At 39.6% G+C, this 142158-nt stretch overlaps 2 protein-coding genes across 2 annotated transcripts in view; one reads left to right on the top strand and one right to left on the bottom strand.

Annotated features, from left to right (window-relative positions):
* The first annotated feature begins 43501 nt into the window (after positions 1–43501).
* Positions 43502–121029, top strand: DNAH11 (dynein axonemal heavy chain 11). The gene is given in 38 exon segments (XM_062616942.1): positions 43502–46677; positions 47579–47647; positions 48271–48331; positions 48334–48402; positions 48966–49074; positions 49076–49091; positions 50213–50356; positions 51793–51800; positions 57882–57946; positions 57949–58006; positions 58876–59016; positions 67199–67245; positions 67248–67360; positions 68836–69131; positions 79032–79143; positions 79145–79255; positions 88589–88669; positions 92149–92302; positions 92688–92850; positions 93254–93395; positions 96733–96870; positions 101032–101125; positions 101128–101165; positions 101167–101202; positions 104001–104236; positions 105445–105531; positions 105533–105559; positions 112504–112708; positions 114578–114735; positions 114887–114899; positions 115276–115416; positions 115971–115989; positions 115992–116137; positions 117270–117389; positions 117978–118168; positions 119698–119846; positions 120916–120952; positions 120954–121029. Coding segments are annotated over 38 exon segments (4098 nt in total). The 5' UTR covers positions 43502–46449.
* Positions 121030–140324: 19295 nt separating this feature from the next.
* CDCA7L (cell division cycle associated 7 like) overlaps positions 140325–142158 on the bottom strand; it is an 11963-nt gene continuing 10129 nt past the window's right edge. The window contains exons 8-9 of the mRNA XM_062616868.1: positions 141661–141797; positions 140325–141330 (exon numbers count right to left, since the gene is read on the bottom strand). Coding sequence (XP_062472852.1) covers positions 141300–141330; positions 141661–141797 — 168 coding nt within the window. The 3' untranslated portion in view covers positions 140325–141299. The remainder of the gene's footprint in view (positions 141331–141660; positions 141798–142158) is intronic.

Raw genomic sequence — 142158 nt, forward strand, 5'->3', positions numbered from 1 at the left:
TGGGAGTTGCACTCTTTCAGTTCTCCTCCCCATCCCTTCGGGAGCGGGGAAGGGGAGAGCCCCGGGGGGGGGGGTGCCTTGATTGCTTCCAGCCTGGCACCACTCACTGGGAGTGAGTGAACAAGCTGTCTGGCTAGGGTTTAAACCACGACAGTTCTTTTTGACGCCCAATGTGGGGCCCGAAGGGTTGAGATAACAACAGATCTGTCTAGATTAATAGTCACTCGTCACAATGCTGATTTATTGGCTCTCAAGGTTGTTCCTCTTGATCTCGCAGTTTCAGTATATCGTACCTTACTTCCATCCAGTATTTGCTGTATTAGTGTTTTTCAAGTGTGGGGCTTGGGCTAAGGTTTTTGTGTCATTGTACTTTATGGTAATGACTTGTAATACAATAGAATCATTGATCATGAAACTGATCTGGCTTATGTTCCCAGTGTGCTCACCACCTTTATACTTTGGGAGGTATATAATAGAAGTGCTTAGCAATTACACTTCTTTTTTTCTCCTTCTCGGGTGGTCAACCTGTGAAGGAGACGTTCTTTTACCCTCCCAGTTAAGAACTGTCATGGTTTAAACCCTAGCCAGATAGCTTGTTCACTCACTCCCAGTGAGTGGTGCCAGGCTGGAAGCAACAAAGGCACCCCCCCCCCCCAGGGCTCTCCCCTTCCCTGCTCCCGAAGGGATGGGGAGAAGAATTGAAAGAGTGCAACTCCCACGGGTTGAGACAAGAACAGTCCAGCAACCAATGTACAACACAAATCACCACCGCTACCACCAATGACAACAATGATAAGAGAAAATAACAAAGGAAGAGAATACCACGCGTCAAGAAACGAGTCGGACCCCGAAGCCCGTGTCCTTCCGGGTAACCCCCAGTTACCCCCCCCGGGCGTGACGTGCTGTGGTATGGAATACCTCTTTGGCTAGCTTGGCTCAGGTGTCCTGTCTCTGCTTCCTCCCGGCTTCCCCTCCTCCCTGGCAGAGCATGAGCCTCACAAAGTCCTTGGTTAGGGTAAACATTACTTAGCAACAACTGAAAACATCGGTATTATCAGCACTGTTCCCAGGCTGAAGTCAAAGCACAGGGCTGCACCAGCTACCAAGAAGGAGAAAAATTGACTGCTACTGCTGAACCCAGGACAATGTGGAAATCATGAAAGTAAACCACAGATTGTGAAAGGACTGATGTCAGGAAGAACTCATGTTCCCATTTGCACATATGTGGTAAAGCCTGACTTGTATTGGTTATATGTTGAAAATAAATAAGGAAAGACTGTTGTGTGACCTATACAACACTGGAGAGAGGAAAAAAGGGGGCAAAAAGAGTGTAGTCCTTTTGGTGATTTTTAGTCTCAGATGTAAACTGGTAGTGAATTGCATTAATGAGAAAGTAATTAACTGTTTAGTGTTCCAAATATTTTTATTACCCATATTTTTTCCTAATCATTAAAAGTTGTGTCAAAGTATTTTCTGTGCAATTATTAGATTTTAAACACTTTAGTTGCTTTGTCATATGAGAACAAGAATTTTCAGGAATGTATATTTTGGGCTTATAAATTTCAAAGGCAAGACTTCAGCTGGCTATTGAGTCACCAGAATTTGGAATTGTGTGAAGCTCTGCTTGCAGAGTACAAAATAGGATTATTCTGTTAAATTACCTTTTAATTGTGTTTCCAGTAGATTGCACTTCTCTGCGGTCTTGAGCATTTAATGTCAACTCAACTCTTATCATAAAAGGCATCTTACTGTTTTTGATAAGATTAGTACTAATCTCAAAGGATGGCATCAAAAAGGAGTGTGGCGCTAATCACTGGGATGTGAATCTGTTACCTGTAGAGCAGCAATAATAAGAGCTATGTCCCATGGAACTCACAGTTCAAGTAAACCAAAGGCTTGATTTCAGTTTAGGGCAGAGTGTGAACAGAAATGATAGATAATAAATTGTTGGGTAAGCGAAGATTTGTCATCTCATCAGTAACAAATGATTTGAAGCCTCTGTTCAGGGTCAGCTCCTTGCTCTATGTTATGGCAGTGAAACAGGTGTGCCAGGCAGAATAGTGGAAGTAAACATGAAGCTAAAACTGAGATGAATTACCTTAAATGAAAGGACTGAAGGGATAAGATAGTGTGTGAAAGGGAGAATGTAAACTTGAATGTTCCATTAATATTTTATTAAAATTCCTTGCTGTGTATTGTTATTTATTGTTTTTGGTAAACACTGGCAAAGTGTGTTAAAAATATAGTGCATAAAATCTATTATTTATGTTAACTATCAGCATTCATTCAAACACCAAATTACCACGTAACTTACTTATTAGAAAATTAAATAGTAAAATGAAGATTTTTCACCTCTGGATTAATTGCAAGGAACCACTCAAAGATTCTGCTTTCAATAGTTTAAGAGAGGGTGCTTGGCCATGTGTTGATTAGTAAATATGCCTGAAGTGTGGCCTGCATCTTCATAAACAGCCTTTTTATCTCTGTCTTCAGGGTTTTTTCTTATGATTTTCCACTGGTCAGAACTAAATTCCAAATTTCAGTGGTGTTCATCCTTAAATGTAAGGGAGGATGAGGAGGCAGAAGAAAACCTCTGTACTATCACAATACACTTATTGATTTGGAATTCAGGGGCTTTTTTCATATTTTGCAGACAAGATCCTAATTCTGGGGCAGTGCTACATGCCATTGAAACAACAATTATTAGGTGTCTGTATCAGATTCATCACAGTGTGAACAGGGGTTCTGCTGAACCTTTCTGCACAGCCTTTGTACAGACCCACAAACTGAGCTGGACTTCTGGAAAGGAAGAAGAGACAGCCTTTTATATGTAAATAAGCAAGTGAGTGATTTCAGGCTTTATTGTAAACATCAGAGGGAACTTTCTTTTGGTTTGCCTTTCCTCATGCACTCTGAAATGAGATATCAAACTGATTTTTTGTTGTTGTTGTTGTTCTATTTTTGCAAATAGCCTATGGTGGTTTCCCAGAGTAATCAGACTTTGGCATAAGTTACCAGAGATAAACAGAGGTAAACATTAGAGGATACTGAAAGTGATGAAGGGCAATGTAGCTGTAAAGAATTCTGTTGTTCTTGTCCATCTTTTCTGAATTTCTCCCCATGATGTTTCTCAAACTTCGGAGAAAATGAGGCTAAGAACAAAATCTATATTCAGGAAACAATTACCACATTTGTCTATGAAACTACTGTTACTGTTTATTATAATAATCATAGCTTATTACAAGTGAAATGGCTCTTTTAATATAAAAAGTTATGCAAGGTTATTTACTTTTGAAATATGAAATCTTGTTGGTAGCTGTGTTTTTAATTCTCTGCTGCTTCTGTGCTTGTTATTAGCAATGCTGCAATGTCAGGAGGTTGAATGTTATGAAGAGTCCAGTTCATTCACGACTGGGAAGCTTCTGGGGCCTTTCCATGTATTTCAGCTGGCGTAGATCAGCCTTTATCTGCTAGAAGACATAAAACACATTTATTCATTAATTCTAGGGATGCAATTGTAAGTTGCTCGAGTTCTTCTTGCTACCCTTTATATTCTTTTGACAGGCAGCCATGATCTTTAATTGCTTTCTTTCTCCTTTGTTATAGTTTCAGACTCTTGTTAAAAAAAAAAAAAAAAAAAAAGAATCGATTTAAGATCTTAAACTCCAAAGAAAGCAGCTATTATCTTGCTTTTCAGGACATTTTCAAGGAAGTAGAAGATGGTAAGTGTAGAGTGAATGAGATGTATATTTTGTCTGTGTGTAGGGGTGTGTGTGTGTTACAGTATAATCTGTAATTTGCCTTGACATAACAGTGTAAGTCATGGTGGTGAGATATACCAGGGCTGTAGGGGCACACAGCTCAGCAAGCTCCTTTGTGTGCTGAGCTGGCTCATTTTTTGTTGTTTTCTTTTTGTTTTGGTTTTGTTTGTTTGTTTAAACTTCATGTGGATACTTTCCTGTCGTGCAACCAGGTGAGAGATACAGCAGTAGCAAAGTCAATTAATATGTGCATTTTTTCAGCACAATTTTTGGTACTTTAGCTGCAGTAAATCTGTAGATAGATAAATTCCACTGCTAAAAGAAATAAGTCAGTAATAAAGACATATTTAGCCAATATACTGTAATATTTAGCTAATATACTACTTTGTATATGAAATTAATCTTTAATGGAATATAATAAAATGACAGCTTTTATAATGTTATTCACTTTAGGAAACACCAGCTTTCTGAATAGCTTACAGGCAGAAGTATTATCTTGCCTGTTTTACTCATGGTTAAAGAACACCATTAAAGTTTTGAAATAAAATCTTAAAGTACTCACATATTTACATTTTTAGTTTTTAATCACAGCATTAATATTTTGATTTCTTGACGAAGGTGGTAATTTGGTATTAATGAACTGCAATATATTTAAACAGCCTTTCTATTGATGTATGACTAAAAGAAAGGATTGAAACGTCTATAGTTCATTAGGTGCCTTTAGTTAGCAGTCTACAGTGACAAGAGTGCAAAAACTTTCAGGTCTCTTCTGAATTTTTTTCTGAATTCTTAAACTGTAGTATTTTTCCCTTTTATCTTTTTGCAGAACTTTCAGAAGCTGAAATACTGATCTGTATCTGCGACCACTGGGAAAATACATTGAGCTCTTTTGGGAGATGGGAATTTCCAAAGATCCATAATTTAATTCCGAGGTTATATCTTTCACCAGTAAATCTTTTCAAAGGAGAAACTGAAGTAGTATTGGAGCGTGTAAAAATTGCTAAACCTACCTGAAAAAAGCTATAAGGGTTCATTCTTTAGTCACAGAAACAGATTGGAGAATTACTTCACCTAGAGCAAAGAAATTTAACCATGGGATTTCAGATGTGAGATGTTGTTTTCCAGATTTGATATGTTCCTCAACTGCTTACTGAATATAGAGACTTATCATCTGTGTATCCTAAATCCAGCACTTCCCACTGATTTGAAAGTTGCTTGACTAAAGTGCTATACTTTTTTGCAATCCACATCTGAGACTTTCTCTCCTGAGCATGGTGCATGCCTCTGGGATTTTTTCCTAAGAATTGAGAAGGAGTTCTCTGTTTATAGCTAGAAAAGATGTGGTGTTTCAGGCTAGTCTTTGTGTGAGACAGAGTACTTTTCATCTCCCTTTTAAATCTGTGCCAACAAGCAACTGAAGATGAAAAATCTGAGGTCAGGAAAGGAGTGTAGAATATTTTTCTAATACTGTGGTTAGGGTAGTTGTATAGGATGGAAGCAGTTATAGCTTCTTCTTCCAGCTCCTGGAGCCTTTTTTTATGCTTTCCTGAGACTGAAAGCAGTTGCAATAGGACCCTAGACTGGCTGCTGATTAGGGTGGCCTTCTGGGAAGTGGGAGGTTCACTTCTGGGGTCTGAGTTGGAAAATTATGTACTTTGCAATTATTTAGCTAAACTATCAGAGAACAGTGTCTGACAGTGCCTACCAGAGTGATCTCTGAAAGGGATTTGGGGTGAACATATGCCTCCTGGCTGTCTGTCAGTAGACAGAGAAGCTGAGGTGTTCTGGCTGGGAGGTAGTTGTAGATGCTTAGTTTTGCAAGCGTGGTTGCTTATGCCCACCAGAGGCATTGCGTACAGCTATGGCACATGAGCTGTCTCTTGCTGACAGTCTTGGTTCTTGACAACTGGTGGGCCCATAGAGAGTCCTGCCCTGTGTAAGGAGGTCCCGTCAGGGTGAGGAGGCAGCTGAGCAAAGTCTTTGTAGATCCTAAGACTGAGCCTGCAGTCCAATACTAAATCTGCAGTCCAGCAGAAGCCTGCCTGGGGAACCCGCAACTGGATTGCTCCTAAAGAGGTGTTGCATGTTTCTAAACATGCAAGGAACCAGTTATTTTCATCCCTTTGGGGTGTTCTAATTAAATCAGAGACCATAGAAATTAATTTGGCACATGGTACAAAGGAGATTAAAGTGGATTCAATTTTACTCCTCTGAGAAAGATTTATATTTAATTTTCATCTTGTGTTATGATAATAAATCATGCATTTATACAATGAAGTATATGTTTAGTAGTGCTCACTCTTTTTTTACTAGACCTTTTTTTAACTTAATCTGATCAAAATTAAAATTGATTTAAATTTGTATGTTCTATGGGACAACTCATTTCCACTTCTTTTTAACCCTATAAGTGATTTGACCAGGACAAAGCCTTGCTGGAATTACCTGTTGCAACTCCACTACTTTTTCATATTAGTAATTTAAGATGGCACAGATTTTAACTTCTTACTCTGCCAAACAAGAAGAGAGGAGGTCAAATGAGGCAAAAGCCATCTCAAATATCAGGTTTGTTCCTGGTTTTTAGAAAGGCATACCATTAATTAATTTTTATGCATTTCCAAATTCCAGATTTCCTAGATCATGTTGGAATTTCAAAAGCTGAAAAAGCTGAAGTAGGGTGGAATCAAGGGGAAAATTTTAAGTGAGCAGATCTGCAGAATGAATGAAGAGTTCCTGGAAGGCTGTGAAATTTTCAGAAAGAGAATATGTGATTCTTCAGGTTACAGTAATTCGGTAATTTTGCACCCTGCACGTAAGCTATTATTTCCTTTTTGTTTAAAAGTGTTTATGAACTTCGAGGTTGTGAAGCTGTGAACTTTATAGTGCTGAGAGGAACTAGACATGAGATGAACATCCAAGTGTCTACCACTTCTTTAAACCAGAAATTAATTTTCTTAAGAAAATATTTCTGTATTCTTTCTTCTGATCAGATGACTGAATTATTTAGAAGTGCCACATGTGGACAAGCATTCAGATAGCTTTTGCCAAAGAATATGAATGAATAAAATAAATTTGGATAAAGTGAAACAAAATCCCCCACCAACATTGCCCAAAATTAAAAAAAAAGAAAAAAGTTAATTATAGACATGTAATATACAGAACTGACAGTTGGTTCTGTAGGCTTATTTTTCTAGTGTTAGGATGTACTTCATATGCAGTTCTTGTGTAAATAATATATCAGTAGATTCTACTTGAAAGATAGAGACGATTTTTAAAATGCTGGTATGTAGTGATGACTTGCAATAATGGCTAAAATAATTCCTAACACTTTGCTTACTAACAGTCATAGTATGTGTATCTGGTAAAATGGAAAGAATGTTTATTACTGTTCTTTTCATAAACTTTTTTTTGGGGGGGAGAGGTAATTTTCAAGATTTCAGTCTTAATTCATAGCTGTAAGTAACTGTAAACTCGGAAAGTGGTATTTTCTGCAGGATTGATTCCTCAACATGAGTTCAGATAAAGTACCCTACTGTTTCATACAGTTGGCTTTGCTGCCTTCAGAGCAGACTCTGGTCCCAGTGCCCACTGAGTGACCCATCCCCTAGGCTGCTCCTCAGGCTGCTTGCTGCTCCACTTGGCATGGCTGGCAGAATAGCAGCCAAATTCCCTCTCTTTTCCTTCCTTTTTACCCTGCACCTTTGTCGAGCAGAGCACTGATTTTGGGAGCAGGATGTTTTGACTAAATTCCCCATGAAAGGAGGAGACTGGTGAACCCAGGTATGCCCCCCAACCAGGGGAGGCAGGGCAGCAACAGGGGGATGACGCGGCCTCAGCCCCAGCAACAGATTTAGTGGGTACCCCATAGTGACTCTTTTTGGCATCCTGATCCAAAAGGTTACTATCACAGATGGGATAACCTACACTAAAACTATACTTCTTATAGTCTGTTTGCTTTTTAATTTAAATGAAATTTGATTCTCTATTGGATGACCTTTGTTTTATTTAACACTTACACCCATTCTTCCTCTCAAAATCCTCAGGCCAGCTCATCCTCCTAGCTATGTAAGTGCCATTTCCCTCTGCTTCTGACACCTCTGTACCCACAAGCCCTGCCCGATTTGTTCAGATGCAGGCAGTGGGCTCAGCCTCCCTACGAGCATAAGCTTTGGTGGCCCTGGGGAGCTGCAACCTGCTGCATGGCATTTTTGGCAGTGTATTAAGGAGTGAGAGCACTGCATGTTCAAGGAACATGTATTATGAGTGAGGTGTTATATTAACAGGAAAATTTTCTGAATAAGACCCAATTTTAAAATTTGTTGTTATTAAAATAGTACATAAAAATAACAATGTAATAATTAGCAGAATATAGAAATGTACTGTTCTGTTAGATGTGGTAGGAAATGTTCTGTGTGTACACACACTGATTTTTCTTGCAAATATCTGGTGTAATCTAGGTAATTTAAAACCTAGCAGAATGACCATAAGCCAGATTTGAACTAAGTGAATGTCACAGGTTTAATTCATGCAGAAGCCTTGCAAAGTTGTTAATATCTTTGGGGTAAAATCCTGGTATTGCTTTAAATCCACAGCAAAGCATCCCATGTCTTAAGGTCAGGCCTCACTGTATTGTACTTCTAAATTTAATTTCTCCTGACAAAATCCTTTATGGTTCACACTAAAATGCCTGCTAATTCCTGCACAAGGCTGCTAGGGAATAGAGAAGTGAGTGGCAGGAAAAACTTACTGATGCTTTTTTCTCTTTACCTTCCATGACAGGAAGATTCTCTGAAACATTCTTGTCTGCAGGAGATGTGGTTTCAAGATACCCCTTCCCAGGTCTGTATGTAGTTTGCCTGTTATTGCCTTTACCACTATGGGGGATTCCCTGCGTACTCAGTATATAAATGTAAATGTTGGTGAGATTCTTAAATGAAATTGCTGTGCTTTACCTAGCACCTTATATTTGGCCAGGCATAGGTTGTAAGATGGTTGGAGCTGATCCATTTGAGGCAGTGGGTCCTTCCTTAGAGACTTGGCAGACTAAAGACAAAAGCAACCTTCATAGCATGCTTCTGAACAATTCTGCATTGTAAGTTTGTTGACTTTCCAGCTTTGTGCCAAGTAAGTCAATGAGTATTAGTTTTCAAGTCTGAGCCACTTTTACTCATGTATACAGGATTGGTGTTGACAGAGGAAGTACAAGTGGAATACCAAGCACCAGTTACTGTGCTGCTTTTACCGTCATTGCTAAAACATTTTTTCTCCCCAGGTTCTTCAGAAACTATTTGCTTCTGGGTTTGACAATACTAATCAGAAGCTTTATCGAGCAATAGCTGTCATCTTACAGCTTATTTGTTTGTCAGAAGCTCCAAGGTTCATGCTATTCAGTGTATGATATGTGAATAGTGTCCACATATTTCCAAGAACAAGTTTTACATGCTTCTGGGTAGGCAGTGTGCAGTATGTGTTTGTTTAATATGTGATGGAATTGCCTGAAATCCAGAACAGAGGAATGGTTTGGTTTGTGGTGTGACTGGGGGGTGTCTGACCCCAAAAAGCAGCAAAGGATGCTTAGCTTTCAAGGCACAAATGTGGGCTTCTTGGACTGATTGTCTCAAATTGTTTCTTGATATGTTAAATATATTTTTAAATACATATCACACCTAGTCACAGGACTAAATCTGAATTTCTTTATTTGCTATAGCAAAGTGCATGTAATTCATCCTGTCATGTGCTATGTGTGGGTTTGTGCAGTATGTTTAAAAAAAATTCATGCAAACAAAAAACATTATCTGAGGGGGAAGGGGATTAGAATGGAATAAGATTCTAAAATTAAAAAGTTAATTTGATATCCCTTTCCAAAGATGCTGGATCGTATTCAAGCATCCAGCATAGCTACTGGCACTTCTCTTTATTTCTTCCTTTATTTTTCAAGTGGCTACAACAGAGCAGACATGCAGCAAGCTATAAATAATAACAATAAAAAAGTATTTTCTCAGAGATGATCAGTTTTTAACATATTTAACAAAGGAACAAAGCATAATTGGAAATATATGATCTTGTTTATCAGCATATGCACATACTGAAACTATAGCTTGGTACAGTTCCACTCCTTATACTTCAGAAGCAGTTTTGGATGAGTTTTCAACTTGAGATTACAGAAAGAGAACTCTAAAGCTTACTTTGCAGTTTGTTTTCCTTTTTTTTGTCTTTCTTCTTTATTTTCTTTTTAAGCATTTAACCATCTTTGAAAGCTTTTAAAAAGAACTTGTCATCATGGAGGCATTTAGCCTAAATTACAATATTTCAGTGGAAATGTTTAATGAAAAAGTGGGTTACTGCAGACATACATGATAAACACATTAAAAGGTATTGCACAATGCAAAAATGAAAGATTATTTTCTTGTTGGCTCATAATGACCTAATTTCTGTTCTAATAAGCAGACAGAAGGAGGGAATGAAATAATTAACAAAAATATGCCAGTTACTTGAGGAAACCTTAAATAGCCTAAAGAACTGAAGGAACAAATGGATATTTTGGTCCTGTCTCACCTGTAAGTGTTCATAGCCACTGATTTAGTGGCAAGTTAACAGCCTTTAAATAAAGCATAACTAATCACTGAACAAGTGTGCTTTGCAAAATATGGTCTCTTGCTCAAATAAATTTAAAAGTTCATGCTGTGCATGTATACAGTTCAAATCTTCTGCTATATTTTGGAAACCTCCTGTTTCTGTATTGCAATGGACTCAGTAGTGTTTTCAGAATTCCTTTTCAATAACTAAGATTTGCTTGATGGTTGTTTGGATAAGTCAATAACAAGCAAAACCAGGAATTTCTCTGCTTCAGGTCAAAACTAACATATCCCACATAAGCAGTATTATTGTTCTATGGTGACAAGAATTTCAAAGATACACATGGGACACCTAGACATCCAAGTTATTTGAAAATTGTCTTCCATCTCCTTCTCTTTTCCTGATCCTTCAGCAAACATGCTTTTATATGGCAGCACAAAGGATGGAAAACTCCTGTATGAGTGTTAGACACACCTGAATTAAATTATAGAGTAATAACAACTCCAACTGTTGACCACTGACATAGCTAGTAACATGCAAGGGTGGCATGTCCTATTTTCTTCCCAAAGTTTCAATTGTTCCCAGTGTTCTCACCTCTTACTTTATGCATCTTTCCCCCTTCTAGTTCAATTTGGCAAAGCTATGGATAGCTTAAAAATGTAATTAAAAGAATAAAAATGATTAGGTCTGTTTTTTTCCTCAGAGTCTTAGAAAGTCTGGAAGCTGGTTTTATTTCTCAGAAATATGCAGATGTTAAAATTCCTTGATCCGTATGAAAATTAGACTTACTGTGAATCAAAAGTTCAGGTGGATGAAATTTGTCAGTTTAGTTTAGACCAACCTGTAATTAAACATAATCCCTAAAATCACTTCCTGAGTGTGAATTTAGATCCTAAGATATGTATGTATAATTGTAACTAAATCTGTATGTGATGTTTCTCTTTGACTTCATAAAATGACAGTAATATACTAAGGTATGAGTAAATAATGAAGTCTTAAATCTTATATATTTTATTGTCTCTGTTTTCCAGTCACTAAGTCTAGTTGCCCTGTACCTGCTGAAGGCACAGTTCTTGCTTTAAAGAGTAAGAAATGCTGTTTCAGTAGTAAATTGTTTCCCCAGAGACACATGGAAGAATATAATAATGACAGTTAGCTCTTACCTTGTGAAATGCAGAGGTTCTTTTAAGTTGTCAGGCTTCAAAAGCCCTGAAATCACTTCCCTTAAATTGCTGAATACTAATTAAAAGATGTCTCCTGTATATTTTCTTATACTCCAGTCATCAAAAAGGTGTTCCAATGCTTTTGTATTTGAGATTAAATGCAAAGTAAAAAAAAAAAAGTCATTGTGTTGAGGCTTCTGAAAGGATAAACATATATAACAGATAAACTGTTTCTTTCCTCCTTCTAGCTAGTGGCTAAGGCTGAAAAGGTAGAAGACACCAGCATCACTCCTCTCACTGTGATGCAGCTTCCAGGGGAAAGCATCCTGTGCTTCTGAAAGTGAGTGATGCATGAGCACAAAAAGGACTGCACTATGCCTTTCCTAGACAGCTTTCTTCTTGGAAAGCTTACTTGGAAATCTAGTTAGCAGATTAGTTTTTCATGGTTTAAAGCTATGTATAGTCTAGGATACGAAAAAAAAAAGCCAAGGCAACCTTCTGTGTCTAGTATCCATGAGCAGCAGAATGAAGTTGTCCACTTCAGGCAAAGCTAACTGAGGTTAGCTGAATATTTATCTCTCTGTTCTTGTGCTGTGAGCTTCCACCTTGGGTGCTGTCCTGGGTTCAGCAGTAGCACTCATTTTTCTCCTTCTTGGTAGCTGGTGCAGTGCAGTGTTTTGACTTTCAGCTTGGGAACAGAGCTGATAGTGATGTTTAGGTTTGGCCAAGGACTTTGTGAGCCTCATGCTCTGCCAGGGAGGGGGGGAAGCCAGGAGGAAGCAGAGACAGGACACCTGACCCAAACTGACCAAAGAGGTATTCCATACCACAGCACGTCATGCCCAGGATGTAACTGGGAGTTAGCCGGAAGGGCTGGGAGACTGCGGGGTTGGAGGAGGTATCGGTCAGAGCTTGGTCGGGCTGGGGGGGGCGAGTTATCGGTCGGCTGGTGGTGAGATGATGTATTCTCTTCCCTTGTTATTTCCTTTATCATTATTATCATTGGTGGTAGCAGTAGTGATTTGTGTTATACCTTAGTTACTAAACTGTTCTTATCTCAACCTGTGGGAGTTGCATTCTTTTCGATTCTCCTCTCCGTCCCTCCGAGAGCAGGGGGAGGGCAAGAAAGGGGGGGGAAGTGAGCGAACAAATTACCTGACTGGGTTTAAACCACGACAGGTGCCATGTTGAATTCTTAAATCTGCACAGTGGAAATTTAATCTCTTAGACAAGTAAAGGAGTATGCACTAAACTGGTTTTCAGAATAAGATATAGTCCATTAAAAGTTCAGCTTTGAATAATTTGCAAAGGATATGTGTTCAATTTGATTTCATATGTTCATATAACAAAATGTAAACCCAAAACAGAAACAGCTGAATGAATTGTAATTTTTCTTGTTAATCAGTCTCTGGGGAAAAGAGGTGTAATTCCAATCTTTCATCTGCATCTAAATTTAACCAACTGGTATTACAGTCTCACTTACTGAAACTTTTGTTCTGATGCTAGAATGGTATGGACAATATGTCTGATCTGTCTGAAATCAGGCAGCAGGTTATGGAGAGACTGGCAATTGTTACTGACAAAGCCCTGGAGTACAGAAGACCTCTTGCTAGCTAGGCATCTCTCTGGCTGGAAGACCATTCTGAGTTAATGAAGCAATTCTTTCTCAGTGGTGGTGGTTCAGCATCCACAAAGATGCCTCTTACTGATTAAGTCTCTCAACAGCCTCCAACTCTTAAACTGTTGAAATTGCAGGCAAGAAAGCAACTAGCCTTGCAATTGGCTATTTAGTGGGGGAAAAGAATTGGAGGCGTATATAGATTTATTTCTCTTCTGCTCTAGATTGACAGCTATGAAATCTTTTAAGTTCAGATAAGCAACTCTGAAGACTTGAAAAATTAAAGTGGATATGAAACCTTTCAAAATGAGCACTAGTAAGAAATGGAGCTGGATGCTTAAGGAGTATCTCAGAGATTTGTCACTGTTAGACAAAATGGAGTTTGTGAGTCCATGTTTGCATGCACTAAAGGAATAAGCTTGGTTTTTTTTTATGTGTAAAAATTCAGTAAGATGGTTATTTGATGTTTTTAATTTTTGTTTTGTTTGGTTGTGGGTTTTCTTGTTGTGTTTTTGTTTGTTTTGTTTTTTGTTTGCTTTTGTTTTATTTGTTTTGGGTTTTTTTCATGTCTTTATTGAATGTTTTGTTCTAGAGATCTTGGGGAGATCTGTAGAATGAGAAAGCTATTTCCAGGTCAGCATTATATATTTGAAAATGCGTTAAAGCAGCAGGAGTGAAGCTCTGATTAGTGGAAGATTCCCAGACTGTTTTTGAATGAAGTTTTATGTGGTTGCATATAACAACTGAGTTCATTATGTGTAAATAGTAATATGATTACCAGTGATCCATAAAATTAATTATTTTACAGTTGACAAGAATTCTGGTAAAAGCTGTGACATAGAATACAGTTTGTGGTTAAATAAATCTTCCACTGTAATTTCTTATTCATAGACAGGTGTTGGGGTATCCTTAGTTCAATTAAAAAAAAAAAGTACTGATATATTTCTGCTTTGTGTGATTTTTTTTTTTTTTTTTTTTTTTTTCTTCAAGGTAATGTTACTCTGTTAAATAAGGCTTGCCTGAAAAACATGATGCCATTAAGAACAGCTGTGTCAGTAAAGCACAAAGTAACTCCTCTTCATGCATTTCAGGTTGCAGTTATCAGAAGAAATGCACTTTACGTGATGTATGTTGAATTCTGGTATCAGTCTTTTTTATCTCTGGGTTGTTTGTTTTTTATTTTATGAGAATGTAATCAGTGACAGGTGTCATTACCTGTGTTTCATCAGGGGAAGCAGATAGAGTTCAGAGAAATCCATTTAAAACGGAAGCTCCCTTTCAGTTTGGTGCAGAAATACACATGCTCATCTTGATAAGATAATGGGGAATCTCAGAAAAACATGTTTGCTTGTAATTTTCAGTACTAAATCAAATGATATTTTGGCTTACATATTAAAATATTTGGGGGCTTTGGGGAGAGATTTGTATGTTTTGGTTTTGTGGGGTTTTTTGTTCGGTTTGTTTGGGGCTTTTGGTTGGTTGTTTGCTTGTTGGGTTTTTTTCATCTTTTTTCCCTGAGAAGCTGGTTTGGTTCTAGTACCACCAAATGTGGGTTTCTCTTGTTTCTCTTACAGTGTTGCATATGCTCACTGATATATATAAAAAAAAGAGATTACTTGCTCATATTCTTTATTCATGTTCCTTTAAAAACTCAGTGTAATGTGCTCTTGAATACAGAAGTCTGGAGTGGACTATTTGATGGATCGTTTTAAAACATCATGAGGGAAATTTGTTAGTATTTAGAGAACTTTAAAAAGTGGTTTAATAGGAGATTTTTATTACAAGAGTATAAATGAACTGGTTTCTATGTGGCTTTTCTTTTTATGGTTCAAATGTAGAGTACCTTTACAACTTTATTCTCTTGGATGGGTTTCTGATCCCTATGAAGGCACATGGTAAAACCATGATGTCTCTTCTCTAAGACGGTATGTGAAAGAATGAAGAGGATGGGATTTATGACAGGCCCCTGCAGTGTTTAACAGTAGCCCTGCAGAAGAGAGTTCCAATGGGCATAGGAAATATGAAACAAAAGAGCCCTGTTCCAGAGAGTTTGCAGGACACTACAGGAATAGCAGGGCTTCATAGACAGCACAGTAGTTGAGTATGGAAGGAAGAAAATCAGAAGAAAGTCTTGAACCCAATGGGTATAAAGTTCTTTCCAGATTTGTTTCATTCAGGAGTCTTGGGTGACATGGTTTAGTGCAAGGTGTCCCTACCCATGGAAGGGGGTTGGAACTAGGAAATCTTAAGGTCCTTTCTAACCTTAATTATTCTGTGCTTCTGCTTCTGCATCGTGCACTGTGGCACGTATGCTAACTTCTGGAACAGAGAAAATGCTGATCACTGCCCATGATAAACACTAAAACAGCAAATACTGGCTGGAAGTAAGGTACGACATGCTGAAACTCTGAGATCAAGAACAACAGCTTTGAGAGCCAATAAATCAGCATTGTGATGAGTGACTATTAATCCCAAACAATAAATGCTTATAACAGATACGATAGACACACTCTGGTCAGATCTGCTGTTATCTTAACCCTTCAAGCCCCGTGTTGGGCACCAAAAATAATTCACACTTATGTTGCCAATCTAAGTCCATCTGAGCCACTTCAGTCTTCTCCACGACTTGCTCTGGTTCCATAAGATGTGAGGGAGGACCACTTGGAATCACTGCTGTCTCTGCTGGGATGAACCTTAGAAACAGGTTTCCAATTAAACAGGCTGTGATTTCAGGTTCAGCATTCCCTTTCCAGGAATATTTCTGTAAACTGAGCTATTTCCCATAAACAAATCTAATAATGCTTGTGTCATATCCATCATGCTATGGTGTGCATATGAGTCCCCTTTACCCCTCTGAATGGTGGTTTTGAATGTATTGAATTTATGGATACTTTCATGTGCAGTAAAATAATTGGTAAGAAAATTAGATTTAAATCATAGGGCTGTGAAAATAAATGGCTCTGATCCAACTGGAATCATAAAATCACTGTGCAAATACAGTGTGTCCTGGGTTCAGCAGTAGCAGTCAATTTTTCTCCTTCGTGGTAGCTGGTGCAGTGCAGTGTTTTGACTTCCAGCCTGGGAACAGTGTTGGTGAAACCGATGTTTTCGGTTGTTGCTAAGTGATGTTTACTATGACCAAGGACTTTGTGAGGCTCATGCTCTGCCAGGGAGGAGGGGAAGCCGGGAGGAAGCAGAGACAGGACACCTGAGCCAAGCTAGCCAGGGAGGTATTCCATACCACAGCACGTCATGCCCGGGGTGGGGGGTAAGTGGGAGTCACCTGGAAGGACATGGGCTTCGGGGTGGGACTTGTTTCTCAGCGGGTGGTATTGTATTCTCTTCCCTTGTTATTTTCTCTTATCATTGTTGTCGTTGGTGGTAGCGGTGGTGATTTGTGTTGTACACTGGTTGCTGGACTGTTCTTGTCTCAACCCATAGGAGTTGCACCCTTTCAATCCTCCTCCCCGTTCCTCTGGAGCGGGGAAGGGGAGAGCCCCGGGGGGGGGGGGGGCACTCGATTGCTGTCAGCCCGGCACCACTCACTGGGAATGAGTGAACAAGTTGCCTGATTGGGTTTAAACCATGACACAGTGTTAATACAGTTCCATTACTTTAAGTGACATACTGGAAAGTACATTTGCATAGCCATAGCTTTTGCTTTATCTGTCACATAAAACAGTGACCCAAATAAAATCTTCCCTAGTCTTGTGCTAGAGAACCTAATGATGGTCTTTCATGCTCTACGTATAGATGCAGCAATACTCTCAGGCATGTGGTGGAGCCACTGCCCCTAACTATTCAACGTGTAAGTGGAGCAGATTTAGGCTTCAGACAGAAGCACCTTGTGGGTTGACAAGTGAATGTATGGTGTCTGCTCAAACAAAAGTACTTAATTCTCTGAAGGCAGACCTGGCTTGCTAAATTAGAGGTTTCTTCCACACCTGGCAGTCTACCTGCTGAGCCTGAAAAAGACACTAAGCTTGAAAGGTTCTTTGGTTTGTTTGGGACAGGGGAATACTTCCCTGTAATGATTTGCATTAAATATTTATAGGAAAATGAAACAACACAGCTAGAAACTTTCCTGGATAACAAAAGAGAATGTTTCTTAATAGTGAATAGATGAAATGATGGGCAGAGGGAAATGAAAGGTAGGGAAAGAAAGGCCACCTGAAATATTGGCCTACTAGTAATTTTTGTTACGAATTAGTAAAGGAGATTGTTGACCTGACAGTGGACAGAAAGGTGGGGAAAAAAAGAGGAGTCCCAGAAGGGGGAGAGATGTATTTGTTTTACCCAACTGTTGATCATAGAGCTGTAAAGCCAAATAAATTTGTATGAACCAAAAAAAAAATTATTTCAATTTTTCAGGAAGAATCTCAGTGGATTGTGTTCCTAAGTTTTTAAAATTGGGATGAATTTTTTTTAAGTTATTTAAAAATATATATATTCAACTTTCAATCATTTTTGAAATGGAGAAAATTGGAAAGCTGAAAGAAAAGCGTAGAAGACAGAGTATAACAGAATGTTTCTATTCCATTATGCCAAGCATTTTTCACATGCAGTTTTAATAAAAGCGCATTTTAAGTAATTTTAGTGCAGAAAACTCCTAAACAGGCCTACTACAAAATTTTTTGTGACTTCAAAAAAAAATAAATACATTGACTGTTGTCTTTTCAATGTCTTGATTAAAAATTTGTAGGATTTTTTAATTGATATCTTACAAAATAGTGACAAAAATGGCGTGTACCTCCTCCACTCCCCAGGATTTCTAGTGTGCAAATACTGTGTCTGTAGCTTACATCAGATTCAGTGGCAGCGGTGCAAATAAACTTGCCTTTTAGTGCAGTGCAAGACAAGGCATACCAAAAAAGCCCATGAACATCATCAAGAAATACTTTATGTAGGCTGACTAAAGTCACAGTTTTGGTGCAAATCTAGTATGTCTGTCTGATATCCGGAGTGTGTATAACTTATTTCATTGTTTTTTCAGTAGGATTTCATTTGAACACTTTGTTATATGCTTATGTCTGATTTTTCTTATTAATTTACTTATTTTGCTCTCTGCTGTCCCTTTTCTTTATAGGTCAGGCTTTTAGTAGCAGAAGATACTACTTTGACAGACCTTCTGGGACTCCACCCTCATAAAGCAGAAGATTAAGGCCAAAGTATAGTTGATAATGCTGTGATAGTGTTGGCTACTAAAAAGTGAGAGTTGCCCCTTTTTTCTTTCATTTTTTGCTGAATAATGTGTAACAAACTATTTGTTTGATTAAGTTTTGTTTCAATAAATTAATGATAGAAGTGAATATTTTCATATGACTTACCTAGGGAGCAAAATTTACAGCCTAGTGAAACGAAATTCTTGTCTGTAGTATAGTTTACCATCACTCTCAATTAAATAATTTAAGTTCTCAACTCAAAACACAAAATGTGGTATGTACAGACAGATGTTGTTACTACTCTTCTTGGTCCCAGATTTTGACAGAAATCAGCCAACATGGGCTGCCGTGGAATTTTCTTACAAAGAACATCACAGCATCACTCCTTTATTAAAGTCAGATGAAGAGCTGTTTGAAACAAGACTCAAGTAAGGATTTAAGTAATAGAAATATTATTAGTATATTAATATTATTCATTTCCTTGATACACTTGGTTGCTTAAAACATTTTCCTGAATCTCTATTGCAGAGAGTTGTTTTCTCCAGATGTTAGTCCTGAGAAATTATATGTATGCTATGTAACTATATATTCTAAAAGATTTCCTGTCTCCATGCAGGAGTTAAACAAAATTACAGCTTCCTAAGCTTTTATTTTGTTAGGGTTTTGCTGTGGGTTTTGTGTGTTGTTTTTTGTTTCTTTGTTTGCCTTTTTTTTTTTCATAATAATATGCTGTCCATTTGCAGTGTTTAAAGATTCTGATAGATGGTAATAACAAGTTACAGAAGACATTCCTAAACACTTATTAGCTCTAGTTCCTCCGTTTGATAGCTTATTTTGATTAGTGCAGTTTTTTGCTGTTTTTCACTTGCAAGTTTCAGCTATAAATTATTCTGAAATGTAACTGTGCAGTATATTTCATTGAATCAGTGAAAGGTTAGTGAAATAAATAAAACATGGGAGATTCTGTAATTTTCATTTGGATGGAAGTTCAACTCATGGGGTCTCAATTTGAAAGGGTTTTCACTGTCTCTGAAGATATTAGAAGCCAGCTGCCTGAAGATGTAAACAGATTTGATGAAATCAGCAGAGACTTCAGAGTTAGTAGAGTTAGTGGGTTTGTCCATTATATCTCTCATTTTAGTTATTTAGAATGGGTAATTAAGTATTTTTTTAATCAAACTATACCGTGACTTCAGTTTCAGTGTTTCTTTGATAGGCTTGTTTCTAACCCTCTGAATGAGCGTCTCAGGCTTACTCGGGAGAGTATCAGAAGTGGATTTTGCATTCTGTATTACTAAAATCAAGGTAATTATTTGCCTTGTTTTCATTTCACATGGACTGGCAACTGCTGCTTGACACATTAACACAAACCTTTTTTTTTTTTCTTTTTTTCTTTTTTCTTTATCTGCAAACAGCTGCCCTGTCAAATAAGAAATTTTGTTCTTGTCCCTTACTTTCTAAGACTAGACTCCTTGGAAGGTTGCAGGGGAATTTCTGCTTAGCCAAACTTACTTACCTTTTCAGGGACTTTACTGGTAAAATTCTGTTCTCTTGGGTTTCTTGGTCTGAATAAGTAAAAAGATCATATTCCCTTTCAGCTTCTAGAAAGTAAATGCGTCAGGTTTGCCACCTTCCCTGTTCCTTACAGCTGTATTAATCATTATTTTAAATCGAAAGTGGATTGTACTGTTCTGTTTTACTGTTGGTCTGACTTTTTTTTTTTCCTTACCTGAGAGGAAATTCTTGAGTATGTGCCTAAAGGCACATGTTAAAATCTGTCTTTTCAGGCTTTGTGAAAAAGCTCCCACTGACTGGTCAGAAACCAAAGCTTTTCACTTCTGTTTCTTCAGTAGACTTGCTAGACATCTTTTCAAAAGGAACACATCCAAAACAGGTGAGCCTCTTTGCATATTAATGTATTTCGTTTTGTCTATAAAAGGCAAGTAAGTTTTCCATCTAACTGTGGGGCAATAGTATCATAAAATTGCACCTGTATTAATTCACTTTACAAATAGGAACACTTTGTGAAAGGAAGGTAGTAAACATTTCCCCACACACAGACATTCCTCCCTAGAAGAAGTACAAGGTGTTCAGGAAGGAGAGATGAAACCATCATTCTGAGAGGTGTTACAAATCCTCTGCTGTGTCTGGCTGGAAATTGAGTCACATGCACTTTGCATTTACTTGGACTTCTGGATGGTAGGTTTGCAGGAATTAGAACTGGAAAAGGTCTGATTTATGGAACAGAACTTTGTAGCTCGCAAAGAGTTATAAAGCAGATATGTTTATTGCAGTGCTGGGTGCGAGGGGGATCGCTCCTCCTAACTCGCACACCGAGAACTCAACAAGTTAGTTATTTATTAAATACAAACATACCTATTCATTAGATTTCACAAGCATAGGAGGAGATTATTACAATTAGTTCCAAGAACTCATTAATACTATTCCCCTCAACTGAATGTCTGTGCACTGCCGTCTGGTGGTCTTGGGCCAGGGTCTTCTGGATGGAGTAAGAGGTCTTCCTCACCATGCACTTTTCACCCTTGGCACAGTTTCCCCAGCTGGCAACCTCAAGTCTTATAGAGACTAGCTGAAACAGGTTCTTGTCAGGCATTCATCTTCCTGTGGGAAAAGTCCCTGATTTTAAACAGCGTGTTTTGGCTACCTGTTCTACTCTGGGTTATAGTTTAACCACAAGACTAGCAAGAACAAGAACATACCTGTTCCCTATACTAACTTACGATGATACATAGTTTGAAGAAAACACTTAGCCTTTTCCTTACATCAGGTCAATGAGATCATCGGATCTATTCTTCTGCCACGGATTGATCAAATTTCAGGCATTCTATGCATAGTGATGATAAGTAAGACTGAAAGGTCTGTTAGGCTGTTACTGACTGAGCTGCTGACCCTTGTATCAACAGTGTTTTTGTAGCTATCCTTTTGTTTTCCTCCCTTGAACAATAGCTTCTAGGTTTTTTGGCACTTTGAGACCAATTTGTATAAAAATGGAGGCATTTTGATGTATTTCAGAAGCTTTGTGCTGTGTTATCTACATGCCAGATGATCCTCCTGGCCTCAGTAACTCTCCAGCCATGGCCATTAATTCTGAGTGCTAGAGTTATTGGTGTGTCTCAGGCAAAGACTTTTTATGAAGGGAGGTGACATGTAACAGAAAACCCAATACTTTCCAAAAAGATGGAGGAGTTATGAATCTTGAACCCTGAGCCTTTTCAAGCATGATGGTAGACTCTTGTAGCTCCTTCACATAACTAAATCTCAGTGATTTGTTTCATTTACTTATTGCTATACACCACATATAAGAACAGCAAGCAAACAAATCTGTTCTTATTGTCTGACATAGAACATACTGGTATGTAGACGGTGATCCTTGAACTCCATGGGCTTTGGAGATGTGTGTGATTATATGAGGCATTTAGACCTGAATTGACAACTTATTTAATAAGCACTAGCCATAATTAATCACTGTTTCAAGACTTTCTTTGTCCTTTGGACTCTTCAGACACTGAGAGTAATGTAATGTTAATTACACTATTCATTACTTTATCTGTGACCATTTCTCTCAAGCTTTTCACATAAAGCCTCCTGTGTAGCTATCATGGAATACTTAGATAGTGTAGCCATGACAGAAGTATTCTTACTCTTTTGATTGGCATAAGTGCTCTAATACTATGGGAAAATAATGTGGTTTAATTTTTCTATTGTCTTTAAAACTTAAGAAATGCTGACTAATCAACTGGTCATTCAGTGCACGTTTCTTGCTAAGATCTAGTAAATCACTATGCACTGAAAGCACAATGAATAAGAAACTGAGTAAGAAACTGAATAAGAAACACAGTTGTGAGATTGGTTCAAAGTCTTCATGTTATCTAGTTAGTTGCTAAGAACTGTGTTAAACTTTGCTGAACCACCAAATCTTATGTATAGCAAATCATAGTCATCCACTTTAATAGATACATGCATTAAAGTAATGCGATTGATGCAATCTAAGGTAAATGGTTTCTGGTATTTTTGGGTACAGTCATCTTACTCAGATTTTTCCCAACATTGATGATCTTAAATTTCATGAGACTATAAAGCATTCTATATTCTGGATTTTGCCCTCTTTGGGATGTAAATGAAATACTTTCAGTGGCATGAAATGCTGCTTTTAAAAATGTAAACTTAGGAAAAATAATAATAAAACCCCTTTACAATTGTGATTTCCTGAATTCCAAAACATTTTGTTACCCCAAGAATTTAATAAATTGTCTAGCTGTCCTTTGTGCATAAGGGGCTTTTTTGTTTTGTTTTGGGTTCTTTTTTTTGTTTTTTTTTAAAGAAGTGTAAAGACTTAAGTGGGTAGGAGCAACGAAAAAGAAAAAAAAGGTACTCAAAGCCACAGAACTGATGAAGCCTATGATTGCATTAGCTTTATGATACTTCTCTCTTCTTCTGTCCTTTTATTTCATCTTCCATTACACTTTCAGACCCCCTCCTCTGTCATACTTTAGCACACACCATTTCAGACCTACAGTTCTCTCCTGTGTCTCCTGTCAGCTGAACAGGATTTTAGCTGGTTTTGAGCCTCATATTTGCTAATTGACCAGCCAGTACATGTGCTAACTGGGTAGTGGTAGGTCAGAAAGAACAGATCAGCAGCTCTTGAGACAATAAGTTATTGTTTTCAGAACAGTGCTGAATGGATAAGCATTCACATGGCATAAAATCAATGTTGCATGTGGTTCTAATGATTGTCTCAGCAGGGAGACCTCAGACTGAATGGACAAATATATGCAGCTTGTCTCTTAGAGATAGTTTCTCCAAGATCATGGAATCATAGAATCGTTAGGGTTGGAAAGGACCTTAAGACCATGTAGTTCCAACCCCCCTGCCATGGGCAGGGACATCTTACGCTAAATCATATCACCCAAGGCCTCGTCCAACCTGGTCTTGAACACTGCCAGGGATGGAGCATTCACAACCTCCCTGGGCAACCTCCAGTGCCTTACCACCCTAACAGGAAAGAATTTCCTTCTTATATCCAACCTAAACTTCCCCTGTTTAAGTTTTAACCCGTTACCCCTTGTCCTGTCACTACAGTCTCTAATGAAGAGTCCCTCCCCAGCATCCCTATAGGCCCCCTTCAGATACTGGAAGGATGCTATGAGGTCTCCACGTGGCCTTCTCCAGGCTGAACAGCCCCAGCTTCCTCAGCCTGTCTTCATACGGGAGGTGCTCCAGTCCCCTGATCATCCTCGTGGCCTTTGTCCCAAGGGCCAACAGTTGTCCCAACTTGTTCCAACAGTTCCATGTCCTTTTTATGTTGAGGACACCAGAACTGCACACAATACTCCAGGTGAGGTCTTGCAAGAGCAGAGTAGAGGGGCAGGATCACTTCCTTCGCCCTGCTGGTCACGCTCCTTTTGATGCAGCCCAGGATACAGTTGTCTTTCTGGGATGCAAGCACACACTGAAGCCGGCTCATGTTCATTTTCTCATTGACCAACACCCCCAAGTCCTTCCCCACAGGGCTGCTCTGAATCTCTTCTCTGCCCAACCTATAGCTGTGCCTGGGATTGCTCTGACCCAGGTGTAGGACCTTGCACTTGTCATGGTTAAACTTCATAAGACTGGCATCAGCCCACCTCACATAGGTCCCTCTGGACGGCATTCCTTCCCTCCAGGGTATCAACCGAACCACACAGCTTGGTGTCATCGGCAAACTTGCTGAGGGCGCACTCAATCCCACTGTCCATGTCAGCGACAAAGATGTTGAACAAGACGGGTCCCAACACCGATCCCTGAGGGACACCACTCGTTACTGGTCTCCAGCTGAACATTGAGCCATTGACCACAACTCTTTGTGTGCGGCCATCCAGCTAGTTCTTTATCCACTGAGTGGTCCATCTATCAAATTGATGTCTCTCCAATTTAGAGACAAGGATGTCGTGTGGGACAGTGTTGAACGCTTTACACAAGTCCAGGTAGATGACATCAACTGCTCTACCCCTGTCCATCAGTTCTGTAGCCCCATCATAGAAGGCCACCAAATTGGTCAGGCAGGATTTCTCCTTAGTGAAGCCATGTTGGCTGTCACCAAGCACCTTGTTGTTTTTCATGTGCCTTAGCATGCCATCCAGGAGAATCCGCTCCAAGATTTTGCCAGGCACAGAGACGAGACTGACTGGTCTGTAATTCCCCGGGTCATCCATTTTCCCCTTCTTGAAAATGGGGGTTATATTTCCCTTTTTCCAGTCATCGGGAACTTCACCTGACTGCTATGATTTCTCAAATATGAGGGCCAGCAGCTTAGCAACTTCCTTTGCCAGCTCCTTCAGGACCTGCGGATGGATCTCATCAGGACCCATGGACTTGTGCACATTCAGATTTTTAAGATGGTCTCGAACCAGATCCTCTCCTACAGTGGGCCCAGGGTCTTCCTTCTCACAGTCCCTGCATCTGCCTTCCAAGACCTGGGTGGTTTGGTTAGAGCCTTTGCCAGTGAAGACCAAGAAGTCATTCAGAACCTCAGCCTTCTCCAAATCCAGGGTAGCCAGTTCTCCCGAGAGCTTCCTGAGGGGGCCTACATTCTCCCTAGTCTGTTTTTTATTTGCTATGTACCTGTAGAATCCCTTCCTGTTATCCTTAACGTCCCTAGCTAAGTTTAATTCTAACTGGGCCTTAGATTTTCTAACCTGGTCCCTAGCTTCTTGGACAACCTCCCTGTACTCTTCCCATGCCACCTGTCCTTGCTTCCACTTATTATAAGCCTGTCTTTTCATTTGAATTTTCCTCATCAGCTCCTTATCCATCCAGGGGGTCTCCTGGCCCTCCTGCTGCACTTCCTTCTAGTTGGGATGCAACACTCCTGAGCTTGTAGCAGGTGACCCTTGAATATCAACCAAGCCCCTCTGCCCTCTAGGGCTGTATCCCATGGAACCTTCCGAAGCAGGTTCCTGAGGAGGCTAAAGTCTACTCTTTTGAAGTCCAGGGCAGTGAGCTTGCTGCATGCTCTCCTCACTGTCCTGAGGATCTCAAATTCGAGCATCTCATGATCGCTGCATTCAAGGCTGCCCTGGAGTGTCACATTTCCAACAAGCCCTTCCCTGTTGGTGAGCACGAGGTCAAGCACGGCACCTCTCCTTGTCAGCTCCTTTATTACTTGCAGAAGGAAGTTGTCTTCTACACAATTGAGGAACCCCCTGGATTGTTTGTGCCGGGCTGTACTGTCCTTCCAACAGATGTCAGGGTGGTTGAAGTCACCCATGAGAACAAGGGCCTGCGAGCATGAGACTGTTCCTATCTGTCTATGGAGTGCTTCATCCGCAGGTTCTCCTTGATCAGGCGGTCTGTAACAGATCCCCAGAGTAATGTCTCCCATAGCTATATTCCCTTTAACCCTGACCCACAAACTCTCTGTGGACTGCTCACCTGTCCCCAGACAGAGTTCCATATTCTCCAGCCTATCCCTAACATAAAGGGCAACTCCCCCTCCCTGCCTGCCAGGCCTGTCCTTCCTAAAGAGCCTGTAACCTTCCATTCCAACACTCCAGTCATAGGAGCCATCCCACCATGTTTCTGTGATGCCTATTATATCATATTCCCGTAGACGTGCACACATCTCTAATTCCTCTTGTTTGTTCCCCATGCTATGGGCATTTGCATAGAGGCATCTGAGCAGAGCTCCAGCTGAAGCCAGCTCATTGGCTGGAGCAGCTGGGGTATCTCTACATTGCTCCAAGCATTTATTATAGGTTCTGGCAACTGACTGGGTGTGTTGGAATGGAATGATGCCCCCCTCCCCCAACACATCTAGTTTAAAGCCTCCTTGACCAGTGTGGCAAGCCTCCTACCAAAGCTCTTTATCAGACCAGCTCCACCAGCCCCCACTAGACCTGGCCTACAAGCTTGGGTCCTCTGTTCAAGACACCCAAACCCCTGACTATGACACCACCCTTTTAACCAATTATTAACCTGGCTAATCCTCCTAGCTTTTTTTTAAGTCCTTCCCTGTACCCTGGAGAATTGATGAAAAGACCACCTGAGCTCCAGAGCCCCTAACCACCTCCCCCGGGGCTCTGTAGTCCTTCTTTATGTTCCCCAGGCTACTACTATCTATATCCCTAGCACCCACATGTATCACCAGGAGTGGGTAATAGTCAGTGGGACTTACTAGAGCAGGCAGCCTCTTTGCCACATCCCTGATCGATGCCCCCGGTAGGCAACACACCTCCCTTGAGATGGGGTCTGGCCGGCAGACAAGTGCTTCTGTCCCTTTCAGTGTAGAGTCCCCTACTACTACGACCAGCCGCTTTTTCCTAGCAGCACCAGTAGGGATCTTCTTACCAAGGTATCAGCCAGCTGTTTCTGCCTCGAGTGCCTTTCCTCATTAGCCCCCTGCAGGACAGCAAAGCGGTTCTGCGTGGGGACAGGGGATTTAGGGGGAAGCCCCTCGCTTTTGGTTGTCCTTTTCCTTCGTTTTTTTGTTGTTTTTTTGGTCACTAATTCCCAGCTTCCCAGGTTAATGGCCTCCTTCTTTCCTTCATGAGGTAGATGTGAAGCTCGAGGCCCCTGCACAGTTTCGGCCTGAAGCACGTAGTCCTGCTTCCTCTCAGCTTCCCTGACATCTCGCAGCCTATTAACAGCATCCCGCAGCTCAACCCCTGCTGCAGGAGAACCTCCACCAGGGAGCACCGAGTGCAGCCCTGCCCATTGTGCACCCTCCCCTCACCAGACCAGTGCAGGCACTCTCTACACCCCGAGCTCTGCACTGCAGCCTCCCCTCTCACCGCCTCTGTCTGGGTGCCTGCGCTGGCCACCGCCGGGGCAGCCAGAGCAGAGCTCCCGGACCGGGCCGTGCTCATACGACGAGTGCTCATCATCCCGCTCACCTGCCCGCGCAAACTGCCTCGACCCGCTCTGTTCGCCGCGCTCCCTGGGGCAGGTTTTTACCCAGTCAGGGCTGGTGCCGCTGCTCCTGGCTCCGCCCCGTGTGAGTCAGCTGCTCGCTCTCGTCAGCCGAGCTGCCGGCTCCTGGGCAGGGCCTGGCGAGGACTTGAGGCTCCCTCAGTGGCAGGCTCTTGTCTCTCTGAGTTGAGGCTCCTGGACGCTGATCTCCCCCCTGCTCCGGTGTTGAAGGCGTCCTCTCTCGAGCTACTCACCTCAGCAATTGACCGAGATACAGCTATGTTTGAGAGCATAGCGACACAGGAAAGACTGTATTGTCTGTGCTTACTCTGTGTAAACAGAAAACCGTCAGATTTTCGTATTTGGAGCTCTAAGAGAGTATGCCTGTGTGTTCAAGTCAAGTGGACATTTAAACCAAAACAATGTCTGGTATCTCAGTAACTGGAAAGGGCTCCTCTGATCTAAATCCTACTGAAGAAGCAGTAGGAGAGAGAAAATGGAAGTGGGTTTTGATGTAGAAATAGCTGGTAGAAGGTTTGGCATCAGAGCTGGGGATTAGATAGAAGAAGCAGGTATGGACATCGTCTTTTTGTTTGATTCTATGAAAATAAGGACAGTGTGAATATGGTCTCATAAAAAGATATGAGAGTCATATGTAATAATTTTAATCCTGCAGTAAATAAACTGCTATTACTATCTACTGAAAAAATAATACACCTTTTGCTTTTAATTTGCTAACTCATGGGGGCATTTTTGTCACATCTTAATTACTGGGTTTTCTGAGTGATTATTCTGAGCTGAGATGAAAGATACTGCCAAACATTAACCACGACTATGTGGCAAGAACAGAGTGTGCAACCAGTATGCATGTAAATATTAAACCCATATATTTGTGTAAGGAAACCAAAACTGTTGGGTTTGTTAGTGTCAAACCAAACAGTGTACTTCTAATATCATTAGTTTTAGTCACACTTCAGAAGGGCACCTTCTGTCATTTGATTTTTGCTTCACCTTTCTTTACCTCCAGCTTCTCTTGAATGTTTTTGTCCTGGTGTAGGTATTCTTCCTTTGTGAAAACCTTAAGTAGTTTTAGTGTTCTTTTCCAACCTAGAAAATCTGATAAAGTGAAATACTGAATTGCAAAGACACTGGTGGAAATCTGATAGAGATCTCTAAAATTATCCCTGTAATTGAGAAGGTGCATAAAGATTGATCTTTGTTTGCTGCTTCTCACAAGAGCTAATAGGCACTACCTCAAGCTGTTAGGTAGCAGACTGTACAAAAGTGGTCTAGGAAAGATCATGTGGACCTTTGCAGATGGCAGCTCACTGCCATAAAGAAGTGGAGATTTTGGTTTGTTAAAAGGAAGATGCCAGAGATATTTCAGGATGCTTGGTAATTTCATTCAAAACATTCTGATTGATACATCCTTCATGATATGATACAGAAAAATAGTAAACTTGGTGAAATTGCCTGCTGGTTTTATTTTTGTAAGTATTTTCAAAATCTGTTAGGGCTTAGGCTGCAATTCTCAAATAACTTTTTTGCATAGAGTATTACCTTCTGGACCTTTAAATCTGTCTCAGTAAAACCAGCACCAGTAGGTGCTTTTGTATATTATAAAGAATAATACAGAATATGTAGTGTTTGAGGTCTCACTAATTCATCCACACACTTTGAAAATGGAGTTTAAAACATGTACAAGCATAGTTCTGTCTCACACTAGCTACCCAATAAATCGTATCTTTCTCTTAAACTTTCTCTTAAATTTAGTTATATTTGCCTCCTTAGAATTACATGCAGTGGCTGTATGGGGTTATTTCCTTATTAAAATGAAACCTGAAAAATTCCATAGAGTTGACTGTGTGATCTTTTTTGTGTTCTTCATTGCTTCGCCTAGTTTTGAAATGTAAGTCACTGATCTTTCTTGAATTCTATTTTCAGTTTGCCAATAAATGTTCTTATGCAATTAGTACAGTTTTTGCGGAGTCTGGTGCATATCTCTATGGAGATCAGAACCACAAGATTTACAATTCAGTTTAATGCACATCTTATCTATCCATTCCTCCTATGCTACCTAGTTGACCATTTTCAGTAATTTTGTTCATCTGGATTGTCATTCTTTTAGCTGTTTAAATGTCTGTTTAAACCAGGTTTGCTTCTGGCATCTCATGTTTAATATCAGTAAATTTGTACATACAAACAAGCCGGTTTTTGTGGTGATTTAGTTCATGTTGTAAGCAGAACTAATTTTTAGTAGTGATAATAGTAGATGATGCTGTGATCCATTTGGTTTTAGAGAGTTACCTAAACCTTTTCAGGTTACTTAGAACTGTAAGACCATTTAGCTGCTTGGACAACTTTCCTGGGGTGATCGACAGAGAATAATTGACACCATAGATGTTCATTCAAGAAACGTATTAGCAAGTCTTGTACCTCAGAAGGTATGTGTTTGGATCAGCTATATTTTGTATGCACAGTTTTAGTGGTATTTACAGGCAAGTTGGATTTGCCTATTGGCATGAGGATGGTGGAGGTGGAATAGGTATAATCACGAAGACAGCCTACTTCGGAGTTGTGTGCCATGCCTGCATTGTTATGGTCTACTGACTTCTGAATTTAAAAATTACCTGGAAAAAGTCAAGTGTCAACTTTTACCTTACTTCTGGGAATGTGTCAGACTTCTAGTAGGTTTTCTGTGAGCGGCAAGATTATTCTCTTTAAATTTCATTCCATCCTTGGACATCCTGAGGGTTTTTCTCCTGTCTTATTCTGTCTTCAGTTGTTCAGTATGTGTTTTGCTCTCTTTTTAGAGGTGTACATGTGCATCTCTAGAGCAAGGCACTCCTCTCCTGTTGTGACTCTTTATAAGGGCACATAATTACAGCACTGTTTATTTACATCAAAATTCTAACTCTGTGTATAATTTTGTTCAGGTAAAACTAAGGTGGCTGGCACATGTTGCTGGTTTGAATGCACAAAACGTTTCGCTGGATGAGGATTGAAATAGGAAAGAATTCTCATTTTCCTTCTGAACTCCTGAGCCTCAGAAATAAAATGGATTTCTAAGATGGCACTAAGATAAGAAACAAGTCTTGAGGGGTAAAGTGAAACTCATTCTGGTCAAAGTCGTATCTGCTCCCATGCAAAGGCTGTATTATTTGTAAGGAGAGGTTTTGACTTAGTAAGTGGCAATGTGTTTTGCTGCAACAGCTGTATTAAAAAGATCTTGCATTACACTTGCATCTGTATAAAAGCACAAATGCCTTGAGGTTTCTCTAATCCTTTATAGTTGGTTGTAGTAATTGTTAGTCGTAAGTGGCTAGGAATCACAGAATCACAAGGTTTGGAAGGGACCTCAAAAGATCATCTAGTCCAACCCTCCTGCAAGAGCAGGGTAACCTAGAGTATATCACACAGAAACTTGTCGAGGCAGGCCTTGAATATCTCCAATGTAGGAGACTCCACAACCCCCCTGGGCAACCTGTTCCAGTGCTCTGTCACTCTCACAGTAAAGAAATTTTTCCTGATGTTCACATGGAACCTCCTATGCTCCAGTTTACACCCATTGCCCCTTGTCCTATCACTGGACATCACTGAAAAAAACCTAGCTCCATCATCCTGACACTCATCCTGACACAATCCTTTACAAATTTGTAAACATTGATGAGGTCACCCCTCAGTCTCCTCCAAGCTAAAGAGTCCCAGCTCCCTCAGCCTCTCCTCATAAGGGAGATGTTCCACTCCCTTAATCACCTTTGTGGCTCTGTGCTGGACTCTTTCAAGCAATTCCCTGTCCTTCTTGAACTGCGGGGCCCAGAACTGGACACAATATTCCACATGCGGCCTCACCAAGGCAGAGTAGAGGGGGAGGAGAACCTCTCTTGACCTACTAACCACACCCTTTCTAATGCACCCTAGGATGCCATTGGCCTTCTTGGCCACAAGGGCACATTGTTGGCTCATGGTCATCCTCCTATCCAGCAGGACCCTCAGGTCCCTTTATGTAAGCGGCGAGGAGAAGCAGACAGGCCAACCCAATATGGGTGATAAGCAACTTCTACCTTATTTGTGACGCAGTTCACACATATATGAGTGGTATTCAGCCACTCCTTCTTGGCATAACAGTATTGGTTAGTCCCCACAGCTTCCTCCACATTCTCCTCCCAGGTCCGGTCTCCGGCCACCTGTGGGGGCCACCCCCTGCCTTGCTTGCACAGTCCTCCAGAACTCTATGGTTCTGCTCTTAGAGTCATTCTGCAACAATTCCCCCCTTTTTCTTTGTGCAAGCAAGGCATTATGGGTTATTCTGTTCACGTGTTTTATCACACAACTATAAACAAGTCTAATAGCTACGATGATTAACCTAACAATGATACATAAGTGCAATACTTCAAACAACAGTGTTTGACTCAACCTGTAATGCCCTGTGAAGACAACCATCTAGTTATTAGGATATTGCTCATTTACTATTGCTGGGTAAGCTGAGCCAGGGTTCTCAGCTGTTTGTGCATCGAATTAGCATAATCAGAGAGACTCATACAACACATTCCATCAAACTCTTCACATCCATGTCCCTGTTCCAACAACAAAAGGTTCTGCAGTGTTGCATGTCTTACAGAGTCAACATTAAAACAAACCAGGAATTGCCTTCGATGTAGAATTGTCTGCTTAGCAACTCAGCAACCCAGTCTGCTTAGTTGAGCCAAGGCCCCAGCTGAAGCACTTTCAGTGATTTGGCATATTATGATTGGATACATGTTTTGAAGACCCTTAGTGACTAACATATAATTGGTTACACACAGGTGTGAGAACTCAACCTTGAAAGCTTGCCAACAGTCCACAGTTCTCATTAACTTGGTGAATTCCAGCCTCTTATCTTGCTTGCTTAAGCTTCTTCGGGCCTCTCATGGCCTTGCTGTATCTTTCAGGACTATTCAAAATTTATGTACCAATTATGCATTCTCCTGTGAGAACACTGTCTCCACATCTTCCCCCCTTTTGTTTTATCCAGTAACAAGTCGCTACTACAGCAAGGCACACACACATTTACATTAGCAGAGTAACTATTACAGGGTGCAGCAGCATGTTGAAGATGCTGATGGCAGTGAAGGACTAGCCAAAGAAATTTCTTACCAGTGGAATTCTCCCCCCCTCTTAATTTGTTCCATCACCTGCTTTATAACACTACCATTGTATTAAAATTTTTCTAGCTTTTGCCTTAGCATTTTCTAGCAGCTACTTCAAATTTCCATACTCTAACATCTCTTTTACAAGTGACAAACCTATACAATACAAGGTGCAGTTTCTTATTAGCAACTAGCTAGTAAATACAGGTGGTTTTATACACAAAATCACAACCTCTAATAATAGCTATTTTACAAGCACACGTATTCAGGATGTTACTTTTCAGTTGCCCCCAAGTGATGTTTTGCAGTTATTTGTTCTTTCTCTTCCTCCATCTCATTCTGCTTGGGGTAATCACGGTCAGCTCCTGTAGCTGAGGCATCAGGTTTATCCATTCGTCTGTCCAGCTCATGGGAAGGCTTGACAAACTTTGCAGGCAGTCACCATGGACCTGTAGGCAGGAGGACACAAATATACCCCCTCCCCCAGGTTATCAGTTCTTCAGAAGTAGACAGGTTAAACTTAAATGTAACATCATTACTCTCTCCCCCCCCCCTTTTTTTTTTTTTAAGTCCTTGCAAAAGCCGTCATTACTCCCACTACAGTCCCACGTACAGAACAAGGACCCTGTGGAGACTAACAGCAAACCAGCTCCGAGAAGCATCACTGCAGTGTGAGGTGGCAGGCGCAACCTTAGCGGGCGTCCCCGCAGAGGCTCTGCCTCCCCCACATCGTATGAAGCTTGGGCTTTTATACTGACCAAAATGCACACTCATTCCGACACAGGTGGCCAGCCTGTGCTGGAAGAAGTGGCCAGCAGTATCTACAGAGGTCTCCAAGGGTTGACAGAAACCTGGACATACTTATATTTACCAACTTCTAGTACATGAGTATCACAGAGAAACTGTATTAAATGAGTTGTATATGGGCTCCCAAGTCCACGGTCCGTCACAGTATGCCCAATACCCCTGATAAGAGCATAAGAGAGACCTTCCCACCACCAGAAAAATCACACAATACATCTGTATTGCGCGCTGATCTCGCTTCCCTGGAGGTTCCGGGGGGGGGGGGGGGGTGGTGTTTTTTTCTGTTGTGTTTTTTTGTTTTTTTACTTTAACGTAAAAAAAGGTTGCTCGCTTCACTTTAAGAAAGGCTGAAAACATCCATAAAAAGGATGTCCTGAGCTCAAATTTCAATTCATTCAATCACTGACAAGGGGGGTGTCCTCGGGTGATGCTGACTCTTTCCAGGGTTTCACCCATCGAGCTGGCACCCACCGCAAACTGGAATCTGTAATTTACACACATATAACCTCAACATGTTAGTTTTACTTCCACAGGACTTTTCCAAATGCCGGTTTCCAAATCCTTGTACTGGACAAGAATACCTGGAGTTTTAGTTATATAACCTGAACCTAATGCCTGACCATGTATTATAGCAGGGGGATCATTAAAGTCTCCTGTCAATCGCAAAAAAAAATCATAACATATACAGCTTGAGTATAAGAGGATTTTAACCCATATGTGGTCACTGCTTGTCAGGCCTCCTTAACTATTTTGAGATCAAAAGCTTCCCACTCTTTACCCCCCTGCTGTGTAGTAAACACAGGATATACAGAGAGGCCCACAGCAGAAAATTCCCCAGTAATGATCACATATTTGGTTACCCATTGTTACAACTGAGCGTCTCCAGGGCCAGTAAGTCTGAGCAGACCGACCCGGGAGACAAAGAGTCAGGGTCTGGAAGCAGAGGATATAAATCTGGCTCGGATTCAGGGGATTCGGGGGCTGATCCTGCGCCGAACTCGGGGTCTCCGTTGCTTGCAGCTGTGTCTTTCTTATCAGATGTATCTCTTTCGGTATGTAGCCATCTGCAGACCTGGCTCCTCCGTGACCGAGTTAAAAATTTTTTCACTCTCGGGCATAGTGGGCTGGAGAGGCTCGCGGTTCCTTTAAATCTCCCGCTAGCGCATGAGCCCTATTTTCTACTGCGTGCTTCACCGTGGCGCCGCAATTGATCCGGCGCCGAGGCACCGCCCTCTTTCTTTCGGGTTCCTCGACATTAATCATGCGTATCCCTTCTAATATACTTTCTCTGTCCTTTTCACAGTCCCTACGTTCGGAACTGGGGTGGTGGGGGAGCAGGGGGTTACACCTCCTCCACGGCACCTTCTGATGGAGGGGGAGAAAAGGAAGGGGGGGGTGGGAAACCCTGTGCTCCCGCGAGTTGGGGGGGGAACGAGTTGTAATCTTTCCCCGGTTTCAACCGACCGGGGACGTCTGTTCCTAGTTTCTCCGTTGCTACCGCGGCAGTTTTCTTTTCTGCCTTGTATCTTTTTATACAGTTCATTACTTCCCTCCGTGGTTTACCGAGTTTCTTTGCCTTTTTATAATCATTAAGCACTGAGTCAAATAGTTCATCACCAAACTTTCGCCACTCACTCTCCTCAAATATTGTATTAGGATCTGCAAAAAAAATCTCTTAGCCTTCCCTACAGCCAGTAGACCTGCTAGCTGCTTTAGAGTCTCAGGCTCAATTCCCCGCTTTTATAAAAAGCACTGTAAAAAGTTCAGGGCTCAATTCCCCGCTTTTATAAAAAGCACTGTAATAAGTCCAGGGCTACCTCTCGGTCCCTTTTCATGGCCAGCCTTTTCCGGATCGTCTTCTTCTGGGTCGTCCTGTAACCTCGGTCTCCGGATCGGCCTCCCGACGCAGCAGTGTCTGGTTCTCCCCAGCGGCGGATTCTTTCGGTTAGTCCAAGCACCCGGGTCCGTCACGCCACCGCAGCAGCATTGCCCGCGCTTCCCGGCCGCTGCCGCCGGCGCCGCTCACTCGCCGTTCCGGGTCCCCGTCGACCGGGGCCCTGTATCCTGGGTCCCCGTCGACCGGGGCCCTGTATCCGGGTCCCCGCTAGTCGGGGCCCTGTATCCCGGGTCCCCGTCGGCCGGGGCCCTGTAACCCGGGTCCCCACTAGTCGGGGCCCTGTAATCCGGGTCCCCGCTAGTCGGGGCCCTGTATCTGGGTCCCCGTCGCCCGGGGCCCTGTATCCCGGGTCCCCTCTAGTCGGGGCCCTGTAAACCGGGTCCCCGCTAGTCGGGGCCCTGTAATCCGAGTCCCCGCTAGTCGGGGCCCTGTAATCCGGGTCCCCAGCGACCAGGGCCCTGTAGTCCGCGTCCCTGTTCGGGCGCCATTTGTAAGCGGCGAGGAGAAGCAGACAGGCCAACCCAATATGGGTGATAAGCAACTTCTACCTTATTTGTGACGCAGTTCATACATATATAGGAGTGATATTCAGCCACTCCTTCTTGGCATAACAGTATTGGTTAGTCCCCACAGCTTCCTCCACATTCTCCTCCCAGGTCCGGTCTCCGGCCACCTGTGGGAGCCACCCCCTGCCTTGCTTGCACAGTCCTCCAGAACTCTATGGTTCTGCTCTTAGAGTCATTCTGCAACACCTTTACCCTTCACTACTGTCCAGCAGGTCAACCCCCAACCTGTACTGGTACATGGGGTTGTTCTTCCCCAGATGCAAGACTCTGCACTTGCCCTTGTTGAATTTCATCAAGTTTCTCCCCGCCCAGCCCTCCAGCCTGTCCAGGTCTCGCTGAATGGCAACACAGCCCTCTGGTGTGTCAGCCACTCCTCCCAGTTTAGTATCATCAGCGAACTTGCTGAGGGTACACTCAGTTCCCTCATCCAGGTCATTGATGAAAATATTAAATAGCACTGGTCCCAGCACTGACCCCTGAGGGACTCCACTAGTCACAGACCTCCAGCTAGATTCTGCCCCATTAACCACAACTCTGCCTTCTTCCTTCCAACCAGTTCTTGATCCACCTCACTACCTGATCATCAAGCCCACGCTTCCTTAGCTTATCTATGAGGATGCTGTGGGAGACAGTATCAAATGCCTTACTGAAATCAAGAAAAAACACATCTACTGCTCTACCATCATCCAGCCACCTAGTTACTTCCTCATAGAAGGCTATAAGGTTGGTCAAACATGACTTCCCCTTGGTAAAGCCATGTTGGCTGCTCTTAATGACCCCCTCATCCTTGATATGCCTAGAGATCGTGTCAAGAATAAGTTGTTCCATCACTTTTCCAGGGATGGAGGTAAGGCTGACCGGTCTATAATTACCCAGATCCTCCTTCTTTCCCTTCTTATAGACTGGCGTGACATTTGCCATCCTCCAATCCTCAGGCACCTCTCCTGTTTCCCACGACTTACCAAAGATAATGGAGAGTGGCCCAGCAATGACCTCCGCCAGCTCCCTCAGCACCCGCGGGTGTATTCCACCCGGACCCATCGATTTATAGATGTCCAGATTGCTTAACTGATCCCTAACCCAATCCTCATCCACCAAAGCAAACTTCTCCTTTATCCTGACTCCTTCTGGGGCTTTAGGAATCTGCATCCCCTGGGGAGAGTCTGCAGGAGTAAAGACAGAGGCAAAGAAGGTATTCAGCACCTCTGCCTTCTTTATACCTTCTGTCTCCAGGGCACCCACCTCATTCAGCAGTGGGCCTGTATTGCCTCTTGTGTTAGTTTTATCTGCTATGTATTTGGAGAAGCCCTTTCTATTGTCCTTAACCTGACTTGCAAGATTAAGTTCCAAGGAGGCCTTAGCTGTCCTAACTGCCTCCCTATATTCTCTGACAACTGTCCTATATTTCTCCCAAGTGGCCAGCTCCTCCTTCCATAATCCATAGATTCTCTTTTGAGTTTGCCCAGCAGTTCCTTGTTTAACCATGCTGGTCTCCTGGCTCCCCTACTTGACTTCGTACCCATTGGGATACTCTCATCCTGAGCTTGGAAGAAGTTGTCCTTGAATGCTGACCAACTATCTTGAGCCCCTTTACCACCTAGTACCTTTTCCCATGAGACTTCCCTTAGCAATTGATTGAAGAGGCCAAAGTTGGCCCTTCGGAAATCCAGAATTGTGACCTTGCTAGGTATTTTGTTCCTCCCACATAGAATCCTAAACTCCACCATCTCATGGTCACTGCAGCCAAGGCTGCCATTGACCATTACCACTTCAACCAGACCCTCCTTGTTGGTGAGTACCAGATCCAGCAGCGCTCCTCTCCTAGTTGGTTTGTCCACCATTTGCATTAAGAAGTTATCATCAATGCACTGGAGGAACCTCCTAGACTGTGAATGACTGGCTGTGTAAGTCTTCCAGCAAATATCGGGGTAGTTAAAATCCCCCATGAGGACCAAGGCATGTAGTCATGAGGCTGCTTTCAGTTGCCTGTAGAAAGCCTCATCAACTCCTTTGTCCTGATCAGGAGGTCTAAAATAGACCCCCACAACTGTATCACCCATACCAGCCTGTCCCTTAATTCGTACCCACAGACTTTCCACTTTCTCCTCATCTGCCCCTGGACAGAACTCAGTACATTCTAGTCTCTCTCTCACATTAAAGAGCAACTCCATCGCCTCGCTTTGCTGACCCATCTTTCCTAAAAAGGACATAGCCATCCATGACCACATTCCAGTCCTGTGAGCTGTCCCACCATGTCTCTCTGATTGCCACCAGATCATAACCTTTAGACCGCACACAGACTTCTAACTCCTCCTGTTTATTCCCCATGCTGCGTGCATTGGTGTACAGGCATTTCAGGGAGCAAGCAGAGCACGCTAGTGGCACCCTTGGGAGGCAGGAGGCCTTCTGGTCTTCATTAATACTAGAACAATGCCCCACTAGTTCAAACCCAGCTACAACCCCCTCGCACTTTGAATCTGACCTGAAGCTCTGTGAGTGAGCTTTGCTAACTCTTGCCCCGGTACCCTTTTTCCCCTGCGGGACAGGGTCTAAACAACTATCCTTTCCCTCAAGTGAAACAATAGATTGAGAGTCCTCCCTAGTCCTCCTTAGTCTGCCCAGTTATCTGGGTTATATGAGGTGTAAGACCTACTGATGACAGCTGCAGCTTTGTGATGGATTGCATCTCTTTCATTTGAGTAACTCCTACCTGGCCTAATGGCTCTGCAATGGCTTTTTAGGTCACCACTTCTGGAGCTTTTGCTTGGCTGTCACACATATGCCATAGATGGGATGACACCCAGAAACACTGCTTTGCCAACATGTGCGATTCTCAATGTCAGTACTTTTATGAGTACTTAAGAAATACCCCTCAGCTAGTTATTACACCTTTGACTAGCAGGTAATGACTGTTACTAATAACAATGTCTGCTTTATCTGTTTCACTAAATAAAAAGTTAAATGTTTCTTAGATCACAGTATGCTAGAGATTGGAAGGGACCTCAAAAGATCTAGTCCAATCCCCCTGCCGGAGCAGGAACACCTAGATAATGTTACACACGAACGTGTCCAGGCGGGTTTTGAATGTCTCCAGGGAAGGAGACTCCACAACCTCCCTGGGCAGCCTGTTCCAGTGTTCTGTCACCCTCACTGAGAAGAAGTTTCTTCTCAAGTTTAAGTGGAACCTCTTGTGTTCCAGTTTGTACCCATTACCCCTTGTTCTATCATCGTTTGCCACTGAGTAGAGCCTGGCTCCATCCTCGTGGCACTCCCCCTTTATATATTTATAGACACTTATAAGGTCACCCCTCAGTCTCCTCTTCTCCAAACTATAGAGACCCAGCTCCCTCAGTCTTTCCTCATAAGGGAGATGCTCCACTCCCTTAACCATCTTAGTTGCCCTGCGCTGGACTCTCTCCAGCAGGTCCCTGTCCTTCTTGAACTGAGGGGCCCAGAACTGGACACAATATTCCAGATGCGGTCTCACCAGGGCAGAGTAGAGGTGAAGGAGGACCTCTCTCGACCTACTAACCACCGCCCTTCTAATACACCCCAGGATGCCATTGGCCTTCTTGGCCACAAGGGCACAGTGTTGGCTCATGGTCATCCTGTCGTCCACTAGGACCCCCAGGTCCCTCTCCCCTACACTGCTCTCTAACAGGTCGTTCCCCAACCTATACTGGAACCTGGGGTTGTTCCTGCCCAGATGCAGGACTGTAAGCTTTCCCTTGTTATATTTCATCAAGTTATTCCCTGCCCAACTCTCCAGCCTGTCCAGGTCTCGCTGGATGGCAGCACAGCCTTCTGGCGTGTCAGCCACTCCTCCCAGCTTAGTGTCATCAGCAAACTTGCTGATAGTACACTCAATTCCCTCATCTAAATCGTTGATGAATGTATTAAATAATACTGGTCCCAGTACTGACCCTTGAGGCACTCCACTAGTTACAGGCCTCCAACTAGACTCAGCCCCATAGACTACAACTCTCTGGCTTCTCTCCTTCAGCCAGTTCACAGTCCACCTCACTACCTGATCATCCAGACCACACTTCCTCAATTTAGCTGTGAGGATGCTGTGGGAGACTGTGTCAAATGCTTTGCTGAAGTCAGTTAGACCACATCCACCGCTCTGCCATCATCCATCCACCATGTTATTTGATGTTCAGAGTTCTTCTGTACCTCATCTATTTTATGAGGTTATTAAGTCACAGTATATGAGCATGTGTGTGCATGTAGGTGTGAATACTTAAGTAATGGTATGATTTTAGTGTCCATTATTTTAAAATAACAGATATTTCTTGTGTAGCTTAATTTTTTTTTTTTCCATGTGTTGAAGTCCCAAACCACTACTTTTTGTTTTCACATCACATTTCCCTTTTTCTGGAAATGTTCTGGCTCCAGAATGGAATTTCTTGTCAAAATCAGTGATCCAGAAAGATGCACACAGCAGTCCTGGGGGAACAATTCTGGGAGCTCAAGTATTTGAAATAGACAAAGCAGCAACTAAAGCCTCGTGTTTCCTGTCATGTGTGACCAGTGATAAGCTATTCCTTCCTGCTAAAAAAATGTTGATGTGGTTGGTTTTTGTATCTAAAATAAGCATTTCCCAACTAATGCCACATCATGATTTTACATGAACATGAAAGAAGTATATTAAATTATAATGCGAAAGTGGACTCAGACTAAATCATCCATGACACATAAGGCTTGAGGAAAAAAACCTCCTGACATTGTAGATGTGCTTTGCAATGCTAATAATAACTTTTCTCACATTAAAGTATTACATTGCTCTAACTCAGTCTCTCTACCTAACAATGAGTGGTGCTCCTGCAGGACCAGCCAGCACAGGTAAAATAGAGATCACCAAAGATTTTGGCTGTGCCTTTGGTACCATGGTATACATCTTCAACTGTTCTGTGCAGATGGTTTACAAGGTAAGAGATGTTCTGCCGAGCAGTACTGAAATTGGTGCTTAGTTTCTTTTTCCTGTGAAGTACATTGGAAATTGTTGCTTTCAAGCAAAAATGCTAAATCTTTCAGTTTTGATATTATCAAGTGAAATTATGATATTATGAATTTTGATATTATAAAGTGAAAGATTCCCTTTCATAGATATAGAGAATATCTATGAAAGTTATAATATCTATAAATATCAACAGGAGCTTTGAATTCTGTCACATCTTGGTAGAAGTCGGTGGCAGTATAAGACTATACCCGATGCAATTAGGGACAAGAAAAAGAAACTAGTATTTTAGCAGTGCTTCTTTATTGTTGTTTGCAAGCTATAAATAGTGAACAAGTAAGATCTTCTTCCAGTGTTCCTCTGAAAATGTTTGTAAGTGCAGTGAGGGAGTAGCTGGTAACACTGAATCACCTGCGTAATATACTACCTTAAAATAACTTCGTCTTCAAAATGTAGCAATACAAGCGAGTGAACTCCTGGCCCTCCAGAAATCCAGTTAAAACTTCAGTGTTGAAACTCTGGTCCTGTTCAAGTCCCACCATGTGAAATTACTGTATCATATGGGGTGAGAAGTTTGATGGGATTCAACTTTGCAAGATATCCTGGGGTTTCTAGTTTTTTACAGTGCTTTTTAGACACGCCTTGTATTTTCCTTCCACTGCTCCCTTTATTTAGTGCTGTCTTCTGGCCTTTTCAAGACCACCCACCACATCCTTCCCATTCCCATTTATTTTACATGTTTCAATAGATAATTCCTCCTATAGACGTACTTCAGCCATGTGCACTCTTTGTTGCTCTAACAGCCCAGTCTTTTCCTTCCAAATTCAGTGCTGTACAGAGCAGTCACAGATTACTAAAAGCTGGTGCCTACCAGGGAAATGCTTCTATTTGATCAGCTCTAATAAACTTTATTTGCTTTTGGCTGTTGTGAGGGACAGGATCGAGGCCCAGATGCACCTTTGTCATCTGCAACCCCAATAGCTGCCTTTGTAGGATACAGTTGTTTACATCTAATCCACAGGTAAAATTTTTGTGTTACCTTTCTTCTAATGGATTTTTATTCCTTGGTGAAAACATGACATTAAAGTCATCAGCTGCAATATTTATTACCATGAACCCAAGATACGTAGGTTGGACAGAAGTACCTGAAAACCTCAAAGTTCTGTTCTGGCAAGTATGTTATAGTGTACATTTATGATATACTAGTATATCAAGTCTACATTTATAGTACCTTTCCCACCTAATGTTACTAACCTTGCTTTGCAGTGAAGTGCAATTTCTGTTTCCTTCAGGATTTCTGTGAAGAAAATCAGTATTCACATTGTGCCCGCCTAGGCAGTGTAATGAGAAAGGAAGTTAAATGTATAACTTGCTTTTTTGTTTAATCTACTTTGTTTTATAAGTATCTGTGAACACATGGAATGTACCTCAATATGTGCAAGAATATTCACTGTTTTGTGCTAAATAGGAATCCTTAAAGCTGGCTTAGCTTAGTAGAAAGACCATTTGAAAATTGTCTAGCTATTACATACTTTCATGGGTGTAGGTATGCAAGTGTTCATACATGTTTCATAACTACCAGTTGAAAAGAAGCCGCACACTCTTACTTAGTAAGATACTGAATATGTGATTGTTCAGAAGAAGAAAAATTCGTATGCTTTTGGACACTGTATCCCATTATCTTTTTCTTAAAGTACATATTTATGCTTTATATCATAACAGTAATGTTTGAAAAAAAGAAAGTTTTGAATTTAAAAGACCTGACTGAATTTTGCATCCTGTGCTCGGTGGGTTTGTATTAAAATGGTGTTTCTGAGAGTGTATTAATTCCACAAGCAGTTACTCCAGTAGGCTGGGCAGTAAAATGATGCCAATTTATTCCAACAAAGCGTTGGAGCTGCATGGCTTGCTTAAAAAAAGTTGTTGCTTGAAATTCTTGCTCTTGCATTAACACTTTTCACTGATTAAATCAAGACTTGAGAAAAAAAAAATTATTCTGTGATTTCATTTTTCAGCATACTGAAGTTCAATGGGGCAAGTTGCAAGGCATTGCCACACTGTCTGAAGAGGTGCAAATATAGATATGCTATCTAGGATATGCTTCTCTGAGTAGTAAATCCCTTTGATATGTAAAAGATAGAAACTTAGAGGAGAACCAGGCATCACTGTTACTTCTGTGAGCAGGTTGAAACACAGGTACTACTTCCTTCTGTATTAAAACTGCATCAAGATTTTGGTGTATTTTATTATTTCTGCTTTAGCCATGGAATTCCTGACACCAGACTCCTTCATGATTTCACTGCAGAAAGGCATGAAGTCTGCTGAAGTTAGGAAGCTGTTTCATCTTTTGCCAGACACATCTCATCCCCTTGCCAACCAAACATCCTGTGTCAGATGGCAGGACCAAGCAGTAGCAGCAATTAGCTTTCTTATTCTTTAAGCCTAAATTGCAGTGATTTGTAACAAGCACTTAAATAACATCTGTTTACAAGGGGGAGGTTAAGATTTGAATTCCTGGGCCTCCACAAAGACTGTTGCTGAGTCAGATCCCATATCTGGGTCTCAGCAAATGGAAGGAGATCCTGCTTCCCCGTAACTGTTTTTTGGTGGTGGTGGTTGTTATAGTATTTCACAACTTAGCTGTTGCTTTACCAAGCCTTCTCATTAGCTGCCATCTAAGAAGTCTTCAAGACAAAGCAGGACTACTGCATACCAAGTGGGTATAAGGGATATGAAGAGCAAGGGGTATGAAATAATATTATTTAACAATATTTGTACTTCTAGATACAGTCAAATTATTATTTGCTGTGCTTTCCACTATGGTGTTCAAAATGTACTTGCTACATAGAACCAAAGTGTTACCTTGGTTGTCACATAAAATAAAAAAACATTTGGAATTAAACTATGATCTGCTGCATTTGGGAATGAGGAACTCAGCTAGGTAGCTGGAGTCTGTAACAGCTCTTATCCATTGTACAGTGCACAGGAAAGGTGGGAGGTAACTGGTAAAGCATTGACTCCACATATTTGCCACCTTATTAGGTGAGAGAGGGATATATTAAAGAAGGGAGAGAAGACATATTAAGTGCTGCTAGCCTGATATTTCTTGTGCAAGCAGTTGTACTATTTGAACAAAGGGGTTGTGGTAGGTAGGAGAGCATATAAATTTTTATAGTTGGCTGCAATGCATATAGCAGCCCTTGTTTGGGCTTATGAAAAAATGCTTCTTAGCAAATAGTTTACTTAAAAATAGTTTAACAGCAGAGTGCTTACTCTTTTTCTAGGCTATATGTTACTGATTTCTGCCAGAAATACAGCGCTGGACTAAACCACTGCTCTACATTTTGTCATATTTAAATATGGATAGGGAACAAAAGAAACCTTTGTATTTGTCAGTAGTAAGAAAAGTACTCTGCAGGACAAATTGCTGTTTTGTAGCTGACCTGAACACACAATTCAAGATCTCTTCTTTGCCACTGTGTAACTTAAGTAGTGATTTTTAATGAAGAAATTGTTTAGCCTTTGCATTATTGCTTTGCGATACTTTTTTAACTGGAGATTTTTTCATTTATCATCTCATTAAAATGGTTGTGGCTCTGTTCTAAAAGTTTGAATTGAAGGTTATATTTAAAAAAGAAAGAGTGAAGCCTCCAAAGACAACTGTAATGTCATATAAAAGCTTTAAAGCCCTCCAAAAACTGAAGTCTGTTAAGAAACAATGGTATTTTTAGCAATGGCAGGGTATTGCACTTGACTTCTAGACCCTGTTCTGCTGCTGGCCATGAACTCCAGTTGTCACTGGCAAGTGATGCTGCTGCAGATGGTGCCTGCTCTAAGTTTTGGTAGTACCTGTCTTGCAAGCCCTGTGTTTCTCAGCTGCCTCCTTTGCGTGCAGTAATGTTACTGAATACTAACAATCAGCAGTGCCTAATTAGCTCCATTTGCTTTGAAGTAAGGTCCTTGTTAGCTTTGACTGACACTCTTACTTGTGACTCTCTCAAGCTCTGTTTTTAAAAATGTTTGCACACAGTCATTTCTTTTAAGTGACTTATTCTTACCATGTTTAAATACTAATCTGTGGTTTTGGATTATGGGGTTTCTTTTCTTCCTTAAACCATGTGCCATGGTTGCCCCTGACATTGAACTGATCTCTGAAAATATGTTGGTTGCTAAAGGGTTTATTGATGCATGTCTGTTAGCCAGGAAGCTTATAACCTTCTATACTCTCTGCAGGGAGTTGCTTTCTAAACAGGTGAGGGTCTCTTTGGGCTTCTGGGCTTTATATGTGTTAATTAACACATACCAGTGCAGCTGGGATATTGTAGAATAATAGGGGGGATTATGTATATAGTCTTACCTTTTATTTTGAAGGCACTTTAAATTACATGTCCATCCTTATTAAATTATCAGATATGAATATAGAAGTAAGTGCCTTTCCTCTGAACTTGAGACATTTGTAATGTGCTGATTTTGCATTAAATAATTGTATATTGCTGCTTATTGTGTATCAGTTTATGATGGCCAACCTACGTTATGCTGTTGTGTCATACCTCTCCTGGAAATAAAACTATCTCTTGGATAAGAGAAAAACCTTATAGCAGTAAGAATTATTCTGAAAAACAAATAATATACTATTTGGATAAATGTTTCTTTAAATTTTCCCCAGTAAACACAGTGGAGGACTGTTTGAAAAATGGATAGAAAGCATTGCAAAATAATTATTATACTACAAAGAATTAATATTCATAATAGTTTTCATAAAAATCTACAAGTTGCAAAACTTAGAAGGTGTATAAGTTCTTACCTATATGTATGCTCTTTACTCATTTCCAACTGCATATTTTTTTTACAAGACATTCTGAACATTAAGTTTTATTAGTGGAATAAGAAATTGGAAGACCCTTCAATCTTAAGCCAGAAACTCTAGCAAGCAGGACCATTATGAAAGCAAAAGCAGCTTTATTTTTATGCCTGCATAATTTTGAAGTTATCTCTAAATGTCCTGGAGTTTTCATGGCTCATTCTTGCAATGTTTCTAGAGATAATGAATTTAAATTTTGTATATCTAAACAGGTTGATATTGCCTGTTTTACCAAAACAGGGATTCCTAGACTGTAATGATTATTTTGTCCTGGAGTCTTTTTTTTTTTTTTTTTATTTCAGAATAATCATTTATACCATTTTTTGCCACTTCAGTATTAATAATAGTAATAATATTAACTTATGAAGCAAAAGCTAGAATGTTCTTTTTTTTTTCCTTTTAAATCTTTTTTTTTTTTTTTTTGGCAAAAATTCTTGGCTGCTACAGAAAATACACAGCAGTTTAGAGAGCTCTGAAAATATTGGTCCAGTGTTGGGGCTTTTAGGACTTTCAATATACCCTTGGGGCACTAGGATCTTAGCCTATGAAAACTGTTTCAAAAGAGATTTGTCATGGCTTCCAGTATATATGCTGTGAAGAAAGGCACCTCTAGTCCTCTGGTGCCATAGCAAATAACCTGGATGTCTTAAACTCCTTTTACACAGGACAATCCGTGTAGCAGGCTGCTCTTAGGTTGTGTAGCTTGCTCTTTAACAACCCACCAGACAGCAATCCAACAAAAAAAAATTGAAAAAAAAAAAATCCTTATTCATTAAGCTCAGTATATTCCTAAATTTCCTGTTTTCCTAATCAGCTGTATGTTTATCTTATTTGCCAAGTTGTACCATTTCTAAGATGTGGAGATTAACTTTCATTGCAGATACTCAGGATCTTTAGTTCCTCAGAAAAAAAAAAAAAAAAACAAGGAGAAATCTTAAGGTAGAATCTTCACTTGAAATCATTGAAGAATAGGAGCCATTTCTTGTATTTTGCTTTTGAATAAAAACAGAATTCTAAAAAGAGAAGGGTTTAATGCTCTTGCAATATGCGGTTTACCATCCTTTTCCAGGTACTTATGAGAGCCTTAAGAGATTTCAATTTGCCTAAAATAGTGACACATGGTATTCCAATTTTCATGGACCTGATCAGTGACCTGTTTCCAGCTCTGGATGTTCTGAGAAAGAAGAACCTACAATTTGAGCAGATGGTTAAACAATCTACCCTGGAGCTTTACTTGCAGCCTGAAGAGAGCTTTATTCTCAAAGAATTCATTGCCTTTAATTACTCCCCTTAAGAGTTTCAATCAAAATAATTGCAAAAGGGTTGTATTAGACATGAAGGTTTTTTTTTTGAGTACGTTACAGTATTGATAAGGTGTCCTCAGTGTCTCAGTATTTTAAAGGCATCTTGTCATGGCAGTAATGCTCAACATTATGATATATATGCCTGTAAAGAAATATATATGCCTGTAAGGAAATATATATCCTATTCAAAGAATCTGTTTATGGTGACAAGCATGTTTGCATACAGTAACAAGCGTTTGTACTCCATAGCAAATTAAATGTTAGTGATTATTTATAAGGAAAAGGAGAGTAAGGGAGCAAAAATATATAAATAAAGTGTGGATTTGGAATGCATGCTTTAGAAAAAGCAGTGTGGATGCTCTTCACCAAGACAGAAATCCATGAGCAGACAAGCTATTTTCATTCTGTGGCTTGCAGAACTGTTTATTTGAAAAAGTGTGTTCCTTTAGTGAACTGATACTGTATTTTACCAAAATATAGTTGCACAAATGTTCTAAGGGTGGAATTCTCTCTGCTAAATTGATGGCAAAATTGTGATGATTGTCTTCTGTTCCTGGGTTGGCACAATCCTACAGGACTGTATGGCTGTCTAGCAGAATAGGATTTCTTCTTGTTGAGGTAACTGCATTTCTTAACTTAAGCCAATTCTCTTCCTGTTTTCTGAGAGACAATGTTGCTTGATGCAACATCAGCTGAGCAGAGGCCAATATGTCAAAGAAGGTGTAAGTTCATTTTTTCCTGTTAAAGGGAATAGGAAAGTGGAGGGGAAGGTAATTTTTGTGAATAATTATGTCTCTCTAATCAGAAGGACAATAGGAGAGGAATAGCACTCACTGCGTATCCCTTCTGTGTTTTTCACAGGCTTTTCAGCTGGAGGAAGTACTGGCAGTGTGTTGCTCTGTGTGTGTTGTTGGAAATGCAGGGACTAGAAAGAATGAGGTACCTCCCTACCTATGCAGTGTGTTTTCTATCTTACAGCATAAAGAAATTGCCATGGCTCTTGCAGAAAATGTTCTGTGTGTTGCTCTTGACTTAGACTGCAGTGTAGTAGCAGGCTGTTCAGGCCACCCAGTTAGCCACATGATGTGAAGTGACAAAGCTCAAACATTGCAAGTAAATTCTACATCTTGTGTTGTTAGCATGTCAAAGGAAAATTAATTGTGGCACCAAGTAATGAGCATTCATACTTTTTTCTGAAAGAAACAGCTGGATAGTTTAATTAGGCTTCTAGACAGAAATAGTGGAATATATTGCCAAAACACTAGACAAATGCTTCTAATAGATAATGCTTGCCTATTTCTGCTGCTAAATGTTGGCAGCTGCATGGATTTTATTCTCCATTTAACACTTCCTATTAGAATTGACTGCAGAGTACAACCATATCAGAATGGGAGTCCCTTAGTCATAATGGACTAAGCTAACACAGAGGCGTGAGGGAATCAAGGTGAACAGTTGACTAAGGCGGGAGATTGTCAATCAGACACAGCTCAGAAGAAAGTCAAGAAAGATTCCTGTTGTATCAAAATTAAGTCACTAATGTGCAGCCTGTTCCTCTGCTTCAGATGCTGAAAGTTCTTCATCACACATACATGAACATGAAAGAAAAACCTGTGCAGAATGACCTTAACCAAAAGTTCCATCAACTGATGAACTGTTTGGTTTGATACACCATGCAACCCAAGAATAGAAAGATGGCAAGTAGCAAACCTTTTTATTTGACCCGTTCCTGGGGCCATTGTTCTCCATCAGAAATGGGCAATGCCAGAGTTCAGAGAAGGTGGTGTACTGAATTCTTGTGTTTTTTCTGTGTTCTGATGCAATGAGGTGTGGGTGCATAACACTGGTGGTTGTGGAGCAACTGGATGGGAAGGCAGGGCAAGATGCTAGTAGGCAGCCTGAGGAGTGCTGATTCAGCTGCATTAAGGGGAGAGTTATTTTCTCCCCAGACCCTTGAAACCTCCCCTTTCTCACCCATATCATTAAGACTAATACCATACTCTCCTGTAATCAAAACAGAAATAGGTCATTATTACATGAAATGCAATCATTTTGCTGTATCAAGTATTCACTGAAATTTTTTTTTTTCATTTTACTTTGAATAGTGACCTAATAAGCAAGCAAAGGAAAAAAGCATGGGTTTGATGCTACAAAAGCTTCTTTTTCAGTGACGCATGAAGTCTTCTGAAGTTTTAACTGCAGTGCAGTGCTGTTATTTAAGCACTAAAGTGGTGCTATTCTGTTGAAATATAATTTGTAGGTCTCCTGTTATCTCTTCTAAGAGAGCAAACTAATATTAACCATGAGGGGCCTAAATGATGAGTTTTATATAGGTGTATAGATCCTATGTGGACTGAGTCACACAACACTTATGGATGATAACAAGGTGAGAAGTTAAGGACAATGGCTTCCCTTCTACCTGTTTTCACATTTTCCTCTTTTGTTTTTTCTGTGAATAGCTTGCAGTATGCATTCCTTTTTTGATTCTGTTGTTATAATTTCTGTTTTTCACTTTATTATTATTGCTTAGTAATATTTTAGCATCTGTTTAATACACAGTGTCTTGCTTATTTTGTACAACAAAAAGGTCTTATAATAGCCTCCATATACTGTAAGGATGATTGTGCCTCCTAGTGTATAAGTTGATGTAAATCAAGATGTCCACCATACAATTCTTGAAACTGGTATTTGGAAAGACTCTCAGTAAAATAGATATAAATTTCCATTGGTGAAGTCCTCACATCACTGTCCTAAGGAAGGCTGATGTTAGGAAATGAAATGAGTCAATTTAAGAACTAGCAGTAATATTCAGACTTCTTATTCCCTTCTTAGTCATTATTCAGCTAAACCAGTTTGGTTGGATGTCTGAAATGCTGTAATGTAATGAAATATAAACCTAAAATCTGAATGTAACTTTAGGAAGGTGACTGTAGTTTAACTCATTCTCTTACATTTATATTTTTAACATAGGAAAGCTTATTTAGTGACATGGTCTCTGGTTACTCAGCAAGGTGTCTGTCTGGGGCTAGCCACATCGCCAAACTTTAGCCAATGGGCAGAAAGTGGCTTTTCCAAGGGACATTACAAAGCACCTACGTTTAAGTTCCTGCTCTTAATAGTTTTCTGTTTCTTTCCATTGACAATGAGGGACTTTACCTCCCATGCTTTTAGCAGCTTTCAGAAGAACTCGCATTGATGAAGCAAGCTAGTCATCTTTTGAATTAAACTGTGGAAAAAATCATACAAGATCAAGTAAAACCTCTTGAATTTGTCCTCTTGAATTTGCCTTCCTCTGTGTTTCTGAAGTAATGAAAAACAAACAAACAAACAAAAAAACCCAACACTATAGCAAAGTTTGAATAAAGTTTTTTAGCTAAGTTCAAGAAATAGTGTACGGTATGCATTGTGTTGCTCCTTTGCGGGGCTAGAATATGATTGCTTGATCGTGTTCTTTTAGACAGTGTATCTTAGCTCGCTTTTGCTGAAAAATTTACTGATGATTTCTAGGTTCTGACCTTTACAATCAATGAATATGTCCCTGTGACTCTGTCAGTGTGGCTGCTATTTGAGGTATACCTTTGAAGAACTGCAACCCCAGCTACAGTAGTATCCAGAGCTGGTATTCTTCATCTGAACACTCAGGACCTGGGGGTGGAATCAGTGAGAATCTGATGATATTAATTAATGTTTTTAAGATATATCTTGGAAATTAATGGGTTTATTAGCTCTTCCTTCTAGTTTTTATTCTGATAATAGTGGGATGAGTTCGTTGGTGGCCATGTATATTCTCAAATACGCAGTTGAGAAAATTTCACCATCAGTTATTTCACCCTCTTATGCATGCTGCTTAATCAGAGCAGTGGAGTAGTGGAGTGGTGGGCTGACCCTGGCTGGATGCCATCTGCCCAAAAGACTGCTCTATCACTCCCCCTCCTTAGCTGGACAAGGGAGAGAAAACCATGACAAAAGGCTTGTGGGTTCAGATAAAGACAAGGAGATCACTCAGCAACTACTCTCATGGGCAAAACTGACTCAACTTGGGAAAATTAATATCATTTATTACTAGTCAAAATCAGAGTAGGGTAATGAGACATCAGAGTAGGGTAATGAGACATAAAACCAAATCTTAAACCACCTTCCCCCTACATCTCCCTTCAATTTCACTCCTGAATTCTCTACCTCCTCCCTCTGAGAACAGTGCAGCAGGACAGCGAATGGGGGTCAGCACATCACACATTGTCTCTGATGCTGTTCCTCCTCAAGGAGGGAGGGCTCCTCACACTCTTCCCCTGCTCTAGTGTGGGGTGCCTCCCACAGGAGACAATCCTCCGTGAACTTCCTCCGAGTCCTTTCCACAGGCTGCAGTTCTTCCTGAACTGCTCCATTTTAGGTGCCTTCCATGGGGTGCCGTCCCTCAGGAATAGACTGCTCCAGCATCAGTCCCCTGCAGGATCTAAAGTCCTGCAGCGAACCTGCTCCAGCATGGGCTTCTCTCTCCATGGGACCACACATCCTTGATCTCACAGTTTCAGCATGTCGTACCTTACTTACAGTCAGTGTTTGCTGTTTTAGTGTTTATCAGCTGGGGAGCCTGGGCTAAGGTTCTTGTTTCGTTGTACTTTATGGTAATGACTTGTAATACAATAGGCTTATTGATCATGAAACTGATCTGGCTTGCGTTCCCAGTGTGGTCATCACCTCAGTACTCTGAGAGGTATATAATGGAAGTGTTTAGCAATTACACATCTTTTGTTTCCTCCTCGGGTGGTCAGCCTATGAAGGAGACATTCCCTTACACCCCTAGCTCCCCCACCAGACTATTTACAGCATCATTTGGATTTGAAAGGCCTTTGGATACCCTTGAGACCTGCCTCCTGATTGTGATGGGGATCAGCATATTGGCACACATAGAGAGTCTGTTTTATCCACAACCATTTTGTCTGATCTCAAAAGTTAAGCAGAGTTGGGTTTGGGTCTTGTCTAGGGTTAGATGAAAATGGTATAGGGAGAACAAGAGATTTTCCCTAAGGCTGGACAGTCATGAGTGGCAGGGTGTGTGGGATAGTATGGACAAGTATCTAGGCCAGTGGGCCCCTCCAGTGCTTTGGAAATTCACCACTGAACAAGTGCAAAATCCAGAAAAACTAGTAAAACACTTAAATAAGGTGTGTTGTCATCCTGGTTATAACAGAGGGGGACAAATCATGGAAACATGCTGGGGATTGGCCTACACTTACAGAGCCCTGTTCAACGCTGTCCAGCACCTTCAAAGGGGAAAAAATGTCTCTGGATCTGATGGCAAAGCAACAGACAATGCAGCTACTTCAACTCTAAGTACAGCAGCTACACCAACCCCAGTGACAAGTACAGCAGCTACTCAGACTCTGACTACAACTGACAATGCAGATACTCCAACTCCCAGCACAGCAACTACACCAACCCCAGCGACAAGCACAGCAGCTACCCAAACCCTGACAGCAACAGACAGCGCAGCTGCTGGTGCTATTCAAACCCCAAGCACAGTGGCTGCACCCACCCCGACAACAGATACTGCAGACACTCCAACCACCGTGATAATCACTGCAGCTGAACCAGAGGACCAATTCGTGCCAATATCAGTTGCCCCTGTAGGCAAGGGGAAAAGCAAACAAGAGGCACAAAGAGCAACCCGTACAGTGAAGAAAGATAAGGAACCAATTCACTTACTAAATGGGACAACATCTGAACAAGAATTATTCTTACATGAATCAGAGAAAGAGGAAGAAGAGGTGACTTCTCAACCCTGGACCTCAACCAAGCTATGGAATATGCAAAAAGATTTTACCCCTCAATCAGGAGAGCACATCATCACCTGGTTGCTCCAATGCTGGGACAATGGAGCCGGCGGTCACGAACTAGAAGGTAGGGAAGCCAAGCAGCTAGGATCACTTGCTAGGGAAGAGGAAATTTACAAAGTGATTGCAAAAGAGAAATGGTCCCTCAGCCTTTGGAGGCAGCTCTTGGCAGCTGTGAAAGAAAGGTTTCCCTGCAAGGACAATGTTATGAGTCATTCTGCCAACTGGACCACAGTAGAGAAAGGCATCCAGTCTCTGAGGGAATCAGCCATCTTAGAGATGATCTATTGTAGGCAGGATGCCAGAAATGCATCTTTAGATCCAGATGAAGTCTGAACAAGACCCATGTGGTGGAAACTTACACCCAGTGGACCATCATCATATGCCCACTCACTGGCATGAATAACTTGGCATGACATAGTACCATCGACAGTGGATGAAGTGATTCATCAACTTCAAGCATTCAAAGACAATCTCACCCCTTCCATCATTTCAGCTGTGGAAAAACTATCCCAGGAGTTCAAACAATTGAGAGATGATCTATCTGATCTATCCAGCTCCCCACATGTACCAACCCATGTCTCAGCTATTAACAGAAGGTGTCCTACTGCTCGAGAGAGAAGATATAGGAGGTATATGCCATGGGCCGCCCTATGGTTTTACCCGCAGAATCACTGCAAAGACATGAGAAAGTGGGATGGAAAACCTACCTCAGCTCTGGAGGAAGGGGTGCGTGAATTGAAGAGGAGAACAAAGGTCAAGGATGATCATCCCATGAAAGCGGCGCCTTCAGCCTCTGGTGAGCAGGTTCCCAGATGGAATGGAAGAGCTGATTTTAATCTAGCTCCTGTGATAAAGAAGACTAATCCCTGTCTACAAGGTGTAAGTGACCAATATTGTGATCAGTAGTAGAGGGGCCCTGCCTCCAGCCAGGTGAAGGTAAGGGACAATCAGATTTACTGGGCTGTGCGGATCAGATGACCTGGCACATCAGTCCCACAGAAGTACAAAGTTCTAGTAGATACCGGTGCACAGTGCACCCTGATGCCATCAAGCTATCAAGGGGTGGAACCCATTTATATTTCTGGAGTGACAGGAGGATCCCAAGAGTTGACTGTATCGGATGTTGAAATCAGCCTGACTGGGAGGAACTGGCAAAAGCACCCTATTGTGACTGGTCCAGAGGCTCCATGCATCCTCGCATAGACTACCTCAGGAGACCCAAAAGGGTACCGATGGGCTTTTGGTATTGCTCCTTTGGAGACTGAGGAAATTTAGCAGCTGTCCACCTTTCCTGGTCTCTCGGAGGATCCTTCTGTTGTGGGGTTGCTGACAGTCGAAGAACAACAAATGCCAATCACGACCACAACAGTTCACTGGCGGCAATATCGCACCGAGACTCCCTGATTCCATCCATCAGCTGATCCGTAGACTGGAGAGTCAGGGAGTGATCGGCAGGACCCGCTTACCCTTTAATAGCCCCATGTGGCCAGTGCGAAAGTCTAATGGAGAGTGGAGACTAACAGTAGGCTATTGTGGCCTAAATGAAGTCATGCCACTGCTGAGTGCTGCCTTATCAGACATGCTAGGACTTCAGTATGAACTAGAGTCAAAGGCAGCCAAGTGGTATGCCACGACTGATATTGCCAATGCATTTTTCTCAATTCCTTTGGCAGCAGAGTGCAGGCCACGGATCTATTTTACTTGCAAGGGTGTCCAGTACGCTTATAATCGACTACCCCAAGGGTGGAAACACAGCCCTACCATCTTCCATGGACTGATCCAGACTGCACTGGAACGGGGCAAGCTCCAGAACACCTGCAATACATTGATGACATTATCGTGTGGTGTGATACAGTGGAAGAAGTCTTTGAGAAAGGGAGGAAAATAATCCAAATCCTGCTGAAAGCCGGTTTTGCCATAAAATGGAGTAAGGTCAAGGGACCTGCACAGGAGATTCAATTTTTGGGAATAAAACAGCAATATGAACATCGCCAGATCCCCACAGATGTGATCAACAAGATAACAGCAATGTCTCCACCAACTAAATAAAAAAGATAACAAAGCTTTCTTGGGTGCTGTGGGGTTCTGGAGAACGCACATCCCAAATTACAGTCTGATTGTAAGCCCTCTCTATCATGTGACCTGGAAGAAGAATGATTTTAAATGGTGCCCTGAGCAACAACAAACTGAGCAAATTAAACGCGAGATAGTTCATGCAGTAGCCCTCGGACCAGTTCAGACCGGGCCAGATGTAAAAAATGTACTGTACCCCCCAGCTGGGGAGAATGGTCCTACGTGGAGCCTCTGGCAGAAAGCTACTGGGGAGACTCGAGGTTGAGCCCTCAGCTTTTGGATCGGGGATACAAAGGATCTGAGGCCAGCTATACCCCAACTGAAAAAGAGATATTAGCAGCCTATAAAGGGGGTTGAGATGCTTCAGAAGTGATTGGCACTGAAGCACAGCTCCTCCTGGCACCCTGGTTGCCTGTGCTGGGCTGGATGTTCAAAGGCAGGTTCTCCTCTACACATCATGCAACCAATGCTATATGGAGTAAGTGGTCTGCACTAATTGCACAACGAGCTCAAATATGAAATCCCTGTCATCCAGGAATTCTAAAAGTCATCATGGACTGGCCAGAATGAAGAGATTTTGGAATGTCACCAGAGGAGGAGGTGGTGCGTGCTGAAGAGGCACCACCATATAACTGTCAGAAAATGAAAAGCAATATGCTTTGTTTACTGATGGGTCCTGCTGTATTGTGGGAAAGCATTGGAGACAGAAGGCAGCTGTATGGAGTCCTAGACGACAAGTTGTAGAAACTGCTGAAGGAGAGGGTGACTCGAGTCAGTTTGCTGAGGTGGAAGCCACCCAGCTGGCCCTGGACATTGCTGAACGAGAAAAGTGGCCAGTACTTTATCTCTATACTGACTCATGAACGGTGTGAAATGCCCTGTGGGGGTGGTTGAAGCAATGGAAGCAGAGCAACTGGCAATGCAGAGGTAAACCCATCTGGGCTGCTACGCTGTGGAAAGACACCGGTGCCCTGGAGCAGAGCCTGGTGGTGAAGGTGCACATGTAGGTGCTCATGTACCCAAGAGTCGGGCCACTGAGGAACACCAGAACAACCAACAAGTGGGTAAAGCAGCTAAGATTGAAGTGGCTCAGATAGATTTAGATTGGCAACATAAGGGTGAATTATTTTTGGCCTGGTGGGCCCATGACACTTCAGGCCATCAGGGCAGAGATGCAACATATAGATGAGCTCGTGATCGAGGGGTGGATTTAACAATGGACACTATTGCCCAGGTTATTCATGAGTGTGAAACGTGCTGCAATTAAGCAAGCCAAATGGTTCAAGCCTCTTTGGTATGGAGGATGATGGCTGAAGTACAAAAATGGCCTGAAGTACAAATAGGCCTGGCAGATTGACTATATCACACTCCCACCAACCCGCCAAGGCAAGCACCATGTGCGTACCATGGTGGAAGCAACCACTGGATGGCTGGAAACATACGCTGTGCCCCACTCCACTGCCCGGAACACTATCCTGGGCCTTGAGAAACAGATTGTGTGGCAGCACGGCACCACAGACAGAACTGAGTCAGACAACGGGACTCATTTCCAGAACAACCTTATAGACACTTGGGCCAAAGAGCATGGCATTGAGTGGGTATATCACATCCCCTACTATGCACCAGCCTCTGGGAAAATGGAACGGTACAATGGGCTGTTAAAAACAACACTGAGAGCAATGGGTGGTGAGACTTTCAAACACTGGGATACACATTTACTAAAACTCACCTGGTTGATCAACACTAGATGATCTGCCAACAGGGCTCAACCAGCCCAATCAACTTTTACATACTGTGGAAGGGGAAAAAGTTCCTGTGGTGCACATAACGAATTTGATGGGGAAGACAGTCTGGGTTATTCCTGCTTCAAGTAAAGGCAAACCCACTCATGGGATTCATTTTGCTCAGGGACCTGGATATACCTGGTGAGTAATGCTGCAAGATGGGGAAGTCCAGTGTGTACCTCAAGGGAATTTGATTTTAGGGGAAAACAGCCAATGAACTCAATTATATGCTTTTGGCTGCTATGTAGCACTTTTATAGCCCACCAACTAGATGTTTTCGGGTCACCAGCAACTGGCCCTGACTTTGTCCGATCATCATCCCAACAAAAAAATGCACTTTGACGAAACCAGAAGAGTTCAACAGTGACCAGATGAGTTCCACGATGTCATCAGCAGGCAAAAATCCAACACTGCACATCATCTCTCCTGCTCTGAAAGACTGTTAGAAGAGATGAAGCCTGTCATCATGGACTGGATGAATTCAGTAGCTTTGTAGGGATTAGTCCATGGACTAAGGAATGATACCTCTCTTTGTGCATGTGTGTGTGCATGTGTGTATTTATATATATATATATATACACATATGAGACAAAAGCAATGGTATATTGAAAAATGTGGGATCTGAGCATGACGTGAATGGTATGGAATAATGGGTGGATACTGTCCTGGGTTCAGCAGTAGCAGTCATTTTTTCTCCTTCTTAGTAGCTGGTGCAGTGCTGTGTTTTTGACTTTCAGCCTGGGAATAACGCTGATAACACCGATGTTTTTAGTTGCTGCTAAGTAATGTTTAGTCTGACCAAGGACTTTCTGAGTCTTATGCTCTGCCGGGGAGGAGGGTAAGTCGGGAGGAAGCAGAGATAGGACACCTGACTCAAACTAGCCAAAGGGGTATTCCATACCGCAGCATTTCATGCCCAGTACATAAACTGTGGGGGGAGTTACCCATAAGGGCTAGATTGCTGCTAAGGTTGGGCTAATTTAGATATCTGCAATGGAAATTATGTTGAATTTGGGTGTCACATGATCCTTGGTCTTGTGTGCAATTTACATGCTGATATTTTCTATCAAGCAACATAAATCAAATACAGTATCCTTGCTCCCAGTTGCTTTGTGGTAGTGCAGCCCTCTGAAAGCAGAAGCAAAGTATCATCTAGGTCCTCTCTCTGCCCTTCCTGGAATAAAGAATGCAGTCAAGTAAAAGGAGTACAGCCATATGCCAGTGTACTCAACCATCGTATAGCTTTTAGAAATGCTGCAGCTTGATGACCTTTGCATGCACAAATAAAAGTATTGCAAGGCTGGTGGCACTTACATTTGACTTAGAGCCAGCACAGTAGTTTTAGTGAATTGCACTAGAGGCAGTCACAAACAATTCTCAGAGGTCAACAAAAGTTTGCATTTCAAAACTAGAAGGAAGAAATTCTGTGTTTTTTTTAACTTCCCTTTGATAAAAATACCTTCTTTCCAATTTGTTTTGCTTGTATGTTGCCAGCTGGTTAGAAACAGGGAGATACCAATCTGAAAAGGCTTTGATTAATGTGTGCTTCCTTATTTAGAGGAACTCATAACAAGATTTAAAACTGTTCCTCCTATTCTTGAGAATAGAGTTCAGGTATGCATTATGACTAAAACTATTTATATTTTAAGAAACAGTATTTCTAAAACACCCACTAGGCAGATGGTCCTATGCAGGAGTAAAAATGCTTAAAAATACTCTTTATCTGAAATGTATGTGAAAAGAAATTGAGATGTTCTTATGCATCAAACCTGGACCCTTATTTTGGAGACTTACAAGGATTCAAAGGTTTCATATGGCACCTGTCCACTGTAACAAGAAGAAATGTAGTGCGCTTTTGGCATTGCACACAATTCCCAGACTTCTCAGTTCTTGTGTTGCTTCTGTTAGCAATGTCTTAGCTTAGGGCTGGCCATTTCATCTCTCCGTACATGCATTCTGCCTTTCTCTAATTAAATTCTCACTAAATTCATTAACATCAGTTACTTTCATACTCTGATAATGAGGCCCTACATTATTAAGCGTTATTAAAGTATGGAGCTGAGCTCTGCCTCCTATTAAATGATCTGATACTGCACATCCATATGTTGGTATTTTAAATTTACTTAATATGCCTTGTTATTCTAAACTCTTTGAGTGTTTGCCTCCTTCTAAAAAGTCAATGTGAGAGGAGAAAACTAATTATTGAGTATGAGTGTTAAGAATTTGCTGTAATAGACATGCCTGAGCTGTGTCATCTTCTTCATATACCTTGCTTTAATTAATGTAGAATGAAGGTATTTTGCTACCTTTTATCAGGATACCTCTTCATGCCTTTGACCTTTGAAAGGACCTCCTAGACAAAAACGAAGCAGAGGAAGGAGCTGCAGTCTCGCTACTTAAATTTTAAATACCTTCTTGAGGTCACTGTCGACTTCCTACAGAGTAAGACTCCCAGGTCACTCTTTTCACATATTTATTCATTGCAAACATTCTGTTCTCTGCTGGACTGTTTGCTGACTCCTGAAAATGTGCCAGTGGATTGCCTTGAAACGGTCCATGAGATGCATTCTCTCTTTGCTTGTATTTGGGGGTTGGTGGGGCATTTTCTCAAAATCAGGTAAGTTAATGAAAATGACCACAGTATCTCACTGTGCTTGAAAAATATATATCTATACACACACATCTCCCTATGTATTTAAACAGATATAAATACATATGTGCATGTGTTTCTATGTATATGCAGGTTTCTGCTCACTGATAGGGACTCAGAGCAATGGCCTGTGCATCTGATATGTTGGCCTGTAGTACTACTTTAGATATCTGAGCTCATCTGTAAATGAGCTAACTTGATGGGAGGGAGCTAACTGCTTACAGTGAAGACTTGCAGTAGGGTCATTTACCATGCATGGAGAAGCTGTTTTTGCTTAAGGAAGTGTTACCTGTTGTAGTTTTTTTTCTATACATAAGCCCCTGGCAAGCAACAAGAAAGTAATATGAGGGTCTAGCCTACCAAAATTAAAGCATTTTGTGAAGAGATGTATCTTTAATCTCACTTACTGGGTTCATACTGAGAAATGTAGATACAAGCAAGGCATTATAATGCATTCCCTTTAGTGAGATTTTTTTTGTTGTGATGCTACAAAAAGTTTGAAAAAAGTTCTAAAACTCTACTTTTCAGTAGTTTCAGTTTTGCTTAGATAAACCTTGATATCTTGAGAAATATCTAATCATACTTGCCTATTAAAAACTAAAACATACAGTTGGCTTTGCTGCTGTTTAAATTAGATGAAGCCTTTGTGAAGGAACAAATTTATACATTGCATCATCCATAGGTAAAGGAGCATCTTGTCCGAGTTGAAGAATGAGAAGCAGCACGATATTGCATTACAGACTGGGAAGACCTTTTGAGTCATATTAACATCTGTTTTCATATCCTTCAAAAAGACTTGCTGTTCTGTGAACATACTTAGGAAGGTCTTGTCTAAAGCAAGTAACCTCGGTAGAGTCACAGCTATAGAAATTTAAACTGAATTTAGAAGTTTTAAGAAATAGAGTATTTGGGCTGGATATATGGGGAGATAGCCTTGGTGAACAGCCGAACATTCACCCAGCTTTCTTCTCACTTGCCCTTCTCAGGAGTGTAAGTGAGAAAATAGGCTGGAAAAGCTTGTAAAAGTAAATGGAAATGCTAACTGAGAAATTAAACCATCTGCCTGTTGCATCATCCTTTGTTTCACTGTCAGTTTTGGGGAGATTGGCATTCTTAAATGTTGAGACAGAACCAGTGAATTTCAGCCGCAGCCTGTTTTCAAAGTTTTCCTACTAGAAGAAATTGAATATAAATTTTCAAGTAGAAATGTTGTGTGAGAAATAGACCAGTACAACATTTTGTTCTAGTAATTATGTTTGAGATATTGGTGTATCTTGTTTCATTGCCTTTTAAAATTCAGTCCTAGCCAGAGACAGAAATCACTGTTTGCTTTTAAAACTAAACTGTGTAGTGCAAGTGTTTGATGTTTCTTTTTCTTTTCAATTTCAGGCCATCTTTATTCATACGTCTGAGACTGCATGTCTTAAATATTTTATTGATTTATTCCTAACGAAAAGCAAACTAGTCATGTTCTTTAGAAATGACAGAGTAGAAAAAACAGTTTCCAGGCAATAGGCTTAGTCTTTCATGTTTGGGATAAGATACAGAAAATAATTTCTCAGTTTTTAAAAATCCCTCAAATTGAAGAACTCTTCGGATAAAATCTTTAGAAGTGTTTGCTTAATGCTTAATTTAACTACTTTTATGATTAATTTTTTAAATTTTCTAGCCAGTCTACATTGCTGCTAATAGATCAAATTGTCACTAGGCTTAAAAATGTAAGTATAAACCAACAAATCTCCATTGAATAAGTTTTTATGCCAGTTTTTCTTTCCATTGTCATGTGATTTTTTATTCTTTTTGTATACAGGTCAGATTAAAAAATCGCACTTTCAGTCTAGTTAGTATATGAGTTTATTCTTTGAAGTGTTTCCAAATTCACATTAGCATAAAATCCTGAATTAATAGACCTTAATTGCATTTTTTCCCCTTAAAATGAATGGTGAGATTAGGAGAAAAGAAATCTGCTGTGCGTCAGAATGAGGTCATGGGCTGTTGTAATCTGTCATAGCTGCCTTAATGGGGAATCAGCCTTAAAAAGTTTTCAAGTATTCCTTTGATTAGAGAGGGATTTTTTAGCTAATGATTGCCATTGCAGCAGGATCTGTGACCAACGTGCTAAAGCAAAAAAACACTTTCCATTGCAAACAGAAGCTGATGAAAGCTCTTAGGCAGCAACAGTTATGTATTCTTCTTGTAGAAAACCTCTTAAATATACCAAATAGGTGAAGTCAGCATCACAGGGGTTTTCTCTGCAAGTGTATCACACATGTCAATTCTCCTGTGGCATAAAATTTGAAAATTTATGAACCTTTAAGGTTTTGCTGTGAAATGTTTTACAGTGCTGTAAAACGTAACTGCTCCTTCTAAGAAACATAACTGCTCCTTCTAAGAAACATGAACAAAGAGGTCGACTCCGCAGCTCTTCCTGCTGTCCACTGCTCTCCAGCCAAGTCTCTCTTGCTAAATGCTCTGCTAGGAAGTGCCTCCACTAATCACAGATGTGAAGAACTGTGTGACAACTCAGAAACAAATATATTGTGTTTGCTTTCTGTTGTGTTTACAACTTTTTTTTTTTGGTGCACTATGACGGAATGATTTTGTACTGTCCCATCTAGCTCAAAATGACTGCCCTTTCTGTTATTTTTGTGTCTGTGTGTACCAATGCTTCCTCCTGTAAAATGCATTCAAGTGGTACACTGGAATGCCTTCACGTGTTTTAGGCTACAACTCCAAGCAATTGTTTGGAACGATCAAATTTGGGGATTTTTTTTCTTTTTTTAATGTAAAGAGACATTCACATCCAATTATACAAATGAGAAATTTAAGTCTCAGTTCAAAAGGAAAAGCTTAAGAGCTGCACTCATTGAAGTATAGTTATTCACTAATTTGCCATGTTTATTCCATAGTTCAAAGGTTAAAATATTTTTCTTACAGATCATATCACTTCTAATCTGCATCATTTTCTGCCAGCTCCCATCTCATCTGTATTCACGTAACTTTTTTTGAGGTATTTGCTAGAGTAGGTGGGATTAGCTTGTCGTGTTCGGTTTTATTTAACATTCCTTCTAGGCATATGACTCACCCATTCTGCTTCTAGAACAGCAGAAGATTTCAGAATGTTACTTGGTGGAGGCAGATTTCGGTGCAAACTAATATTGGTACACTAAGTCTGGGGTCTTCAATACTACTAAGGCTGGAATACTGCCACAGAGAAGAAATTTGCATAAACATTTATGTATAGTAGGATTTAGCAAAATACATTTTCTTTTTGTATTGTAATAATGCAGTATTAGAAAAAAAAGCAACACAAAAAACAGGAGTAATTGATTATAATTGTGGACATTATTTAAAGCTTAGATAAGGTTAAGGATCAAAAAGGAGCAATCCTAATTTAGGGTTTGAAAGTACAGGTATATATGTACTGAACTAAAGGAAGAAAAAAAACTTCAAGATTTTTAGGGTAACTAATACAAACATTTCATATGTACATAGTTTCTGCAAAAGATTTTTTCCCTTCTGTGGTAGAAAAGGAGGATAAGTGCAGCCATGGCTTTTTTTTCCTCCAAATTTATGACCATCCAATTGCAAATGTGTTGAGATTCTATATTTCTGTCTTGTACTCCAGCTTACTTTCACTTTCTATCTGCTTACTTTCCGTACTGTGGTCCGTGATAGGATCCCTATGCCATATAGAAACAGAAAGCTTCAAACTGAATTCCTCAAACAGAAAAGCATTCTCTCCCTGGAGGTTATAAACAGTTTTAGAAAAGAGAAGCACAAAGACAAGGAGCTATCAATAGTCTTGGAAGGAAAGTATCCTTCAGCTACTCCTGATGGAGCTGATCTATATTGACCCCATTGGTTGACCTGATGAAAACAGAGATGTCTGAGATAAAGAAATTTATTCCCTAAATCGCAGCTTGCCAGGTATTTAGCCTATACCACCCTTTATCTTCACCCTGTAGAAACAACAGACAAAATCCACAGAAATTTTATGATGCTGGTTCAAATGAATGCTTTTTCTCTGCCATGAGAAGAAAACCACAGATGGTCACTGGAGGATAATTGAATTTGGCAATAAAGGTAATTCCCTTCTTACTCTCCAAAGGAAAATTTAATTTTTTGGCAGATAAAATATGCTAGTATCCTTTCAACAGAGTCTGTGGAAAATGAAGTTTTTGGTTTCAAATCAACTGATTAGTGTTTGATTCTGTTACAGGAGGATCTTTATCTTGTGTAAATATTTCATTATTATTATAATCTCACATTAGATTCTTGTTCACGTACAAACATGTCACTTTTATGTCACATGAAGGAAATGTGAGAGACAAAGAATGCATTGTGAATGATCTGGTGAGTAAAGCAAAGAATGAATTCGGCGTTTAAATACAAGCTAAATATACAAAATTATCTGTCTGTATATCATAAAAAGGAGGTGCATAGACAGATGGGCAGGCATTCCACACACAAAACCAGCTATACTTCAGTGCTGTGAGGATACTGAGCATATCTACTCAGCTCTCTAATTCTTCACCAGATGTTCAAGGATTTTACCCATACCCTTAATTTTTCTTTCTTATAGAAGGTTTTTCTTTTCACTAGCATGTGTGTTGCGATCTGACTATAACTGTGCCCAAAGTGAGGCAATAAACTGTACTGTGTTCTTGCATATTTAAATGCAGTTGAATTGTGTAAACTATTTCACTAGGTCATACTTCATCTCATGAAGGAATGATACCAGGTGTCACCTGAATATCTTGTTAAGGAGCAAGATGTAAAGAGGAGGAAAGGAAGTGAATGCTCAAATCTGTAGCATCTCTAGCTCAGAGAAATCAATCATGTCTAATTCAGTGACACAGAAAGTTAGTGTCTCAGGTGTTCTTCTGTTTTATTCCTAAAGCTGTATGCTACTCCATCCAGGAAACTTTTTGTCTTCTCACAAATATTTCAAGCTTCAGATCTTAAAAGATCTGTTTAAAACTGTTGATGCTTCTTTTTTTTTTTTCAAAAGAAACAAAACCAAACCCAAAATTAAAAATCCTCATTTTACAAACAGATTAAATGATGAAAAAAATTTGACTTGTTAGTCAGGAATTCTAAATGATAATTTGAGAATTTTAAGATACAGTAAAACTTGTTGCAAATGCATGGAAAGAAGGAGAACGCATTATACTGTGAATTTCTGGGGAGGATTTGTTGTTTAAAGCAGGGAATGGCTGCATTATTTATGAGTTATTCTTTTGCAGTGTTTGGGATTTTTTTAAAGATGGTACTTGTTTGGTCTACTTCAGTTGTACACTAACTTTTAAAGAAGCAAGACTGTCTCCAGGTTTGGGCAACTGGAACTCAATGTACCAGCTACTGAAAGCCTCGATTTCATATATCTTTTTTCTTTCTTTTTTTTCAAGTGGCCTCCTTTTTAATTCACCTGGAGCTGTGTCACCTGGACAGCCAGAAACAGTATCTATTGGACGATGCTGCAAATCAAGACATGCCATCTCATACTCTGTTATGATCTTTGCTGTTAATTTTGTCTGCTCTTAACCCTGATGGTTGTGTGCATTCTCAAATTGATTTTAACTTTCTTTGACCATGTTGTACTCATCCAAGTTTGGAGCCAGTTCCATTAAAAAAAAAAAATCTCTCAATCATCATCAGAATGTTCTGTGACCATGCAACATCTTCATTTCAACAAAAAAGTAGAACAAATTATTATGTGATAGAAGTTGTGGTGTTTGTCTTATTTTTAAAATATCTATCCTAATTTGATATGTTCCTTTGCCTTAATGTTCTCTGTTAAGTTTTACTATGTATGCTTCTTGTTTCTTTAAATTTGAATTGTGGTACCTCTCAGTATTGCTCATTGTATCAAATATGGCACAAGAAAGAAAAAATAATGTCATAGATGATATAGTACCAGTGCATATATAGTTTCTTCTGGAATAAATGTGTGTTAGTGCCAGTGTCAAGGATGAATTAACTAGGGAGAACCACAAAAATGTTTCTATTTGCCCTTCAAAACCTCTTCACTTACAAGAATACTCATTTTGCAGCAAACAAAACACAGCAAAAACATGAACTAAGATGAACAGATTAAACATATGTATGTTTCATTATTAAAAAAGAAAATAGGTTTCATTTCCAAGAAAGGGAAAATGCTTATAAAATTGCATTAATTCAGAAAAGGACAAGTAATACCTGAAGCATATACTCAATTATATCACTGCATTGCAGACTTGGTTATTTTGCTGCCTAACCTTGTGCTTTTAAAAACCTAATCCAGCCCAGACTTCTAAGATTTAGTTTAGTTTAGACTTTTTATTTTATTTTAATTTTTCTATAGACATTTTTTCCTCTGTAGTCTTACCTTGTTTCAGTTCGGTGTAATTTGCTTTTTTGACGTCAGGCAGCATCTTAGTATCTGTCATTGCCCAAAAATCTCAATTTCTGTTTTGAAATCTGATTCACTACATTTGCTTTGGTTTTTGGTGTGGAAGAAAACCAGCCAGTTTTCAGAAGTTGAAATCAAGATTTTGCTGAATAAGTGAGGTACAGACTTCATTGTTGCCCCTTGTCATTTTTTGTAATCTTTCTTCAACATATACAGTCATTCTGGTCATGTGTAATTATCAGTGATTTCCAGAAAGAGACAGAGGCCCATGCTGGCAGAGCTTAGTTTTGTTAAAGCAGTTTCTATTATTTGTAGTGTCAGATAATTTAACACAGAACTTTTTCTTCTTACTGCATTGGACTAGGATTTCAGTGTCATTGTTTTTCACTTTGTACATATTCAGGTAGGAGCTATGTAAGAGAAGGCACTTTTGACAAAGCAGTCTAATGTAGAAGTTTCCAAGAGGATTAAAAAAGAGCTTAAATTACAAAGATAATCCTATGAATCTTTCATACGAACTGTAAATTTTGTTCTGCTGATGTAGAGGTTGATGTGATAATCATCAGAATTGCAGACAGAAGCCTTCTTGAGTGTTACTAGTCTTGCTTGAAAATGTTGGTAAGCCCTTATCTTCTCTCTGAAGTCTAAAGTCTGAGAGTAGTATCCTAGTTCAGCAAACAAAGTGACAGAGTTTCTCAGCCTTACAATTCAGCAGTCCTGGAAAACTGTACCTGAAATTAAATCCTGTGCATTTTTTCTGCACCTTTTATGTTGATTTCACAATGGATCCATTTAAAAAAAAAAAAAAAGCTGGCAAAGTTCTACAGTGAAGTCAAAGAGAATTGGCTTCCAGTATTGGTTTTGCTGAACATGTTGCTACCTCTTTATTAGAGGCGCAACCAGAATAGAAGCATTATCCCTTTAAAGAAGGTTCTCATCAATGTTTTTTCAGGGATGTGAGACAAAGAGAATGAGAGGATTGCTTTGGGTTTTTTTTTTTCATTGATACATGGAAGAAAAATGAAGCAAAACATCCAGCATGCTGTCTTTAATCTCTGGTCTGCTGATACCAGGCTGTAATCCCTTAGAATCTGCATCTGAATGTAAAAAATGAAATTCTGAAAGTAATTATAGGTGCTTGTACAAATGATTAAAATATCAATTGCAAGAGATTTCTTTTAGTCTCTCAAACATAGTTTGAATTACCTCAATGCTTGCATTTGAACTACCTCAATGCTTGCATTTGAACATTCCAGCAACTAAATCTTTTCTAATTTTGGGTCAGATTCTCATAATTTTATGGTATTCCATAAGCAGTAAATAAAAGCAAGACTGAAATAGTCTGGGCGAGATATCCTATGAGTAAATTAAAGTTCTATGCACATTTTTCATGCAAACTCCCAGAAAATTGTCATGTGAAATTGTCATGTCCTCCTAGGGCCCCATCAACCTCCCTTCAATCTAACTAGGTCTTTATTCTTACTCCAGTCGGGGTCCATCAGGATCTTGGAATGATGCTTTGGAGCAGATTAGTGTAAAGAATGAGCAACCAGACAGCTCTGGTCATTGTAGAGTTCACTGCAGACCTTCAGTATTTGACAAAGGAAAACAGCTTTTCTTTCTGGTTGCTCAAATACTGAAAGAAACAAAATGCTGATATGAAGATAATGTACCTTAAAGTGTCAGGAACACATTATAACAAAAATAGACAAAATAGTTGAAGTCTGTGTTACGTTATTAGATTTTTGTCATTAGGTGCTGGATCAGTCATATCCTAGAAGCACCTAGGGGTTATGCATTTCTGATGGAGTAGGTGGTATTGGGAAACAAGGCTTGTTGAGGCTGGCAGCATACATCTGTTCTGTGGAGGTTTTCCAAATCACACCACAAGAACACTATGGGATCCCATACCTGAGGGTAAACTAATAGATATTATTTGAGTCTGTGAGTTTACTACTTCAAGAATGTGTTGTTTTGTTGTTGCACAGGCTTGATAAAATCACAGGCGAAACAGTATAATTTACAGTAACAACTCCTGTGGTTCCTGTTTTCTAGTTGTACCTTTTGTTTTCTTTATGTCTGAAAAATGGGTGGTCAAAAGATATTTTAGTTTATATGCTTCACAGAATTTTGTTACTTTCTCCACTTTTTCCAAGGCAGCTGCCTCACACACTACAAAGATGTGGTTGGAGTTCTGGTATTTTTGGATGTCACTACATGTGTATTGATTTTGTAGCATAAAACTGACGTGGGTGAGCACAGGGCAAAATTTTGCCCTCATTTCATGTGAGTCATTTTATCACTTAAATTGGTCATATGCAAGTATAAGGAATATAGTTGAGAGAGGTGCTCAATCAGGTTTACAGACTTCAGGACCTTGCAAGGTTGAATATGTGAGCAAGCAGGGAAGGAGGTAACATTTTCTTCCTCTTCATTCCATGTGGACAAGTGAAGCTTCTGAATTTCAGACACCACTAAATAAAGATCTGTTTATGGTCAAATATGGTGGATGGTTGTCCTCAAAAAGCTGTTCTATTAGCCTTGGGCCCATGGCCAAAGCACAACAGTGCATGCAGCCTGAAGTATCAGTTTTCAGAAGGAGCTACTTGCTGCTCTGTGTTGGAAAAGTGCTGTGTTCTTCAGAGTTTTATATGGTGTCTAACTTCTTGTGTCCTTCTTCCCTGGGTAGATGAAGTGCATTGCTTTCTGGTAGGTTGTGTGGTTGTTCACATCACTCAGAATTGACCTTATTCTGTATTTCAAATGTGACTACACTTGAGTTCAACTGATATGTGTTGGTTTTTTTCTGGAATCCTATGCCAAAAAGCATTCCATGTTTGTACCACTGCTAGCCCAATGGTCCCATGCCATGTCTCTCTCTGGGCCACCCATGTGTGATGGCAAAAATAACTGTACCAGTGTATTACTCTGCATTACTCAGCCTTTCCCCCTGTCCACCACCCACCCTCATCCCCCAAAGAAAGTTTTCCGAAAATATTCACTTAAATGAAAAAAACCTTGCAGAAATTGACCTGACTCTTCGATGCAATTCCCAAACGTTACTGCATGGTTTTATGGCTGTTCTTGATGGGGACTTTAGTGGCTGCAATCTTTCTTTTTTTTTAGTACATTCATAGGGGATTTCCTTTATTATTAATCTGTTTCGATCTTTATCACTGTCATGTCAAATCTCAATATTTTATATGAAAAACAGAGGCAAACTGTTTTTTCCCTTTGGATTTTATACAGCAGATTAATGATATGTAAATAAACTGAAGAAAGTGAGGAGAATTCAGCAATATGTGTTGCTGTTCATGGACTAACATGCATTTCATGCTTTTTCTGCATCAATGTTTTAACAGAATATGAATGATTGCCTCCTTTCCTTACAGGTAGATCTTGACAGTTTGTACATCAAGACGGGTGCCAAGAACATGCCCACAGTGTTTTTGCTGACAGATGCCCAGGTTTCAGATGAACGCTTTCTTGTGCTGATTGATGACTTTCTGGCATCAGGTGATTAGACCAACACATTTCTTGAAAGGTCTTTTCCAATGACAAATGATCTGTGGTTTGATTGAACTTTAAAGAGAGTTAGAAAAGAAGTCCAAGCTCTGGGCCTGATGGACACCAGAGAATGCTGCCAGAGGTGGTTCTTGAGCCAAGTGAGGCTGCAGTTAAAAGTTATATTTCAGGGCCAAGAGGCAGTGCTGAGTTGGTCAAAATAAGACAGTTCAGTTGTCTCATACTCCTCTTGACATGCTTACTCATTAACAGGTGACACTGAATTTGCCTCTCTCATGTTACCTCTGTAACAGCTGTCTTCAGGTGGAGGCTTTATGTACATTGAGGTTTACTCCTAGGTCTGGCTATTATTGATTTCTGATCTGTTCATAGGAAACTTGCATAGCTGCTCTGTGTGTTAGTTTCATAGTCTTACATGCTTAACTGCATTTGAGAGGGAAGTGAGGTGCTGGTGAGGAGTTAATGGTGTAGTTAGTGCAATTGTAAATATGTTACCTAATTACACATACAGTAATTCTGTATGTGTAGTGAACTCTTAAATGTTTGCAAATAAAATTGAAATTTCACATTAAATGTTCATTTTCTCTACTTTTCTTATGACAGTTAAAACTGGGGAAAATAAAAATATCCATGTAGCTGTTTTCAGGTTGAAAGCAGTTTAGCAATATACATTAACATGATATCACAATTGCAACAACTGTCTCTCTTAAACTCCATTTTAGAGGAAATGTTGTTGAGGCAGACTGTAGTTCTCTTTTGAAAGCTGGAAAGCAGAAGCTGGGAACACTAGTTTTGGAGTGGCATCTCTAGGAGCTTTCAGTTTGTGCAGGCTTCAGTTTTATGCATAATCTGAAACATATATGTAGCTAATAGGAAAATCAGATGCCTGTAAAACATTAACTGCTTAGAAAGAAAACGTTTTGAAAAGACCATTTGCTTCATACTTTGTGTGTTAAAGTGATCACACTTTATAACATATCACTTCATCTTTTTTTCCCTCATCATCTCTCTTTTTCTTATCCTGCTTTTGTTTTGCTGATGTACCTTCCTCTCTAAATTTGTTGCCATTACTTAAGCCCCTCCACAAATTTATTCTGTAACTTAAAGGCCAGTGGAAACTTGTATGAGTGATATATTCTGTATTGTTTTCACTTTTCCAGACTTCAGCAACATGGTTAATAATGGTGTTTGCTTTGTGTATGTGTATTTCTATTCAGTGCTGTTTGTGTCTCTTTCATGGCTGTTACATTTGTGTACATTTTTTAAGATAGGACAGGAGAAAAAATATGATGTCTAACATCTCTGTTTTCTTCTTGCTCATTTCTTTCCCCTTGCATTTTCCTTATTCCCCCAACAATTTCTTCTTTTTCTTCTTTTTTCCTTTTTTTTTTAAGACCTTTTTGAAAGCCAGCTTTTAAATGCCTTTTACCTTGCAACCATTTCACCAGTCCCACTGTGCAAATCAGCACTTCTGCAGGCAAGAACTGGATATATCTATTCACGTTGCAGGGAAGCAGAGACATTATATACTGAAGGAGACACAAATTTAATGAGTTAGCGCACTGGTAGATATCTGTATGGACCTTTAGTTAGCACTAGGTGACCTATCACCTCTTCCTTTCCCTAGATTTGAAGAATAAAAGACTAATAAAATGTGTGGGAATGAAAGGGGGAATTTAGACAGTTTCAGAATGTTAAAGCTCAGTGAAGTGATATAGTCTCATTTTTCCATTTAATTAAAAAAAAAAAAAAATCCTACATTAAGCCACATTTTCCTTGTGCTCACTCATCATCTCATATCCTGCAGTTCTGTTTATGATGAAGAATCTGTAGCTCAGGAACCAAAACTGCACAGTGGTATTCTTCAAACCACCATGGTTCTTCAGTTTTGTATTGTTTGGGTTTTTTTCAGTCTGGAACTTGCAATCAATTCTGCAGTTAATGATGTACTGAGAACATGTAGTATGTAGGTGCAAATTTGTCAGTGCAAGTTGGAAGTATGTCAGCTGAAGATAGTGGATTGCATCATTATGACCTTTGAACGTCCCTTCCAACCCAAACTATTCTGTGATTCTATGATCACTTCATCAATCTCACCTCCTAAATAATTTCTGAGTTTGCCAACAAGTTTGCCACCAAGGAAACAGATGGATCAGGACAGCAAACACAGTTACTGCCCCTCCATGGAATGAAGGCTCAGTTATGTTATCAAACAGCAAAGAAGCTATTGAGGACTTCTGTGTTCATAGAAGCGCATAAGCCAGCTGCTTTTGCAGTTGTCAGGCTCTTACAGAGTTCTTGTTTCTCTGTGAAAAGCTCCAGGCTTTTCTCATTTCGATGTCAGCCATCTCTTCTTGAGTACTTACAGAGCTGATTTTTAAGGATACATCTATGCTAGTAAATTTATGAGGTGTGCTTTGTGGTTCTGAGGACTAGTAGCATGACATGGCTGGCATCCATGTTGCGCAGCTTTTGCTTTACTCAGAAAATGATAGTGGTGTAGAGCTGGTTGGGAAGGTACAGCTCCTTATTCTTGCTGTAGCATTGCTTAGTTTCACATGGGAAAACCATGCAAGTGTGCTAACACTTAAACAGGATGGGCCCTCTCTGTCCAGTTGTCAACCATGTGACAAGACACTCTTTAGTTCGTTAGTATTAAGATACACTGTTGTCTGTCTTGCTCTGTTTGAAGCACTTAGTAAACCTAGAGAGCTTGCATACCTGGGATAAACAGGAGGAGGCTGAGCTGAAAAATATATGCAAGAAACACACCTGTACTGCAAGTAACGAGTGTGAGGCTCAAGTGGAGTAGAGAGTGCTACATGGAACTTGATATTAATTTCACATTATATCAGTTCTTTTCTCCACACCGAATGTCTTCAGTATTCAGTTGTGCAAATTTAAATCTTAAAAATGTCAGATGAAAGACTCTTGCATAGTCCCTCACAATCCCATTTCTTTCAAAAAAAAGGGATGGATCTATCTTTGAGAACCTCCTGAATTTTTTTATTATTATATGAAATACTGTCACTTTAATATTTATATCCTAGTTGCCCTGCAAGAAATAAAGCATTTTGTGCATAGAGCATTTCCTATATTTTTTTCCTCTCTGTCAAATTAAATTATCTTTTATGGCCTACGCAGATGATAGATTGTCATTTATGGCCTACGAAGATGATAAATGTTTTTAAAATATGACATTCTTGCTTAAGCAAAGATTGTTAAAAATGTAGTCAGGAATAATGACTCATTTTGCCTCTCTTGATATCAGATCACATGGCATCTTCATTATTCTGTGTGCAAAGCAAACAGTGCACAAGACCCTTCATAATGCTAGGAATTCACTGGGGAATAGAAATAAAGACTGAAAATATGCCACATAAGATCCATGCCTGCTGTGATTTTGCCAGACTTCACTAAAGCTAAAGGAAGTAGAAAGATTGTGCCATGGCAAGGGTCTGGTTACCTTCTTTTTATGACTACCTTTCCAAGTATATGCTGTAAGCTTTATTATTTATTATTATAAAATAATAGAGGGACCTTGAAACACTTGTGAGGTGGGCTGATGCCAACCTTATGAAGTTTAACCATGCCAAGCGCAAGGTCCTACACCTGAGTTGGAGCAATCCCAGGCACAGCTACAGGTTGGGCAGAGAAGAGATTCAGAGCAGCCCTGCGGAGAAGGACTTGGGGGTGTTGGTCGATGAGAAAATGAACATGAGCCAAGAGTGCACACTCACAGCCCAGAAAGCCAACCATATCCTGGGCTGCATTAAAAGCAACGTGACCAGCAGGTCGAAGGAGGTGATCCTGCCCCTCTACTCTGCTCTCGTGAGACCTCACCTGGAGTATTGTGTGCAGTTCTGGTGTCCTCAACATAAAAAGGACATTGAACTGTTGGAACAAGCCCAGAGGGGTGCCACAAGGATGATCAGGGGACTGGAGCACCTCCCGTATGAAGACAGGCTGAGAAAGTTGGGGCTGTTCAGCCTGGAGAAGAGAAGGCTGCGTGGAGACCTCATAGCAGCCTTCCAGTACCTGAAGGGGGCCTAATAAGGATGCTGGGAATGGACTGTTCATTAGGGACTGTAGTGATAGGACAAGGGGTAACGGGTTCAAGCTTAAAAAGGGGAAGTTTAAATTGGATATAAGGAAGAAGTTCTTTACTGTTAGGATGGTGAGGCACTGGAATGGGTTGCCTAAGGAAGCTGTGAATGCTCCATCCCTGGCGGTGTTCAAGGCCAGGTTGGGTAAAGCCTTGGGTGACATGGTTTAGTGTCAGGTGTCCCTGCCCATAGCAGGGGGTTTGGAACTTGATGATCTTAAGGTCCTTTCCAACCCTAACTCTTCTATGATTCTATGATTATCTATTGTGGGCATTTTTATTGTCCACAAAAAAAAAAATAATTAACAAAAACATAGTTATCTAATCATGATGTTATATCTAGGGCTGTGCTAGGACTTCCTCCCTAACAATATGCTATGGTAAAAATCACTCAGTTGTAACTTCGTGTTTTAGAGAAAAGTAATGGAAAGTATAAATAGTGTGTTTGAATTTGAGCTCTGGAACCAGCTATTCAAAGAATTAATTAATTAAAAGTTTGAGAAATTGTTCTTCTAAACTTCATCCTGACACATTAATCTACAAAGTTTGCATGTAAGCAACTAATTTTATCTATTGCTACTTTTTAAATTGGATTTAATTTTTTCTTCATTCCTTGTAAGGTTTCTAGAATTCAGTTTTGCACATCCTCTCATTTAGCTCCTCTGCTTTTAGCCTTCATTGCACTTCTTTTCAACTGTTACCTTCTGCTTTGTAATCTGCACTTGTAAAATTACATCTATAGGTTTGAATGTCTGCTTTGCAAGCAAAAGATTGGTCCATTTGTATTTCATGAATACTAAGTACCCCTCATTTTAACCTTGCTGGTTTTAGGGATGCTCACAGTATAGATAGGACAGTTGAGTCAGAATACTTACTCCAGTATTTTTCTTTGATCAGGTTTTCCAAACAATTAGTCCTGGTAGGACTAATGTGCACCTGGTACTTCTTGCAAAGACTTTCGCTAGGGCTCACCTCTGCTAGATGCACTGTTGCTTCAACAATATCTCTCCTGTCTTCCTTCACTCATCATTCTGTTCACTTTCTGTCCCTGGATTTTTTTTTATGGAAGTGTTGAGAAGCTTCTGTGTTCTATAGTTGTTTATGTGAGATCCAATAGTACTCTCCTGAATAAGCAGGAGATTAGAATAAAGATTAGAATGTATGACTATAATGTAAACTTTAAAACTTTCAGGATTTGTTTATGGGGTTTTTTTTGGGGTTTTTTTGAGACAAAGACAAGGTGAGAACAGACAAGTTCTGGGTATAACTTAGTAAATCTAGAATTTAGATGCTAAGGTAAATTTAAAAGTAAAAAATTATGAAAGGTCAGCATTATCTTCACAGGGACCTCCAATTTATATAAAGTAATCCAGTGCCTTATATATAAAAGTAGTTCTTTTAAATCACTCCCTACAAATTACATTCGATAAAGAAAGCACCTTCTGACCAATTTGGTGGCCTTCTGTGATGGGGCTACAGAACTGATGGACAAGGGTAGAGTAGTTGATGTCATCTACTTGGACTTGTGCAAAGCATTCGACACTGTCCCACATGACATCCTTGTCTCTAAATTGGAGAGACATCAATTTGATAGATAGACCACTGAGTGGATAAAGAACTGGCTGGATGGCCGCACACAAAGAGTTGTGGTCAATGGCTCAATGTCCGGCTGGAGATCAGTAACAAGCAGTGTCCGTCAAGGATCGGTGTTGGGACTGGTCTTATTCATCATCTTTGTCGCTGACATGGACAGTGGGATTGAGTGCGCCCTCAGCAAGTTTGCCGATGACACCAAGCTGTGTGGTTTGGTTGATACGCTGCAGGGAAGAAATGCCATACAGAGGGACTTCAACATGCTTGTAAGGTGGGCTGATGCCAACCTTATGAAGTTTAACCATGGTCCTACATGGTGCAAGGTCCTACACCTGGGTTGGAGCAATCCCAGGCACAGCCACAGGTTGGGCAAAGAAGAGATTCAGAGCAGCCCTGCGGAGAAGGACTTGGGGGTGCTGGTCAATGAGAAAATGAACATGATCTAGCAATGTACGCTTGCAGCCCAGAAAGCCAACCGTATCCTGGGCTGCATCAAAAGGCGTGTGACCAGCAGGGCGAAGGAAGTGATCCTGCCCCTCTACTCTGCTCTCGTGAGACCTCACCTGGAGTATTGTGTGCAGTTCTGGTGTCCTCAACATAAAAAGGACATGGAACTGTTGGAACAAGTCCAGAGGAGGGCCACAAGGATGATCAGGGGACTGGAGCACTTCCTGTATGAAGATAGGCTGAGAAAGTTGGGGTATCTGAATGGGGGCTATAGGGATGCTGGGAATGGACTATTCATTAGGGACTATAGTGATAGGACAAGGGGTAACAGGTTCAAGCTTAAAAAGGGGAAGTTTAAATTGGATATAAGGAAGAAGTTCTTTACTGTTAGGGTGGTGAGGCACTGGAATGGGTTGCCCAAAGAAGTTGTGAATGCTCCATCCCTGGCAGTGTTCAAGGCCAGGTTGGGCAAAGCCTTGGGTGACATGGTTTAGTGTCAGGTGTCCCTGCCCATGGCAGGGGGTTTGGAACTAGATGATCTTAAGGTCCTTTCCAACCCTAACTATTTTGATTCTATGATTCCCTGAAGTTCAACAAAAGATTGATATAAAAAATGAATAAATAATAATCATTCCAAACAAAATTTTAATATATAGGGATGATAAAATGAGGGTACAAGACTAAGGAAATGCTAGATTTTTATTTGTGTTTTCAAATGGCCCAAGACTTTGATTTGTACCCTTCTTGCAGTCCAGTATTTAAATATTTAAGTCCAAATATGGGCAATGTGAGCAGTGTAGGAGGGTGTAGAAGATGTAACTTCTATCAAGACTGTGTATGGTTTGCAGCTTTGGAGGTGTGATAGATTCAGTTTGGCACAACTGCTATAACAAGGGAACTTGTGAGAATCATGGCACAGATACCTCGAGGTTCTCTGTTACTCCTGCTATCATGTCAGGAATGCAGATCTGAGAAGCTTAGAGGCTATTAGAGGAATAAGAGAGGAGAAAATGAGGTGTTCTAAGCATCAATATTGGTCACCATGCCACTGATATTATAACTGAATATAGAACTTAAAAAATTAGGTGACATAAATAAGATGGAGAGACAACGTCTAAGGTTACATCGCAGTAACAGAGAAGAAATTTAAGAAAACTCACAGAAGTGTCCAAAATCTTTCAGAGCTATGAACAGACCTAGCAGGTTCTTCATTTATTCTTCAGGTGCATTTCTTCTCATTCAGAGTCTTGGAATAGAGGCCTTGTATTCTTATATTCTGTTCCTTCTGTGTTTGCCCTTTTTTCTCATCAGCCTGATAAAAATTTCCTGTAAGATCTAAGATCTTTGGTCTTTGTACAATTTTAGTATAGTTTTCAACACTTGACTCAAATGGATTTCTACATGGACCTTTCTGCTATTTGCCTTTTCATGCTGAACACATTCAAAGTAAATGACCTTTTGCAAATGATAACTTGCCCCCCCAGCCCGACCGGTAGATGAGTTGCTCATCTATAAAGATCATGCATGGATACCTAGAAAATTAATAGGGTATTTGTGTTATACTTGGCCATATCCCACACTTCTGAAAATGGTGTAATTGATATGAAGCTTTCAATAATCTCAAAATCCCATTCAGTTTGTGCAGCCATGAGGAAGAAGTATTTTTGTGAGATACAGCCTGACCAGTGCTTGTCACCATTTGGCTACAAAAGGGTGGGAATAAAAAAAGAACATACCCTGTGATTCGGCATAAAATCCCAGCTTTACAACATGTATAAATGTCTCAGGAAACAGTTTCCCTTCAGGAGGTTTTTCTGAATAAGGGCAAAAGGTTTTCTTGTTTTGACTTAGTTCTACTGGAACTTATTCATCTTTGCTCATAACTAAAGGTTAATTACAGAAATTGTTGACTTGCATTTTCCAGTGTAGAGGTGTATTTTTAGAAACCATGAAAGAAGAGTGGCAAGTCTTTTCCATTTTCTGTGTAATCTTCTTCCCAGATACCACAGAAGCTTTTTCCACTGTTACTATAGAATCACAGAATCATAGAATAGTTAGGGTTGGAAAGGACCTTAAGATCATCAAGTTCCAAACCCCCTGCCATGGGCAGGGACACCTGACACTAAACCATGTCACCCAAGGCTTTGCCCAACCTGGCCTTGAACGCCGCCAGGGATGGAGCATTCACAACTTCCTTAGGCAACCTGTTCCAGTGCCTCAGCTTTCATTATCTTCTCATCACTTTCTCCTCTCTGACTGCTTTAAAACCCAAGCCCCAATGAAGTATCATCACAGGTCAACCTCCTGTCTTCTTTTTTTTTTTTTTCCTTATTTTCTTTCAACTTTCTGTTCTTCTTCCTTTTTTATCCAGTTTTCTCTCAACAGGTAATGGCAATTTCAGATTAATCCAGAGGCAGAATAAACCTATCACTTCATTGGCTGCCTGACTGGGCTCTGTCCTGACTCTTGTGGCTGTTGGGAAAATGATAAACCTTTCTGATACCATTTGTATGTTTCCTATTGGAATTAATAATATTGATGCTATATGGCTTTAGAAGCCCCATATAGCAAATACAGTTCATTTAAAAAGAAGTAAATAGGAAAGACTCCAGTCCTGCCTTAACAGCCTGATGTCTATCATTTTGCTATTTAGCCAAAAGCAAATACAATGGCCAAAGCACATGTTAACTGCATTAAGTAGGTCCGCAGATACAACTGAGAGACCAGGATAACCCTTCCTTCCCAAATGTGAGTTGCTTTGAGTAGGCCTGGTGATGTTAAAAGCCAATCGCAGATTTATTTTCCTTTGAATATTTTAGACTATCCTTGTTCAGATATCCCTTTCCACTTTTTAAAGAATAGCCCCTAAAAATTCACATACAAACTAAGATCCAGATCTCCTCTTCTATCTGTTCTTTAAACAGGGTTGCAGTGCTTATTAAAGTGGCAGGAAGTGGTTTGAATAGATCTAGAAACTGGAGACCTGGTTTTGTGTCATCATGATCAGCTGAATATGCACATTCTGGCTGACTGTGTGCCAGCCCGACCCTGTGGTTGCATTATTATTTGTAACTATCAAACTGAGTGATACCAATGTAGAAAGAAGGTGCTGCGGTTTAGACCCAGCTGGTAAACTCAGCACCATGCAGCCTTACCCACCTCTTCCCTCCCCAGGGTGGGATGGGGAGAAGAATCAAAGGAATGTAAAACCCACAGGTTGTGATAAGAATAGTTTAATAACTAAAGTACAATATATTATTACTACTACTAATGATAATAGTGATAAGGGAAATAACAAGGGGAAGGAATATAAAACTGAAAATGGAAAGTAAAAAAACAGTAAACAGCAATGATGCACAATGTAATCGCTCACCACGTCACCCACCAATCAGCTCACCTGCTGACCAATACTTGTCAGTCTCTTCTGGGGAACTGCCCCCAGTTTATATACTGGGCATGAAGTTCTGTGGTATGGAATACCTCTTTGGCTTTTTTGTCCTGTCTCTGCTTCCTCCCAGCTTCTTATGCCCCTCCTCACTGTCAGAGCATGAGAAACTGAAAAGTTCTTGTTCAGAGTAAGTGCTATTGAGCAACAACTGAAACATTGGTGTGTTATCAGCATTGTTCTCAGACTGAAGCCAAAACACAGCACTGCAACAGCTACTAGGAAGAAAATTAACTCTATCCTAGCTGAAACCAGGACAGAGGTGAAGGAAGCTGTGTTTGTACAGTGGAAAGGCAGTAAAACCTATTTGTGCAAGGTAACTGGTGAAATTTATTAACTGCCACCTTTGGTTTGGAGTCTTGTGTTGCACTGGCCAGCACCAGGCCGTGGTTCGTTGCGTGCCTGTCTTTGATTGCCTCAAGTTGCTGTGGAATTATTTTCTCTCCCTTTTCCCTCCCTCCTCTCCACAGATCATTCTGTTTCTCTCCCACCAGTGCCACGCTCAGAAAGATTGCTCGGAAGTTCCCAGCCGTAGTTAACTGCACCACAATTGACTGGTTTCATGAGTGCCAGCAGGAGGCTCCATCAGACTGACTCCACTGTCAGCAGGAGGTTCATTGAGGAAGCTGAGGGGGTCAAAATACAGCGTTTCAAGCTCATCAGTCTTCTAAGAAAGCAACAGATCATTGAAATATCAGTAACTGAGTAAGCTGAAAAAGACAATGCTGCTTTTAGTCCTTCTTGCATACTTGTTGCCTTCAGCGTTGTTTGAGCTCACCCCTGCTAAAGCTAAATTTTTATGCCATGTCACTGCCCAGACCCTTCAGCAGTTTAGAGGGCTAACGCAGGCAGAGAAGTGAGGGGGAAAGAAGAGACATTCATAATTCATAGCAGAATCCTTCAGTTCTAGGTTTTTTTGGTTCTCATAGATATGTAATTTATTTAACCCTTTTCAATGCAGTTAAATATATTCACTGGTGCTGTAGCAAATGAAATACTGCAGTGCACAGTCCAGACTAAATAAAGAAGTGCTTTCCCTCTGTTCAGCAGCTAAGCAGGTAGAAATTTCCCCTGTAACCACATAGAAAATACATTTAGAGTTTTAGTATCTGGGCAGTTATTCTCTTTTGCTTCCCAATTGATTTGGAGTGTAACTTGTCGGTTTCCAGGAAAAAAAGTCATGCATTAGTGAGTTTCCTTTCAGGTGAAAGGAGTATTCTCATATTCTTCTAAGAGTTTTAGCCAGCTGCCTCTCTTGTCCCACCCAGCATGGGGCAATACTGTCATGCTGGCAGTGAGACTGCTCAGGTGTTTGCTGGTGGAGTAATTCACATAGATCTAGAAACCATTTACTTTCCTTCAGTGACTACAGTTGCAGTAGTTTCATTCTGGAGTGCTATTGTATTTGGGACCATTTATTTGTGTGTGGGATTTTTAATCATAAGAAACTGGAGATTTCAGGAATGCCCAATGCTTAAACTGTCTGGCTTAAACCATCTGGTTTTAGTCAATGGTAGCATCAGTACGCAGGCAAATTTCTGCATAGGAGATTATGCATTTACAGCATTTGTCCTCCATTCAAAGCCATACAAAATACAATGGAGTTATCCTGAAATGAAGGTGGAGAGGGGAAATCTGCAGGGATGCCTGAGGCTGCTTCCAAGGTACCCTGTGGACCTTTCCCCTTCCTTCTGACTCCTCCAGAGGCTTCCTCGCTGCTGTCTCCTACTCGTGCTCCAGCGGCACACGGATGCCTCCTGTAGGAAAGCAAGGGAAAGAGAGATGCTTGCAAATCCTTGCATTCGTATTTTCCATCGGTTCCTTCTACTTTAATAGCTCGTAAGAGACTTGAAGTGTTATTAGGACACTTATTTGTTGTCTGATGAGCTATGTGGGTGTGAAATCCACTTGGATTAATTTTTAATGCTATACCAACTTACGGATTCCCATTTATTTAAGAGAAAATGGTAGGTTACGTGGAGAAAAGATCACAGTATCACAGTATCACAGTATGCTAGAGATTGGAAGGGACCTCGAAAGATCATCTAGTCCAATCCCCCTGCCGGAGCAGGAACACCTAGATAATGTTACATAGGAATGTGTCCAGGCGGGTTTTGAATGTCTCCAGGGAAGGAGACTCCACAACCTCCCTGGGCAGCCTGTTCCAGTGTTCTGTCACCCTCACTGAGAAGAAGTTTCTTCTCAAGTTTAAGTGGAACCTCTTGTGTTCCAGTTTGTACCCATTACCCCTTGTCCTATCATTGTTTGCCACTGAGTAGAGCCTGGCTCCATCCTCGTGGCACTCCCCCTTTATATATTTATAGACACTTATAAGGTCACCCCTCAGTCTCCTCTTCTCCAAACTATAGAGACCCAGCTCCCTCAGTCTTTCCCCATAAGGGAGATGCTCCACTCCCTTAATCATCTTTGTTGCCCTTCGCTGGACTCTCTCCAGCAGCTCCCTGTCCTTCTTGAACTGAGGGGCCCAGAACTGGACACAATATTCCAGATGCGGTCTCACCAGGGCAAAGTAGAGGTGAAGGAGGACCTCTCTCGACCTACTAACCACCCCCCTTCTAATACACCCCAGGATGCCATTGGCCTTCTTAGCCACAAGGGCACAGTGTTGGCTCATGGTCATCCTGTCGTCCACTAGGACTCCCAGGTCCCTCTCCCCTACACTGCTCTCTAACAGGTCGTTCCCCAACCTATACTGGAACCTGGGGTTGTTCCTGCCCAGATGCAGGACTCTACGCTTCCCCTTGTTATATTTCATCAAGTTATTCCCTGCCCAACTCTCCAGCCTGTCCAGGTCTCGCTGGATGGCAGCACAGCCTTCTGGCGTGTCAGCCACTCCTCCCAGCTTAGTGTCATCAGCAAACTTGCTGATAGTACACTCAATTCCCTCATCTAAATCGTTGATGAATGTATTAAATAATACTGGTCCCAGTACTGACCCTTGAGGCACTCCACTAGTTACAGGCCTCCAACTAGACTCAGCCCCATAGACTACAACTCTCTGGCTTCTCTCCTTCAGCCAGTTCACAGTCCACCTCACTACCTGATCATCCAGACTACATTTCCTCAATTTAGCTGTGAGGATGCTGTGGGAGACTGTGTCAAATGCTTTGCTGAAGTCAAGGTAGACCACATCCACCGCTCTGCCATCATCCATCCACCGTGTTATTTCCTCATAAAAGGCTAAGAGATTGGTCAAACATGATTTCCCCCTGGTGAAGCCATGTTGACTGCCCCTCATAACGCTCTTATCCTTGATATGCCTTAAGATGGCACCAAGGATAAGGTGCTCCATCACTTTCCCAGGGATGGAGGTGAGGCTGACCGGTCTATAGTTACCCGGGTCCTCCTTCTTGCCCTTTTTGAAGACTGGAGTGACATTTGCTTTCCTCCAGTCCTCAGGCACCTCTCCCGTTTCCCAAGACTTGGTAAAGATGATGGAGAGTGGTCTAGCAATGACTTCCGCCAGTTCCCTCAGCACCCGCGGGTGCATCCCATCTGGATGGGATAGAAATAATAGAATTTATTTTGACTTAATATATTATTTTTTTTCAGATCCTTAAATAATTACATTTTTCTCCTATTCATCAGAATTACTTTTAATATTGAACCTTTTTTTAGGGTTTTTAAACTTTCTTTAAATTTAAGCATTACATTCCTTTGTAATTAATTTTTTAGACATTTAAGAAAGATTTCACCCACCCAAGAAACTGTTGATGAGTTTCTTTTTCACATTGGTGTTAACTGCTCCTTTTAAATACCTTTCCTGTTCAGTCCCCAGCAAGGGAAATAAATGGCAACTAACAAAATAACATTTTGTTAGTCTATTGAAAACGAGATAAGGTTTGTGTGTCATCAACATATGTAAAGAGGTAATGGGTGTCTGAGTCATGTCAGGCAAAACAACAGAATGCAGAAAAGTAGGAGGAGGAGGCAGGGGAAAGATTTTAAAGTCATGGAAGAAGTGAACCCAGAGTTGTTGAAATAACAGAGAAACTATGACAGTATTATGGCAGGAGAGAGGCAGAAAAAAACCAAAACTGAGCCAGGAATGTAGGAGAGGGGTGCAGCAGAGAGCCTGAGGAGGAGTAAAAGATACATGAAGGGAGAATGACCACAGAAAAACAGTTAGTAAAGGCAGGGTGGACAGGAGAGCTGCAGAGGTGTATTAGGTTATGAAAAGAATGAGAGTGATGCGGTGGAAGAAGATGACCTGAAGAAGAGGGAATCTTAGCTGCAGTCAGCCATCCCCTCTCCATTGAAGACTTACTGGAGGTGGTTTCCTTTCCTTCTCTCATCCCTAATGCTGTGTGTTAATATGTCATTTCACTTGCTCCATTTTAGGTATTTCAGGAAAGCCTTTTTTTTCTCTCTTAGTACAGAAAACTTGTTAGCCAGAGCTCATGTATTTCTAGACTTCTGAAGCATACTGTATTATGCTATCCCTTACAATGAGCGGAGTGAGGTCTGTCACTAAGTGATATTTTGGCATAATTGGCACTTTAGCTCTTAATTGTCCTTTTTCATTGTTTTCAAAAATACAGAAATAGTAATCGATAGTTGTTTTTTTTTTGTTTGTTCAGCACTGTATAGGAATATTACAGATTATTTTAAATTAGGATAGCTTGAAGTTAAGCAAATGAGCTTTGAGTTTTTCCTCCTAAAGGTGCAGTACAAATATGACACCATATCTACATTGCTTTAACAAAAAATTGAAAGTTTCTGGGTTTAAATGCTGAGAGAAAACCATAAAAAATTCATGGTGAATATGAGAGTTGAGAAGGAAGTCTTAGATTCTCCAACTCTTTATCTTCAAAACAAGATACATTTCTAGGAAGATAGTTTATCCAGAGAAAGAAGGGGGCAGATTGGTCTCAGCAGGGAGATGGGAAGCTTCAGCTTCTACCTGTGCTATTGAAGGATGCTCTGAACATCCCTTCTGCCCTGTATTGAAAGTGTCTGAACAGAAAGAACAAGTGATCCTCCCTAATTATGATACCTATTGTAAATGAATCTCATGAGCCCCTTTTCACTCAGAAGGACATCGGTTAATGAGCAGACTTCACCCTTATATTCTGTTTCAGATTGTATATAGACTTACTGCTCATATGTCTTTAGGACTATTGAATGGTTTTGATTTGTACCAGCCTAATATTCATTACTGGCTTCAAACTACTTTATGCTTTGTAGTGATCTGCAGTTAAATCAGGTTTTGTTACTGTATCAATGCTTTTTTTTGTTTGCTTTTTTTTTAATAAAGAATGCTAAATTAGCAATAATAATTTGCTTGCCTACAACCCTGAATGGGCATATATTGAAAAGTAGAATGTAATATTAAAAAAATAAAAATCAACCTGGAGATAAATGAATGTCAGAATGAATAATTTATGCTAATGAAATTACTGCAATTAGTAGTTCCACAATGACCCTTTTAAAAGCCACAGCTGTTAATGTCAGGAAGTGCTGTCACCGCTGACCTTATCATAAGAGAAAGTGACAAATGGAAAATGCAGGGAAGACCAACCCTCAAAGAGGTCTGTTAGGGAACGATTAGTGTTTTCTGAAAACCATTGTGAATTACAACCTGCTGCTCTCTAGCTTGGTGTGTCTACCATGCTGTGCTATTTTGTTAAGCTTGATAACAATAGTTATTTTACCCCATTGAAACAAGTTGTCTAGGGCCACTTCCAGCTCTACCAGAACCCACTCCTTCCCTCACTGATTTACAAATGAAATTGTTGTTAGAGGGCTTTTCAGGGCTGCAAGTAGAGACCTCTCATAAGGATCATGTGTAAGGAGGTTGCCTTTCACTAGGAAGAGCTGTACTGCAGGGTGCATATGTCACAAACAATGGAAAAAGGAGAAAAAGGCTGAAACACATTTCAGCTGTAAACCAAGCACTGCTCAAATCTGCATAAAATGTCCATTCCTGCTGTTCCTGCTGACTAGCCTTGCTTTTGCAATCCATCTTTGTAAAATGAATTTATTCTAGCTTTGCCTCCTCTAATGATATTCTGATTTTTTAAATTTGTAAAGTAATTTATTTCTGCTTTCCCTAAATGCAAATCATTATTTAGTTCTTGTTTTAATTTCTGATTTTGTAATCATAGGTGAAATAAGTATTCTTCTAAACTAGCTTTTAAAAGTCACAAGAAAATAAAGAGGTTTCTTACTGAGAAAAATGGCAAGTCTTTCTGCACCAACTTGATTGTAATATTAATGATGTAGTTTTAAAACATTTAACTACATCAACAGCCACTCATGAGCAATTTTCCCAAAGTTCCCTAAGCATTATTGACAACGCTTCGGTAAATTATGTGTCACTTTTCTAAGAGTTGGTGTAGCTCATTTAATTCATATTAATTGATTTTTAGGCTTCCCTTGATTAATTGAACTGGGTTTGTCTTGTACAGAATGCAATAAATAATCATTAAAATGAGGGAGATATGACTCCACAAATTATAAACTTTAAGTATGCTGGAAGTCGTAGAGGACAAAATGGAAGTTAGTTACAGTGATGGAGTTATATGGGTTTCCTTAGTATTTCCCTGGCAATTTTGCACATACGGTACTCTTGCTTACGTATGTATATGCCTATATTTAGTAATATAGACAGCATCCTTTAAAAGAAACAAAAATTAATTTGGGGTATTTCTTATTTTACCTTTATCCTGAGGTATACTCTATTTCATAGTAGTTGTGAAGTATCTTGTATTTGCTAATCCAGTTTTCAAAAAAATTAGAAGAAGGACCTTTGAACTTCAGTCCTGAAACTACCTTTCTTTTTGCTATGAGAGGTGAATAAAGACAGGTATTTTATCTCTGCATTTTGCTCAGAAATACATGACTAAATGACCATCTGGAGGTGTTTTAAATATGCCTAGCCTGTTTTGATGGTCACATAGTATGTAAAGAGTTTTCCAGTCTCACTGTTGGGAGGGAAACATCATGCAATGCTGTGCAGCACCCAGCTCAGCCCCTTGGGGTCACAGGACCACTCTGGAGTCCTTCCTGCAGTGGGCTGAGATTCGTTTGGTGCTTGAGGTACATTTTATGTTTTGATGCCTGGGTGGCAAATAAGGTAGAGGAGCAACCGTCACAGCTCAGAGTGACTCTGAGCTCTGTTGTGGCAACTGTCACAGCTCAGAGTCACTCTGAACTCTGTTGTGGCAACTGTCACAGCTCAGACTGACTCTAAACTCTGTTAAGCCATAACTACTTTTCTGGTCAAATAGCCCCTGAAACTGACAGAAGGTTTCTTCAACACAGAAGTGTTGCTGATTTTCTAATATTTTATGGTATGTAGAGATTCAGCTTTCAGAAACACTCCACACTGGTTGCATCCTGCTCTCATAATAGTTTATCACTGACTTTGACAAGCACAGATGACCAGGGACTTGTACAACTTCATAAATCTAAATCACGGAGTCCAATTCTGTTCAATCTGAAGTTAATGGCATAAATGCACTCACTCAGAATAGGAACTTGATGGTACATGAGGTATGTGGGGATCAGTATGAATAGAGTAACCCCTCTATTGATTTTCTTTAACCTATACAGGATTTCCAGAGGTGAAATAGAAAATCCATATAGTATTAACTTTGTATATAGCAGCATTGTGACTGATTTAATCTCTGGCTTTAGCATTTAGGAGTATTTATTAAAAACAAACAAAGAAACAAAGTATATTGAAGCACTGAGCTTCTGTGGTGATGAAGACTTAATGAATGCCAGTGCAGAATTAGTTAATTTACATGCAAAAATGTTGGGGAAAGCTCATTTTGCTTTAATGTTTTTTACATGCTGACGAAATTGTGTTTGGAGTAGACTGATTTTGGGGATGAGTCATCCTTTATATGAAACAACTAACCACTCAAGAGTTTTCTGGAGCAAACCATACTTTATGAGATTGTTCTAGAGAAGAAAAGTAAGGAGCTGTCAGACAATGGAGCACTTCTTGAATGTCATGCAGAAGCTGAGGGCAGCAGCTTTTCAGGCAAACTGTGAAAGTTGTAAACTTTTCTTTCATTCTTTATAAAATAATCTTGGGTTTATTGCAAATAAAATAGTTGTTGCAGTACCTTTTCATTAGACTGATAAGTTGTGAGGTGGCATTTTTGCATTTCATTGAAATTATCTGATTTTGGAACCTAGGGTGTATTTTTTTCTTCATGTACAAGCTCTCTGAGCTCTTCATCTGTCTTTGGAAAGAGAGATCCATTTGAGCAAGGACAGTCTGAAGGAAAGGGGAGTATAGTGGGGCCACAGAAAAGGGTGGAAAGGGAACTGAGTGATGCAGTAAAAGCCAAATCATAGAGAGAGAAGATGCAGTTCTGTAAGCAAGGATTTTGTGTGTGGCCAGTGACCAGCTGAAGGGTAATGAAAGCAGCAGAAATAAGTGTAGGGTCTTTCCGTCAGCTGTTACCTCCATGTGCGGCTAGGGCCACTTAGCCCCCAGCCAGTGCTTCTGCCTACGGTTCTTTTGTGGCTGGGCAGTCAACAAAGAAGGGATGGAAACCTTCTTTGAAGGCATTCCCCCATCTCACCCCCCCAGGTGTTCCATGATCCCTTTAGCACATGCTGTAGAATAGCTGTAATCCAGAGATTTCTTAATTAAAAGTTAAAGTCTGTGTCTTCTCATAAAAAAACTGCAAATGAACATCTCAGTTGCAGTCTTTGCGTAATGTTGCATCTTGGAGCTACTCCATGAGATTAATAATGTGAGCTGGCTGCCTTGTTTCCCCTTTGCCATCTGAAGACATACAAAAATAAATGGTCAAGGGAAGAAAAGTGACTTTTTTTTAAAGTTTATTTTTAATGAGGTATCCCATGCTAGTATGTTACTAAAGCACTCTTTTCCTCTGAATTATAATTTGTTGATGGCCAAAAGATAATTTGGCAATTTTAAGTGCTGTATGCTGTGCCAACAGGCAGAGCTACAGCTCCTATCTAGCCAGGTGCTTGAACATCAAGTTATTTTTATCCTACACTCCAGAGCTCTACACAAGATTATCACCATTTAGGGTTTTTTCAGAAAGAAAAAGACATAAAGTCAACTCAAATAAATTGAAAAGTTGAGAGGAGAGATTTGGGATCTTTACAGTCATCTGTTACAAGTCAGTATCACAGCTTTGTCTTATAATTTCAAAATGGTCAAATTTTGAACAGGTAGGTTTTGTAGGTTTTGTAAGATTTCAGGAGCCCACCAAAGAAAAGCCCTCAAGACCTTCCATGTGATGAAAGCTTAAGCCCTCTAATGTTTATCTTATCATGCCTATCAGATCCAGTTAATGAGAACCCCCTTTGGTTAAAATATAACTTTTTATCATGGATGGTTGCAGATAAAATGCTTGGAGGAGTGGGGGAAAAATAAAAAAAAAACAGGTATCGGAAACAATTCCTAAAAACATGGAAAGATAATTTCACTGGATATTTTGATGAGGGTTTCTCTCCTGGCAGGAAATAAATTACTGTTTCAACAAACTGACAGACTTTGTTCATCAGTCTCTGAGTCTGTCTTTCAGCAAGCCTCTGCTGGAATTACCTGCTCACAGTGATCACTAATTGTTTTCCACAATGTCCTTTTGCTTTTCTATTTGTAGCTTTTCTGGATGCAGAGCTGGGCCTTGTTGGACAGCTGAGACACTTGATTACAAATACAGCCCCAGTAGCTGGATCTGAGCATCTCAGGGGAGCTGTGGGGCCCCTCGTGGGAGCAGTTAGGCTGTTCTTATCAAATTCTTCATGTCAACAAAATTCTGTGAGCTGCAAGCAAGGATCTGTCAACAAAAAAAAGGGAAAAGGCAACACATTTAGTACTGAGACCCACGAAACATGAATTTTGTTTTCAGTTCAGCTTTTTGCGGATCATGTGGTATAATCTTTCCAGAACCACAGCTAATGACCCTTGTCCCAAGTAGTGCATTACCTTTTGCCCTGTAGGTAGAAGATCTAAAATCCAAACTTGCTTCTCAAGAGGCAGAACTGCAACTGAGAAATCAAGATGCTGAAGGTTTGGTTGATTGCTAAGACAGGGTTTCAGACTGAGAAAGTGAGCCTAGAAAGAGCCATTGCAGACACTAAGGAGCAAAAGGTCAGTCTAATTCCTCCATTTAGTGCTGTTGAGCTATATTTAGCACAAAATAAACCTTTTCAGGTGAGCAGTTTTGAACAACTTCCTCTCCAGGGAGTATAAAGTCAAAATAATTATTATACTTATGCATGTAACGGCATTTCACATTGTGATTACCACTTGACCTTTCTTTACGTTATGCCGTTTCCCAACCTTTTAGCTATTTTAATGAGATGAAAGAACAATAAATACTGAGCTCATTCAAGCATTTAATGGATGTGGATCTTGAGAATTGAACCTATTTGTAATACAGTAAATGTCAGAGAGTCATCTCTGAGCACTTCAGATTTCTAAAGGCATTGAGGCTCTAGGTAAATTGAACAACTCAATTGGTACAAAAGTTCATTCCAGTATCTTGCAATATTACAAGGTGCAAACCTTGAATTTTAAGATTACAATAGCATTCCTAAGAATATGTGACATCAGTGTCGAGCTCCTTTTTGCTCTCACTTCAGCCTATTAACATTAGTTACCAACATCCATGCTGGAAACAAAACTTTAAATGCATTAGTCCTCACCACAGAATTATTCTATTAATTCTATATATGCATCATTTCATCTGGACTCTAAAATTTTAATCTACTGTTACAAGAAAAGTTTTTGAAATAAAACAGCAGTAAGGAATGCTGCAAACTGAAATTCCTCTGCCATTGAAGAATGATGGGCTCATTCAACTCTGGCATTTTACTATGAAATATGATGTACATCATGTCATTTATCAATACTGTAGAAAGACATTTTCATTTGACTTCTAGTAGTTGTTAATGCCTGATTTTGATCTATGTGAAAGTCAAGTTGCCAAGAACTTCGTAAACAAGTTTTAGATACTGATAAACAGGGGAAACTATGCTGTCTGAACAATGAGAATGGTCTTTCATTCTCTTCTAGTTCGTTTCTCTGAGGCTTATTATTATTAGGTGATGTTTAATATTGTTCTAATGACCTTGTGTCTTATCCTAATTTTATTGAGGGAAAAGTGGTAAGACTGGATCAGGACTTTACATGTCTCTGGATTATGCTAATTATGGACTTGTGACGATCCATCTCTTATACAGGACTTAAAATTTGCTATGAAGTTTAAAGTCCAAATAGTGCAATTAATTAAACTTGCACAAATTGGATCCAACAGCTCAACATCCTACCAACCACTTTTCAGTGGTTCTTTTCCTACATTTGTTCCATACGTTTCTGATGGATTTGGATGATTAAAATACACCCTTCACACAATTCTAATTGCTTCATTAAGCAACTAGGTGAAACACACAGAGTGAGTTATGGGATAATCACATCTTTGGGACACTTTGTTTCTGGAATGAAGCTCAGCACATGACACTAATGATTACTGTACTCCCCTGTTCATTGTTTTATTGCACTTCTGAAATGTTTGCATCAGAAATGAAAGTGTCATTTTGTGCTACCATGAATCTAAAACTATTTCATAGGGCTGATTATAGTTTCTAAATATTAGTCTTCTATACTTTTTGTTATAAAATAAAATTAGTAAATGAGAATACATCTTCCAGCTAAATAATTCTTCATAACTGATTAAAATTTGTCACCCTTTCAAAAATTCATTTGGCTTTCCTATTCTATATTCAAATGGGAGTTTATAAGGATTTTTTTTTTCTGAGTGTTACATTAAGCCAGTAAATACCTTAGAGATATTGCCTCAGAGTGAAGCATTACTTAAGAAAAGGCAAAGAGTGGAAGTCAATTTAGATGAGACTCATCAGGAAAAGTGGGGTCAGTCTGGATGTCCCATAAATGTGGCAAACTACATATCTGTATAGTAGTCAACAAGTGTCTGACTATGAATGTGACACTGCAAAGGTTTTAAAATAGTGGGCATTTACACTGTTGTCATTTTACTGCCATCTGTGTGCTCTGAATGATGCCAGCCAGAGTGATTTACAGATGGAGATGCATATGCCATTGTCTTTCAAAATGGGACCCACACTTCAAAGGAAGAACACATGTAGAGCATGGTGTAGGTATATATATGGGTGAAGGGTACTAAATTTATGGAAACAAGGATAAAAAGCTCCTCCATCTCACTGTGAGGGGAAGTAGGTTTGAGAAATACTGTCCTAAGGCTTATCTGATTATCTGCTTGGTTTAATTTTTCCTCCCTTAAAAAGAAGTCTTGTCCCATTATTTCTTTGGGCATCAGTAAGCAAAGAATAACTAAGCATAAAAATAAAGAGACACAGAACTGTAATGCAACTCATGTGACTTTGTTTGTTTTAATAGAAAACACCTTGTCATGTTAGAATCGCTACGTAATATAAATGTAATACTTGTTCACCTGCTTACATCCTTAAAAACTGTAACAGAAGGAGCATTTGTCTCTGTGTGGTTCAAAGTATTTGCTTTAAATTAATTTCAATAACATGGGTCTCAAACAATATTAGAGAAAATAGAAACCAGAGCAGTGTATATGCAGTATTTAATTTTAAAAATATGTTGTGGCTAGGATGCAAACCAATAAATATTGGGAATTTCATCCTAAAAGCTACATCATAATAGGTGAGGAAATATTTAACTTTATTAGTAACTTGTCATTTGTAATGTAATGCATATTGAGTTTTAATCTTTATTATTTCCACAAGCAGTGTCTGTGTGTGTCCCATGCAATAAATGTAGGCACGGAAAGTGCCCCAACACTTGTAGAAAAATGTTTTGTAAGGATCTTAAATTCTTACAGAGGCTTGTTACTGTCAAGGCTTAGTGCTTGGTCCAAGTATTAACATCTTGATCACTGTAATATTCTTTTCCTCTGTAATTAGACTTTGTTTAAGCAAGACCTGGCAGGATATGAGCCTATGAGATAAGCACAAGGTAGAAGGATCAAGATGAACTAAATATAACTAACTTCAACCCCAAGCAAGGTATTCTTAAAAATGTGTATGACAATCTTCCAAATAAGCAACTGCAGATGACAGACACAGAACACCCTTCAGGGTCACTCTACCTGACAGATTCGCACCAATGAAATAGCTTTTAAGCAGATAATTAAATCATTGCAAAAAAATTGTGGAGGCCCTCAAATTTCACTTAAAACTGATGCTAGCTGATATAAAGTCACTGATCTAAACCACTGTTAAGGCCAACTAAGTGTTTTGACAAATCTGCTTAGATTGGTATCTGTTTAATTTCTAAGCCTGAAATTAAGTATAACGTTTTCACAGAATATTTCCCTCTTTCTTGTTTTCTCCCTTGTTGAGGCCTACAATTTCAGACTTGGAACTGAGGAATTAACCTTACTTGACCAAGATGCAATAGGTTTGCAGAGCAGGGAAGAACTGTGATCATTAGAACTTTCACCACATAAAATAGTCTTTGAAGAGCTGAGAGTTGTATGCTGGTAATCAGAAAGCTTCTCTAGAACAAATCAACTGTTGTTGCACAGCTCTGTACCTGTTCCTTTGATCTTTTTTCAGGTTAATCTTACAGAAGTGAAAGCCTTCACCAACCTACCAATGGCTGTAATTGGTGTTACTGCTGCAGTAACAGTTTTACAGCCATATAAAGGGAAAATGCCCAAAGACCAAAGCTGGAAAGCCACAAAAGTCTTTATGGGAAAGGTAATGATCAGTGGGACATCATAGAATACCTAAGATGAGAGTTCAAAAGAATAGATAGAAATTAGAGCCATAGAAAAAGAAACTAAAATGCAACTTCATTTTCTTTCAATTTGCATTGTTCTTTTCTGTGTGCCACTGGAATATATTAATTGCAAAACCAGAAGAAAAGTTAAAGTGAGAACATTTCCTAATATTTATCTCATGTCTGCCAAATTCCTCGAGCAAATAATAAAATCTCAAAATGTGTATGTTAGGGTGGATACTTAAGGCTTTTGGGATAAATATTTTTGCTTTGTACTGCATAATATTTCTAAAACAATAAGCTAGTGAAGCATTCCAGTTTTACTTGTGTGATGAAAGTAGGTGTTCACTTCTGATTCTTAAAAATGGAAAAGGATTGACGGATTGCAACTTCTTACAAGATTTAATCAACTGTGGTAAGGAGCATATTCCTCTGAATTGTCTGAAAGTCAAGGAACATTACTTGAAGGATCCAGATTTCAACCCAAATCATGTTCATACGAAATCCTTTGCAGCAGCTGGTCTCTGTGCCTGGGTGTCAATATAGGAAAGTTCAGTGGTGAAGAAAGATAGGTAGTTCATCCTAGTATTGTAGCCTGTTGTAATTTCATTGCAAAATAGTAAAAACCTAATCAGTTTTAGTTGAAATCTACTCAGACTTAGTTTCTGTCTGATTTCCACCTTTATTCTAAAACTACAAAAGTGATACATATAAATTAATTTTAGTTGGAGAGTAGACCCACTAAGGATGCATTCAGTTCTGCTCAAGATATCCTTATATAAGCTATAAACAAATCTCCTGTAGTGTTTATGTCAGTAATGAGAATCTCCATGTCTCACTATTGTGTAGAAAGATGGCTCTAAAGCATGTAATGAGAGACTACTAGTGTTATCTGAAAGTCTTTAATAATTTTTGTTTTTATAATGAATGTGAGACCAGCTTCTTGTCTGATATACTGATATTGTATGTCTTTTTCAAGGTGTATTTTGTGCTAGAACCAAAATATTCTGCATTGGCCCAAGCAAATGCTGGGTTAGCAGCAGCTACAGAAAAACTGAAAATCACCAGGAAAAAGCTTCTTGTAGGTACTGCTTGATTAATAAGAATTCTTCTCTAATATATTGAACCCAGTTAATTTTATTTATTTTGTTTTGTTATTTTATTTTTATTGATTTAATTACAACCTAGTGTAAGTATTAAAAATATGTTTTCATTGGGGATTATCACTATTTTCCCCACATACCTACTGAAACACATTCCAGAGTTTGGGTGGTAGCACATGAAACTGTTAATCAGAAATTACTGGATTTCCTCAAAGGCATCTAGGCATGTTATAACCAATGGATTAGTAAACTGAAGTGTTAATTGATGTTAGTAAGTGGCTGTGATTTTTACAAGGAGCATGAGACAAATGTTTATATGAGTAATGACCTATTGGAATATAGGAATAACTGGCTTTGGAAGCTCATGCTTATGTGTGTTTATCATAAAATTACACCAAATCTCCTTCACTTTTTGAAAGATCTCCAAAGACATACACTTATGTGTGCACACATCCATGTAGAAGTGGAAACTTAGATCAGTCCTTTACTGACAAATGTCTTTTTGAGTTAAGGATTGAATTGAAGACCACATTTGCCACCAAGTGCCTCTTGAAGTTTTGAGAGGGATTATTTGTTGTTTATTAAGAATTCATTTAGTGGACACCTGCAACACAAAGCACTCTTGAAATGGACAAAGACATGCCATGGTATCTTGGGAGATGGTGGGTGGAAGGAGTTTCTCTGCTGCAAACTGCAAGCTAATTACCACTACTTAGCAAAGAGAGCTTCAGCTGGTTTGAAAGATATGGAATTAATTAGGTTTAGAAGGCTTTGACTTAAGTTAAGGCTTTTCTTGTTGGCAATATTTAGATCTGAAATCTCACAATTTAAGAAATCAAGCAATAAATGAAGGCTGAACAAATCTGTAATATGGAGATTATTTTCACTGTTTTCTTTTGCGTTAACAATTTAAGAGAATGAGCAAAATTCAGTTTTACTGAAACTTAGAAATCTGTGAGTTATGCTGTCTTAGAATTTCATTATTTTACCAATTTCATGTTTTTCTTCCTTCTAGTGTAGTATCTTTTTTCTTTTCTTGTTCTGAAGGAGATTCAGATTTAATGGGTCAACAAAGATAGCTTTGACCATCTCTCGGCCCCCCACCCTAAAGTGGTGCAGAAGAATGTCCTTGCCATTTTTAGTGCTTGAGACTTTGGTGGATGAGTGTACCTGAACTGTAGTCGGATCTATGTTAATCATGCAGGCAAATTTGAGATGTCTAGAAATGTCTCTCTTAAAAAAATAATAAAAGAAATAAAGAGTAAAGAACTGTGTCTGTCTTCTTTCTTCTTACACCTTGCATGCTAGACTGATGAAATATTACTTACAGTCCATCTCTGTGAGATGCCCTTATTGAGCAGAACTTGTTAGTCTCTCAATTTATGATCCACCACCATTAAAAAGAAGTGGATTGGCTGCCTCATTATCCCTAAGAAATCAAGCCAACCTTTTTTATTAAGCTCCAAGTTGTGATTTCGTATTTTTCCCTTTGCCAATACATTTACTGTTTTTAATTTGTATATTAACTTTTTATTTCTTTATTGCACACCACCAATTCAAACACCGAACTTGGCAGATGAGGTGTAAATCTTTGATCCTGCAAATCCACTAAGCTTTAGTGGGGGTACACACTCCTTGCTCCTGTTGCATTTTTTCTATTATACCTGAAGTAGGAGAATTTTGTTCTAAAGGGGAACTCACTGTTGTTAGTTCTGTAGTTACTCTATAGAAACAAAACAGATTCAAGCAATTTGCATGCTGTCTTGCCCCTGTTGTCTTGCCTTATCTTTTTTTTTTTCAAAATGCTCTTTCAAGCTCTGTTCTTGTATTCAATTTTTACCTCATCTGATTACTTGTAAAACCGGTGCTTTTCAAGACGTTAACCTCTTAGATTTTTATTACTCAATATCTGACTTTTTTAACAGCTTTCTATTCATTAGTTCTTAGTTTACCGAAATGGAGGGATTTTTTTTTTATAGACTAGGAAAGAATGTGTTTATCTATCTTCCTTATGAAAAGGAAAAGTAACATAAACACATTGTGGGTGGCTTTCTTCTTTTAAGTTCTTTTTGATGAGCAAACACAACAGTTCAGAGTTTTTATTTTTACAAGCAGAAGAAACTTGTGATTCACCCTCGCCCACCATTTCAGTGTGTAATTATTGTTGACTAACTATTCTTGACTATTACAGTATTTCTTAGCCTTTTTCAGAAAGATGGAGAATTGTATCTTCAACAATGATAACAAGTTAGCTCCTTATCCAAGCATCTTTCAGCTGTTTTAGAGAAATAGGCATTAACAGAAACAATTTTAAATTATTTTATCTAAAAATCCTGTGTCATCCTAACTGCTCACTTAAAAAAGTCTGGAGAAAATGCTGCAGCTTTTTCTTCTGCAACTTGTTATATGGTAGGAGTGATAGAGACTGAAGAAAATAAAGAGTCTAATAAGCAGTCTAAATTCCAAAGTCTAAGAGGGAATTTGCAGGAGCTCACTGAGAGTGGGTAGCGGCTGCTACTGAGTTGAGGTATATTCAGTATGAAAGCCCTGAAAGCAGAGAGAGGTCACGTTGCTGCCTTTCGAGCAGAGTGCATACAAGTGTGGTTCAAGATCTTGGGTGAAGGTATGGATCATCATGCAGGAGATCTGCTTGTTTTCTGCCATTACTGAAACCATCCTGTCTGCCCAAGAGTAAATTGCTGGACCTTATGCTAGCAGGCTGATATACAAAATTAAAATAACAATTCTGTTCTTGCTTTTTTTCTTTCCCCATTACATTTTTAAATGCTCCAGAATACACAGGACATAGTTAGTGTGTTCTAGGGTGTTTGTTACTGAACTTAGCACAAGAAACTTGCACTTTTTTCTGGCACCTGCAGATCTGGCCATTCTGCCTGTCATCAGGCAGAAACACTTCTCCTGCTATTATCTCCAAGCACGTGATCTCCACCATTTAAATGGATATTTGGTAAAGGATTCTAATGGTGATTTTGTTCTAAATTGCTCTTAGTTAACATAGCTTTGTTGTGTCAGGAGCTGTAGAAAGAACAACAATATTGCACAACAAAACTTTCCTCTAAAGTTTATATCCTTCAGACTTAGAGGCACTGTCTGGAATTATTCATCTATTCTCATTAGAATTATTTAAAATATTATTTAAATTAAAAATTAAAAAAAGAACCCCTAGAAACCCAAAACCTAACAAACCTCTTCCCTCCCTACCCCCAAAAAACAAAAAAAAAAAACAAAACAAAACCCACCAGAAAACCCAACAAATCGTAAGGTATAATATTTACCAATCCCTTTTCTGAATAGGTTCTGAATATCAATATGAATATGCATAAGCTCACGTCTTCACTTGAGAAAGTTTCAGAGAAAGTCCAATGTCAAGATGATGTGAAACAAACCACCAGAACTATTGAACTGGCCAACAGATTGGTCAAGGGATTTGAAGTAAGAAGAATTTGCCTGAATCTTCAGCCTAGTATGAGTTTTAAAATATTTGAAATATTTTGTTGACTATGAGTTTAAACTTAATTTTTTGAGGATTATGTGTAGGGAAAATAGGCTGGAAGGTGGCACAAGCAACAAGATAACCCTCATTAGAAAAAATTTAAATAGAAAAAATTTAAAAAAAAAAGAAAAAAAAAACAACAAATCCACAACAAAAAAAACAAACCAAACAACAAATAAACCTTATAATAAAATCCTGGGGAGTAAAATCTACTGCACCACAATTGCATTTCCTAAAAATCACATATTTCTGTGCAACTGATGTTGACGTGATTGCTAGAGAGAAGTCTTGGTAACTAAGTCACCACATTTGTACACAACTGTGAGCACACTGTGCCAGCCTGGACAGCCTTTGGTTAATGAGCAGAAAGACTGAATAATCCTTTAGGTAAGGATGGAGTCACCCTGTATCTGCCAGCGTTGCACTTTAGATCACAAATAAGTGGAAGGCACCAATGATATATTTGATGCTTGCTTTTGTATTTTTCCTTTTGCAGAAACTATTAATTTTTAAATAAGAATAAAATGTACTTATGTTAAAATTATATATATTTCAGTGTGCTTATTAGCTTTATTTACAGGCAAACACCATTAAAGCTAACACATGCCTATTTAATGGTCAGTAAATATTCAAGTCAGCCACAGTGTTGCTGTGCAGTCTCTCCCAGGTCTTTACTGAAATCATGCTGTCTCAACTCATCATCCAGAATTTCAACCATTCCTTCTTGACAAATAAGTGTAAATTACAGGAAATGAAAAGTACCAATATTAAAACTACTTTGCGAGTTCCCAAGGCAGTCTGAATAAATATTTTAAGTTGGTTTTCATAAATTCCCTGTGACCTTCTATGATCAGAGTATGATTACTTTTGTTTCTGCAAATCTCTCGGCAGAGACTAGCAACCAAGGTTTAATCAGTTTGGAGAGAAATATTGTAAGAGTATATAACTAATCAAAAAACACCAGTGTAATTAAAATAGACCAGGGTTTGATCCTTGATTCTGAAATTAATATGCCCAGAAATGTAAAATATGTAAATAATCTTGCCTTTGGTAGAAAAACAGTGGAGTCAATATTGCTATCTGCATATGAAAACTTTTATTTGCCCAAGACACCTGAGATGGTCACTGTTGGCCTGACTCTGCAATCCTCCAAAGTCTTGTGAAGCATTGTGGACGCCAATGACCTTCCATAGGGTAGTCTCTGAGTCTTGGATTTGAAGGTTTATACATAGTTGAAAGAAGCTTTTCTCAAAGATTTGAGTTTTTGTTAGTGATCTTATTGTGTAAGTTAAAAAGGAAAACATTTAAAAGGATTAATTTAAAGCATCAAGTCTTTTTCTCTGAGAATAAATTCTTTTTGACTAGAACAGGAGAGAGTTAACTTCTGAAAATCATCAAGACTGATGTTTTTGTCTATTGTCCATTGACCTGGAAGCTCAACTATTCAGACTAATAAATCAGGCAATTTATATTTAATCATTAACTAACTCCTGAGCTGAACAGCTGTTCAAAATTAGAAATGGGCCACCTCAGGCAGGATGACATTACAGGCAATCTATAATGCATTAGAATAAAATTATAGTGATTTTTAACTGTCTGGAAATTTATTACACTGCATGTTCCAACTCTTAAACCCTTGCTAGCCATTGTCACTAGTGAGTTATGGTGCTTGGGTTGTATAGTAAAATTACTGAAGATTTAAATAGACAATCATTCTATGTTTAGTAAATCTTCAAATTTCAAAGCTATTTTGGAGAATGAGGTGGGTGCTTTTTATTGTTTATGACTTACCAGTCAGTGACAAGAGGAGAGAATGGATAAATCAAACAGCCTTCTTTTAAATTAATGTATTTATTGTCTTGTTGCCTTCAGTTAATGGTTTAAAGAAAAATCCAATGACTTCCATAGGCAAAAACAGATTTCTAAAACACTTCAAAACAAAACTGCTACATTACAAAAATTGCTGCTAGACCTTTCAACAGGAATAGTCCTTTGCTTGTCACTTGTTGGGCATCTCTTATGAACGTAACTGGGGTTTAGGAGGCCTTCAGAATCACCAAGTCTTGCATTTACACTGAAACATTTAAATGCTAACTTTTTAAAGCATGGTACTTTAATCAAAATTACTTCAGTTTTCTTAGTGAATATTTTATATTCCTGTTTTATAACAGGAGAGTTTGAGACTTCTGATATCTGTGTCTTTTTTTTACAGGATAGGATGTTTTACTATTACCATAAATATTTCTGATTTTTCTGAAAAATATAGATGGAAAATACTTCATGAATATCAAATTTAACAGTTAGTTTATTTTGGTTTTGTACATATAGAAACTTATGTTTATAACGAGTTGTTATTTGAGACTGATTTTATACATTTTTAAGGCTTTCAAGAATGAGCTTGTCTAAGAGTATTCCTTTAAGCTCTCAAGCAGCTAGCACCACTGAAATGCAAGCATTTTAGATATAATTATTTGAAGTATGAAGGATGCATTCCATTCAGTGATTTTCATTGATTATGATTACATCATGTAAAGGCCTGAAAATATATGTTTTGATTACTGACATTGTTATGAAAAATAAATGTCTGTATGACAGTGGGTAAAAGACAGTGATTATAAGTTGTTCAGCAGTGTGCTTTCCTTCTTTCATACTGGCTCTTTTTTTGCTTCAGTCCCCCTGCTCACTGAAGAATGATTTCCTGAGGTTTCCCTGTCAAATGAACAAACTTTTATCTTGAGTATTTATTTCAAACAGTACAAGCAAGGAAGAAGGCTTACAGTGGTCTATTCTAATTTTACATCTAGAATTTCATCAGTTTGAAGATTACTCTAATAGATGATCAGTTTTTACCTTCCTTTCCATGATGAAACTATTTGAGCATACATGCAGCATATATTCATTCCTTTGCTGGGAATTGTATACACACAATAAAGTATAACGTGCCAAATACTGTTAATTTGTTTTTTACACCATGTCATAAGTTTCGATTGAAACAAAAATGATGATTTGATCCATATCTTAAATATTAGCTTTCTTTATATAAGATGCTTTCATTTCCCTGGTATTCTTTAGTCAACATTTAACATTTTAAATAGACTGTCTTTAAAACACAACTGGACTAAAATAGCAGCTTTCCATGTAGCTACTAATAAGAAATCAGTATCTTAGACTGTTCCTGCCTAGTCATCCAAAATATCACAGGGAAAGTGTCGTTAAGATGAACTCTGCCAAGTGCACAAGGGATTCCAGAAATCAGGGCTTTCTGTGGGGAAAAATAATAAGAAAACAATTTCTAGAGTTAAGCTCTGATATAATCATTGAGGCTAGAAGGAACCTTCTGAGGTCATCTAGTCCACCGCTACTGCTCAGACTGTTAGACCAGACTGCCCAGGATCATGTCCAGTCAGGTTTTGAATATCAGCCAGATTGGAAATTCTATAACCTCTTTATGCAAACCTGTGTGTTTGACCACCCTCTTCTTTCCTCCTGTCAAAATTCCAAATTATTTTGGCTTTTAATGCAGTAAAACTTCTGTAGCTAGTAGGTAGAACAAGCCAAACAAATAATAAGAAAAAAACCTTGCAACTCTTCTGCCTTGTGTTTACCTTGGAAAAAAGCATGAAAAAGAAGTCTTCATATCTTTGCTAAGACTGAAACAGCTTTTTATCCTTTCCTTTTTTTATTTAATTTTTGTTTATTTCCTTCTAATATTCTTGTTTCCTTGCCTTTCTCAAATCTTGCTGAAAATGATTGCACTTTGCAGAAGGCAGTAGTGTCATACTGTCCCTTGCAGTATTATGCCAGATGCTGCCAGTATTGCCATGTGTCTGCCATACTGTATCTGGTTGAGACAAATGTGAAAATTAAACAGGGGAAGGAGATAGAATGCTTGATTAAGGGCTCCGTTCTATTTTTGCAGCTTCAAAGATATCAAATCACCATCCCAGAGAGAATGGATTGTTTCCAGCCTTGTGGTATTAGGAAGGGTATCTCTTGCTGACAGTACCTGTCTTATTGTACTCTGTTTTTTAATGTGGAGACCAAACATTCTGCCATTTCCAAGTTTTCAGGAGATAACATTTTCTAATTTTGCTTTGTAGTCTAAAAACATACATTGGACCCAGTCTGTTGAAACTCTCAAAGGACAAAACAAACCTTTACGTAGTGACAGCTTATTAACAGCAGCATTTGTGTCTTTGCGTCTTTCACAAAACAGTATCGCCAAGAACTGATTGGAACATTTCTGGATTCCTTTTCTAAAGTCACGAAAGGTAAAATTTACTGTATAAAATGAGAGTCTCCTGTGAAGAGTCTGGTTTTCTAAAATTGCTGCATTCAAGAATCTGAAGCACAAAACAGTATTTTAAAGTGGCTTTTTGCAGGTATTTGTTTTCCAGTACATACATGCATACATGCTTCCCTCAGATTACAGGTACATATTCAGGGGAATCAGAGAAAGAAATTGAGTTCTCTTTGGCAAAAAAAAAAAAATAAAAAATCCCCTTCCAATTCTCAGTGCCAAATTCTGTCCCTTCTAACACCTGTGTAACAGCAAATGCTATAGTGAAAGGTGTATAGGGAGACCTATTCTGCTTAGCTTTTCAGCTCTAGTAAGAGCATGTATTTATGATAATCCCCATTTCTCTTGTACATGGAGGAAACTGTGATAGCACTCAATAAATTCATAGAGGCTCTAACCCTTGGAGTGGTCTCTGCAAATCCTTCTCCATTCTTGCTTTGGACTGCTCCTTTCCTCCTTACTGCTGCAAATGTTCCTCACCTCTTCCTAATTGTTTCTTATTTCTCATGTGCCACAAATCATAGCATTATATCATAATTAATGCAGTTTATTCTACTCTTGCCCCATTTTAATTCACAAGGCTAAGGCACAGCAGACCAGCTGATTTGCCTGGGATATTTGAAATACCATTAAAGCCAAATCTAAGCTTTCCAAGGTCAGCATTCAGAACGGCAGGGATATCTTTCTGTAGATGCTTATTTTGTGTGAGAGTTTAACAGTCACTAATTTCTGTGGAGCTTTGTTTTGCCTGGAAAATCTTCCTGTTCTTTTCCACCAAAACTTTGTCTGCAGATGAAGTTATTTCTCAAAAACCTCCTTCTACCTTGCAGATTAATGCTGATACGTAAAAAAAATTACACCGATACGTTTATTATTTTCAGTAATGGGACCCTGGAAATAAATGTCATTCTTAGCTCTTCTAAGAATCCTCTGAAATGGATTGAACATTTTTATAAATAAAAAATAATCCATACTGTAATTTTTTACTTTTTGAATGCTTTCATTGAACAGCAGTGATAAAAAATACTTTGTCTAGGCTTTGATTGTTTTGCTGCAAGTGAGGAAGAGTAGAAAAGAGGAGAGAAATGCATTTACATAGTGATGTTAAAAATAGATATTTATTAGTAGTCCTCTTTAGAAGGAATACGAAGTTCTATGTCACGAAGCTTTGTGCAGATATGATAAAAATAGATGTATCTATATATTAAAATATTTTTCTTGTACTGCATGAAAAATGTATTAGAAACCCTTGTCATACCCCAAAGCTAGTGTTTTCCACAAGGAAATATTTCAGCTCATGGAAATTATTGTATTGCTTGCCTTACAGTCCAGAGATAAATTATATTTTCAGTCTTATGTTGTGTTTAGATAAAGGTGTTACACAAGGAAGATGAGTATATTGCTTGCTTGTGGAGGGGCATATATGCCTTTTGGTCTTTTTGTACTTGTATTTTCAGCAAGTTATAAAAAGTTAGGTTTATTTGGGGCACTGTGATTAAAATCAGGGGTTAGACAATTTTAAAGTAGTATACCTTTCATAATAATATGTTAACTATATCGTTGTGCCACAGAAACTGTACTAGAGATATGGTGCCGTTCTTATTGTTCATAATTGTGCAAATTTGGCTCAATTTAAATATATGTAATTATTTTCATTATAAACAACCACCAGATTTAGAAGTTTTTTTTAATGTGCACTTTTAAAATAATTTCCAGTATACAAACCTGCATGTGGAGTTATGCATGTCTAAGGAAGAGGAAAATTTTGATTGAAGAGTTTTTAAAACACTTCTGAGCAATATAGAAGGTAGTTCAGGCTAAATACTGATGATGCTGTGGTTCTATCTGTGGATTTTGAATTTAAACTTGAAATCACAAATAAGGAAGCCTGGAATAACATAATGAAGGAATTGCTGGGGCCTTGGCCTTTGTTTCAGCAATTCCAGGCATCATCCAGTGTAGGTCTTTTTATGCTTCCACTAACAATTTTTCTTTTCCAAATATCTTAGGTGTTCACTCTCACTCTGTGTGTTGTTAGGCATTTCCCTTCCAAACTGCAACCATTCAGAAAGCCCTCATTTCAGATGTTCTATTTCTTTTTAATTTCATCTCCTTGTAAGTATCTGTGGCAAGTTAGTATCCAGCAAGCCTGCTGTCTGACAGCTGCTCTAGTGTACATGGAGATCACAGCCTCCTCCTTAGTGAGCAGGCACTCTCTAAGTGCCTGTCTTAGAGAGCAGGCACTCACATGATAACATTGCCGCATCTGGTCCCACTCAGGGAGATCTGAGGCTGCCTCTGCTCTCAGACATGATTTTCTCTCTCTGGCTTTTGAGCTTGTTAACACATCACTGAACTACATTAATAAGGTAACATGGGAATATTGGTTTTATAATTTTTGTGTGGATACTGATTTATGGTTCCAGAAATACATGCTCAAGAGCATTGAATTTGAAATATAGGTAACTGTATACACTGCAATTGATAATACATGGTGGGTTTGAAACTTTACCAAACTATTTTTTATGATGCAAATGTCTTAAATGAAAACACTTTTTCTTTTATTTAATCTGCTATAAATATGATAAACCACTTCTCATCACATTTTCTAGTATATCCTTTTGCATCTAAAACTCTACAAGGCTCTTCCTTACTTTGCTGCCTAGAAAGCCTAATTTATATGAGCCCAGTTATCCTGTGCATTGCACTGAGTCATGTCTTGCTACCTGGTAACCTTGCTGGATGATTATATTCCACTCTTATTCAAAGGTTTCTGTTCCTGTGATGAAGGGTCTGGACACAATTGTCATGTTGATGGATGATGCTATGATTGCGGCATTAAATAACAAGTGGCTGTCCAGTGATAGGATGTGAGCAGAAAACGTCACTATTCTAACAAGCTGTGAGTACTGCCCTCTGATGATAGATCCCGAGCAACAGGGAATTAAATGGATAAAGAATAAATATGGAGCTGACCTTAATGTTGTACGTCGAGGACAGGAAGGGTATGTGCATGCTGAAGAATTGGCTTTTATGTTTTACTGCCCCCAAGTTCCTTGATTTTTGTAAGGGATTGGTGTTTGTTGGAATGCACTTACTTGTACACTTGAAATATTACAACACCACTGCTTATTTATCCCTATCAGTATTTCCCATTTTAAATGGTGCTTTAAAGGGGACCTTTTTAATGTTGTTTTCAAGCATTGAGAAGAAAATAGAGTGGAAGATGAAATGCTCTTCTTGTGAGGGGCAAATCACTTTTTCAATAGGTAAGGTGCAAAGCCTGATGCTATTACCTTATTTATGCTGTCCAATTTAGTCAACAGAACACAGCATTTGCATCTTACACAGGGAAAGATTCAATCCAGTGTATGGCATTCAATGCAAAAGCCAGTATCAGGTCCTTTCCCGGTAAACAGACATAGTTTTGATTCTCATTGCTATTACTGAATTATATGTAAGTTGGTAGCTCTTGCAGGTAATTCATCTGTTCATATCTTTTCTCATGCTTACTTTTATATAGGGACCCAAGTAGATAAGATTTAACGGCTCCATTTCAAAGGGCTATCTAAGTTTATTTTCCTGAATTCCAGATGTAACACATGATTACTCAGCATAGTAAATGGTCAGAGTAATGCACTTATTTTTTAAACAAATGTTAATCATTTAACCTGTCTGCTCCTCTGAATGAGCTCTCTTCTGTTATGCCCTGTACCTCTCTGTGAAGCTATGTTGTCTGCTTACTTATCCTTCCACTGTTATCTACTCTCAGTGTCAATTGAGACAGAGTTCTCCGAAGTCATTTGGATTCTAACCCTTCAAGAAAGTGTTTATTGTTTAGACGAGAATATACCAAAAGCTATAACACAAAAACAAAAAAAAAAAAAAAAAAAAAAGCTAAAAGATATATGTACTCCCTCAACCTCTGTCTGTTAATTCTAGTGTCTTCAATGTGGAGCTATATCCTGGTATTTGCTTGTAAGAAAAGCCCCAGCAATATATATTTTTTAATATGAGGACTAGCAAGAGCATAGGTAGAAAGAATTTGAATTCAAAACTGTCAAACCCTTAACCACTGGGAAATTATTTATTAACAGTTTTGCATGATTTAACCATGTTCTTTTAGAAAAACTCCTATTAATATAAGAGAAATATTTCTATAAGTATCATTTATCTAATATTTGAGGGAGTTTTTTCTGTTTTTCATATTAAGTTTTCTGAAGACCATTGAAAGAATTTTGGCTTGTGGAGAGACTGTACTAATCAAAAACATGTGTGAAACTATTGATCCCATACTTGCATGGAAGACATACAGTTAAAAAGGGAAAGTAAGTATACTTGATTAATCAGAATTTTGCCATGACAACCAGATCTACATTTTCTTGGTTGCCATATTTTGCTTACTGCTTCATAACGCTTCATGAAGTTCTTTTTAAAATGCAATGGCTGAAAAATGATGATGAGTAGGTATTAAAATGTTAGTATCTGTATCTGATTAGATAACAAAATTCTCTTCCCAGTTCACAAGTTTGGCTTGAATACAATACAGACATGCATGTGAGTTTCTCAACCCAAAGTGAAAATCTTTTCTTTTTTGTTTTACTTCAAAAAAGGTACAAAACAGGGAGTATATATATTACAATTTAGCTCAAAAGAAAATAAATTATTTCATTTCCATGTTATGCAACTTTAGCAAAAGGAAAGTATTGGAAATGGTTAAATCTAGCCTGATTTAAATTTAACAATATAAGGTTTTCCAGCTTTAATATCAGCTTAAGAATACTGTGCCTCTACTTTGCAGTTTGTTGCCATAGCTGGTTTCTGGGCCACTCTGTGAAACACTGAAACCAGATCAATGAACTGGTTTAAAATACAAACAATACAGGGCAGAAATAAGCAAGCTAGAGAGGGGGTGTCTTTCCATCAGTATTGCTGCCAACATGCCATGCATCAAACCACTCCATTTGACAGTGTTCACAAATCCATTGAGACAGATGTAATTGTGGTGTTACTGTCTTTATAGTTTTACCCAGAAACCTAGTCTGCTAGCATCAAAACTCTTGTGACCTATTTCTCATGCAAGTATTCCACAGACCCGAGTGCAGGGGCTGTTCTGACCTCTCCATCCCAATGGAAGGGCTTACGGCATTGGTGCCCATGTGAGCTCCACCTCAGAGGTCTGTAGCTGGGTGTTCATGTGGGAAATTCAGATTTGAATTTGGTAATGCAAGGCTGAATTAGTGTTTTCCCTATTCTGACACTGCAGTGGTAGGAGTGGTAGGATTGGTAGATGGTACAAGGGAGAGTAACATTATGTTCTGACCTTTTGTGTGAGACCTCATAGCAGCCTTCCAGTATCTGAAGGGGGCCTATAGGGATGTTGGGGAGGGACTCTTCATTAGGGACTGTAGTGACAGGACAAGGGGTAATGGGTTAAAACTTACACAGGGGAAGTTTAGGTTGGCTATAAGGAGGAAATTCTTTCCTGTGAGGGTGGTGAGGCAGTGGAATGGGTTGCCCAGGGAGATTGTAAATGCTCCATCCCTGGCAGTGTTCAAGACCAGGTTGGACAAGGCCTTGGGTGATATGGTTTAGTGTGAGGTGTCCCTGCCCATGGCAGGGGGGTTGGAACTAGATGATCTTAAGGTCCTTCCCAACCCTATTCTATGATTCTATGTTGAAGAATATGATGTTTATTCTGAGAAAAGTCAGAGAATACCGTTGAAGTATTTCTGGATGAGTGTCAAATGTTATTCAAAGAGTGTTTAGAGTGCTTGCATAGTTTCAGGTTTTAAAAAGAGAAAATATGAAAGAAAAGTGAAATAAAAATTATATCTAGTTTTGGACAGATTACCCAAGCTATCGCTGCCTCCTTCCTCTCCCCCCACCCCCCCCCCCACCCCCCATGCTTCAGGCATCGGTGCCTGCGCAATAAATCTAAGCAATACACAACAGCTCAAATCTTCTTGCACACATGAAGCTCCTGGAAGATGCACATTTTCCCTGCACTGTGGCATCTTGAAATGATTCCTCTTTGTTACATTTTTCTGCAGTGGTATTTGGAGTACTTCAGAGTAAGACCATGTAGATTGTTTTTTAGTATCTGTAGTGAAAAAACTCTACTGAAAATTGGAATTATACTGGTCTAAAAGATCAGAAGTTGCGCCGGGTAAGAGTTCCTTAAGACATGAGAATGATGTAAATCAATAAAAAGATGTTGGATTGAAAAGAAGAAGGATCACAACAATATAATTTTTTCATATACTTAGCAAAGACATCCATATAGCATAACAGACCTTTGCACACAAGCACAAATATATGGAGCTATTCAAACACAGGTTCTTGTGAATATTTTAAGTGGCGGTATATGACCTAGCATTCTGTGGCTCACTAATGATGAGGCAGGTCTTCTTTATGGGGCACTAATAATATATATACTCCTTTATTAACAAATAAGCAGAGTTTTTCCTGTTCTGGATTAAATTTTATTATTTGTTTATTTTACTAGTTGTGTCAGGTACTTTGAATTTTTTTTTTGTCCCAATAAAGAAAGACTAGAAAGGTATTTGTGATAGATATGGTGCAGTTCAATAGTTGAAGTTCATTAATAATTGGAATGTTGCAGAGTATGAACTAATGAATACTGATTACTCCTTTCATGTCTAACAGCACCCTGTAGACCAATACATCAGCCCAGACTTTAATTTGGTTCTAGTAATGGTTTCATCAATAGTACATTAATTCTGTGTTTGAAAAGATATACAGTTGAACCTGACCCACACAGTAGATACCACTGTCATAAAATGGCCACATACTGACAACAACTGGATAATTACAAATAATTAAATCCACTGAGATTCAGACAATCCTAATTTTAAGTAAAATGTATCTTATCATATCTATCGACAGGAAGCATAGCAAGGGAGATTTATCAACTTGTACTTCTTCCAAAGCAAATTTACTAGCCTGCATCTTAGAGAACTTACCGATCTGTGAAGCAGCTTCATAAAAGTATCTCTCCTTCCATGTTTACAAGGATTGTTCTTGTGTAGGACTTGTCAATATTCTGTAACGCCATATTCTGATATTTTTTCTGAATAAAGCCTGCAAAAGAAATTCTCACCTTCAGAGAACTTCAAATATACATACATAATTATTTTCCTCAAAACATGGGTGATCATAGGCTGAAATACAGGTACTTGTTACCTGAAAATCAGAGTTCTTGTTTACTGCCTTCTTAGTATATATTTAGAAGCCTAACAAGCTTAGGTGTTCAAATCTAGATTTTTTAAAATTTTAATTTTGGAGCTGCCAACCTGCTCAGTGTGTCTTAATACACTTTAAACTGTGATCTCGTGTTCAAAATGTTTTTAAAATGCTAAAATTTTTATTAAAATATTTGAGAATATTTTAAGAAGAGGGAGAAAAGGCAAAAGAGATAAAATAATTAAAAAAAAATCGGTTGTATTATACAGCTTTTTATAAGCATGAAAGTCACAATAAAAAAGTAAGTAAAATACATACAAAATACATACAAAAATGATTCAAAATGCATGTACTTAGATTTTCTGAAGCAGGTAAGTCAAATAAACAGGTGCCAGTTCTGTACGGTGTTGGGGTTTGGTCCTTGCCTGCTCTAAGAGGAATGATGCTATTGAATAGGTTTGGTACAGATAGGCTCTAATATTTGAGGATTATCTGCGTGTTTCCTATCTCCCCAGCACTATTGTTTTGGAGATCACTGGATATGAGCATTAACTATAATAGATCAATTTCATTTTGACTCATAGGAAAGCAGATAGAGGAATAAATTCACTGTTCAGAAGGCCCCTATTTGCATTCACATGAGCTGTTACACTTGCTCAGATCCTTTGCACAGTCACAAAGTGGTAGTCCACCTTGTCAGTTGCAAGATTAGCTTATTACAAGATTCTTTAAAATGCCTTGAAATTTGATTTATGTGCAAATGTAGCTTGTATGAACAAGTTTCCATTCTTACGAGGCATGACTATTATTCATGGAACAGCAAGACAATTCACTCTGTTTCTCCACAGGGAGAAGCTTTCCTTGCCTTGAATGTCTCGCCAGCTGTGCAACTTTAAGGCAGTGCTTTTTCCACTGAACTAGTTGTCAAACTAGCTTGCACCATTTGCCTACTGAGATTGCCTAGTAACAGCTCCATTCTGCAGTTGTTTCCACTCAATTTATTCAACCTCATTCTCTACATTACTTGTTGGATTTTGCAAGTTGGTTCCAGAAGCTTTTAATTTTAAGCAGCAGGAACTGAAAGAAGGCTCCTTTGGAAAATGTGTTTATCCCTCTTTCTTCACACTGAAAAATATTGTTTCCCTTTCTTTTCCTGTCCAAAATTTTATCACTTCTTTTCATTCTTGCTGAGCTTATAGAAAACTTTTAGCTATGGGGAGCTACTCTACTGTCTGCCATTTAGAGTCATGGAATATTTTGGAGAACATCTGCCTTGAAATATAGTCCTTTTGATTTTGAGTTGCATTAAAGTATCTGCTACGAAAAGCTTTTGTATAAACTATTGTTGCATTTCATGATATGAAGTCATGTTCCTATACTCAGTATTTTTTTTGTCTTCATGAGATCCCATCTTTGAAAGACCTAGGCAATGTTTCCGTAGGCAGCACATATGAAAGAAAAACAGGTCTTTGTGAGGATAACTCAGATTTTGACAGATCAGACAAGATGTTCCACTATTCCCATAGTGGAGACTTCTCATAGCTGCGAGTTTAATACTTGTGTTAGCTTCTGAAATTTGTTTGGTTTTATTATTTGTTTTTGCTAAAAATCGGTTATTCCTCAAAGAGCATACAGGATTTTTGAAATGCTTTGTGATTCCCTTATTTCAAGGTCTACAAAATTTTCCACAGAAAATAAAACCAAAAACTTGTGGAGAACAATCTTTCTTTAATTTACTGTGTATGCTCTTAAATAACATGGAGATAGAGCTCACATGAAAGAGGCTCTGTTTTCTCCTGGGTAGAATGGTGCATTAATTCAGTCCATTCTATCTGCCTCTGCTGGTGGAACGAAGAAATGAAGATTATGTAGAAAAATCACCAAAGTAGAACTTGTCTTTAGTAACTTATTTGGTGACCTTTTTTTTATATATATAAATGTGCCTTCTATCATCATCCATAAATAGTGCCTATATCTGCTACATTTCTTCAGAATCAACCTCTAAATCTCTAAATAGATACATTTCACTGGGAAAAAAAAATGAAGCTGTTCTACTGGGTTTCCCCACCTGTATGTTTATCGCTGTTGCTTATCTTCCTTGAACCTTGTGAAAACAATAACAAAACATTTATTCTTCCCAGATCTGTAATTAACAGAAAACCTAGAACAGCTACAGTAATACAACCCACTTAGTCATTATATAGTTTTTGCCTTTCATAGATGATAATCACAGAAATTGGTAATTTATTGCTTCTGTGAATTGAACCCATAAAGTACTTGAATCCAGAACTCTAAAGCTTATTATGTTGCCACATAGACCTTCTGAAATACAGTGTGACTTCCTTAGTGAGGGTTTTTCCACTGACAAAGCAAACTGATAAAGTTGTCCTGTGTCAGATCTCTGCTTGTCTCTTGTCTCTCTGCATATGTATTGAAAGTGAGGTAAAATTTCTCTCTGTGCATCAGGTCTACTGATAGGTTCCTTCCAGCTGTAGTCCGTTTTGAAGGCTGTGGAGAGAGCGCAGAATCAGAATTGAAATCCATGTGCAGAACTGGAAGGTTAATTCATGTCCAGCTGAGAAAGGTTGTATTGTCTGAAGGACATGACTGCATGACTAAATTATTTCATAATTATACAAGCATAAGCCAGGAAAACTCATCTACAGTAGTTTGCATGGCAGTACTATTTAAGATACACACACCTGATACTGAGTTATGTAAAGTCATGGGTTTTCTAGAACTATGCATAGTAGGCTATTTTTAGGACTTCACTTGTAGTATACCACAAGTGACTCTCTTTTCTTCCTGATCCTTGGTGAAGTGCAGAAGTGCTTTCAGCATATCATTTCATCTAGCCTGTGTCTTCTGGCTAAGGGGATGTCAGAAGCAGGCAAGGATGCTAAGAGATGAAATATGTATTCCTGACTTAAAATTTGTACAGAAAATACTTTCATTCATGTTTTGATGTGAATTTCATTTCATGAATTGCATTTTAAGTGTTTAGTATCTATACTAATGCAAACACTTTCAAGATTGATTTAACTTAACAAATAGCAATTTGAATTTTCTGAAAAGGGTTTGTGTCTACCTATGTTCCATTGTATAAATGTTCTACTGACTTCTTTTAAACAGAATTTTGTTGCTAATGTTTGGATCTTCTTTATGGCAGAGAACATTCAAAGCCATTGCTGTACATAAAATAGAGCACTTGTGCTCATGTGTGACAGGCAATGGCTGAAGACTGGCATACTGGTCACTGTGGAAGCAGATGACAAAAAGTTGTGGCACTTGCTCTGCAGCACACACTGCAGTCTATAAGCAGTCTTTCCATTTTTTTAGGTGCTGAGCCATAGAAGTAGGAAGTACGACTGGTATTTCAGCAGTAGTAGTGTTGCTGTACGGAACAGGCTGACAACTCTCATGGAAGGCAAGGGGTCAGGAAATGACATGACTAGACTAAGGCATTGTGTTCAGTGAATAAAAAGTGAACCTGGTATAATTCATTCTTTCAGCCAGCAAATACTTGTCTTGGAACACATTTAGCAGATTGCCTTAAAAATTATTTTTGTTATTTCAGTCACCAGCCTTTTTCTCTCCTCTACTTACTACCAGTTTGTTATAAATATATATATATGGTTAGTTTTTTTAGGATTTACTGCTAAAGTGTTTCGAAAGATGGAAATGTGAGTTATATTTAAGGAAATAACTGTTCTTACAATCATCTCATTAAGAGTTGTTTGAAAACTTTCCTAAGTTTGTGGTAAGTAATGAAGACAGATGTTTATCCCTAAGCCGCAGCTCTTCAGTACAGCAGTGAATAATCTACTGGTGTCTGCTGAATATGCAAATGAACTGATGCCAGTTAAGAAATGGTTTGTGTATTCTTCATAGAATTTGGTGTGTTTTAACCATTGTTATTTTGTTTCTTAAGCTGCAGGCACCTAAATTTTGGGTTGTATCCACTTCCTATACTGCCAAGATCATACGGTGTCCATCTTTTGCAAGCTATTTATGTTTTTTTAAATTCACTGAGATCTCCACTGATGTGCATTTTATTCCTTCCCAGATATATGAAGATTGAAAGCAAAGAATATGAATTCTACAAGAATTTTTATCTCATCCTTCACACTAAACTGGCTAACCCTCTCTACAAGCCAGAACTGCAGACTTAGACCATCCTCATTAATTTTACTGTCACCAGGGAAGGGCTAGAAGACCAGCTGTTGACTGAGACTGTCAATGTTGAAAAGCCAGACTTAGAAAAATGTAAGGTAAAGACTATATTTTGACCTGCCCATTGCCCCTCCTGAGATTTTGAGACTAGTATTAATGCACCTGTTTGGATCTGCTGTACAGTAATTGTTAGTAACCCGTATGTTAGAAAGATTTTTAAGGACCAGCTTCTGCAATGTGTAGCAGGTACTTCTACTGATTTGCTCAAATCCATGCTCCCAGAGGGTTAGGCTTGACCTAAATCTCTGCTTGAAATTAAATTAATCATGATTTTATTCTCACACTTCTCTCTACTGCTTGGTTTGCTCTGTGCACTGCATTTAATTTACAGTGCAGGACTAAAGCCCTCTACCATGCTTTGTGCTTCAGTGATCTTGAGCCAGTAAGAGTGAATAAAATTTCATGCCAGTCCGTAAGAAGATATGATGGCATTGTTAGGACCGGGGGCACTTGATTAATAGATCATAATTTATTCCTGCAAAGATGCAGTTCTGTGGCTGCTGCAGGCATGCCAATGTACGGTAACTTATGAAGAGAAACACTTTTATAGCTGGTTATAGAAAGGACTTTGAGCAGACTGTGATCTATGAGATAAAAAATGAAGAAAACCACTTAAGGGTGTGAAATGAATAAGAACACTTCCTATTTCTCTAGTGTGTCTTCCCAGCTGTCCTGGGTTCAGCAGTAGCAGTCATTTTTCTCCTCCTTGGTAGCTGGTGTAGTGCAGTGTTTTGACTTTCAGCTCGGGAACAGAGCTGATAACAAGGATGTTTTGGTTTGGCCAAGGACTTTGTGAGCCTCATGCTCTGCCAGGGAGGGGGGGAAGCCAGGAGGAAGCAGAGACAGGACACCTGACCCAAACTGACCAAAGAGGTATTCCATACCACAGCACGTCATGTCCAGGAGGTAACTGGGAGTTAGCCGGAAGGGCTGGGAGACTGCAGGGTTAGAGGAGGTATCGGTTGGAGCTTGGTCGGGCTTGGGGGGGCGAGTGATCGGTCAGCTGGTGCTGAGGTGTTGTATTCTCTTCCCTTGTTATTTCCTTTATCATTGTTATTACTGGTGGTAGCAGTAGTGATTTGTGTTATACCTTAGTTACTAAACTGTTCTTATCTCAACCCGTGGGAGTTGCATTCTTTTTGATTCTCCTCTCCGTCCCTCCGAGAGCAGGGGGAGGGCAAGAAAGGGGGGGAAGTGAGCGAACGAGTTACCTGACTGGGTTTAAACCACGACACCAGCTATCTCATTTAATTTACTAGCCTCATCCACAAAGATTTGCTACACTTCTTTGAGGTACTGCTGCTTCATGCAATGGTAAACTGGGTCAGAGAGGTTTAATTGCCCCTTGCAGACTGAAAGCCATATACTTGGGAACATGATCTGAAAGCCATGCTCCTCTGTATCTGCATGTTGTTCTGCATGGGGCTGTATGCTTACAGCACCTGTATCACTGAGGGGGGTTTGGTGTGAGGGTCTGAGTCTGATGGAGCTATAAGACTATTTAACTGTCAGAAGGTCAAGCCAGCAGAGCTGACTATGACCATGCTTTCCCCCACTGCTTGCTGATGAAGTGGGGTTTTCTAGCCTTGTGCTATTGTTGATTTTCTCAGCTGCCACATATATTACCACTTTCCATCTCTGGTAAGAGACCAGTCCTTTCGTGTGGTCTGAGGAGGAAGGAGGCTAGGAGACAGCTAGAGTGCTGGTCCGCATTGACCCTGACCATCTCTCTTTGGGTGTCTCAGAACTTTAGTTCTAGTGTTTTGGGACAGAAGATAAACTGTCTCTTTCAGAAATTAAATTAAATCAAATGATGTAATTAAACAGAAATTATAGTTCAGAAATGGTATAAATCAGAATTTCTGGCTGTGGTTGTTTAAATGCAGTGTTTTCACTCCCTCTGCTAGTCCACCCTGGCCAAGCAGCAGAATAGTTTCAAGACTGAGCTCGGGTCACTGGAGGATGGCATGCTACTCAGCCTGTCAGCTTCGCAGGGCAGCTTCTTAGACAACAGTGAACTTGCGGAGAAACTCAAATCAACAAAGTCAATTGCAGCAGAAATATAGCACAAGGTAATAACAATGGAACTATTTTTAACCACTTGAAGTCACCTGTAAGATGTGTGTTAGTAATTATTTTAATGAAGCATTTCTATAAGCTAAGAAGAGTCAAATCCATCTCTGTACATCAAGGGCTGTCCACCCACTTATTCAGAGTTCCATATTTCTGGTATGTAATTGTCACATATTCATGGGTGTTTTTCTTTTTCATTTAAGTGCTTGAGTCAGAACTCATAAAAGAAGTAAGTATCAGCATGGAATATGAACAAATGTATTCATATATGATTACCATAATTTCACAGGTAAACAGGCATATTGCTGCAGAAAACAGTTGTTCTCTAATGTTTGTCTAAGATAAAAAGCTTGATTTTTATCTTAAATATTTGCTACTTAATATTTGCTACCTTAAATATTTGCTACTCTGTGAAAAAAAGTCAGTTTTCTAGAGTATATCCATATGCATTTTTGTATGGATAGGAAAATGTTGGTAATTGTGTGGGATAATCGTGGTGCACTAAAAACTAAATGCAATTGTCATCCTATAGAAAGCTGAAGCCAAAGAAAATGAAGCTCAGATTAATGTGACAAGAGAGCACTACAGACCAACAGCTGTAATAGTGTCCATTCTTTATGTTGTTAGGAGCACCCTGGGCAGCTCGAACCCCATCTACCAGTTTTCACTGAGGGTAAAAATTTATCATCTTCCTGTATTTGGTTTCAAAGTGCAAGGAACAGAATTCTGCTTCCAGCAGTGAGGTCTGATATATTAGTTATCGCTTGTACCAGATGTTTACATTTTCAGGTCTGTGTGTCTGACAAAGGAGACCATGATATGACCTCCTGCTGGTCATGCAGCATTCATGGGAATGCAGTACATTCCCACAGATGACTTTGTCAACTGTCTTTATTCTGACCATGCTTTCTGAATGTTCTTACAAAGTTTACTTTTTTTTGAGGGATTCTGAATTCACTCTGGCAAATCTACCAAATGATCTAATGCTATGAGGAAGGGAGATCACCCACTGCAAAATTAGCAGTTTGCTTAAGTGAAGAGTATTGTCATTTGCAGCCCTCACCACTAGTTTGTGGAAAGCTTCCTCAAAAGCCTCTTGCAGAAGTGCTTTGCATTTTAGATTGCTTATGCCAGCTCTTCTTAGAAGCCTACAGTCGGCTTATGTTACAGGTGAAAAAGAAAAAAAGCAAAATTCAAATAAATTAAAATAATTGTACTTATTTTCAGGCCTTCAATGCAATCTCCCACAAATTATGCAGGCTGAAAAATCAGGGGATATTCAGTGTCATATGTCTAACCTGACAGAAGCTGTCACATATTCAGCCTTTATTTTCACAAGCCAAGGACGTTTTGGAAAGGATCAGTTCAGTTCCTTGGCCCAAACACCTTTTCAGGTGACAAAAAATTTTCAGATCAATGATGTTGATATTTACTGGCCTTGTTGTTTCTTCACTAGAAGGTAATACCTCTGCCCAAACAAGTTATCTTGTTACAGAGTAAAGGGCACAATAAACTTCTGATTTATTAAATATATTTTTAATTGGAAAAGAGGAGGCTTTTGACAGATGAATATATTTATATCAAAAAGAAAAGAGAATATATTGTATCATGGCAAAGGTGTCTCTTTTTCCCACTATATATGATTAAACTGACAAAAAAAAAAAAAAACTCGTAGAAACCTGGAGTTTTCTTCAGTATACATACAGCTCATGTGCTGGGACTGCTTCAGTATAAAACAAACCCCCAAAAACCCCAGACAATACCCAACAACAAAAACCACTCGGGATTAGCAAATTTCCCAAAAGCTTTGTGAAAACTTGCAGTCTGAAGAGGCTTAGAATGGTGATAGAAACAGCTGTGCACTACTTGTTCTTCTTCCTATCTTCCGAGACAGGAAAAGGATACATAGAGATAATTAGGTGGAATTCAGAAATATGTAATTTTTCAGTAGTATTAGCATAAAATAATTGTAACTAAATCTGTCTAAGGTTAACTTCAGTGTGCACGATTTACATATTTATGTTTGTTTGTTCCCACAAGCTAAAGAAAAATAACTGCTGTTGTTGGCTAGCTCTTCTTTAAATTTCAGTGAATTTGTATGTAAATGTATTATCATATATAAAAATATATTGTGTGCATATATATATATGATATATATATGCAGTTATATTTTCTGCAAAGAAGTCTTCACTGGCAGGTTGTATTTGGTTTTCATGGTGTCATTTTTAAAAGGTAAAGGAAAGTTCAGCTCTTTTTGTATGTAGGAATGGTTCTGAAAAAAATTGTCACACTCTTTGGTAAATAATTTCTAAGAATATAATTCCATTTGCAATAGATTTCAAATAAATATTTCAAAATATCATTCAGCAAGATGTAAATTCTTATGTCAGAGTTTCAAAAATATGCAGCTATAGAAACCCTTGTTGCTTTGAGCTCCCTATTCAGTAATACTTTGAGAAGTGAATACTTTAAGGCAGAAGTGGCTCTGAAGCAAGTTGACCTTTTTCAGTTTTGTATGCTGTGAACATTCTTCTAAGAATTAAAGAGATAGAACTTGAATTGGATTTCCTTCTTTGATTCAGAGTTGAACACACCTGCAAGAGTCCTGTTGACTTCTTAACTACTCAGTCGTGGAGTGCCATTAAGGTCTGCTGGGAAAATTGCTTTTCAGTTCTAAATCCTTTCTGATGTTATTTCTGAAGGCATGCTACAGATAGGCAATTTCAGATAAAGCCATACATTGCACCATAATTTTAGTAGAACTAGTGATGCTTTTAAAGAGGAACTGTCCTTGCTTAAGAACACTTTGCTTAAATACACTTAAAAAGTGTATTTTTCCTTAGACATAGTGCATTGTGCGTTGTGAGGAAATTCTGGTTTGCCATCATTTGTCCAGTTCCTTAAAATAAAATTTTGATCTTCATAAGACTCCTCACTTCATACGACTCCTCACAATAAATGTTCCATATGAGGTTTCCGCTTTGTCATACCTTGATGTTTAACAAGCAGACAGTATGGCAATACTGACTGAAGTAAACTCTTATCAATAATATTATTTTTATGTGCATGTATATATATATATGTAATTTAGTATTTTAAGCTAAATCCTGAGTCCCTTTTAATCAGTTAAATTATGGTTTTTTATGTACTCCCAAAAGTATCTGCATTTATCTTCCCATTTCAGTCTTCATACAGAAGGTACACCATCTGTATTTGTCTTTAGCATGCTTCCAGTCTATGGCAGTGATGGATGTATTAGGGGAATAGATAGATACTGAAAGATCCACCAAGAGGTGAAAGAAGTGGGTAGACTCACAATGTCCAGAAAATGAAAAGCTTCCCCAAGAATGGATAAACAAAAGCTTTCTTCAGAAACTAATTTTACTGAGGGCACTCCACCTGGACAGAATGTCATATGCACTTAGGTATGAAATCTGAGGGGCATGTCTTTCAGGGCAGGTGTGTGTGAGAGAGGCTTGTATGTGTCATCACAGAGAAAACTCGATCTTAGCCAAATAACGTAAAACTGGGTGATCTGTCTGAATTTGAAATCAGTGAGTGTGATTCTTAGCCTGTTCTGCTGGTGAAGAGTTTATGAAGAGGTACTGTGGTAAGACATGAGTCTCAGCATATTCGGAGAACATGCTTGTTATTTCTTTTAGATTGCATGTAGGTACCATGAGGAGAGTGCGCATTAATAAATGGAAATATAATAAGTTATGCTATTAATAGCTAAAAGAAATATTTCTAAGTGTTAATTCTCATTATGCCATTAGGGCTGGTAGCTACCCCCATGGAATGACAATTTTTCAGGACTCCCTTTGTTCCAGAGTTCGAGGATTCCAGGTTGAGAGGGAGGCAAGACACAATGGATAAAAAAAAAACAACTAGTTTATTACTATAGGGAAAGATATGGAGGAAGAGCCAGCAAAGAGTAAAAGAAACAGTGATGGATATTTTTGGTGAGTGTTTATCTTACCGATCCCAAAGAACATTTGATGACGATCAGGAAACCATCTCTGAGAGACATCATTGCAGTGTGAGGTGGCAGGCTCAATGTTATCAGGTTTCCCCACGAAAGGCAACGTTGAACTGGGTGACATGAGGTTCTGACTCTCTGTATTGCATGAGGCTCAGGCTTTTATGCTAGCAAAAAGGCACACTCATTCCAACGTAGGGGGCCAGACTACATTGGAAGGAGTAGCCGGGTATACAAAAGGGTCTCTGGGGATAGGGACTTTTAGGAGATTTTTGGGGAGGAGCCGCCACGGACCATTATCTCATGTGTCTTGCAACTGGTATGAGACTCCCTTTTGCTAACAATGGTGTTAACTCCCCTATTTTCAAGGCTATATTCCCACAACCCGTGACAAACAGTACTTTTCTATTTTTGTGTGTTTCACCACGGACCATTATCTGGTGTCACTGACATACCCTTCCTGAAAATTCTCTTACACCATGAAAGATTCAGTTGTGGATACTTACAAATATTCTCCCAGCTTTTCCAGTTGTACTGTTTTGATCTTTTAATCCCAAGTGATGGCCTCATAGACCTGATCCTCCACACCCCACCATCACAACTTTTATCCATGTGCATGCCTTCTGAGAATGCAGGCTTTGTACCCTGAGTGTATATTTTGCCCAGCCTTATGTGACAGTATTGCCTGCATATAAGGACTTACTGGACTCAATTACTGAAGAGGTCTTCTCATTCAGAAGTTGCTGTTTTCTGTCACATGGCTCCTGTCCCAAAGAAATGGGAATGACACTCTTCTCCCTTGCTTCACCACCTGCCTCCCCTCTTGTCTTCAGTTCACTTCCCTGACGATTTTGTTGATGAAATGATTGTTTGACGATCTCTGTCAGCTGCTCAAGTCTGAGAAGCTGCTCAAGGCTTGAAGCCTGTATCAGAGACTGTTTTTGGTGTTTAGTGCATGTTTTTTCATGTGTATAGGAACTCTAGGGGGGAAAAGCTTGGCTCAAGATACGTGGAAAGCACAAGGATGTGTTTCGCAGCATCCGATGAAGAGAGTAGTCCAGCCATTCCTATCTTACTCATTTTGTCTCCAGGAGCAGACCCACTTGAAGATATTGAATCACTAAGTAAGCCTCTTATTTGCTTCTTGCATAAGAATCATTCGGCTGGCTTCCCATTAAAGAAAGAAAAATTGACCTTGAAAGTGAAATGGAACATGCAGGGCTGGAAATGTAGGTAATTTGATATGCGATTATATACTTGTGTGTATGTGCTCATACACACATAAAAGTGTATTTTTACTAAACAAAATAAAGTCTTCTGGAATCATCTGTCACTACAATGGAGTATACATTACTATGGGAAAGTTGGGCACAGTTTATTTTCAGCAGAAGATTCAAGTTCTAAAGTTTCTCCTCCACCCCACACTCCCATATTCGTGGTAAATGCGGTGGATGAAAAGCGTAAGGCTATAAGCACTATAGTATGAAGAAATTTTGAGACCAAGTATTATTCCTCTGCTTGGCATAATGCAGGTTTCCTTTGTACTGTTTTCTACCTTTTGACTTGATGAGGGCCAGAGGGCAATTTTCTTCATGCTCATGTAATCTTGTGCCCCCTGTGACTAAATAATGGTCATTATACAAGCTATATTCAATTGTATAGGGCTCTGTGGCTTTATTCTTAGGATTACTATTCCCCACAGACAATAGTGAGAATACCAGGTTAATACAGCTGTGACCTCACTGTGCTCAATTTAAACTCAGACCTCACAAGGTGAGGGGCTCGTGCATTTACCCACTGAACCAATCAGTTAAAAAACTGATGTGATATCTACCACATGTTGCTCTCTTTTTCATAAGGGAATTGCTATGTACTCCCTGTAAGAGTTTCTAAAGCTCAGTAACAATGCCGAGCATCTATCAAAATGTCAAAAGGTTCATTATCTTAAAACCAAGGGAACAGATTTCTGCAGTCTTTTTCTAATACCAGCAATAAGGCCACTGTTGAGAGCTCGCAATTTTGCTTGTTGAAACTGTAACGATTTAGTGAAGTGCTTCAGAAGAAGTAATATGCATTGCACAAGTGATAGTGAAATTAATGGGGGCATTATCGTTCTTTTTCCTTTCAGCTTTGCAAATTTTTATGTCTCCTCCTTCTCTGTCACTCACCCTTCCCCAGTTATTTCTTTTACAGACAAAAAACTTGAGTTCGCTGTAGACTCTGGAAGATTTTAACGTCTCTCTAGGACAAGGCCAGCAGATGGTTGCAGAGGAGGCAACTAGGAAGGCTGCCCGACATGACCATTGAGTTATTTTCCAAGTGTCAAACAGCCCTTCTGACAGGGACTGTCTCCTCAATTGGAGTGATATTCCCAGAACACAAACAAAACAATCAGTGGGTTAGAGTAAACATTTTAAACAACAAATAATCTTGCTCTTTCTCGCTTTTGACTGTAACAGGATAAACATATTAATAAAATGTATGTCATTTTTTGCTGAACACTCCTCACTCTCGCAGGAGGAGCAAGAGAGATACAACAGAAATCCTCTGGTGGGTAGTAGGACTGCCATCACACATATGCTTTCCCCACATAATTAAGAGTTCCTGTTCCATTGACTGGGCCATAGTGGAGACTTGAGTGAACTGGGTCTGACACCCCCTTGGGATACTGTGTAATTAACCCTGAGTACTGCTTTTCTGAGATAGCAGCCGCAGCTTTGGCCAGCATTACATGGACTGAGAACCCACTCTGCAACACACACAAAGATCGGTGCAATCCCCTGGTGAGCTGTGGTTCCTGGCACAACGATGGAGTAGGCAGGAACACTGCAGTTGTTAATGCTACTAAAAGCACCACTTTATGCTAAATAGCCAATGGACATTTGTAGCAATCCCTTTCTCCTGAAGCCAAACAAGAAATGCATGTTCCAGGCCTTAATATTAAGGAGGTCATGGGAGTGGGGTGATTCCCTCCTCATTTTAACCTCAGTGATGTTTGGCTATCAACCAAGTTGCCTGCAACAAATGAAGGGATGGGCTAGTGTTGTCACCAGCTGAAATAAAACCCCCAAGGGATTAGCAAGGGGCCTTGGTGTGCTAGGTGTTGTGCAAACAGACACAAACAACTCCTTCATCAACAGTGAAACTGGAAGACTTCTTTAACCAGATTCCATGAGTAAGCTATTCATGCAGTCTGAAAATGACCCTCCTTTTCTGTTAGCAAGTACAGAAATGTTGCTGTGAAGGAAAGAGCAGAGATGGGTTTTAGGAGGATTTCAGAGTTCTCAGCTGCTCTGGGGACAGGGCAAAAAAATGGGAGGTGGCAGAATGGGAATCAGCAGTGTTGTGTGTCTGAAGCCACAGGGATACGTGGGAAACTCCTGAGAGGCGTCTGGTGTCACAGACCTGCTCCATTTTCCTGCCTGTTATGCCTGGGTTCTGAGGTGACAGTTTTGCTGTGAATATTTTTGATAATAAAAGACTGGGGAAATTCCAATAAAGCTGTTGGACCAAATCCCTAATGGTGCTAGGCTAGCTGGAGCTACGGGGATTAGGATGTACTCACTGCTTCTCAAGCTTCAGTCTTCAGGGGTTTGGTCCAAAAAAAGCCCTACATGTTTGTGTTTAAAAAAAAAAAAAAAATCCTGAAGCAAAAGGATGATTTATTTTAGTATGCATTTTGTTTGAGGCTAGGGGCTGTATTATGTTTTAAAAAAACTGCTATTCTAAATGACCTGGGTCATACTTTGAAAATTCCTTTGGCTTCAGATCTAGCAAAACCAGTTGGCACAGGGGTTAGCAAAACCGCAGAAAAAGACTGGCTTGAAACCTTTTGGTAACAGGTTTAACTCTTCTATCACTCTTAATAATTTCTCAAACTCAGAGACCTTATATATCAAATGGTTGTTTTGTTATTATATTAAGGCTTGAATCACTTCCACTTTGCTGTGGATAGATACAGCCTATATGAAAATGTAGGCACCGCCAGGCTGATAACACGTAATGTGATGTGATATGAAAGTCTTCCTCTCTTTTTATTCCCCTATTCCTTTTTCCACATGTCAAGGAACAAATTTGGAATACACTTTTATTTGGTCTCTTGATAAAGCAGACAGAGCATGACTGACATGTTTTATTCTTTGGCTGGTGTATAGAGTTGTAATTCCTTTTGCACTGCACAGAGATGGAAGCCAGTGCAATCAGTAGGTTCTGGCACAGCAGTGAAGAGCCAGACAGAAACTACATGGCTGAGCTGCAATTTGAGTTGAAGTGCTAATACTGTAACAAATAAAAGTGTGGGCTAAAGGAGGGATGAAAACAGCTGTAGCCCAGCCACACTGTAAACCTTTCTCTTGATACTCCCATATTTCACTGGTAGGTGCTTTGGAGGCAGATACTTTTCCATTATAACTCACTTCTCTGATCTATCAATGACTTTCCATTGTCTTCTTAATTTAAGAAGATTAAAGATTATTAGGCTCTGAAGTGGTTTGAAACATATTTTTTTAAGTAGCAGAATAGCTGTATACATTTTTCTTTGTCTAGCAGTTCTTCATTCTTGCTCCTATCATTCATTGGACATGTTTTGTCTTAGGTCCCAGATCTACAGGGAATTTGAGTAGACACCAAGTGTGTGGTGGGTTATGCTTATCTTTGCATGGGCAAACACCCACAGTCCCAGATCCCCAGTATATTCCTTAGCTTCAGAATCAGAGCCTGAAACTTTAGAGACTGATGGTGACACCTCTGCTGTTTCAATACATATCAAGAAATGGCAGGAGCTAAGAATCTTCAAGTTTATTCTTCGTACTAGCCAGTTTATTCATGTCAGCAAAGCAGACCATGAGGAAGGCAACCGTAACTGTGCACATTAGTCTTCCAGCAATGTATTAACATGTATTTATTTGAGCACAAGACACATGAAGGCAGAGCTTGGGGTAAGAGAAAAGGGTAAGAGTTTATTTTGAAGGGAACTCTGCTAATCAATGCCTAGTAAAAAGAGAGTTGTGCAGTAAAGCAGCTGTGTCAAAGCTACCTTGGCTAGAAATGGATAGATTTTGGTGGATGAGGGGATTTGGAAAGGTACTTCTATAAAAAGAAGAATGGCTGTAGGTGTATAGCTAAACAAACAACTATTAATGCAGCAATTTTCTTCCTTTTTTGTAATAATATTTTCAATGGGTTTTTTAAATTATTATAATAATATTTTTAATGGAAACATGAAAAACCTAGACAAAGTTTCTGATAAAGACAATCCATAGATACTGTTGTCCCAATTCAGGCCAAGAAATTTATATATATATAAAATGTATAAAATATAAATAATATATATATAATATTATGTAAATAATATCAACATCATAAATGTATTTTACGTAGCTAATTTCTAAGCTTGATTCTTTAGAGAACTCTCTTTTCTCCTCCATTATTTTGAACCATAACTGTTTGCAGCAAATTTCTATGTAGACACTGTCTTTAATATCATTAATATGTTTCTGGTTAAGGTATCTTAATTTTAGGAGGAGGGGGTGTAATAAGAAAATTAAACTATGCCCAATCCAGGTGGAATGTTTTGTGGTTTTCTCCAGCATAGAAACTTGTGTTGTGTGTTTCACAGTTAAACTCAGGATTCTGATTTAAGAAGGGTTTTTGTCATACGTAAAACTTTTCACCTTTATGCAGGCTTTGCTACCAGTTGTTCAGTTCAGGATGACATGTTTCCTTTGACAGCTATGAATTTATCCCTCTAAAGTTTCTTCCACAGATTTATGTTTTTAAGGGCATCAAAAGTCACCTTGTAATGTCAATCACTTCTTAAACTAAAAGACAGACTTTAGGAAACTGTCAGAAAATAAAGAATTAATTTCTGCATGTTTTATAGGCAAATGTCAATTAGTTCATCTTGGTAATTTAAAAACCAGATGAAGCCCTGCACAGAATTTCATCTTGCTGAGATTCTCTACTAACACTATAAACAAAGGAGGTGAAAAAAGTATTATTAAACTTAAATTTCAAACATAACTCTTTGAAAAAACAGCTTAAAATTTGAAGGAATAGTATGCTTTTTAATAAATGTTAAACTGGCAGCTTGGGATAAAACCTATGGATGATTTATGCTAGGAAACTATAGCGGTTATCTGAGTAATATCTATAGAGTTCTAGTGTTTTTTTTTTATTTGTTTCAGTAGCACAACAGTTCTCCTTTCCTAAGGGACATTTGGAAATAAAAAGGTAACCCATCAACACTTCTGTATCTGAAAACTACAGGGAGCTACAGAAAATACTGCCTAATAGTCACTGATCACTAAGAAATCTGATTCACACTCTCCTTCAAATTCCAGACTTATAAGTGCTCCCTTTCAGCAGCTGAGGCAGGCACAGCTATCAATAATGCTGCCAGTTGTTAACTGGATAAATGTATTCCTTTTGTCTTTGACAGGATACCCTTGAATTGTGCATCAGAGAAGTGGAATTTAAGTGTCCTTTTTTCTTTCTGTGCATTATTTTCACATTATGTTGCTGAGAGACTGCAGTTTGGCCTTTGGGGCTGGAATTAAAGGAACCTGCTCAGTGCTAGAGATCTCATTGTCTGTATGACTGTCCTCTGCAACTACTTAGAGACCCCTAGGAAGCTAAGAAACAGTGGGCAGGTAACCATACACCAAGGTTATTTCAACTGAGTCAGCTGTTTGTACTGAATGAGTGGGACACAATTCTTTCTCTGAAGCTGCTATTTAAGTGGCTGTCATTATACAATGCCATTGCTAAGTATGAAAATAAACCCGACCAAAGGGGGTGTGGTGGATTTTCTGGCAGTGGATGCTTGAACTTTGTAATATAGGTCAAACCAGTTTCACATCAGTAGCTAAGGGGGAAAAAAATGCCCTTCATTATGTTAACAAAACCAGTGGTTTACATGTGCAGATATGCCAAATTCATTAGGCAGGTAATGAAGCATTTTCACTAATGTAATTACATACAGCAGTTCTGGTAGCTCATAACACTGCATTAATAATCACTACAATTTATTCTGATGATGGAAGCAATTTACAGCACGTCACATGTATAAATAATGATGCATTTCCTGCATGTGTCATTATTATGCATTAAGGATGTCACCTTGTGACTTTCTCAGTAATGTTCCCATTGAGTCAAAGTTAAGGGTAGATGAGTGATTTTGTTTCTGAGCTACAGCATATTTCACACTTGTATAGTTTAAATACTCAGTTGAGGTAATTTGCATGAGTTCTGTATATGAAATGCCTAAATAAAGGCAATAATTATTTATTAGTGAATGATACAGGATAATACTAAATAGATCCTCCCCTTCTAGTAGCTAAAGAAATTTAAGAGATATTTATAAATAAAAAAAGAGAGGGTAATATCACCCATTGGTGACATGGTTTTCTTCATATCTCCCAACTTGTATTTACTCTTAGAAATTAATTTTCCTTTTCCTTCTTACCCTACTGACCTTTATTTAGCTAATAGGACATGAAACTGTTTTTCCTTTCTGTTGTATTTGGTGTCATAGTGAAATAATTGCTTAATTTTATAGTGATGATTTAATAATGCATCCCATTAAAAAAAAACAGTCTATAAAACAACCTTATTCCAACCCTTACTTTTCTTTGCTAACAAATCTTGCTGTTTAAGATCTGTTCTTTTCAAACCAGAATTCATAAGCTGGATAATTAATTTTGCTAATTAATGAAAAGGAGGATTCTGATGGCAGGGAGGACTTATTGGCCCTTCTCATTGCATTGGTAAGTGATTCATTACCCTGTGGCTTTATAAGCATTTTTTTAACAGAGATAACAGAGAGAAGAGAGATTATAGTTTTGTAAAACATAACTTTGTATGTATATAAACATGTTTATGACTATATGTACATATATATCCATATACAGATTTATAAATAAAAAAATCTCCCAGTTGAGTATCCTTTGGGGACAACTTTGCTTAAGCCAGTTAAAGATTGACCAGAAAGCATAAACTGGGAAACCTGCGATAGCCCACCAGCTAGTGGAAATTGTCTTACCTCCATAATCACTTGTACCAGTTTATGTGCTTCCTTGTGAATATTTAATCTTCTGCATCTCAAATTGACTTAACCCATTTTCCTGTTGCTAAGACGAGCTCCACCACACTCGCTTCTGAAAGTTGAGATCTCCTCAGGTGAAGATGCCTGATCCTGCCTCATTGTCCCACTCTTCCCCTCTGCCTTGTGATCCCCACACACATGTTCATGGAGTTACTGTTTGACATTGTGAAGGGGGTGTGAACTCCATCCTCATCATATCCATTCACTGAGCAATGGCTCAGTGTTTTTTTTTCATCCAACAGACCAGTTTTCTGGAGACTACAGTGGCAATTATGCAAACCTGACAGCCCAAAATATTTCTAATGCAAACCCCTCAGTTCTCTCACACTAGCCAAAATGTCCATTTTATCTCACTAGCTTTGATCATCTCAGTGTAGTCAGAGCCCCAGAAATGTGCAGCTGAATGAGCTTGTACTGAGAATATTGAAATCCTCTTCTAAAACACAAAGGAAAAAGCCATTTCCTGAGATAAATATATATGAAATTAGAAAAATTTTAAATGTGTTTCTGTTGCCAACAAAGAGAAAAGCAGGTTTATTCTAACTGGAAGAATGTTTCATTCTAAACCCAAAAGTTGTTGGTATTTTTCACAGGGATTGTCTGTTCAGGCTTCCCATCACCAGCATGTAGCATTACATATTATATTCCAGTGGCTTTTTTCTTTTTCTATTTTTTTTTTTATTTCTTTTATCATTCTCTTCAAAACAGTTTAAAAAAAAAGATGGATTCAAGTTTCATATATTCAAATTGAAATAAACTTGTAGCAAGCAGCTTGGAAGAGCTGCAGATATTTTACTTGTTCTGCTCTGTCACATCATGCAGTATTTAAAGCCTATAATTAAATTTTTACTTGAACTTTTGGGAGGCAAATACTGCCCCCAAGGGTGTAAAGGTTCCTGTCTGGAAAGGCCTCATCACAAACTGACCTCGTGCTCACCAACAGGGAAGGGCTGGTTGGAAATGTGGCGCTCCAGGGCAGCCTTGGTTGCAGCAGTCATGAGATGGTTGAATTTGAGATCCTCAGGACAGTGAGAAGAGCGTGCAGCAAGCTCACTGCCCTGGACTTCAAGAGAGCAGACTTTGGCCTGTTCAGGAACCTGCTTAGTAGGTTCCATGGGATACAGCCCTAGAGGGCAGCAGGGGGCCAAGACTGTTGGTTGATATTCTGTTGATATCTACTGCAAACTCAGGAGTGTTGCATCCCAACTAGAAGGAAGTGCAGCAGAGGGCCAGGAGACCTCCTTGGACGGATAAGGAGCTGATGAGGAAAATACAAAGGAAAAAAGAGGCTTATAAAAGGTGGAAGCAAGGACAAGTGGCCTGGGAAGAATACAAGGGTATTGTCCAGCAAGCTAGGAACCAGGATAGGAAAGCTAAGGCCCAGTTAGAATTAAACTTGGCTAGGGATGTTAAAGATAACAGGAAGGGATTCTATAGGTACATAGCGAATAAAAGACTAGGGAGAAAGTCGGCCCACTTCAGAGCGTATCGGGAGAACTGCCTACACAGGATTTGGAACAGGCTGAGGTTCTGAATGACTTCTTTGCTCAGTCTTCACTGGCAAAGGCTCTGACCACACCACCCAAGTCTTGGAAGGCAGATGCAGGGACTGTGAGAATGAAGACCTTAGGCCCACTGTAGGAGAGGATCTGGTTCGAGACCATCTTAAAAACCTGAACGTACAAAAATCCATGATGAGATCCATCTGTGTGTCCTGAAGGAGCTGGCAAAGGAAGTTGTTAAGCCACTGTCCATTATGTTTGAAAAATCATGGCAGTCAGGTGAAGTTCCCAATGACTGGAAAAAGGGAAATGTAACCCCCATTTTCAAGAAGAGGAAAATGGATGACCCGGGGAATTACAGACCAGTCAGTCTCATCTCTGTGCCTGGTAAAATCTTGGAGCAGATTCTCCTGGAAGGCATGCTAAGGCACATGAAAATCAACAAGCTGCTTGGTGACAGCCAGCATGGCTTCACTAAGGAGAAATCCTGCCTGACCAATTTGGTGGCCTTCTATGATGGGGCTACAGAACTGATGGACAGGGGTAGAGCAGTTGATGTCATCTACTTGGACTTGTGCAAAGCGTTCAACACTGTCCCATATGTCATCCTTGTCTCTAAATTGGAGAGACATCAATTTGATAGGTGGACCACTCGGTGGATAAAGAACTGACTGGATATCTCCACGCAAAGAGTTGTGGTCAATGGCTCAATGTCTGGCTGGAGACCAATAACAAGTGGAGTCCCTCAGGGATCGGTGTTGCGACCGATCTTGTTCAACATGTTTGTCACTGACATGGACAGTGCGATTGAGTGCACCATCAGCAGGTTTGCTGATGACACCAAGCTGTGTGGTTTGGTTGATACGCTGGAGGGAACGAATGCCATCTAGAGGGAGCTTGTCATGCTTGTAAGGTAGGCTGATGCCATCCTTATGAAGTTTAACCATGACAAGTGCAAGGTCCTACACCTGGATTGGAGCAATCCCAGGCACAACTGCAGGTTGGACAGAGAAGAGATTCAGAGCAGCCCTGTGGAGAAGGACTTGGGGGTGCTGGTTGATGAGAAAATGAACATGAGCCAAGAGTGTGCACTTGCAGCCCAGAAAGCCAACTGTATCCTGGGCTGCATCAAAAGGAGCTTGATCAGCAGGTCGAAGGAGGTGATCCTGCCCCTCTACTCTGCTCTCATGAGACCTCACCTGGAGTATTGTGTACAGTTCTGGTGTCCTCAACATAAAAAGGACATGGAACTGTTGGAACAAGTCCAGAGGAGGGCCACGAAGACGATCAGGGGACTGGAGCACCTCCCGTATGAAGACAGGCTGAGAAAGTTGGGGCCGTTCAGCCTGGAGAAGGCTGCATGGGGACCTCATAGCAGCCTTCCAGTATCTGAAGGGAGCCTGTAGGGATGCTGGGGATGGACTCTTCATTAGGGACGGTACTGATATGACAAGGGGTAACGGGTTCAAACTTAAAAAGGGGAAGTTTAGATTGGCTATAAGGAAGAAATTCTTTACTGTAAGGGTGGTGAGGCACTGAAATGGGTTGCTGAGGGAAGCTGTGAATGCTTCATCCCTGGCAGTGTTCAAGGCCTGGTTGGACAGAGCCTTGGGTGACATGGTTTAGTGTGAGGTATCCCTGCCCATGGCAGGGGGGTTGGAACTAGATGATCCTTTCCAACTAAGGTCCTTTCCAACTCTAACTATTCTATGAGTCTATGATTCAATGATATTTTGCAAACAAAAGGGTAGGAAAAAGGAAACTTCAAACTCTGTGAAGCCAAATAAAAGAGAAAGGTAGTTCCCTGAATCAAATATTTTACTACTGTTAACCACATGCTACAACAGTGGCATTATGACTAGAGTTCTACAATAACCGTAGCGCTTATATGATGTAATGGTAATGGGATTAATATTTATTCAATTTTTATCAAAGTTCTTGAATACTTCCCAAATTCAAATAATGTAGAATTTCAGTTACTGAGTGCTTCCTAGTGAGGAGATATAAAAGACTGCAATCAGATACAAGTTTTTTATTTCTCTTCTAAGAAAGGCACAGTAGGTTACCTTCCTGTCACTTATGAAGATTATGTTTTTAAAGGTCTGTTTGGGAAAATACATGCACTTGTTAATGAGTTATGTTCTTTTATATCATGCGGTGTTTTGAAAATGTACTTTTCTCTTAAAAGCTTTCTATAAGGAATAAGGTAGAAAACATGACATAACTCTCAAATGATACACTTTATGCTGTTACTGAATTTTAGTCACAAAGTTGATATTTTCATTGCAATATTTATAGATACCTCTCACTGGATTGAAATAAAAGAAATCTGTGTTTTAATGTAGTTATTTGCTAAACAAACAAAACCTATCAATGTGAATATATAATCATGAAGCTTTCTGACAGGCAATATTTCAACTTCTTTTGTTTCTCTTAACAGCATCTATTCTGAGCAGCTTTGGTTTTACCCTTGGCAACACAGCTGAAGCTGCCTTTTCGTTGTGAGCAGGATGAGCTTGCTGGTGTCACCTCAGTCCCTAACAAATGGGTTTTCATATGTCAAAGAGCCACACTCAGATGAAGGTAATTGGAAGTAACTGCTCAGAAGAAGATGTCCAAAAGTAAGTTGCCATGGAGATGGAAAGGCTAAACACCAGTGTACTACTGACCTCAGTGGAGGGTGATTTCTCCAAATGACAGCTGAGGTCGCAGGGCCGTGACGGGAAGCTCATCCTGCCAGCTCCAGCTCTGCCTCTAGACTATGGATAAGTAAAGAATTACTGCTTCCAGTTTAGTCAGTCCATTAACCTTCACAAGCCTGAACTTTCATTCAAATAATTGTAAAATAAGTATAGGTGGTGAAACCTGAGCAGAATCACTGCTATTCATATGGCCTTTGAAAAGTTTAGGGACCCAACCCCGAGTGTGGATCCACTGGTATTTTAAGCAGGGAGATATCTTTCCAAATTTTCTGCCATAACTGGAAAATGTTAGAGCCCTGAATTACCAGCAAAACCAGGAAATCATTCATTGACTGGCTGCCAAATGAATGCAAACAGGATGGCAATGCGTTTCACCAGTGCTGGCACTTTGTATTTGCTGGGGGACTACCCTTTCTTTTACTTATTTGTATTGCTAATGAGTTCTTTTAGCTTAAATTAATTCCAAGAGGTGCATTAGGATAAACCACTATACGTCAGCTTTGCTGTACCTCATCTGGGATCTGTCATAAGGACAGAAGAGGAACTAGTTCCTGCTATGAACCTCTGTAACCCGCTGTCTCCCTCTGAGTGCATGACTCTCGCAAATACAGTAAAACCTGATTTAAGTGCCAGCAGAGAGACTGGTAAGCACAGATTGTCTGATGGAATTGATCTTCTGCTCGAGGTAAATAACAGGACTTTTTCAGCACCTTGGCACTACTTCAAAGCGACATCTTAAGACATAGCTCATTGTGGGTGAGGTTAGGGGTGCAGGTTCAGGCACAGGTAAATGGCTGGTTGCAAAACCAAAATGACTCCAGAAATAAGTGCTTACTGGTGGTATTGTGAGCAGCAGCTTGTTGTTGACTGTTCTAAATGCCAGAAGCTGTTAAATTTTATTGTGATTCTGTGGAGTGGGCCCAGCATTAGGAAGAAATAGCTTCTGTGAAAAGTACCACTTAGAGCCAGAAATATTTTTCAGCAAAAAACAACTTGCAAGTCTGGTTTAAATCCCAGACAGCTCTATGACAATAAGTTCAGAGAAACTGAATCCAGTGAAGTCCTTACAGTGAAGGAGCTGGAGGAGCCTAGAAAATAAATGTGATGTCAGTAGGAAAGCAGTCCACCAACAGTATATCTCACCGTAGCCCTCTGTATACCTATTTAATTCTTGAGCTGCTCCAAAACCCTGAGTCTTATCTTTAATGTCCTGACAGGGATAGGACCTGTCTGTTCTGTAGGAATGGTGCAGTTAATAGTATTTGGTTCAACACTGAGCTGATTGAGATCTTAATTTTTTCTGCTGTGAAAATTATCGCTGCCATCTATCTCATTGAGGCTAATGCAGCAGTGAAAAACCCTGTACAAGACTCCTACATTTGAAGAGATGTAGTGGAGTATCTTTTTTTTCTTTTCTGTTCCAGCTCCTGGGTGTTAACAGCCAGGCAGAAGAGATAGGAAGGGACGTCAATACATAAAGAAATGTCCTGTCTGTGAAAGGAAAGGACATCAACACATAGAAATGTTCTAACTGGCACCATTTCTGTGGAAAGTGGAATGGGATCATTGTTTCTGACAAGATTACCGATGTGCTATCCTACCTCCATACTCCACTTACCTGTCTCCTCTACCTACCTCTCCCTGTGACCCCTTTAAGGTTATTATGCGTGCAATGTGTTTGCGTAAAGCCCCAAATTAACAGCACACTAAATAGCATTAATCTTGTGGTTTATGTATTAGGATGGGAGTTCAGGTGAGCTGAGGCTCCAGTTCTCCTCTCCCGCAGGTTTCCTGTGTGACTCTGTCCTGTGTGTCTCAGACTCTTATCTGCAAAATGGCATCATAATCCTTCCTTGTGTGCTGAGGGGATGCAGAAATTCAGTACTTAAAAAATACTCGCCTCTGTAGTGACAGTGCTTAAAATAAATTCAGGCAACCCCATGAAGGAAGCAGTGACAGTATTTCAATACTGCAGAAAATAGGAACTCCCCCATGACTGCCACCCTTGTTCTGCAGCTCTCCATCTCTTTCTTTACTCTCGTTTTCCTCTGGATGCTCCTTTTATTTTTCCTCTTCTCACCATCAGATCATGGAGGTTTTGCAGGAGGGAATATGACAGCTCTGCATGCAAGTAGCCAAATGTCCTGGTTTCAGCTGGAACAGTTATGTTTTTCATCTTTCTTGTAGCTGCTGAAGTTCTGTGTTTTACCTGCAGTCTGATACCAATGCTGGCAACACACTGATGTTTTTAGTTGTTGCTCAGTAGCACTTACCCTGATCAAGGACTTTCCAGTCTCATGCTCTGCCAGTGAAGAGGGGCACAAGAAGCCAGGAGGAAGCAGAGACAGGACAGCTGACCCAAACAGGTATTCCATACCACAGCACATCATGCCCAGCACATAAACTGAGGGGAGTCACTCAGAAGGGCAGATCGTTGCTCGAGTCAGGCTGGGTATCAGTCAGCAGGCGGTGAACAATTGTATCGTGAATCACTTGTGTTTATTTTTTTTTCCTTTCCCCTTTTAGTTTTATATTCTTTCCCTTTGTTATTTCCCTTATCATTAGTAGTAGTTTTGTATTATACTGTAGTTACTGGAATGTTCTTATCTCAACCCATGGGATTTACATTCTTCCGATTCTCCTCCCCATCCCACCTGGGGAGGAAAAGAGGGGAGTGAGTGTACAGCTATGTGATGCTGGGCTTAAACCACAACAGTTCTTTTTTGAGATTAACTGTCTAAAACCAGGATACCAAACATTTCAATTCCCAGGGGGAGCTTGTGCTTTTCACTTTCAGTTCCTGCCCACTTGAGGGAGTGTTGTTCATTACATATGTCTCATTCATCATTAATGCTGCCAGAGCTAGGGTTGATGGAGGCTGAGCTGCATTGACATTGTGATATCTGTTCCTGCTCATTAGTACCGTTATGAATTGTTCTTCATTTATGTTCTATCTATCTCAGTTCCAGAGTAGGCCTGTGGGGAGGGAGAGAGGCTCTTTTTGGGGGTGAGACGTGTGTGTGCCTGCACTTTGCATAATGCCTGAGACAGTAATGACTGTGGGTGGTGGAGGGGGTGGTGAAGCTATTAAGTACTGTAGAAACACAAACTACTAATCGCACAACTGAAACCCAAGGCAATCACAGGGTTCATCCTTGTAACAGCAGTAATCCCAAGCCCTGGGTTGACATGTTGGTTTGCTTCGGGGGTGTCAGGGTCTGATTGGAGAAAACCTGAGTGTCAGACCCTGTTTCATTCATGATTCCAAGAACGAAATTAAGACGCAAATGAGGTCAAGTACCATAATTGATCAGTTGGTTTATTACAAAAAGACAATTATTATTAAAAAGGGAAATTACTGTAATAAGGGAGATAGATAGCAATAGGACAGATTGGAAAAGCAGTGGAAATGAATCAAGAATTTGGAGTGCAGAGAGAGAGAGATAGTCATCACTGTGGATCCAGTGGTGTCCCGTGGATCCAGTGGTGTCCCAGGGATCCATCATCAGAGGTGGTGATGGTTCAGGGTTTGTAGTCAGTATTGATTCCTTCAGGGTTTGTAGTTGGTATCAGAGCAGAGTGTCCCCCAAGAGTCTGTAGTAGTCATCGGAGGTGGGAGTCCTCGTGGAGGTGTCCTGGAGTCATTCCCTTGACGGTACCCTTGGAGGTGTCCTGATGGAGTTGCCCTCATGGCGATGTCGCGTGGAAGGAGTCCCTCAAGGTCCATAGTAGTCATTCGTGGAGAGTGTCCTTATGGAGGTGTCCTTATGGAGTCCTCCTCATGGCAATGGCTCCTCTTCATGATTACCTTTTTGCCCTTTTATAATGAGTTCTAATGTTCTTCATGTCACATATTACACATTCCTGGTGGACCAGTTTCCCTGGTCTTGAAGCCAGCTCTTCAACTGCACATGTCAGCAGCAATTCTTGGGATAATGGGCAGCAATTCCTCACACCAATCCTAGAGGTAATGGATGGAAGTCTTAGCTCTTTCCCACCTATCCCTCAGGCAAGTGGAGTCCCACTTCAGCTCCTCACACCCTTCTCCTCGGAGGCAATGGATGTTGGAGTCTTATCTCAACTCCTCCTACCCATCTCTCTGGTGGAATTCCATCTCAGCTTCTCATATCAGTCTTCGAGACAAAGGAGTCTGACTTCAGATCAGTCTCTCACAGGTGGCCGATGTTCCTTGAAACTATAAAGCTAAATAGAAGTTGCCAAGTGTTAACAGGTTTGCAGTCATTTCTCTCAATGCTGTTGTCAAAGAGACAGCAAAGGTGGGAGAGAATCTCTGGTTCTTATCTGCCTAAGAAAATAGGATGTTTGCTCTCTCCTGAAGAAGAAATCAGACTTCAAAGTAGAACAGCCAAAATGAGTGGATTGCAGTGATTTCTAATGGCTCTGTTTTTACTGGTCTGGAGAGGTTAAGAAGATGATATTCTGGAGATGCTTCCTGAGGAGTTTAATACAGCAGAAACATGCAGAGCACTACTGCCTGGAGGCTTTACACCTTTCTTCGCCATCAAGAGTGTGAGTGGATGAACCTTCTCCTTTCAAAGATGCATAGGTCTCTTTAAACAGCTGGACTTGGCTGAAGGCAAGTAAGTGACTTTTTTAACACTACTGTTGCTGTTCTATGTATTTTGAGGCTTTTTATTGTTGGTTTGTTGTTGGTTTTGTTTTTTTTTTTTTGTAAATGGAATAGCTATTCTTCACGATGCTAGTATGTTTTTTGGACTTGACGTGTTTCCTCACACAGCAGTGCTGCAATCTGCACTCTTCTATGATGCTGTGCCAGACATATGGACTAAACTAGCATGTTACCTTGCCCACTGGTAAGTACCCTTCAGTACATGCACAGAGCTATTCCAGTGATCTAAATCCAGCAGCTTTGTTCCATTTACTTTTTTGTCTACATTTTGTTGTAATGCAAGTCAGTTTTACTGTGAAATGTGTTTTGCAAAAATGCCAAGCACTTGGCTAAAGCAAAGGCTTTGTCACCTCCCTTTATTCCAAGTACTAGGGATGTTCAGCATTCTGTAGGATTCCTTTTCCCCTTCCCTGCCACCAGCAATATCCCCTTGCAGGTGGTTAGATATGGATAAAATAGGCAGTGTTTTGGAAATTCCTCTGATAGCTTGTCATGGTTTAACATCAGGCAGAGGGCTCGTTCACTCACTCCCTACCCTTCTTGCCCTCCCCCTACTCCCGGAGGGACAGAGAGGAGAATCGAAACGAATGCAACTCCCACGGGTTGAGATAAGAACAGTTTAGTAACTAAGGTATAACACAAATCACTACTGCTACCACCAATAATAACAATGATAAAGGAAATAACAAGGGAAGAGAATACAACATCTCACCACCAGCTGACTGATAACTCGCTCCCCCCCCAGCCTGACCAAGCTCTGACCGATGCCTCCTCCAACCCTGCAGTCTCCCAGCCCTTCCAGGTAACTCCCAGTTACCTCCTGGGCATGACGTGCTGTGGTATGGAATACCTCTTTGGTCAGTTCAGGTCAGGTGTCCTGTCTCTGCTTCCTCCTGGCTTCCCCTCCTCCCTGGCAGAGCATGAGCTTCACAAAGTCCTTGGCCAAACCAAAACATCCTTGTTATCAGCTCTGTTCCCAAGCCGAAAGTCAAAACACTGCACTGCACCAGCTACCAAGGAGGAGAAAAATGACTGCTACTGCTGAACGCAGGACATGTCTCATGGCAGTGTATGCCACAGTATGCCATTATTCAACATCTGTCAGACTCTTGTGCTCCTAATTTGTATTTTGCTCTGACTTACTAGAAGTTTAAATGCACTACTGAAGATGGTATCAGACAATTTACATTTAAGAATCAACAACTGTTGTTACCAATTTTTAGCAGTTTCTGAATAACACGTTCATGGTGTTAACATGACTGATGGTCATGATCAGGTTTTTCTCCAAGACAAGAAGTTTTACAGGTCTGAACATACTCACACTCTCTGCTACCAGCAACCTGCCACATGCTGATCACCTTCTACAGCTGATTTTGGCCATCAGTGAAAGAGCAAATCCCCCTAAACCCATAACCTTGTGCTTATGCAAGCATGTACTTTCTGGTTACTCCAGCCATGTACTTTTTCTTGTAGACAAAGGAACTATTACACTTGAAGTCTGTAATTTATTTATGTTGAAAAAGTGATACATAAAGATTAAGTCAGAAGCTATTGCCACTTTTAGGGTTACCAATCTCATGTGTTAAGGAGAACTTCACATCTGGACACTGGACCTTGCACTGCCAGCAGTGGTCTGGCCTTCTGGCTTGTTCAACCCTGTGATTTCTGACAGGTAAGCAGTGATGGTTGTAAGGACTTGGGTGTCGTGGTTTCACTGCCAGACGTTTTTTTCACCGATGGTGTTAGCTGTGTTTGTGATGCTGTTTGGAGCGTTGAGCACGGTCTAAATAAAAAGAGAAAAATCAGCTAGATGTCAGAATGACCATCATCTCCTGAAAGCAGGGGCACCAATAAGGACTTTTCTTCAGCCTAATCAGATGTGAGGACAAAACAGCTAAGGAAATGAAACCTTGAATTTTATAGTTTAAAAAAGGCAGAGTGAGAGTTTTCCTACCATTATTATTTAACCAATTCAGTGAATATGTCATGGTAGTTTTGGTTTGTTCTGTACTGTTCAGAATATTTTGTTTCCAAATAATTGCATTCATGCAGCTTTTCTGCCTTCCTTCAAATAATGGCCAAAGGAAAAATAAACCAAACAAAACCCCAGCCAGTCTCAGGCTTGAGCACTACTGGTCCAAGAGGGGCCATTAACAGTTCTGACATTAAAATTACTGTCTGAATATTGAGTTATTGGAAGTATTACTTTTTAAAGCTGTACTGCACAGCATGGTATGCAAGAACAACTGGACTTTAGATAAGGTGTGCTTGACTGTAGATGCTACCCGAAAGACCAAAGATTATGCCTACCCACCAGGGGAAGGAGCTTGTATCTGTGGGCTTTTTGTGGAAGAAATAAGCTTAAATTTCTTGATCTCAGTAACCTAGTTCAGGGACTGTAACTCCCTTTATTAGGTAGGTAAGTTCCATCAGGAGTTAGACTAAAGTGTGATCCTATGAACAGCACTGAGGAAATTTAGGAATGGCAATGGACTGTTGATGTTGGACCACTGTGACTTTAAATTTCATATCAGCTTGGTGTCCTTAATCACTGACTCTACTTTATGCATTAAAATAACTGTTAACTGGATCTAAACAACGTCTGCATTGTAATAAAACAGCAACTCTCATCCAGTTGAGATTCAGAAGCTTGAAGACTATTCTGGAGACTTTAGTTTTTACCCCAGTACAGATAGCCTAAAAATTTTCAGCAGCTCTAAGAGGTGCAGAATAAGGTTAGTAATTTCCAGATGTCGGTAACCTGGATCAAGCCATCTATACAGTCACAGTTAAAACAAACAAAAAAGTTATTTAAAAAATCACCTTTCTCCTGTCTTTTCTTCCACCCTGGCAGAAAGTTGTAATTTCTAAATGAACAGATCTAAAGAACTCTGAATTTTTTATTTGCTAGGGCATAATAATTATAGGCCACTGGGGAGACAAAAGAAGCAAGTAAATACTTAAGAACCTTGTATTAGCATGATGTATCAATATACCTAAGTGGGTGATGTGTAAGTATGACAAGAGTAGATTTTTCATTTAGGTTTCCAAGCAGTCAATTATTGCAGTAGCTGTAATATGGTTGTAGGCTGTCCCTGAATGGAAATCGTGTTCATCTTTTGAGCTGCAATCCCTCTTTTAACAGCTTTCAACTTTGCTGAGAGTGAAGCACCTAGTTTAGGAATGACAATTAAGGCATACCGTCAAAATGGGTTTTTAGTTTTAACTTAGAAAGGCTGTCAACTGAGTTAGAGCTAATTAGAGGAAAGGTGAAGGACTCCAACAGCAATTAGAGAAACATCATCAGTACTCTTTCACCAGGCCTGAATGTAATAAAAAGAAAACACCTCTTTTGGAAGTGAGTTGCCACTACAGCAGGTAAGCCCCAAGGGGAAAATCAGGATGGGAGACTGGAGCAACGACAGGCATGTCTTTTGACTGTTGATTTTCTGAAATGGTAACCTGAATCAGTCACTCAAAGGCTGTTCATTCCTCCTCTGGATATGAGGAAGGTATCAAGGAACTTCATGAAATGCAGTTTCTGTGTTTGTGTTGGTATTTACAAAGATAGATAAACTTTCCTGTTGCTAAATAAACATTTCTAAAATGCACAAGAAGCATCTGCAACACTTTTATCTGCTACTTTGATATTATACAAACAGGCTCTTCAGTGTAGTTAAGACGAGTTCTGTGCTGCTGAAGGGCTATGTACTATCTGAAAGCTGCTGAGTTTGCTGTGTTTGTATCTGTTCTTCTAACAAACACGTGCTAAACACTGCAAGCATAGTTCTCCACCTCTTGGAATACTTGACCATAATCTAGTGAATCATTAGGAGAAAATCTGAGCACTTGACTTTGACAGATACATTCAGTCACAGGCATACTCGAAGTCCCAAAGATAAGTAGTTTCGAGTCCCTGCTTTCAATGAAAGGGCATGCTGATGAAACCAGATGTCCATTCCCAGCAGAAGCTACATACTCATCTCCACATTCACGCAAAACTGACGCGCAACAGGCCAACAACAGTCTACACTGAATCTGTATATTTAAACATAGCTTTAAGTATTCAGCAATAGGCAACTCTTTGAATCTGAAGTACTGTGGCCTTGCACTATAGAACACCACGTGCCTATCTTTACTGTAGGCATCAGGTAAGGCATGTAGCTGGGACCATAGCTGAACTGGCTCAAGGAGTTGACTTGTGAGTCATTTTTGTGAGGGCTATTCCAGTGGATTGAAGTGAAACTAATAATGTTTATGAATGCCCAATTTCTAAAACCAAAAGCAGAAGGCCAACTTATGTTTGCACTTTCACTACGAAAAGCAAGGAGAAGCCACCTAAATGGGCTCTAGCAAATGCAGCTTTATTCTTGGCAGTTTAGTACTAAGCTTTCACTACTATGTACTGCTTTCTTAACCTGCCTTGTAGTTAAAGCAAAAGGAGATATTTTTCATAATCAACTGGAGCAGATTTGCCTCCCAAAACCACAATCTTTCCTGTAACACTCTATGTGCTCTATGGTGTTATGTCCTCATCTGTCACTGTTGTGTTCATGTCTTTCTCCACATAATTATTAGTGATCTGCAAACATTCCTTCGTTACAGCAGCTATGGAAAATAAATGGGAGACAATAGCATCTGGGTGTAGTTCAACTCACAAATTACTCTTCTTCATTACTTTTTATTCTCTCTACATAAAATGAAACATGTATCTTACAAGAATTTTACCATAACCATACTGCAATACAAACGTTGTATTTAAACGAAGTTTGAAAGTTTGGTTGTACATATGAAAAAAACATCTAAATATGAATTGTACGTAAAAAAAAAGTAATGCTGAACTCTGATTTAAACCAGTTAACCTGTTACCAGCTGCTGTAAGGTAGTTGGTTCAGGCAGCAGGTACATCACATGAAAACCATAGGTGAACAATTCTTTTTCTGTATTGGGATGACTGGGATGATGTTTAAAATTCTTTAATTTTTTTTTTTTTTGATAAACGAGTCTTCCACTTTCATGTTTCAGTTACTAATTGCACTTTGGAATAAAAAAAAAAAAAAAAAAATCATCCCCCACTGGTACGTTGCATCAGCTTTGGCTGAAATATTATCCATTCAGATGAAGTACCCTTCCCTTCTTTGCATGCAAAGTTCCATAAACTACAGGTGCTGGAGTAGGTTCAGAAAGGTTTGGAAAACTGAATCTTTAGGGTTAAGCTGGAACACGAAGGGCGTTTTGTTTCTTTAAAGACAGGATATGCTTTACAGATAGTTATTAAACACCCTTTCTGGAAACTTGCACAATTATATAAATAAAAATATTGCTCAAATTGACCAAGTTCTCAATCATATGGTTGCGTAGCTCTATCAAAAATTAACCACTCAAAGTTCAAGAGTGCCATTTCACTTAACATATAGGTCTGTGCATGTAGATTTCTCTACCAAAATATTTTCCTGAGAGATCTTTTGCATAAGACCACATCAATCGAAGTTCTAAATGAAGAAATGCATATATTCTACCCTACAATTCTATCTTTTATAAAACATGGTAATAACCTTCTGAAGTCAAATATTGTCAACATATTAATCAGTTGCAGGCACACGTTGAGTTCAGAGTTCTCATTTGTCATTCTCCAGTTGTTTCTGTAAACTAGAAAATGTGAGAAAAGTGTTAGTGCTTTCTAGGAAATTCTGGTTCTCCATAAACAGACAATTACCATAGATGAAGCTGACAACTTCCAAAATAGCACTTCTATATGCTCCAAGCAATCAATACAGATTTCAAATTGGCAAAAGCATTTCAATCTCTTAAGGAAATCAGTTGTTTACAGACCATATGACTCACTTTACCGAAGCTGATTTCAAGTCCAAAAGGTTTCTTTTGCATTGGTCCAGGATCTGCCCCAGGCCACAGAAGTCAGGTATTGTTTAAAGGGCTACAACAGTTTAAAAGAAAATTACCATGGGGCACAACCCTCACCTTTCCAGGTACTCCTTAACATTGTTGTAGCCATAGAACTTGGCCAAGTGGATGAGCATGCCCGTGGCGCAGCGCCCATCCCGCCGGCGGCAGTAGCTGCAGTTGCACACCCCACGACAAGGAGGACAGATCCAGGCCTGCAAGGGGGGTGAAGGTGGAAGGCAGAAGTAAAGGCAAGACATGAGTAAGATTACAGTCACCTTCCCATTACTCAGACACAAGGTTTTAGAAACCTCTATCAACCAGCCAACCAACCTTATAAACACTTTCCAAATTCTGCGGATTAAATAAATGATTAAGTACTATCCTGTTTGCTTGAATACCTCTAAACTCTGAAGACTCGGGTTCTCTGATGTACTCAGTATTGATTTTCAAATAGACTAAAGGCATCCGCAATGCCTAATAGTAACTCATCTGTGCTAGGCTGACAGCAGCGAACAGCCTTAGCAAAAGACAAGTACCCCCTGTGACAGGTTTCTTTGGCTCTGCCTGCTGGTA

The sequence above is a fragment of the Pezoporus occidentalis genome, unplaced genomic scaffold (genome assembly GCF_034315485.1).
Source record: "Pezoporus occidentalis ecotype Australia unplaced genomic scaffold, CSIRO_AGI_Poc_V1 ctg103, whole genome shotgun sequence".
NCBI lineage: Eukaryota > Metazoa > Chordata > Aves > Psittaciformes > Psittacidae > Pezoporus > Pezoporus occidentalis.